This window comes from Rhododendron vialii, chromosome 4a (genome assembly GCF_030253575.1).
Source record: "Rhododendron vialii isolate Sample 1 chromosome 4a, ASM3025357v1".
Lineage (NCBI taxonomy): Eukaryota > Viridiplantae > Streptophyta > Magnoliopsida > Ericales > Ericaceae > Rhododendron > Rhododendron vialii.
In genome coordinates this window covers 12309954-12454132 of record NC_080560.1, presented here as the reverse complement: position 1 = coordinate 12454132, position 144179 = coordinate 12309954, and the positions used below count along the sequence as shown (strand labels likewise).

At 39.1% G+C, this 144179-nt stretch overlaps 8 protein-coding genes, 1 long non-coding RNA gene, 2 other non-coding genes and 1 pseudogene across 13 annotated transcripts; 4 read left to right on the top strand and 8 right to left on the bottom strand.

The window, feature by feature from the left end:
• Positions 1 to 18673: 18673 nt before the first annotated feature.
• LOC131324376 (anthocyanidin 3-O-glucosyltransferase 2-like) lies at positions 18674 to 21706 on the bottom strand. The gene is made up of 2 exons (XM_058356320.1): positions 20741 to 21706; positions 18674 to 19414 (listed from the first exon to the last, which is right to left on the bottom strand). The coding sequence occupies exons 1-2, from the start codon at positions 21626 to 21628 to the stop codon at positions 18824 to 18826; spliced, it is 1479 nt and encodes a 492-aa protein (XP_058212303.1). The 5' UTR covers positions 21629 to 21706; the 3' UTR covers positions 18674 to 18823.
• A 3507-nt stretch (positions 21707 to 25213) lies between these two features.
• On the bottom strand, positions 25214 to 31735 carry LOC131323179 (anthocyanidin 3-O-glucosyltransferase 2-like). The gene is made up of 2 exons (XM_058354863.1): positions 30805 to 31735; positions 25214 to 25999 (listed from the first exon to the last, which is right to left on the bottom strand). The coding sequence occupies exons 1-2, from the start codon at positions 31687 to 31689 to the stop codon at positions 25409 to 25411; spliced, it is 1476 nt and encodes a 491-aa protein (XP_058210846.1). The 5' UTR covers positions 31690 to 31735; the 3' UTR covers positions 25214 to 25408.
• On the bottom strand, positions 28312 to 28420 carry LOC131324975 (small nucleolar RNA snoR100). The gene has a single exon (XR_009199551.1). It is a non-coding gene; the product is annotated as a small nucleolar RNA snoR100 (small nucleolar RNA).
• Positions 31736 to 35977: 4242 nt separating the features above from the next.
• On the bottom strand, positions 35978 to 97461 carry LOC131321799 (anthocyanidin 3-O-glucosyltransferase 2-like). The gene is made up of 3 exons (XM_058352756.1): positions 97451 to 97461; positions 37587 to 38492; positions 35978 to 36992 (listed from the first exon to the last, which is right to left on the bottom strand). Exons 2-3 carry the CDS (start codon positions 38475 to 38477, stop codon positions 36384 to 36386), a joined length of 1500 nt encoding a protein of 499 aa, XP_058208739.1. The 5' UTR covers positions 38478 to 38492; positions 97451 to 97461; the 3' UTR covers positions 35978 to 36383.
• On the bottom strand, positions 72463 to 74613 carry LOC131323687 (uncharacterized). Its single transcript, XM_058355533.1, has one exon. It carries the CDS (start codon positions 74611 to 74613, stop codon positions 72463 to 72465), a length of 2151 nt encoding a protein of 716 aa, XP_058211516.1.
• LOC131323685 (uncharacterized) lies at positions 90478 to 94302 on the top strand. The gene is made up of 5 exons (XM_058355531.1): positions 90478 to 90673; positions 90722 to 90799; positions 90930 to 91135; positions 92078 to 92212; positions 93285 to 94302. Exons 1-5 carry the CDS (start codon positions 90478 to 90480, stop codon positions 93996 to 93998), a joined length of 1329 nt encoding a protein of 442 aa, XP_058211514.1. The 3' UTR covers positions 93999 to 94302.
• LOC131321805 (uncharacterized) lies at positions 96277 to 97235 on the top strand. The gene is made up of 2 exons (XR_009198633.1): positions 96277 to 97127; positions 97175 to 97235. It is a non-coding gene; the product is annotated as an uncharacterized LOC131321805 (long non-coding RNA).
• A 5602-nt stretch (positions 97462 to 103063) lies between the features above and the next one.
• Positions 103064 to 115508, bottom strand: LOC131321798 (ABC transporter G family member 24-like). 3 transcript variants are annotated; one of them, XM_058352753.1, is made up of 14 exons: positions 115116 to 115508; positions 114221 to 114297; positions 113448 to 113711; positions 113240 to 113303; positions 112993 to 113139; positions 112779 to 112813; positions 112557 to 112630; positions 111215 to 112137; positions 109916 to 110212; positions 108209 to 108700; positions 107084 to 107232; positions 105389 to 105678; positions 105164 to 105297; positions 103064 to 103706 (listed from the first exon to the last, which is right to left on the bottom strand). In XM_058352753.1, the coding sequence occupies exons 1-14, from the start codon at positions 115337 to 115339 to the stop codon at positions 103547 to 103549; spliced, it is 3330 nt and encodes a 1109-aa protein (XP_058208736.1). In that variant the 5' UTR covers positions 115340 to 115508; the 3' UTR covers positions 103064 to 103546. The 3 variants fall into 3 exon arrangements, with proteins under 3 accessions (XP_058208736.1, XP_058208737.1, XP_058208738.1); XM_058352754.1 differs by lacking the exon at positions 105389 to 105678; XM_058352755.1 differs by lacking the exons at positions 112557 to 112630; positions 114221 to 114297; positions 115116 to 115508 and having other exon boundaries at positions 113240 to 113588.
• Positions 115509 to 120091: 4583 nt separating this feature from the next.
• Positions 120092 to 122248, top strand: LOC131321803 (loganic acid O-methyltransferase-like). Its single transcript, XM_058352758.1, has 2 exons — positions 120092 to 120860; positions 121714 to 122248. Exons 1-2 carry the CDS (start codon positions 120195 to 120197, stop codon positions 121942 to 121944), a joined length of 897 nt encoding a protein of 298 aa, XP_058208741.1. The 5' UTR covers positions 120092 to 120194; the 3' UTR covers positions 121945 to 122248.
• Positions 122249 to 126960: 4712 nt separating this feature from the next.
• Positions 126961 to 128700, bottom strand: LOC131321802 (anthocyanidin 3-O-glucosyltransferase 2-like; annotated as a pseudogene).
• Positions 128701 to 131967: 3267 nt separating this feature from the next.
• On the top strand, positions 131968 to 132075 carry LOC131324941 (small nucleolar RNA snoR100). Its single transcript, XR_009199524.1, has one exon. It is a non-coding gene; the product is annotated as a small nucleolar RNA snoR100 (small nucleolar RNA).
• A 1239-nt stretch (positions 132076 to 133314) lies between these two features.
• On the bottom strand, positions 133315 to 136323 carry LOC131321800 (anthocyanidin 3-O-glucosyltransferase 2-like). Its single transcript, XM_058352757.1, has 3 exons — positions 136166 to 136323; positions 134843 to 135628; positions 133315 to 134146 (listed from the first exon to the last, which is right to left on the bottom strand). Exons 1-3 carry the CDS (start codon positions 136262 to 136264, stop codon positions 133538 to 133540), a joined length of 1494 nt encoding a protein of 497 aa, XP_058208740.1. The 5' UTR covers positions 136265 to 136323; the 3' UTR covers positions 133315 to 133537.
• Positions 136324 to 144179: the final 7856 nt, after the last annotated feature.

The following is a 144179-nucleotide window of genomic DNA, read 5'->3' as shown; positions in this document are numbered from 1 at the left end:
ATAGGAGACATTTTGATTACGTTTGGACCAAGTTATATGTGAAGTCCCTGGTCCAGGTAGTCTGTTCGGCCATGAGACAGCCGAACAAAGAAGGAGCTCCAATCAAGAATAGGAGCAGAGGGAATACTCTAGAAGATTCCAGAGTAGTCATGTCCCATAAAGGGATAAAGATCCCAAGAATATAGGATCTGAGAAAGATACCCAACGAGTATGGGATGTTCGGCTCTTAAAGGAAAAGAATCCTAAAAGGACTCTTTTTCATAAACTGATAAAGGAAACGAGACTCCTTGATATCCTGGGTTTCCTATACGAGTTAGGAATCCTATGGCAACAAGGATGCTTGGACAGCAAGCATCCATAAATCTATAAATATGAGGTAAACCTAGAGGTGAAAGGTACGCAATACATTGCATTATTATTGCTTTCCTACTGAAAATTAGGGTTGAGTTTTCTAGTACGTGATACTAACAAAGGCATCGGAGGGCCTTTGCCACGAGAGGCAAAGGTGCACTCACCCCCTATCTATTTTGCAGATTAGGGTTCAGACGTCGAGCTAGGGTTCCGGTGAAGAGACACGAATAAGCCGTTGCAATCCAGTTGATCCGAAGTATCAATTGTTTTCATCCCCCTACACTATTAGTCTTTTTTCGATTAACACGGAGTATAAATTTAGACTGATAACTACATCTATTGATTTATTAAGATTTTACAGAGCACATATCTCACAGAGATAACCTAATCTTTTGGTCTTTTTAAGATTATACTCCATCCGTCCCACTTTAAATGTTTATACAGAAATTTGTACATTTTAAATCCCCCCAAAAAATATTTTCATATATAATTTGTTTTTTATTTTTATATCAAATTAAAGTATGAAAAAAATAAAATATAATAAATATTTTTTTTTTGGGATTTGAAAATGCACGATTTTGTAAGGGACATTTAAAGTGAGATGGATGGAGTACAAAGTAAGAATTTGTTGGTGTTTTGGGATACTAATCAATCTTTTGATTTTATAGAGTTTGGCAAATAATCAATCTTTTGATTTTATTGTGATTATACAAGGCATGTATGTCTCAAAGATAACCTTATATGCTAATCTTTTTAGAATACAGAGTATAGATTCGGAGAGATAACCACGTCTATTGATCTTATTGCCATTGTAAAGAGTACAAATTTTGCATAGATAACCTTATTTGTTGGTCTTTTAGATATAATACTGAATATGAATTTTGAAAGATTACCATATTTGACAATTTTATTGCGATTTTACAGAGTATAGAAACTAAGGAGGTTTAGAAAAATGATACGGATCCAGGTATATTTTGGTTGGATGCCACACCTAAAAATTATACATATAACGTTATTTGTTTGTGTGTTGTTATTAAGATGACTAACACATAGTATAATACAGTATTATTTGTGTTAAGAAAAAAGGAGACCTGAGGTTTGCATTTTTCATGTACTAAAAGAAACTCATGGCTTTTGCCATTTAGTCATGACTATGGTCACTTTCAAGATGAAAGTCCGAAGCCACCATTGAAACACTCAAATCAAATTAAAACCAAAGAATCCCTAGTTATTTCTAAATGAAAATAAAAAGTGTGACGTTAATTAATACCTACAAAGTATTTAAAGATCACACCACTTAACCACTCAAAATACCTACAAAAAAAAATTAACATATAAACAACCAAAAGAATTTGCTAGAATTTCCATGCAATTAATCTAATGTAATCTGCCATATGAAAGCAGTATCGATCATTAATTATGCAAAGTCTAGTGAACTTTAACCCGAAGGAATTTGGCAAAATGGTTATTAGAAAATAATAAGTGCTCCTCCATCACATGTTTTATTTTTATAGAGGCAAAATATTTCAACTTTGGGGCCAATGGAAGTTTACCCGGTCGTTGACTTCAGGTCCGGAATTAGTCGAGGTGCGCAGAAGTTTACCCGAACATCCAATTATAAAAAAACAGTTGTTGAAATTTGTGCAGGAAAAAAAACTAAAATCATGCCACATTCTCCACCTTTTATTGTTATCAACGTTGATCAACAAAACAAACACCAATAGTGATTGGCCAAAAATGCCACATTATGTTCGTCCACAAATTGAGAGAACCAATTCAACAAAAAGCCAGTTAAAGGCTTGCCCGTCGAGGAATAAGGGTGAAATTGGGATAAAAGTGGACAAAAGCTAACTCCCAGCCCCCACCTCTCTCTCCGTCCCCTTCCGTTTCTCTCTGCGAAAGCTATCAGATCCGCGGCAAACTTACGATCCCGGAACAATGGAAGACGACGAAGAAACCCATACCCGTCGCTTCGGATCAGATCTCCAGCTTGCCTCAATTTGAATGGAAAGAACAACAGCGATGATCGCAGCCGCGTTGAAGGAACCTATACTATGAACTCCTGGCCAAAGCTCTCATGCCACTTAGTAGTATTCCTTTCCATGATCTTAAAAGTAAGCCAGACGTACATTCATCGAGTGACAAAAAAATGTAGTATATCCCTAAAGAGTTGAGAAAAGCAACTGAGCAAAAAAAAAGAGTTGAGAAAACCAAGTACCCCATACGGGGAGTGATAGTCGCGTAAATATTCACATTGGCGTCCCTTAATTTATCATTGTTTAGTCTATTTTTATATTATTTCTTGAAGCTTAATGTTTAATTTTTGTGTTGTAAGTATTTTAGAAAATATATTGGAACACATTCAAGGTCATAGCTAGAGGTACAAGAATTGGACTTTAAAAATGTTCTAACTATGCACGTGATTGTGAAGACGTATTTGATCGCAGATGAATAAAAGTTGCACATGTTTTTATGGTGGGCCCAAAAGGGCTACTTTTGGGTACATGTTATTTTGACTCAGTTTTGAACTAAAAGTAAAAGAATGAGCCCAGATTGAGTAATGGGCATGGCCCACAACCCTATTGAGGAGGAAAATAGGTTATAAAGTAAAGAAAAGAAGCTGTGCAGTGGATCATTACTTCCTTCGTCCATAAATAAGTGTCCGGCGCGCAAAATTAGATTTTACAAAATATGCATATTTTTTATTAAAAAATTTAATTTTTTTTTCACAATCTAATAGAACTCATTGCTATCTATTGATTTGTGAAAAAAAATTGATTTTTTTAACATAACAAATGCATATTTTTGAAGGCATAATTTTGCGCGCCGAACACTTATTTAGGGACGGAGGGAGTATTATTTTCTGGACGGACGATTCTTTACTCCCACGGACGATTTTTTTATTCTCTCGCACGGATGATACAAAGGGAGAAGCGGCGGTGATATCTTTTGGGATTTCCACGCACGATAAAAAAATGAAGAACACGGGCTGCCGAGGTTTGGGTTCCGAAAATTGTTTACAGTATAGTGTTTTTCCGTTCAAGTTTTGAGGCTTTGTTCAATTACTCACACTTCGGAGCTAATTTTAATTTTTGTTTTTTTTAATTAAAATTGTTCGTTGGTTCTTGTTTAACTTAAATCCTGTGTTTATTTTATATTCCGAGTAATAGAAGCATGATTAATTCTAAGATTTCTTTCTTTTTATTTTTAATAATGAGTGAGTAGTTTTTCTGAGATTTGATCGCTGGGTAAAGGCGCGCCGTAACCCAATTAGGATTCGTCTCGTAATTTTTCACACATTAATTTAATTAAATAATTTAGTTGGTAAAAACTACGTCCGTTGGACGAATCCGAGGCATTGCCAGGGCTCATGTGAGCGGGAACAGGGGACCAAAACCTATTCGCCGCTGTGTACGGAACCGGCAACCTTAGCATTCGCATCCTTCGGAGTTTCCAATTCCCCTTAAATTTAACCATTTTTTATAACCTTGAAAAGCGAGTGGATTCTGATTGGGTAGTGAGCGCTGAATTCCCTACGACCGTGCCTCTCTTTTTAATCGTTTGAGTAAGTTATCTGTTAGTATTAGTTAATTAATCAACTAAAAGATAAGGGGTGCCTACCTAAGAGTTATTTTAATATTACTACCCGAGATTTCACAGCACACACTTCACCGTCCTTATTGGATTCGACTCCGAATTTACCAGATATTGTGCTACGTCGGTCTCAGCCCTACGCTTGGGGCAACCCATTATTTTAGGTCTAGAAATCGGTCAAGCATTTTTGGCGTTGTTGCCAGGAACGGTAACGTGTGTTAAGAATTTGGGTAGTTTTTTTATTTTTTTGTTTCCTTTTTAGTTTCTTTAATTATTTCGAGTCAACATAGGTAGAGGTAGGCAATCTTCCATCATAGGAAAGCAATCACCTCTAAAACCTAAGCACTACAGAGACAATACTAGGCATCTCGTAGCCATTGAGAGAGAGACGAGAGTAACCGTGGAGGATCAAGGGTTCCTTAGTGGCGAGTCGTTTAATATCGGTGGAACCACCGATGGCAGAGGCACAAAAGTCAATGCGTGAGCTCATGCATTCTGAGAGGACCACTCCTCTCGGACCAATAGTTCTGCCGACCGAGACGGTGGAAAGCACGTAATGCTTTCACCATAAAGCCTGGCACACATAATACCCTTCCCCTGTTTTATGGGAAGGAGAATGAGGATCCGTATGAGCATGTCCGTTATTTCGAGGGGTTGGTACGCACCCTTGCCACCACTTCTCAATGGGAGAATGCTTGCCTCAAGTTTTTCCCAGCATCGCTCAAGGACAATGCAGATAAGTGGCTGCGGATGCAGAAGCCACAGTCTCTCACGACGTGGGCTGCTGTTTGAGATTTATTTTACAAGAAATATTTCTCGGAAAGTAAATCGAAGTACCTGACTCGCCAAGTCCAATCGTATAAGCAGAAAGAAGGCGAGTCGTTTCTAAGGTGTTGGGAGCGGTTCAAGAACTTGCTGTTGTCTTTGCCGCATCATGGTTTCGTGAAACACCAGTTGGTGTCATTTTCCTATTTGGGCTTGAATGTTGCTACGGTCCCACAAATTGAGTACCTTTGTAAGGAGAAGAATTTTCTCGACAAGTCCCCGAACGATGCGTGGGACTTTCTTGACGAGTTGGTCGAGAAACACCGAAGTTGGGAACCTTCTGACCTCGATGATAGGGCCATGGCTGCACAGGGACCCAGTGGATCTGACATTTTTCCCTTAAGTGTGCGAGAGCACAATGTCCAGTCTCAGGTGGATAAAATGGCTAAGCAGTTAGAGGACTTGAAGTTTAAGCAAGTCCATCAAGTGAGTGAGGTGAGAGTTGAGTAGGTTTGTGCCTTATATGAGTGTCCGGGGCATTTAGTTACCGCTTGTCCCGCTTTTCCTATGGTGAAAGAGGCCTACCAAAACAATCAGGCTGAGGTGAATGCAATAAACCAGCGTTGGGACCCGTATTCAAATACCTACAATCTAGGGTGGGCCCAAAACCCACTTTTGAGTTGGAGGGATCAAAAAGCCCTGGTGCAACCCCAAGCACCACCTCAGCCACAAGTTCAGCAATTCCGGCCTCCTCAAGGCCAAATGACCCAGTTTCGTTACCCCCCTCAGTAGCAGCAGGGGTTTGGTCCTTCATCTTTTGGACCACCCCCTGGCATTAACCATCCCTCTCGGGATAAGCAAACTGATGAGATGATGAAGGCTCTCATGCAGTCTCAAATTAGCTTCACTGAGCAGACTAAACAGCCAATTGGTGACATTAGGATCCAATTGACCCAGTTAACGGCGGCAGTTGGACAAGTCCAAGAGAAGGGAAAATTTCCTTCTCAACCTCTAGCTAATGCCGCCGGTACTCATTATGTGGGCGATTCTTCTGGCCCAAGTAATCCGAATCTTAGTCTGAAAGAGGCTAAGGCGATCACCACTCTTAGAAGTAGGAAGGTGATCGACAAGGACTTACCCCTGAAGCAGAAATTGGTGCCACCCCCGGTGCCGATAGCCATTCCAGCAGTCGTTCCAAACTTGGGAAGTGTTCTTGAGGTAGAGAAAGAGGTGGAGTCTCCTGAAGTGGTGGTGCCTACAACTGTGGCCCCCACGACTCCAACGCCACTCGTTGCTCCATATCCAAATCGCTTGGTGGCGAAACCTAAGGTCAATGTGAACTTTCAAATGCTTGAATTATTCAAGAAAGTTCGGTTTCCTATCTCCTTGATGGAAGCCATTGTCGCAATTCCTCAGTTTACAAAGGTCTTAAAGGATCTGTGCACGTCAAAGCGGAGAACCAAGAGTCAGGACAAAATGCTTCTGACGGAGCAAGTGAGCTCCATTCTCCAAGCTGAGATCCCCACCAAGTGCAAGGACCCTGGTTGTCCCACCATCCCTGTAGCGATCGCAGGCTAGAAGTTCAATAAGGCTTTGCTGGATTTAGGAGCAAGTGTTAACTTGCTCCCCTATTCGGTATACTTGAAGCTAGGCTTAGGTGATTTGAGAGCCACTCCAGTCATGCTACAATTGGCTGATCGAAGTGTGAGAATTCCCAAGGGAATGGTAGAGGATGTCTTAATTCAAGTGGACGAGTTTCTTTTTCCAGTCGACTTCATCGTATTGGATACATGCCTAATACCGGAGGTCTTTGAGAAGACTCCTATCATCCTTGGCCGTCCATATTTAGCCACCTCCAGTGCTGTCATGAATTGCAAAACTGGACAAGTCCAATTATCGTTTGGGGACTTGAAAATGGAGGGGAATGTTTTCAACGTGGATAGTCGGGTTGAGGATGATGAGGAGGTATACGAGGTGAGTTTGATCGACATGCTAGTGCAAGAGGATGTCGATAGTGTGTTGTACAAGGATCCTCTGGAGATAGCATTAACTGCCGAAGAGGCGTCATTCTTAGATTCTCCAGAGGTAGGGAGTTTAATGGAGATGCTTGCAGTGGAGGATGTGTGTGGCGCTGCTTGGAACCCAGTTCTTGAGCCGTTGGGTGCCCCACTTCCTAAAGCTCTCCCTTCGTCTGTTCAGCCGCCTAAATCAGAGTTAAAGCCCCTGCCGGACACGCTTAAGTATGTCTTCCTTAAAGGCGATGATACTTTTCCGGTAGTGATCTCCTCATCTCTCGAGGTGGATCAAGAGGCTAAGTTGCTTGCCTTGTTGAGAAAGCACGTGGGGGCAATAGGTTGGACAATAGCGGATTTGCAGGGATTTAGTCCAACGGTGTGTACACACTGCATTTTTCTAGATGAGGATGTGAAGCCTTCTAGAAAACCTCAACGTCGTCTGAACCCCAATACGAAGGAGGTGGTTCGGGCTGAGGTGCTGAAGCTTTTAGATGCGGGTATTATTTACCCGATAGCCCATAGTGAGTGGGTGAGCCCAGTGCAGGTGGTGCCTAAGAAGGCAGGAGTGACCGTCGTGAGAAACGGCAAGGCTGAGCTAGTGTCGACCTGTGTTCAAACCGGGTGGCGAGTTTGCATCGATTACTAGAAGCTCAATGCGAGCACCCGGAAAGACCATTTTCCTCTCCCATTCATTGATCAAATTCTGAAGAGAATGGCTGGCCGGGCGTTTTATTGCTTCCTGGATGGGTACTCTGGCTACAATCAAATTGAGGTAGCCATGGAGGATCAGGAGAAGACCACCTTCACGTGTCCTTATGGCACGTTTACCTACCGTCGCATGCTGTTTGGCTTGTGCAATGCTCCTGGCACCTTTTCAAGGTGCATGATGGGAATATTTAGTGACATGGTAGAAAAGATAGTTGAGGTATTTATGGATGACATTTCAGTTTTCGGGGATTCGTTTGACGAATGCCGTCACGCCCTCGATTTTAACATAATAATACAATAACTTTTAGAAGGAAAACCACCGTGGTATACTTATAATAACCCAAAGTGACTTTCTCATATTCATTTACTGAGCAATATCAAGTTCAAAATATTACAACAATGGCACTATGGCCCCAAAGCTCCAAACTTTAGTCAAAGGATAAGTTAAGTGGTTACAATACTTCTAAACCAAGGATTTGAATGAAAATTACAATTTACGTCTTCTCAAAAGAATTTACAAAAGATGCCCAAGTTGTTTCCTCGGAGTTTAACTTTCAAAAGGGATGGGATGATATGCATACCAAGTACTCCATGCTAATGCTCTTGAGTTGTACCTGAAAGAATGATAGGGTTGAGCAAACACGTGCCCAGTAGAAAAATCTCTACAAACTTTATATGCAAATGAGAAGATTTGAACATGAAAGAATGAAATCGGAGACAATGAATGAGGATGCAACTTGAGCAACTTCATGAAGCGAACTCAGGATTCAAGGGGCACTTCACTTGTCATTAATCGATCTATTAGCCATCTTTTACGTGTCCATATTAATCAACTCCATCTCGTGCACTTCTACGGTTACTGACTTACAGTCCGGGTCTTAAGAACCCGTACATCTCTCATTGATTTCCAATATGAGCTCAAGTAGCTCTTCCTCCATTCACATACTGATAGTGAGTTTAAGAAATTTTTCGGGTCTTAGGGCCCCATATATCCACAATACATTTTTCGGGTGCTCATGACCCCGTACATCCATTCTATATTCCGGGTGCTCATAACCCCGTACATCCATTATACATTCCGGGTGCTCATGACCACGTACATCCGATCTAAGTTCCGGGTATCAAGACCCCGTATGCCGATTACAACTCATTTGTATTGCTTTACGTCATATGTGTTTCCAACGCTCTATTTGCACGATTGTAGATAAATAAAGAGATTGACATTAGGTAAGCGGTCCACATACCAATTCATATTTCCATTTTATCTCCAAACTCGTTATCCCAACTCATTCTTCGTACTACGTGGCATCAAGTGTCAAGTTCTCATATTACGTCTCATGATTTATTCATCCTCCTATCTAATATTCAGCCCTATCCACGCCCATATTTAGCTTTCACGAGCTCACTCCGTCTATCTTAACATCTCACAAATATCACTAATAGTTAAACGAACGCACCAATAAAGCATTAGGACGATAATTCGTTCCATATGATATTTGAATTCGACATAACGAGAACCAACGAACGAGGATGACCAAGGAATCATTGGGGTGCAAACAACCACGTTTGGAAATGGTTTAGAATGGTTAGATGCGATCGGAAACCAAAACGGTGAAAAATGAAGCAAAACAGTGAAAGCTGAAGATAAGCAACAGGTATCGATACCTAACACAAAAATATCGATACCATTTGACCTAGCTAAAAGGATTTCAGACATAAGGGTATCGATAACAAGTGATTTTCTGGCTTTTGGAACTTAGAGGTATCGATAACAATACTAAAGGTATCGATAACAATGGGTTTTCTGGGCTTTTGGAACAAAGTGTTATCGATAACAAGGAAAACATTATCGATAACAATGGCCTTCGAGTAGATTTTTAACAGATTCTCATGGGTTTCAACTACAACAACAATCACTACAACCATAGGCACGATTTCATGCACAAAACCAACTCAAGAACATAAAAAGAGAGGGAGAAATCCCTACCTCGAGTGTTAAAACCGAAACCCAAGGATTCCCCAAGCCCTAGAACTTCAAACTCCGAACCAAGCTGAATACGAACCACCGAGCTCCTACGAATGCGATTCGAGCTCCAATACGCGTAGAGGTGAAGGTTTGGAAGTTGATTGATGAAGGATTGAAGTTGTATTGGTAGATTTTAAGTGAGAGGGAAAGATATGGAAAAAGAGCCGAAAGAGGGGTGAGAGGTCGAGAGAGAGGGAGAGATTTTAGGAAAGAATGATTTTCCCCTCCCCCAATACACGGCACACACATACATATATAGCATATATCACACACACACACTCTCTCTCAAGTTTACAATTCTAACACTTTAGCCCCAAAATCAATATCCTCTACCAATTCCTTCTTTTTATTCCACATAACATATTTTAAATTTATTAAAAAGAAATTGCGGGTCTCTACAAATGCCTTGAGAACTTAAGAAAGGTCTTGCAACCGTGTGAGGAGAAGCAACTTATGTTTAATTGGGAGAAGTGTCACTTCATGGTGACCCAAGGGATTGTGTTGGGACACATTGTCTCATCCAAGGGTATTGAGGTGGACAAGGCGAAAATTGATCTGATTGCGAATCTTCCTTCTCCCAAGATTGTCAAGGATATCTAGTATTTCTTAGGTCACGTCGGTTTTTGCCGGCGTTTTATTAAGGATTTTAGTGCCATCTCTCGACCATTGTGTCAGTTGTTGTCGAAGGACACACCCTTTGCATGGTCCAATGCGTGTGAGGGGACATTCAGTACATTAAAGCGGAGTCTCACTACTCTGCCGATTGTTCAGCCTCAGGATTGGAGTTTGCCCTTTGAGTTGATGTGTGACGCCTCCGACTATGCAGTCGGAGTGACTTAAGGGCAGAGGCGAGGGAAAGATCCCTGCGTCGTTTATTATGCGAGCAAGACGCTGAATGAGGCACAGATGAACTATACCACCACCGAGAAGGAATTGCTCGCGGTGGTGTTTGCCTTAGATAAGTTCCGGTCCTACTTGGTGGGTTCGCAGATTGTGGTGTATACCGATCATGCAGCCTTGAAGTATCTGATAACCAGTATCTGATAACCAAGCAGAATGCAAAGGTTCGTCTTATCCGATGGATTCTTTTGCTGCAAGAATTCTACATCATAATTAAGGATAAAAAAGGGGTTGATAATGTAGTGGCTGACCACCTGTCTCGTCTGGAGTTTGAGGATCCCACCTCTCATCTCCCCATCGTGGATACTTTCCCTGACGAGTAGTTGTTCGCTGCTAATACGTGCCTATGGTTTGCTGATATCGCCAATTATTTGGTGACTGGGCAGATTCTACCCCATTGGTCCACAGTTGAGAAGCAGCGGTTTTTGAGAGAGGTCCGATAATATATTTACGATGATCCATATGTGTTCAAGTATTGCGCGGACCAGATAGTACGCCGGTGTGTCCTCAAAACTGATCAAACGGGAATTCTTGAGTTTTGTAACACCGAGGCGTGCGGAGGTCATTTCTTCGCGAAGAAGACCGCCGCCAAGGCCAGTGAGTGTGGTTTCTATTGGCCGAGTCTATTTAAGGATGCGTACGTCTTTTGTAAGTCATGTGACCGGTGTTAGAAATTAGGTAAAATTGGCTCGCGGAATATGATGCCCCTCCAGAACTTTTTTGTGATAGAGGTTTTCGATTGTTGGGGCATTGATTTCATGGGCCCGTTTTCGCGGTCAAACGGTTATGAGTACATCCTCCTAGCGGTGGATTACGTTTCCAAGTGGGTTAAGGCAATTCCCATTAAGACCAGCGATTCTAAGGTCTTGTTAGAGTTCTTGCGAACTAACATTTTGTCAAGGTTTGGCATGCCACGTGCCATTATCTCTGATCAGGGCACACATTTTTGCAATAGGTCTTTTGGGGCATTAATGAGCAAGTATGGCATCTCTCACAAGGTGTCTACTGCCTATCACCCTTAAACTAACGGTTAGGCAGAGCTAGCAAATCACGAGATCAAGGGGATTCTCGAGAAGACCGTGAATCCGAATAGGAAGGATTGGTCACTTCGGTTGACCGATGTCTTGTGGGCCTGCCGCATTGCTTACAAGACCGTGTTGGGTTCTTCACCTTACCGGCTCGTTTATGGTAAGGCCTGTCACTTGCCCGTTGAGATGGAGCATAAGGCCTATTGGGCTATTCAAACGTTGAACACACGTTTGCCAGAGGCAGGTGCCCATAGGAAGCTCCAGTTGTGTGACCTTGAGGAGATTAGGAATGACGCGTATGAGAGTGTCAATATTTATAAGGCTAAGGTTAAGGCGTATCATGATAGGAATATTCAGCGAAAACCCTTAGTGTTGGTCAGAAAGTTTTACTGTATAACTCACGCCTTCATTTATTTCCCGGTAAGTTGGGGTCCCGGTGGGACGATCCCTACGTTGTGCATAAGGTTTATCCGACTGGGTCAGTAGATATTTGTGACCCTAAGAATGGTAATATTTTCAAGGTTAATGGGCAATGTCTGAAACCATTTTTGGAATATGTAGAAGTAGGTGAACCAGATGAGGTGTTAGTCGATCCTGTTTATTCGGATGACCCTGTTGTGTAGCCGTTGGGCTATGTTCCGACGGGTACCTTTCGCGTACCACTCTTTTCAGTAAGAAGTGAACCCGGCTCCTAGCGATAGGGTAGCCATCATTGACTTGAATTTTGGGCATAATTTTTGTATATTTGTTCTTTTATTTATTGTTAAGTTTTAAAATTCAAAAAAGAAAAAGAAAAAGGGAAATTGGAAAAATAAAAAAATTAGCATAATGGTCTGGTATAGCCACCTGGTCAAAGCTATGTATGTAGTATTTAAGAGGTTGAGTCTGACAGCAGGCGCGTAGTTAGCAGTGGAAATTCTGTCTGAACCATCTGACTTTAATATCCAAACTCTGTGGAGATTGCTTAATAAATGGTGGGTAAAGAATCTGGTAGCCCCAGAGGGAGTGACAGCCTATTGGATGATGACACTACTTCTCAAGATATCGTTGAATCATATGCATACTATCCTTCCAACAAATAGAGAAACACAGTCTTTGGCCAGGGAGAAAAGTAATACCCGTGTCTTTTGTAACATCCTTTTATCTTTGAGGTGCTTGAATGCTAAATTTGATAACTTAAGGGCTAAAGTGCAATTTTTTTTAAATTGTGCATGTGTGCCGTGTGTGTGTGCTGATGTGTTGAGTGTGTGTGGGTTTCTTCAAAACAAAGAAAACAAAAATAAAACAAAAACAAGAAAATCCATCAGGTTGTTCCAACGTGAGAGAGAGAGTGAGTGAGAGAGCAGCATGGAGAAGAGGAAGAAGATGGAGAAAAGAAGAAGAAAATTAGAGTTAGGTTGATTGAAGCTTAATTAGGTGATTTCCATCTCCTTCAAGGCTGAATTTCATGTTTTTCATGTTAGGTTTCATGTTTTACATCTAGTATGTACTTGATTGAAGTAATCAGAGATGGATTGAATCCATAGCAGAAGGTTTTTGAGCTTGGAGTTGAGTTTATTCCTGAAAATTCGTGTATAACATATGAATATGCATAACTGTGTTTTGAGCAGAGTTAAGCCTGTCCTGTTTTTGACGAATTTTTACCATTGACATACCGATCATGTTATTTTCTGGTATTTTTACTGTAGATGCGTCTTTGTGTGTAGTTTATGCTGTAAAAATTTCAGAATTTTCTGAGAAACCTGGAAAAAGATAAAAATCTTGAACCGGACTGCAGTCAGATTCGCGTCTGTGCTGACAGCCCAGACACATGTTGAAAAAACGGGCATAACTTCTTGCTCGGGTATCGGTTTTACGCACCTTTTCTTGATTCCGAAACTAGACTTGTATATCTTTCTGAATCTGTAAAGATTGTGCCTTAGTTTGGTCTGAGAAAAAGCAGTTTTGGTTCTGAAGTTAATAGTTTGGTGATTCTGAAATTCTAGGCAGGTTTTGTAGCTGTGTTCTTCATCAATTTTGTCATAGTTGAATATGCTTACTGACTATGGATGCTACTGAGTCTTAAACATTGATCAATTGGTGAAGTTTTGGTGTTGGAATTATTGGAAAAGATTGAGTATGTGATTTTTAATGAGTATTCGATCGCAGACTGTTCTGCCGGGTCTGTAGTTTCTGTTTTAGATGTGTAATTTCAATTGAGCATATCTTAGTCATTCGGAGTCCAATTTGGGCAAATTTTATATCTAGATTGATGTACTAGAAGTCTTCTTGCCAGTGGTGGTGGTCTTGTAGTATTCTTTGAAACCTATAGAATGCTATAGTCAGAATTCGATCAATGGTTCTGCTAGAAAGTGTGTGTTTGTGAGATTTTTGGCTTTGAGGTACAAATTGATGAATTTACTTATTTGCTTTTGGAATTAAACTTTGAGCTCATATGTGCGAAATATTTGTTAGGTTCGGAGACGACAACGAGTACCGCAGCTCCACGTAGGGAGTGACTGCGTTGGTTTTCTTTTTGTTGGAGACCGAGGTGAGTGTTCGATTCATAGATGTTCTTCAATTGGATTGAATTTGTGATATTGCACTGTGACTTCGTGTCGGTGGGCAACAACGGCCAACGGCCAGACTTTGTGTCGTGCCTTTGACTTTGTGTCGATTCAATGGCTTTATGCCAAAATTATGACTTTGTGTCGAGCTAGTGACTTTATGTCGGATTAAAGACTTCGTGTCGATTATTTGTTTTTGCTTAATTAATGATGAACTTGGATTTATTGTTTCTATTGATCAACATCCATGTCTCATATACACTCCTGGAACTCGTTTGGGGTTCCAGTTTTGCAGGTATAGGTCAGTGTCCACTACAGGTCACATTTTGCATTTTTGTGACTCGCTTGAGAAGTGCGTGGTTGAGGCCTGAGAGAGTCTTTGTCTCCTAGCCCGTAGATGATTTTTGCTTAGTTTAGTTTTGGATAATAGTTGGTTATGTAAAATTTATTTCTTGACAGACTTCCGCTGTAGTTTGTAAATGAAAAATATATTTTTTTGATGTAAATAAAATGTGGCTGTTGAACTGTAGTTGTTCGTTATTCTTGGATTTGCTAGTAGCTGGTTGTCACGTGTCGTATCGGGATAGGCCGATGAGGTGCTATTCCGGAACGCGGCATGACATCTTTCGCGTGAAGAAAGTGGATAGTTTAATTTTTTGTCTTTCATTTTATTTTTTGCGTTGTTTATTTCTTTTCATTATTTTTCTTGCTTTCTTGGAGGCTAACATTTTGCAGGTTGTTCGATCCAAGTTGGGGGGTCTCCCTCTATCTATAATTTACTCTGCTTAGCCCCTCTTTTTTGAGGTGATATCTATCCTCTCTTTTATGTTTATGTCCTATTTTTATTTTTCATGCTTTCAATGCAGACATTGAATAGTTTAAGTTGGGGGGAGAGATCACTTTGTTCTTTATCTTGTTAAAATAAAAAAAAAGGTAAAATTTTTTTTGCATGAGACTGAAAGCTGTTGAGATTGGCTCTTCACTGATTGAGTTGGAGATGTGATAGTCATTATTTGATTATATTGTGGTGGCATTGTAGTTCTTTTTCCTATCTTGTCGCGAAAAATTTGTCATGGCATTTATTTTTAGCACATTTGCACTTCACGTCTATCTGGGTTTTGGTTGCTTATGAGCTGTGACTTGATTATTCTCGATGGCTAGTTTAGTGAAGATTTATGTCCATGTGAGTTTAAAGCCTTATCTTTTCTTGGAATGGTGTCAAATAAACTCTTGTTGTCACAAAAAAGTAAATTCGTTGTTGATCTCACTATTTTTGTCGAGTGTTGAGAATATTTTGAATTGCCTACTTATCTCTTGGATTTTGAAAGTTGCATGGTTGTGTTGCCCATTGGAGAGGATTATAGGTCATCTTTGCTATTTTGAGCCGATTCGTTCCTTTCTTTTATACATTTATCTCTTATGAGCCCATTTGAGCCTCTTGCATGATACCCTTTTCTTGTTGAGTTCCTCCATCTATATTGTGTCTTGAGAATGTTTAGATAATTGTGTGAAGGTATATTTTTCAAAAAATAGAGAGTAAATGTAGTGAGAATTGAGTTTTATTGATTGGTGATCTTTCCCATTGAAAAAGAAAAAAAAAAGTGAAAAAAATAAAAGCAAAAAGGGAAGACACCAAATTATTGTAGAAAGAAGAAATACTTGTTTTTAATGTGGGATTGTGCTAAAGGTATGAAAGAGAGATGTGACGAAGTTGAAAAAAAGTTATTAAAAAAAAAAGATGGCACGCATTGTTATATTTGCCCTATGTGAGTTTTGGTTAGCCTATTTTCGGACACTTGAATGTTTTACCCTAATCTTAAAATACTTTCCCTACCCTAACTTTATCATCGGAATTGAAGTCCTATTTGATTATATGGGCAATGGGTTGTAGATTGATGGATAGAGAAGGTTTTTAATACTTGGTATTCCGTTCATGAGATCATGTGTCCACTATATAGAGCTTTCTTTTCGTGTCGTCGTGTGCGGAGTATTTTGCTTTGATTTACATAACGTCTACCCGCACATATTGAGAGTATTATACTCCTTATTTCGAGTGATTTCATTGTTGAGTGTATGACACGGTGAGATTTGAAGTTGAGACTCGGTTCGGAGAGAACTTTTAGTTATTATTTACTTGTGACTGAAGCCCTTGTTCACACATGCTAAATTTAGGTGCCATGACTCATTTTTATGACTTGATAGTAACTAGAACTGTTTATGCCCATTATCTCTTCGCGATGGCTTCATATTCTTTTGCTTCAAATATCATTGAGCTATCTTACAGGTTTTCGGGTTTTGTGAAAAGAATTCACAGTGTTTGTGGGTGTTCATTGCTGTAAACCCTCACAAGACTCCACTCGTCCTCTGGAGATCGCCTAGGGGTTTAAAAGACTTGTTACACGGGCTAAGTACAATCGTGAGTCCTACGAAAATGGCATAGTTAAAATTTATCTTATTTGCTTTCTTTGCTCGGGACTAGCAAAATGTTAGTTGGAAGGTGTGATAGACGTGTAAACGTTCACATTAGCGCCCCTTAATTTATCCTTGTTTAGTCTATTTTTATATTATTTCTTGAAGCTTAATGTTTAATTTTTGTGTTGTAGGTATGTTAGAGAATATATTGAAACACATTCAAGGTCATTGCTAGAGGTACAAGAATTGGGCTTTTAAAATGTTCTAACTGTGTACGTGATTGTGAAGGCGTATTTGATCGCAGATGAATAGAAGTTGCACATGTTTTTGTGGTGGGTCCAAAAGAGCTACTTTTCGGTACATGTTATTCTGACTTTAGTTTTGAACTAAAAGTAAAAGAATGAGCCCTGATTGGGTAATGGGCATGGCTCACAACCCTACTGAGGTGGAAAATAGGTTATAAAGTAAAGAAAAGAAGCTGCGCAGTGGATCATTATTATTTTCTGGCCGGACGATTCTTTACTCCCACGGACGATTTTTTTATTCTCTCGCACGGATGATACAAAGGGAGAAGCGGCGGTGATATCTTCTGGGATTCCCACGCAAGATAAAAAAAATAAAAAACTGGGGCTGCCGAGGTTTGGGTTCCGAATATTGTAAACTGGGGCTGCCGAGGTTTGGGTTCCGAATATTGTTTACAGTATAGTGTTTTTTCTTTCAAGTTTTGAGGCTTTGTTCAATTACTCGAACTTCGATACTAATTTTAATTTCTATTTTTTTTAATTAAAGTTGTTCGTTGGTTCTTATTTAACTTAGATCTTGCGTTTATTTTATATTCCGAGTAATATATAGAAGCATATTTAATTCTAGGATTTCTTTCCTTTTATTTTTAATAATGAGTGAGTAGTTTTTCTGAGATTTGGTCGCTGGGTAAAAGCGCGCCGCGATTCAATTAGGATTCGTCTCGCAATTTTTCACACATTAATTTAATTAAATAATTTAGTTGGTGAAAACTACGTCCGTTGGACGATTCCGAGGCATTGCCAGGGCTCATGTGAGCGGGAACAGGGGACCAAAACCTGTTCGCCGCTGTGTACGGGACTGGCAACCTTAGGATTCGCATCCTTCGGAGTTTCTAAATTCCCCCTAAATTTAACCATTTTTTAGAACCTTGAAAAGCGAGTGGATTCTGATTGGGTAGCGAGCGCTGAATTTCCTTCGACCGTGCCTCTCTTTTTAATCGTTTGAGCAAGTTATCTGTTAATATTAGTTAATTAATTAACTAAAAGACAATGGGTGGCTACCTAAGAGCTATTTTAATACTACAACCCGAGGTTCCACAGCACACACTTCACCGTCCTTAGTGGATTCGACTCCGGACTTACTGGATATTGTGCTACGTCGATTTCAGCCCTACGCTTGGGGTAACCCATTATTTTAGGTCTAGAAATCGGGAGAGAGAGAGAGAGAGAGAGAGAGAGAGAGAGAGAGAGAGAGAGAGAGAGAGAGAGAGAGAGAGAGAGAGAGATGAGTGATTTTTCAGTGCCTAGCGGGTATATCTTACGTGGTACTCGCTTGACGTATCCGAGCCGTCCGATATACTTTTGGACGGCTCGGATTAAAATTCTCTCTCACTCCTCTCACCCCAACACTCTCTCTTCTTTTTCTCTCTCCAATTCTGAGCAGTTCAAACACGTAATGGACGACCTCAGATGTGCGAGCGGGCACCACGTGATACCCGCTCGGCACTGAAAAATTTTCCATACTTAATTAGGTTTGATGAAATTTAATTCACTTAGATTGGAACTTCCACTCAAAGAGATAGGCATTGAAGTTTAGTCCGAAGTAAACTTTGGAAATGCTGCTGTATTTGCACGTCTATCAGATCATAATTCAAATGTAGGCTTAATTGTATCTTGTTTCCTTCAACTATCACACTTTTTTAAGTTATCCCTAAACTACAAAATGCTACACTTGACTACCTTAAACTACTCAGGCAGCTAGAGGCGCGTAGTGGCCATTGTTCTGCATAGAGTGACTTGGGTGGCATCAAGTCTTTGGTTTGCATCAGTGATGAGGAAATTTATTAGTGGGGGTACTTGTTCTTGCTTGACAAAGCCATGGCCCCGGAAATATAAGACGGGTGAACGATAAACACTGTTAAAGTTGAATTAGGCGGGTTTATTGGATCGGACGTAGTCACAAATGCCTAACAGAGCAACATTCCGCCAAAATAACAAGAGTTGGCCCGTGACACCACTGGAAAGTTAAACTTCATCACTTGACAGTAAAATGTGAACAATAAAAGAGGAGGGGGGAGATTCCAAATAAGATCAAAAGCAAGTTCTCATTGCTTACATGATAAATATGGTCCAAATATTTGAGTACTGAACTTGTTACCGGTGGAATGAAATTTAATGGGTGCTCCTCGAGCACTGTCATGTGTTGTCTCAATTAATCCATTCTACAATTGCACATTCATGTGGTCTTCATGAAATCTTCGATCAATAGTCCTATAGAATTATACGATGACCCTCCTTCAACCACAGAAACCTTGCTCTTTTCACTCATCTCCTTCACCCTCTTCTTTCTTTCTTCCCCACATTCGTTTTCACTCTCCATCAGTTTCCTTATCCCATTCTCTATCTCCTCTGCTGTCACTAACATAACATTGCTACTATCAGACATATAAATATCCTTCTTGTAGTCCAACTTTATATCCACAGCCAGCCTTAATTCTCTAACCAACTGGAATGCATTTGTTTGTTGTTCGGCATGCATCGGCCAAGTGGCCACTGGCACTCCATACCATAAGCTCTCCAGTGTTGAGTTCCACCCACAATGCGACACAAACCCTCCCACCGCCTTGTGAGATAGTATCGCCACTTGGGGGGCCCACCCGATCACTTTCCCAATCTTTTTCGTACGTTCCAGAAATCCTTCTGGTAGCACTTGATTCAAGTCTTGGTACTCCCCTGGAATCTCTCCTTTGACCTTTGAAGGAGGCCGTCGCACTGACCACAAGAACCGATGGCCGCTTCGTTCTAGGGCTCGAGCTATCTCCTTTAGCTGCAATGAAGAAGATCATACAAGTTAATAACAATAATTCTTTAACCCTTTGGATTTAAAAATTACTTACTGGGAAAAGTTGAGTGTATGTTGTAACCTCAAACTTAAGATCTGCTTCAATTGAATATGAGCATTGAATTGGAAGATGGACTATATATATGTGAAAGGGACCGTAAGTCCAGTGTTTATATAATATTTTGTTGACGAAACGATTTCATCGCTTTGCTAGAGTATCGGATCGGATTTCGTCACCAAAAGTATTAGCGATTAAACGCTTTGTCCCTTATACGTCATTGCATAGTATAAAGTGAGTTAGAATTAGCAATGAAATTTTTTGTCACCAAACATGTCATTTTCGTCACTAACAGCGATATAAGATATGTATAATTTTATTAGGAATTTCCAAATTAGTCTACGTACAAGCTATATGATTTGTTTTAGATAATATAATTTTTTTGAATGTAAAAGATTAAGTAGGTTTTAGATGTCGCGACGAAATTCGCATTTACTCACGAAATGGTACTTTTTGCTGAGGAAACTCATATTTTGTCACTAAATCATACTTGTGCATGTCCTGCGCCAAGCCTATAAAAACCACCCACACTCACGATTTGAGGTAGACACTCTATTTTCTCTTTTTCAATAATTTCTCTATGTCTTTCTCCGACCAACTTGATCGTTGGAGGGTCTACTACCGGAAACACCATCGGTCCTTGGACTGGACTTGTTTTGAAAGAAATCCTTCCCAAAGACTCTCAGCGTGATCATTCGGACTTGGCAAGAGTCCTGTCGATGTGCTCGGATCTACAGTCCAAATATTGGAATCAACAGATCTAATTGAGATTTTTTATTTAATAGCAAGAAGAATATCTTTTAAAAAAAATACTCCCTCCGTTCTAAAAAGGATAACAATTTTTGAAACTCGTGTCATTTTTCATTACTTATATCTTTCAATCTATAATGTTTTTCATGAGTTTAAAAACTTTGTATAATAGAATTAATCGAGAACTATCAAACAATATATATATTGCATATTTTTTGAGATCCATATTGAAAGATATAAAGAATTGAAATTGACACAGATATCAAAAATTGACATCTAATTTGGGACGAATGGAGTATAATACTAACAATGCTACTAATAATAGGCTGCTGATTTTGCCACTCCATTTTTTAATAACGTCACTCTCCTACATGTGTTTTTTTGGTACTTACAGGAAAATGACATTAAAAAAAAAGGAACGACAAAATTATATCTCTAATAATAATAAATAAATAAACAAATAACAACTTAAACCATCGACCATGTGTGATGTATGTACTGACCTGATTTCCTCCGAAGCTACCCATGCTCCCAAAACACAAGAATACAACCGATGACAGTGGCTGATTATCCAACCACTTCACGATCTCCGTTGCTTCCTCGTCTTCCTCGTTTTTGTTGTTAACGAGGTGGATCACTGGTCCCACAGGGTACACCGGCGGGACATTATCGTTTTCCGCGAGAAACCTGACCGCATTGGATTCCAGCTCTTCAAACGTATTGACCATAATACCCTTTGTTTGTCTCAACCTCTTGGCAATATTGCTCATGAACCTGGACCAAAATTCCTTGTCCCGCAACGAAGCAGGCAACACCTTGATTGGGACTGGGTTCACAAAACCCGGGAGTTCCAACTCAGCGTCCGAGTCCTTCAACTCAGTAAGATCATGGTATTCGTCCGGGCTAAGGGACTCCACGTGGAAAACGAGGCCTAGAGCCGTGGCGTTGGAAGTGAAGAAGGCGTAGGACGGGACTCCGAGCTCGACCGCCACGTCCATCATCGGGGTGCAGAACATGTCGATGACGAACCCGGCGATCCGAGTCGACCCGGTAGAGACCATCTGTCTCACGTGATCTCTCACGTGCTGCTTGTTCATTTTGATGAACTCCAACATGAAGCTGTCGGGGAACTTGGACCGGAGCTCCGCCGCCGCCGCCTCGTCCAGAGGAAGGTACACGAACTTTAACCGATCCTCGGCCGCCGTGAGTAGCAGCGATTGAGTGGAGGAGCTGACCTTGGATTTGTCAAATGGCCGTTTCATTATGAGGACTGTAATCGAAAGCCGGTCGTCTCGGCCGACGAGCTGTTTCGCCATCTCCACCGTTGAAACCAGGTGGCCCATCCCAGGGGAGGGTATGAACACCAGTTCCACCGTTGCTGACATCTTCATTTCTTAGCCAATTATTATATCGAGGAAAGAATATTAAGATTATGTAGAGAAAAGATACGAGAGACTGTAGCTTTGTTGTGGTCTAAGAGTCCGTTCCAGAAGTGAAAAAAAGTCTTTATTTTTTAAGAAGGCAATTTCAAACTTAAAAATTATGGATTTATTGAATTCTAAAAAGGAAATTGACATTTACATTCCCTTTTTTGACATCTACACTCATTTTTTTGTCTTCTAGCAAAAAAATTACATACACTTTCAATATTAAAATCCAAAAAAGGAGTGTAAATGTCAAAAATGGGAGCGTAGAATTCAATTTCTTATTAAAAATATGCAATATGGATCTTATTTGAAAGATCTCGGTGAGATCTTAAATCTTTAATACGATGAAAAAAAATTTGAAAATTTATTTTTCATTTACATTATTTTTAAGTTTGAAAATATGAAATAAGCTGCTTATTTTTTAAGAAGGTTTCTGGAACGGAGCCTAACTTTTCCTTCTTTTTGAAAAGTACTTTCTCCATTTTTCCTTCTTTTTGAAAAAGTACTTTTTTTTCAAATTTCAAACTCAAATATAATGAAAATGAAAAATAATTTTTTAATTTTTTTTGCACCGTATAAAAGATCTCAATGAGATCTATCAAACAAGATCCATATTGATAGAAAAATTATTTGTGTAAATGCATAATTTTTGAGCTTGAAATTACTTTCTTTTTCTAAAAGTTCCTTTTTCGAGAAACCGGAACACCACCTAATTAATACAGTACATGGGAAGGTATGCAAGTTGGTTTAATTTACAAGTGTTGAAAAAATTGAAGAACAACTTGGTAATGAACTCTGCGAAAGATAATCTGTGCACAGATTGTGTATTTGATTTTGTTGATGTGTCATCATGGGTTTTATATAAATAATTCGAGCCTTTCGTTAAATGTAAAATGCTTTTTCAAGGGTCACTGCGAAAAATTAGTTCAATTCAATATCTATAGATGCTCGATTCAATCGTCTAATTTCTTATTAACCTGAAATTTAAATGAAAAGTTAGACGATTGAATCGAGTTTCGATAGATATCGAATTGATTTGATTTTTAGCAGAAACTCTCAAAAATATATTTTACATCTTCATTTGTGTGAAATCAATGGCGAATCCCGTAGTAAAATCTGTGCATTAATAATAGTATGTGTGAACAGATTCTCTGCTTGGTAATGGTATGGGAACCAGAAATGCTACTAACCACACAGAGAGTATTTGCACAGATCATGTATATACAGCTCTGTGGGGTCCATTACGGGGTTCTCACAAACAATCCAAGCCGTCCATTATTTTTAAAATAATTTTTTAAGTTATCACATAAAATATCAGCTCAATCCAATACCTCTAAATACTTAATCTGATCTTTCAAATTTTCTCTTAGACTTTAGGATTTTAGAATCTACAGAAACATTTAGACTATTGGATCAAGCATTTAGAGGTATCCGATAAAGTTGTTTATAGCTTGATGGCTTAGAAAATTATTTGAAAACTATTGGACGGCTTGGATTGTTAGTGGGAACCTTATTGTGGACCCCACAGAGCTATATGTGCACGATCTGTGCACATACTATATGTGTGGTTAGCATTTCTGATATTTATTTGAAGGTGATGTCATGGCTTTGCTGGCAGCAGTCCGACTTTTGGGGAGGATCCCGTCCAGTCCGGTACAACTTGGACTATAGTTGTACTATTGTGGGTCCTTCTCGTACCCATTAGGGGTGTACATGATTCGAATTGGTTCGGTTCTCTAGAAAATTAGTAACTAAACCATTTCAAAATGTTCTAAAAAGTTAGGAGCCAGAACTTAACCAAATTGTAAGACCGATCCGTTTTTAATTCGGTTCCGATTCTATTAAAAGATATAAAGAGTTAAAATTAAAACAAATGTCAAAAATTGTCATTCAATTTAAAACGGAAGTAGTACAATGGAATTGATGTCATGTCTTTGCTGGCAGTGGCACTTTCCAAGATGTTCAAGTCTTCCCAGTTCTAGTTTTATACTCCTACTTGTTTTGTCCCTTCTGTAGATTTTCATTGCCGGAATATGGTTTCAAAATGTAACAAAAATTTGTCGCATTATGTAATATTTCTTCCCTTTCAAAATGAGTGACTTTTTTAAAAAAACGTGTTATTTTTAATGATTATATTTTTCAATATGAGTATTAAAAAATATGTAATATAGATTTTGTTTGATAGATTTTAATTAGTTTTATTAAACAAAATTTTTAAAATCACGTAAAACTCACAAATCGAAAGATCTCTATTATAAAACAGAAGGGTGTGGGGACAAGTTATTGGAAAAGCTTAGATTCATTTGATCCAAAGGCTGTAGTGCATCATCCCACTTCCCGGTTAAGTGCCCAGGATTTTCACCTAAATCACACAACTGCCATCCCTTTCCAACCGGGATGCGTAGTGCCGTAGGCACAGACTAACACTATTATATATATATATATATATATATATATATATATATATATATATATATATATATTTTAAAATGACATAGAACCCAAAAAGATCATTCATTTTAAAACGGATGAAGTATATATTTTACGGTCAGATTCATTTGGTGGACCGCACAATCAGGACCGACCTTGAGTTCTCGGAAGTAAGAAGTCTCATCTCGACAACCTACTTGATTTATTTATATTCAACTCCTTAGGTTAGAAAAACAATTAATCTATTTATATTCAACTTATCTAGTACTTCCTCCGTTTCACTTTAAATAACTCATACAAAAATTCGTGGCCTTGTTCGTTTTGATATTTTATTTTATTTTCTAATCATTACTCTATATCTTTCTCCAATTATTATACTATTTCTTCAATTATTAATTTCATTTTTCTCTCAATTTCTTTGCACTCGCTATTTCTCTTTTCAATTATTACCATATTTCTCTCTCCATCCACTGCCAAAACTAAAATATTCAAAATTACCAAATGAACAAGGCCCGTACATTTTCAAACTCCTTAAGGCAGGCTTCGCTATCTTCTCGATGCTGGCATTTTCCAATGGTTTGGTTTTTGCGCACTCACATGGGCTTATGAGCCAACGCTCAACCATTGCGAGTTTCAGGCGGCCATCCATCAATATCTATTTTTATATAATATTCTTTTTATTTTTTTACATCAGTTTAAACTTTAAAGTACTCAATGAATACTTTAATTTGGGAGAAAAAATAAAAAATACTATATAAAAAAATATTTTTGGGATTTGAAAAATGCACCGATTTCCGTAACATTTAAAGTGAGACAAATGGAGCATTATTTTGCATTTATTTTTTCCGTACGGTCAGTTGTAAATTTATTTATGAAGCTCATATCAAACTTATACATCACATTTTCACAGTTTCAAAGTATATCCTTGTCAACGGGCTTGCAACCCAAAGGCTAGATCTTTTTCACCTCTTTAACATTGAAGATGAAGATTTGATTCTCACCCGGAGCACGAGTGCTTGGTGTTCTTTGGGTTTGCCCCACCCATGTCTTACTTAACAGTACCCATTTTTCATCCTCTTAAAAGTAGGCTAGATATTTATCGAGTGACAAAAAAAAAGTATATTTCAGAAAAGAAGGTACTCCATATGGAGAGAGAGAGAGGATTCCAAATAAGATCAAAAGCAAGTTCTCCCATTCCTTACATGCTAGGGTACAAATATTTGTTTACTGAACTTCCTGTCAGTGGAATGAAATTTAATGGGTGCTCCTTGAGCACTATCACGTGTTGTCTCAATCCACTCTATAATTGCACATTCATGTGGTCTTCATGAAATCTTCGATCAATAGTCCTATAGAGCTATACGATGACCCTCCTTCAACCACAGCAACTTTGCTCTTTTCACTCATCTCCTTCACCCTATTCTTTCTTTCTTCTCCACATGCGTTCTCACTCTCCATTAGTTTCCTTATTCCATTCTCTATCTCCTCTGCTGTCACTAACATAGCATTGCTACTATCGGACGTATAAATATCCTTCCTGTAGTCCAACTTTATATCCACAGCTAGCCTTAATTCCCTAACCAATTGGAATGCATTTGTTTGTTGTTCGGCATGCATTGGCCAAGTGGCCACTGGCACTCCACACCATAAGCTCTCCAATGTTGAGTTCCACCCACAATGCGACACGAACCCTCCAACCGCCTTGTGAGATAGTATCGCCACTTGTGGGGCCCACCCAATCACTTTCCCAATCTCTTTCGTACGTTCTAGGAACCCTTTCGGTAGTACTTCATTCAAGTCTTGGTACTCCCCTGGAATCTCTCCTTTGCCCTTCGAAGGAGGCCGTCGCACTGACCACAAGAACCGGTGGCTGCTTTGCTCTAGGGCTTGAGCTATCTCCTTTAGCTGCAATGGAGATACAAGTTAATAACAACAATTCTCTAACCCTTTAGATTTAAAAATTACACCATCCGTTCCTTTTTAAGTGTCCTACTTCGTAATTTCAACTTATTAAAAAAACATCATCATTATACCTTTCACATCAACTTTTTCCTCAACTTTTCTTACTTACCCATCATCATTACACTTTTACTCACTTACTTTTCAAAAAGAAATCTACTTTTAGGGATAAAATAGATAATGCACCAACTTTTACCTGCTAACTTTACAAAATGGACACTTATTAAGGAACAGCCCAAAATGGAATACAGGACTACAAAAAAGGGACGGAGGGAGTAGTTATTTGGAAAAGTGGAGTGTATGCTGTAACCTCAAACTTATGATCTGTTTCAATCGAATATGAGCATTGAATTGGAAGATGGACTATATGTGCAACTTGCAAGGGAGCCGTAAGTCCAGTGTTTATATGAATTATGACATTTTGGTGACGAAACGATTTCATCGCTTTGCTAGGGTATCACATTTCGTCACCAAAAGTATTAGCCGTTAAATGCTTAGCCCCTTGTACGTCGTTCCATAATACAAAGTGTATGTTAGAATTACTTATCAAAAAAAAAAAGTGTATGTTAGAATTAGCAACAAATATTTTTGTCGCCAACATGTCATTTTCATCGCTGACAGTGACACAAAACCGGTAAAATGAATTTTGGTTTCGACGGATCACAAAAAAAAAAAAAGAATTTTGGTTTTGCAAGTTGTCATATTGGATGGAACTCACGACCTCCAATTTCCAAACTACCATTCCTTCCGTTGAGCCACTTAACATTTTGGTGATAATATTGCAAAATATAACATATTTAATTACCATTTTATCAGAAATTTTCAAATTAGTCGATGTACTATATATATGATTTTTTTTTATAGATAATACTCCATCCGTGTCTTTTTAAGTGTCTTGTTTCGTAATTCCAACTTATTAAAAAGACATTATCATTATACTTTTCACATCAATTTTTTCCTCTACTTTTCCTACTTCCCATCATCATTACACTTTTACTCATTAACACTTCAAATTGGAATATACTTTTAGGGACAAAATAGACAATGCACCAACTTTTGCCCACTAACTTTACACAATTGACACTTATAAAGGGACAATCCAAAATGGAATACTGGACTCTAAATAAGGGACGGAGGGAGTATAACTTTTTTGAATGTAAAAAATTAACTAGGTCTTATATATGGCGACAAAATTTGTATTTTCTCACCAAATGGTACTTTTTGCTGAGGAAACTTATATTTTGTCACCAAATAAATTTTTTTTTTGGTCTCTTTTTGATAAAAAAATATGGGTTTTCTCGCCAAAATATATGTCTTTGCGACAGAGTTGTTTTTTTTTTTTTGGAATAATGAGACCTAGTGTCTACCGAATATATAAGCACACAAATTAAACTGTGGGATTAACTATATATAATTCGTTGTATAACATTTTTAATCTCTTGTGAACATTTGTTCAATGAAGTAATAAATATTGGATGAGATGCGACTAGTTTCTAAGGTTCTTTGCTCAAAGATTTTTGTGATTTTGTTCATTGTTTTGGATGAGATGCGACTAGTTTCTAAGGTTCTTTGCTCAAAAATTTTTGTGATTTTGTTCATTGTTTTGGATGAGATTCGACTAGTTTCTAATGAACTTCAACATACTCTATCTTTGGGACGAAACCAGAATTTTACCCTAGTAGTGATGAAATGTATACTAAAAAAATAAAAAAGATGCATTACAATATTAATAGTCATTGGATCAAGGAAAAATTAAAATAACATAACAAAAACTGTAGTAAATGATATTTTTCATTTGCACATGAAGTATGAAAAAAGACTAATTTTAATTTTGGACATTAATAATGCCACTTCAACAACAATATTAATAGTCATCAGCTCTAAAAAAAAATAAAATAACATAACAAAAATTATAGTAAATGATGTTTTTCATTTGCACATGGAGTATGAAAAAAGACTAATTATAATTTTGGGTATTACAATGTTAATAGTCATTGGCTCTAGAAAAAATTAAAATAATATAACAAACAACTATAGTAAATGATGTTTTTTTTTTACACATGAAGTATGAAAAAAGACTAACTTTAATTTTGGATATTGATAATGTCACTCCAACAATAACAACAATAGCAGAAGTCATGTAGTCCCCAATTATTGGGAGTATGAACGGGAGAGGATTGGAGACACATCTAACCTTTGGCAATATATACGAAGCGGCTGCTGTCAGAGTACCACTTAAACAGTAGCTCCCTTATACGTGTTTTGTTGTGAAACCATACCCCAAAATCAAAACCAAATGGCATCAGAGAGAACAAACCTACAGACTCAATTCAATTTATGAAGTGCACATTACTATACTTCTCATTAATAGTCCAGAGTATCGAAATGCACAAAGATAATGCCACTCCCAAATTTATAATGTCACTTTCTAGATCCCTATATGAATTTTTCAAATTGATAACCGCACTCCCTTTTGAGAGTGGTATTATAAATTTGGGGAGTGACATTATAATTAAATTTCTTTAATTTTTTAGGTTAAGTTATTTTGGGTTAGAATTAATGTGGAGTTTTTTTTTTAATTATACATCATCATTTATATTATTTCACTTTGACCCATTGAATTTAGTTTTAGAATACTTTTTTGGGTCTCATTTCTTAAAAAAAGAAGAAGATTTATGACTAGTATTTAATAAAAAATATGGAAAAAAACCTAGCAGTGGCGAGACTATATAAGTTGGGGATAAATTTTTTTTCAACATATAATAATTGCATTTTCTAAAATTCTTGTCGTAGCGGCCGCTACCACTAGACCTCCCGGTCACCCCACCAAATACAGAAAAATGTGTAAATTTTATTCAAAAAATTAAGTATATCCGTGCTTATTTCTTTAAATTTCTTGATATATCAAGTCAAAGATTTATTTGAGATTTTTAAGTTAACGACAAGAAATTTAAAAAATAAAAAAAGAAGTTATACTAAAACAATTTTGCTACGGAAGCCGACCTAGGAGACCGACCGTACGTATCGACAACGTGAACCCCGCACGCATAATCCAAGCGGTTCAATAATTTAAAACAAAAATTGAGAGGGCCTGTGAAAAATCAGTTCAATATAATATGTGAACTACTCAATCTAATTTTTCAGTTTTCATTCAGATTTCACTAGCGGTGGCAATTTGAACCCAGACCCATTAACAAACCCAGACCCATCAACTAAAAAATAGACCCAACCCAACCCATTTATTAGTTGAGTAAGAATGAGTTCAAACCCAACTAACCTATTATTAGTCGGGTCTTAATTGGACATCAATTGGATCAACTTAAATGACCCAATAGATAATGAAAGTAACCCACCAAAAATTCTCATCTCTTTACCGAACTTCACTGGTAATGAAGGTACCAAATTTCACAGGGAATGAAGGTACCAGGTCTCTCTCTCTCTCTCTCTCTCTCTCTCTCTCTCTCAATTCTTCTGTGCTAAATTACACGTGTCCAAAAATATTTTGAACGATTCGAATTAAAAATCAATTGTGACTGGTAATAATTATTTTGATCAGTCAAAATTGAAAACACATCTCATCCATCGATTATGCGAATGGACTGATGAAATTGCGCTTTACCGTGAATAAGTTTCTCTCATAGTAGTTCCGCATAGGGTTTGGATTAAAAAGTTAAGTGACTTATTTTTTTGTTCTTATTCAATTTTTTTTCATTTTTTTGTTTTGCGTCAAACTTTTGTAACTTATTGATTCCTTACGACGAAAGGAATCGAAAAAGTTAAAAAAATTGATCGAAACTTACAATTTTTTGAGTAAAGATAAAAATAAGTCAATAAGACAAAAAAATTACTTATTCTTGTCTTTTTGAAAAAATTTATGAGTTTCCATCATAATTTTTTACTTTTTTGATCATAATTTAATTTTTTTTTCATTTTTTTTGGTTTTTTATTAATTTTTGTGAATTATTGCTTCGACATGACGGGAGGAATCTAAAAACTAAAATTATGAGCGAAACCTAAATTTTTTGAATGAAGATAAAAATAGACCAATTTTTTTGTCTTTATTCAAAAAAATATTAATTTTGATCGTAATTTTTTACTTTTTAAATTATTCTCGTCATGACAAAGCAATAATCCTCAAAAATTTAAAAAAAAACTAACAAATGCGAAAAATATTTGAATAAAGACAAAAAGTAAGCCACTTGGATACGCTACGATTCGGTAATTAAGAGCGACCAATATGGTAATTAAGTGTACAGTGGTGAGGGATAGTATGGTAATTTTAGTGTACATGATATTTTAGTTCTTTAAATTTACAGGAGTAATATAGTCATTTTAGTGTACATATGTTTTAGTCATTTTAGTATATAGTATGTAATTGGGTTAATGAACTGGTTGGGTGTGCTTTTAAATAAATGGGTTGTGTTGGGTATGTGTAATTAGACTCATAATTAATGGGTCTAAATGGGTCAATGACCCATTAAAGACCCAACTTACTTACAACTTACTCCTTTTGACCCAAATTCGCCCATTTGACACCCATAAATTTCACATTCATGAAAAAATAAAAGATTGAATCTAACGTCTCCACATATTGAATTAAACTGATTTTACACATAACCACTCAATTTTTTTTAAATTATTAAACGGCTCGGTTTCTTTGTACATTACGATACTAAAAATACTAATACTAACAATAATAAATAAATGAAACCGACCATGTATGATTCAAACGGTATGATGCATATACTGACCTGGTCTCCTCCGAAGCTACCCATGCTCCCAAAACACAAGAATACAACCGATGACAGCGGCTGATTATCCAACCACTTCATGATCTCCATCGCTTCCTCCTCTTGCTCGTTTGTATTGTTAACGAGGTGGATCACCGGTCCCACAGGGTACACCGGCGGGACCTTATCGTCTTCTGCGAGGAACCTGACCGCATTGGATTCCAGCTCTTCAAACGTATTGACCATAATACCCCTTGTTTGCCTGAACGTCTTGGCAATGTTCATGAACCTGGACCCAAATTCCTTGTCCCGAAACGAAACAGGCAACAACTTGATTGGGACTGAATTCACAAAACCCGGGAGTTCCAACTCAGCGTCCGAGTCCTTCAACTCAGTAAGATCATGGTATTCGTCCGGGCTGAGGGACTCCAAATGGAAAGAGAGGCCTAGAACCGTCGCGTTGGAAGTGAAGAAGGCGTAGGACGGGACTCCAAACTCGACCGCCACGTCCATCATCGGGGTGCAGAACATGTCGACGATGAACCCGGCGATCCGAGTCGACCCGGTGGAGACCATCGTTCTCACGTGATCTCTCACGTGCTGCTTGTTCATTTTGATGAACTCCAACATGAAGTTGTTGGGGAACTTGGACTGGAGCTCTGCCGCGGCCGCCTCATCCAGAGGGAGGTACACGAACTTTAACCGATCGTCGGCCGCCGTGAGTAGCAGCGATTGAGTGGAGGAGCTGACCTTGGATTTGTCAAACGGCCGTTTCATTATGAGGACTGTAATCGAAAGCCGGTCGTCTCGGCCGACAAGCTGTTTCGCCATCTCCACCGCTGAAACCAGGTGGCTCATCCCAGGGGAAGGTATGAACACCAGTTCCACCGTTGCTTGCGTCTTCATTTCTTAGCCAATTATTATATATTAAGATTGTGCAGAGAAAAGATATGAGAGACTGTAGCTTTGTTGTGGTCTTATTAATACAGTACATGGGAAGGTCCGCAAGTTGGTTTACATCATTTTCGGTTTAATTTAGGGTAAATTTCACTGACCTCCCCTCATTCCTGAAATTGCACTGTCCTCCCCTCTGCCTCTTGTCGGGTGACGCCTGTAAACGGAAAACTTGATTTTACTTTTATGCCCACGTACTTGTAATGAATAAAATAAATAAGTAAAAGGGAAAAAGCTAAAAAGAACTGAGAAATTATTGGTTGCCCCAAGGACAACACGTCTACTTTGCCTGGTGGTACCTCTCACTAATAAAAATCTGCCTTCAGGGTAAATTGTCAATCAGAAAGTTTAGCCCCGTTGACGCATTAAATCCACTGACACACGTTCTTCTCTCCACACACCCTCCTCTCGTTCCAAATTTCAATTCGTTTGAATGGGTGAGAAGATTTTATTTTTTTTATCTTTTAATTCTAAAGGGTCATAATTAAATTTTAACTATAGAACTGTCGTTGATTAGCCTTAAGAAAGTCGTAGAATCAAATATCTCTTAGGACTAACCAACGAGAGCCATAGAGTCAAAATTTAATTATGACTCTTTAGAATTAAATGATCAGAAAAATAAAATCTTCTCACCCATTCAAACGGATTAAAATTTGGAACACTTAATTTTTCAACCTTTAGTTTATATATTAAAAAATATGGTTAAAAAATTAAGTGCTCCAAATTTCAATTCGTTTGAACCGATAGAAAGATTTTATTTTTCTGATCATTTTATCCTAAATGGTCATAGTTAAATTTTGACTCTAGGACTCTCGTTGATTAGCCCTAAGAAAGTCGGACAATCAAATATCTTAGGACTAACCAACGAGAGTCCTAGAGTTAAAATTTAATTATGACCCTTTAGAATTAAATGATCAGAAAAACAAAATCTTCTCACTCATTCAAACAGATTGAAATTTGGAACACTTATTTTTTTAACCTGCAGTTTATATATTGAAAAAAATGGTTAAAAAATTAAGTGTTCCAAATTTCAATCCGTTTGAATGGGTGAGAAGATTTTATTTTTCTGATCATTTAATTCTAAAGGGTCATAATTAAATTTTGACTCTATGGCTCTCGTTGGTTAGTTCTAAGAGATATTTGATTCTACGACTTTCTTAGGGCTAATCAACGAGAGTCCTATAATTAAAATTTAATTATAACCCTTTAAAATTAAATGATAAAAAAAATAAAATCTTCTCACCCATTCAAACGGATTGAAATTTGGAACACTTCATTTTTTAACCTTTAGTTTATATGTTCCATATATGCTGACCTCATCACCGTTAGTTGCTGAGGTCACTGTTAATTGCTTTCCGTAACGTCAACCAAACGGTTGGGGTAAAGTGCAACAGACAATAGAAGCAGAGGGGAGGACAGTGCAATTTTAGAAACGTGAGGGAGGTTTCTGTCTTTGTCAGAAACCTGAGGGGAGGTCAATGAAATTTACCCTTTAATTTACGAGCGTTGAAAAAATTGAAGAACAACTTGGTAATGAATTCTGCTAAACACAGACAATCTGTTCATAGGTTGTTTATTGATTTTATTGCTAGGTCATTTATGGATTTCACACAAATAATTCGAACCATTCATTAAATGTAAAATATTTTTTCAAAGATCACTTAGAAAAATTAGCTCAATCCAATATTTATTGATACTCGATCCAACTGTCTAACTTTTTATTATCCTTAAATCTAAATGAAAAGTTAGATGATTGGATCGAGCATTTATAGATATCGAATTGAATTGATTTTTTGGAAAAATCCTAAAAAAAATGTTTTGTATTTAATGAACAAGTCAAATCGTTTGTATGAAATCCATAATTAACCTCCGAGTAAAATTTGTGCATTAATAATAATATATGTGAACAGGCTTTCTGCTTGGTCACGGTATGGGAACTGCAGACCAAGAAATCAGATATTTATTGGATGGTGATGTTATGGCTTTGCTGGCAGCAGTCCGACTTTGGGGGAGGATCCCGTCCAGTCCGAGACATTTTGGACCATTTGTGGGTCCTTCTCATATCCATAATAATGATAAAACATGTTTACTTTTTAAAGCTCCTCTAAAAAATTGGTACGCAAAGAATACGTTGATGGGATATTGTTTGATAGTATCAATTTGAAATGCATTAAGATTGAAAGAAAAAAAAAAGTGCAATACTTTATTGCAATCTATTCGATGTAATTATTTGAAGATCAATCGTTGTGTTTGGTTGGTCTTTGTGAGAGTAACTTTCAACTCTTGACACAGTTTTCAATAAATTTTTCTCTTTATCTCTCTCCACTCATTACCACTCCAACTCTCAAAAATAACTTTCTAAAAGCTCAACCAAATAAAGTGAATGTATTTCGATATCTCATTAAACGATATCTGGTCAATATTATTTTTGGCGTGGTCAAAGTTATTGACGAGCTTTAAAAAGTGAATGGTTCTTATCATTGTTGCTAGCTCAGAAAGAGTCCACAAATAGTCCGTAACTAGAACAGACTAGATGAAAGAGTGAGACTGCACCGATCCTCTCCCTTCGAATATACTTTGGATTGCACTTTTGGGCTATCCAATATACTTTTGGACGACTGAAATTGAAATTCTCTCACTCCCTCATGCCAACACTTTCTCTTCTTTTTTTCTTTCCAAATCCAAGCCGTCCAAAAATACAATGGACGGCTCGGATGCGCCTAGCGGGCACCACATGGTACCCATCCGACACTGAAATTTTTTTCGCCATTGGGGGTCACAAACCATTTTGTGCAGAGTATCAATACTAAACTAAGCAAATGTTGAGTTAGGTTACGATTAAAAAGACTTACTTTTTATTTTAGCTATATATTTTTTTTTTGGAGTACTCTCATGTACTATGAACAACAAAATTTTGAAAAGAATAAGATTGTGTATAGAAAAGATATGAGAGGCTGTAGCTTTGTTGTGGTGTTATTAATACCGGGGAAGATATGCGACTTGGTAGTAGTAATTTATAAGGGTTGAAAAAAATTAAAGAACAACTTGGTAATGGTATGAGAACCGAGTAATTATTCAATAGTCCCAGACTACTATATGGGGCATGTTCACATGGTACTTTAAATCAATTATGTAGCAATAAATTTTACGGATAACACATATTCATTTTCTCTTGTTATGTGGTTGGGGGATAAAGGCTAACCCACTTAATATTAGTGACGATAATTTATTGGCTGAAAACACCACATGATATATGCCACGTGTTACTCTGGGATATTGAAGAATTTTCCATGAGAACTGCAAACCAAGAAATCAGTAATTTATAGGAAGGTGATGTCATGGCTTTGCTGGCAGCAGTCCGACACTAGAGAGGATCCCGTCCAATTCCTTCTATCCGGTCCAGTATAACGTGGATTGTTTGTGGGTCTTTTCCTTGTCTACAACAATGATCGAAACTGTTTACTTTTTAAAACTCATCTATAAAATTGATCATAATAAAAATTATGTTGATCGGATATTGTTTAATATGATATCGAAACGCATTAAGTTTGTATGGAAAAGAGTGTGCAATACTAGATTGTAACTCATTTAACGCAATTAGCTAAAGACGAATGCATTTCGATATCATATTAAATGATATCCGATCAACCATGTTTCTTGAGTGATCAATATTATCGACAAGCCCTAAAAAGTGAATTGTTTCGATCATTGTTTTTGGCTTGAAAAGTGTCCACAAATGGTTTGAAATTAGATTGGACCGGATGAAGAGTGAGACTGCACGGGATCCTCTCCCTCTAACATTTTAATAGTTCAGTTTTCATTGTATAAGTATTATTTAATTTTTTTTATTCCACTTATATTAAAATGAAAAGATTACGACGACGACAATAACAGAAAATACAACAAAGAATCCAAAAGATTCAAACAAAATAAGATAAAACAAAGGAAAACAATAACAGAATACAAAGATCACGCCAAAATTGGAAGCCGCTTTGATGGAGACCGCCTGTCCACTTATGGATGTGGTTGGAGGACAGTGGCGGAGCCACTCTATTCCCACTGGGGCACCTGCTCCCACTGCACCTCTTTTTTTTTTTTTTTTTTTGAAATTGGTAGTTTGAGTTTACCAAATATTTAAAGCAAGACACATGTTATTAGATTAAATACTTGTTAAAATACGAATGACTTGTTTGAATTGTTGCACAAATAAGCTCCACAAAATCAATGTTTGCAATCATATCAAAGTAAAGATTCGGTGAATTTATTGAAGAGTAATACGCACATGTTCACCTAGTGTTTAAGTGCATGGGTGAACAAAATAGTACTACAAAACTTGAAAACTCTCATTTGTAACATGATGTAACAACCAACACGAAAATCATGCCGCATCACTAACGACCAACAAGTCATAGGTCAGTGGGATGTTGTTGGGAGTTGGCTATCGTCGGAGATTTTGTTTTTATAATGCCCCGGCCCCACTAATGTATATTCCTGGCTACGCCACTGTTGGAGGAAGATGAAAGTTTCCACTGACAGCTAAAGCTCAACGTTCCTTCATACGAGATTCACATATAACTAGTTTATTAGTCCCACGTGAATATATGTACGAGGAAGAGGTTGAGATATGTCCTCGAAATAGTGAATAATTAGCCACTCATGGAATGTGTATGTATGTTGTTCATGAAATCCTCGATCAGTAGTCCTATAGAATTATAGGATGACCCTCCTTCAACCATAACAACCTTGCTCATTTTGCTCATCTCCTTCACCCTCCGTTTTATTTCTTCCCCACATGCATTCCCACCCTCCATCAGTTTCCTTATCCCAATATCTATCTCCTCTGCTGTCACTAATGTAACTTTGGTAGTGTCTGACCCAAAATCCTTCTTGTAGTCCAACTTTATCTCGACAGCCAACCCTAGTTCTCTCACCAATTTGAATGCGTTCATTTGTTGTTCAGCATACATTGGCCACGTAGCCATCGGCACTCCACACCACAAGCTCTCCAACATCGAGTTCCATCCACAGTGAGACACAAAGCCTCCGACCGCCTTGTGGGACAATATAGCCACCTGTGGGGCCCACCCAATCACTTTCCCAATTTTCATCGTACGTTCTAGGAACCCTTCCGGTAGCACTTGAGTTAGGTCTTCATACTCACCTGGAAGCTCTATTTTCCCCATTTGTGGAGTCCTCCGAACCGACCACAAGAACCGGTGGCCGCTTCGCTCTAGGGCTTGTGCTATCTCCTTCAGCTGCAATGAAGGAGATCTCGTTAATAACAACAATTTAAATGCTTTTTTAGTTTTAAAATAGTGTATTTCGAAAGCTTTGTTTGGTTAACATTTTAGTTTTAGTTTTAGTTTAATTTTCAATCCTTACCCTATTTCTTTTTCCAATCATTACTCTATTTCTCAAATTATTACTTTCTCATCTCTCTCTATCTCTCTCCAATCATTACTTTTATTTTCAATCATTACTCTATTTCTCTCTCCACCCACTATCAAAACTAAATTAAACTAAACTCTCAACCAAATAAAGCCAAATTTGTGCTTTTAACCTTCTTCCCTTACCACTATATATAGCTATTTATGCAAAGTGTGGAAGGGTGAAATAAGAGGAGAAGAAGATACACATCCACAAAACAGAGTGAGATAGGCAAGATGTTTCAGAGTCTTTTCTACGTACTCTTTTTAATACTTTGGGCAACTCGCGGTCTATGACTCGTTCTTAAAAGACAAAAAAATGCAGTGTTATAGGAGTAATCAAAAAAGAAATTAAGTGTGGAAATTACTTCCTAAAATAAATAACAACGTATACCATCGACAGTGTATGACGTATATACTGACCTGATCTCCTTCAAAGCTACCCATAGTCCCAAAACACAAGAATACAACCGATGAGGGAGGCTGATTATCCAACCACTTCATGATCTCCATCGCTTCCTCCTCTTCCTCGTTTTTGTTGTTAACGAGGTGGATCAGTGGTCCCACAGGGTACACCGGCGGGACCTTATCGTTTTCCGCGAGGAACCTGACCGCACTGGATTCCAGCTCTTCAAACGTATTGACCATGATGCCCTTTGTTTCTCTCAACCTCTTGGCAATACTCATGAACCTGGACCCAAATTTCTTGTCCACAAACGGAGCAGGCAACACCTTAACCGGGACTGGGTTCACAAAACCCGGGAGTTCCACTTCCAACTCGGTATCGGAGTCGTTCAACTTGGTAAGATCGTTGTATTCCTCGGGGCTAAGGGTCTCCAAATGGAACATGACGCCTAGAACCGTGGCGTTGGAAGTGAAGAAGGCGTAGGACGGGACTCCAAACTCGGCCGCCACGTCCATCATCGGGGTGCAGAAAATGTCCACGACGAACCCGGCGATCTTGGTCGACCCGGTGGAGACCATCGTTCTCACGTGATCCCTCACGTTTTGCTTGTTCATTTTGATGAACTCGAACATGAAGTTTTCAGGGGACTTGGATTGGAGCTCTGCCGCGGCCGCCTCGTCTAGTGGGAGGTACACGAACTCTAACCGATCCTCGGCTGCCGTGAGCAGCAGCGATTGGGTGGAGGAGCTGGCCTTGGATTTGTCAAATGGACGTTTCATTATGAGGACTGTAATCGAAAGCCGGTGGTCTCGGCTGACGAGTTGTTTCGCCATCTCCACCGTTGAGACCAGGTGGCTCATCCCAGGGTCAGGTATGAACACCAGTTCCACGGTCGCTGTCGTCTTCATTTCCTAGCCAATTACTAGTTTGACTTACCAAGGATAAGATTGTGTATAGAAAAGATATGAGAGGCTCTAGCTCTATTGTGGTCTTATTAATACAGCGGAAGGTACGGGCTTATTGACATTTTTGGTCCCCCAATGTATCACTCGAGTGCCGTTTTGGCGCTCAACATATCAATTGTAACAATTTCGTCCCCAACGTTTCAATTTTGTGTTTAAATGGTCCCTGCGGTTGAAGCCGTCGCCTCTTTCCATTAAATTGGTTGGATAAATTATAAATATCACCCTTAAAGTTCATATTTGCATTACAATAAAGCCCCTATTTAATTTCTACAAGGTTTATATTTGCATTTCTTTGATTTCTGTCAACTTTTTTTTGGATTATTGATTCATTTCGACGAGAGAAATTCAAAAGGTGAAAAATCACTGTCGAAACTTTTTTTTTGAATAAATTACAAATATCACCTGGCAAAACATAAACGCCTGGCAAAACCACCTCCAATTTTTTATGGAGAAGTAAAAAAAAAAAATGCAATTTTTTTTATAGTCTAGACCACTTGAACCCACCATAGCCGCCCATTCAACTCAATGCTTAACCTTCAAACCTCGCCTTCAAATAAGGTTGAAAAAATCCCAAAGCGTAGGGCTAGGTTGTTGGTAGCATAATAAACCAGTAAGACCGGGATCGTACCACAGGGAATTTGAAGATACTTAATCGAATTGAAGTTTTTATAAGGTGGTTTGTGGCGTTAAAGACGGCCAACTTGGTTTTGCTTTGAAAGGTGGAAAGGCTAAAGCAACAAATTAGATACGAGCTTTATAAACTAAAAGAGGCAAGTCTAGGGATCGTCTAACCCTTGACTTAAGCCGTTACCGGTTCTCGATTATAACTCAGGCAAGAGTCACGACCGCGTGCTCACGCCCGGAGAATTTAGCTTTAATGACTACGTTTAACGAAAGATGTGATTAAACGGAGACGAACCAACTTGTTTTTAACATTTATCGAACACAAAGGAGGCCACGAGCCCTTGGTGAGCTGCTTGCCAAAACCGCTTGACTAAACATCTTACCAAGGAGTTAACACCCATTGTTTAGACAAAAAATGCAAGTTAAGCTCTATTCCGAAAATCATGATTTAAAGCTCGAGGACTTGAGAACCAAGTAACCACCTAAATCCTCGAGAAAAATTACCCCGAGACTTAGCCTATCGACTACTCACACATAGTTAAAGCATAAAAGAAAGCATAAAAACGAGACATGATTTTTAACCGATGAAAATGAAAACAAACTTGATATTATAAAGGATCCAAGTCGTATAAACAACTTTAATTAACGAGAAATTAACAAACGAGAACAAACTTACTTGAGTTCTAAGGAAAATACACTTGAAAAAAGCTTAAAGAGCTTTAATGGAGGAAACACTAAAGTTAATAATGTGCTTGCTACCTAAAGAAAGAGATGAAGCCCCTATTTATAGACAATGGGTTTCTCTCTCATCCAATATCTAAGAAACATACTATTAAAGGCAAGTATTCCATAAATGGAAAGTCCAAAAAGTAACATAATATCTGGCCGAAAGCTCCCCGTATGGATACAAATTATGCAAAGTATCGATACCATAACGTTATCCTGAATTGGCCATTTCCTACGTAACACACCCGTATCGATACGGTTTAAGGCCGTATCGATACGGAAGAACCTGACTTCCCATTTAACCAACGCCTATCGATACGGTTTATGGGCGTATCGATACACATAGCTTATCTTCAAAATTGAAAGCCAGCCTCCCGAACTTGACACCCAAGGCCTCAACGGCTTGCCCAACGCCTCACGCCTTCGCTCTTGGGCCTTCCTGGCAGAAGTACCACAAGGCACAGATACTTGAACTTTCTTGGGAATTAGGCTCGTGATCAAAATACGCCTTTTAAGGGGGTTTTACCTGAAACACTTAACTAACTACCTTACGAGTAAAATCACATAAAAACGACGACAATAAATGAAAACGCTTCAAGCTAGAGAACTTTTAGCACCACGATCTTACAATCTTAAGTGCTAATCACGCCCCCCAACTTTAACGTTGCTAGTCCCTAGCAACAAAGTCATAACAAAAAGGGAAAACCAACAATCCTTCCGACAAAGCTACTTAGCACCTACTCACCCCGCAGCTAATTAGTAAGAGTTAAAACAACTTAATTATCCAAAACAACTTGCAGCCGACAATTGAGCGATCAACTAAATATTGAGCAAGTTATAATCAAGTATCCAAAATGAGTGTCAAAAGACAAAAGGCAGATACGAAGCTATAACTTGCCAATTGCATTCAAAGTAACCATATCCCACAAAAAATGGTGCTCGTATTAGGCACGGGGAACAAAAATACCGTGCCTTTTAAGTGGAAAGCGCCATTAACAGAACTTACGACTACACAAATAAAAATTCCATTGCCGAAAGAAACATGCCACATACCAAATATGGTAACTATCATGCAATAAATCAAGATGGAATCAAGGCATATTCGGGATCTACTAAGGGCTTTAAAGCTTGTAATGACCTTGGTTTAATCAAAGAACGGTTCGCAAAATGAGGTGGCGGCTATATACTAGCTAGGTGCAACTACCCTTGGCCGCCACCAACTCCAACTACCAAGTCAACGGCCACATGCCGGCCTCAACAAAAACTTACTAAGCTATTAAGTTAGAATTCTACTGAACTAAAAACAATAAAGAGATAGGAAGGTGGGCTGTCAACCACCAAGCACCCCGACCAAGTATAGGGATTTCAAAACATTCCACCAACCCTACTCATCATCCATAAACACTGGTTCATCCCCAGCAAAATCATCACTGTCCGTATCTGGCTCATCTGGCGGTGGTACGTACTGCTCACTGGTTTGCCCCACTCTTCGACTCAAAACCCAATCCAACTTGTGATCTATCTTCCATTGCCTCCTTGCATTGGCTCGAGTTTCCTTCTTAATTTTCTTCAGGCATCCCATAGTGGCCACCCTTTGGCAAAAAAGCAATTTATTCCAAGTAGCCGACTTTGCATCCTTTGGTGGCAAAGTAGTCAAGTACGCCCCACGTGGGGCAGCAGCAGTGGCTGGTCGGGATTGAGAGATACTCCGCGTGAGTATGGAACTATTAATATCCCCCGGATTGAGCTTCTCACGCTCCGAAAACTTTGAAGCAGGGACCTTTTGAGCCAAACAAATAACGGTCACCAAACATGGGAAAGGCAACCTAGAATTGGTTGGGGCCTTGGCTTTGAAATCGATCATCTCCTGAAATATGACCTTCGCCCAGTCACACACCACATTCGGATTCATGAACGCGTGAATCATTCCCTTTTCGTAACTGTCCGGCTTGTTCTCCGTCCCCCTCGGATTGAAGTTGTGGTGCACTAGTTGATTGTTAAACCGATAAACATCCTTGAACTTTCCTGGCACATGATTGAGACTCATCTCCCTAGGATTTTTGTACAATTCCTGAACAATGGCCTCGTCCGCCACATACTCCTCATCCGGATAGTTCACGTCATTTGCGGGTGGTTGGCGGTAATTCAAAACCCGTGCAATAAACCCTGAAGTCACCTCAATAGGAATCTTTCCAATCTTCGATGTTACCTTAGCATCATCCTTCTTCTCATCCTCCTCGGGCGGAATCTTGATGTTTTTGTAAAATTCTATGACAAGCTTTTTGTTATAACTAGGATTAGGGGCAAGGTAGTAAGACAAACCTTGGTCACGGATGCGACGAACAAACGGATTCTCAATGCCAAGATTATCAACGTCCACATGTCGCTCATTCTTGAAACCCCGGTTACGAATTCCCTCTTCCCATTTCTTTTGAGTTGCTGCTCGCATCTCAGCCGCCGTCCTTCTTTTAGCACGGCCCAGTTGCGGATTCGCGATCATTTCCTCCTCCTCCTCTATTTCCTGCACTATCTCATCCGCTTGTTACGAAGAAGAAGCCGGAGCTTAGCCCTTACCCTTAGCAGCCACAGTTTTTGTTCTCACCATTGCACTAAAAACCTACCAAGCAGAGCAACACCCCAAACCTTGAAACAAAACACTACAAAAAACAACCCAGAATGCAGCCAGGAGCGCAAAAATTTCAACAAAAACAGGCGGCCGGTCAAAATTCACAAAACTCCAAGTTGTATAACACAAATTCAGCCTCTAAAATTCAGTACAATAATGGTAACACGACAGTGCAATTTCAGTCTCCAATCCAATCAAAATTTCAAAAATCTCGGAAAGGATTTATGGGTGATTTTAGAATTAAGGGTTAGAGTGCATGGTATAATGGTTAAAAATGATAATGCATGGCAATTTATGGTGGGTAATCAAGGGTTGAAGCTATTATAGAGAAAGAAAATGGGAAATTTCGTGTATAAAGAGAGAGGAAGTGGATTTACCTTTGTACTAGTAGGATTCGACTTGCAAACCTTAAAATCCTTTGGAATTCCTTGAAAGCTTGGAGGTTTGGTGGAAGATTATGGAGTTTTAGTGAAGATTAGAGGTAGAACATGGGAGATTTAGGGCTAGGGTTTCATGGAACTTGAATGGTTATGGAGGTTAAGAGAGAGAATGAGGCTTGGGAAGATGAAGTGATCGGCCTTGTATCAACTGCAGATTTCAATTTTAACCCACACGTATCGATACGGCCCTTAATCCGTATCGATACGGGATAACCTGTCTCCCCACGAAACAAACGCATATGGATATAGCTTTAGGCTGTATCAATACGGAGAGCTTATCTCCAGAAGTTCAGCTTTGCCACCTGATAGCCAATGCCGATGCCTAAAGCCACTTTAAAAATACACCCGGAGCCTGTAAAACCTGGAGCCAGCCCAGCAAAGCTCAAAACCAACTTCCAACCATCCACCCGAACATCCGGTTTCCTGTGGATAAGAGCGAGACGCAGACTAGACTTTATTTTAAAGGACAATGGGACTCTCTTGTGGTTTTAATCAAACAAAGATGGCCTTGTATCATTTCCTAAATATGCCATAGATTTCGAAACGATTTAAAGTAGATAACGAATATGTTTAGGCATGACATGAGATTAATACCTAACTAAGAATATAATGTGAAAAACAACGGGATATGTGTCAAACCTGCTTACAACACACTCAACACCTAATTTCTCACTCTTTCAGCATGCATACGAGTTGGACAGCACAAGTTCACCAAAAATATTTACACGAACTCTTGCCAATTAATGAACTAATGACCAAGTGCTAAGTTGCTCCATTCCACTAACTTTGTAATAACGGAAGGGTTGATCTACCAAAAATGAAAAATATGAAAAATTTAAACAAAAAGCATAAAACATAAATATCCGATTTATGTCCCTCTCCCCAACTTGAAATATGCTATGCCCTCATAGCATGGAGAATAACAGTAGGGAAAAGGAATAAAAGAGCGTACCAATGGGGGAATGTCAACCCCCTTATACCTCGACCAAGTTGGAGGTTTTTGCGTCACCGGCTCCTTTCGTCATCCGAACGGCTTTCAAGGTCGACTCCTTCGGCTCTTCCAACGGAACCACAGTTAGTCACACAGGATCATGGCCAAAACTTTATTGGACTAACAACCGCGACATGTAATCGCACCCATGCTTAGGGCTCCTGAATGCCTCAATCACTCCGACATTAGATCCAATCCACCAAGGCTAGTGTGGTAGCACGTTCACCCTGTAAAAGACTTAAGCTCGAACAACCTACTAAGAGCCAAAGGACATTAGAACCACCCGGCTCGTGGGATCCGGGCACCATCAAACATAAAAATGTACAAAGGAACACATCAAAGAACACCACCCGATCTTCACGCAATCTCACGAGTCATACTTTTTCTTCCCAAGTCTCACCGGAGAGATAAAACACGGGTGGCTATACTAGACCGTCAGATTTGTTACATCATGCCCAAAGTAAAATTCACCGATTGACCTCGCCAAGTAATTAAACTCAGCGTTCCCTATGATCGAAACAAAGCGAGACGAGACAGAGCCTAGTGCCAAAGCACGGGAATATCAAGCCGCACCCAAAGACCTAAATTGCCCCCGATAGGGACATATCTGGTGAGCATGGATCATTAACGGCAAACTACGACAAAGAAGGACTAATTAAAGTCCGATACAATGATGCGTTGGTGAAATCTCGTGGTGAGAAAATCCCGAAACATGAAAAATAAGAACAAAACATAAAAGCAGTATTTACAAATGTACAAACATACAAAATTTAATATCACAGCTCGGAGCGTCCAAGTCACAGCTGGACTCCGCCAAACAATGAAGTCCAGCGTCCCCTAAGATCGTAACCAGGCAGGCATAAGATAGAGCCAAGTGCGGTAATGGAGCATGGGAATATCAAGGCCTAACCTAAGATCTATACCGCCCCTGTTGGGGCTAATCTGGAAGATGTGAGTGGTGCACTGTGAATTACTCCTATCAGAAAAGCTAATGAAAGCCCTATGTCACTGATATTAAAATTGCCCTTACTAACCGGAGCTGGGTACACGATCCTTTTTTTAGTAGCGGCGTGCGGAGCTACATATACCCAAGTCAATGGAGGGTACCCCCTACACGGGGGCCAGGTCCGACAAACAATTAAGTTCATCGGTTACGCTTTCGCTCTCCGTGCAAATAAATGGGACACAAATCTATACCGAAGGGCCATCCGTGTAAACTGGATCGGCCAAAACTTCATCGAGCTCCCTAACTTCGAAACTACCAAGGAAAGGCTTAAGCCTTTGGCCGTTCACCTTAAAAGAGGAACCATTACTCATGCTTTCTACTTCGATCGCCCCGTGAGGGAAAATAGTTTTGACAACATAAGGACCGGCCCAACGTGAGTGCAATTTACCGGGGTGAAGATGCAAGCGAGAGTTATACAACAAAACCTTTTGACCCGGCTCAAAGTGTTGAACTACAATTTTCTGATCATGCTTAGCTTTGATCTTAGACTTGTAAGCACTAGAATGGTCATAAGCATCGTACCTCATCTCCTCGAGTTCTGTCAATTGGAGATTTCGGTGGGCACCAGCTGTAGATAGATTGAAATTGAGCTTCTTGATTGCCCAATACGCTTTATGCTCAAGCTCCACCGGCAAATGACATGCTTTCCCATAGACAAGCCGATAAGGTGACTTCCCCAAAATCGTCTTGTAAGCAGTACGGTAAGCCCATAAGGCATCGATCAAACGTGTAACGCCCCGAATTTTGGGTACGTTAAAAAGACATTTTATTCATAAAATCTAATGGAGTCTGGGCGTTAAATAAGTAATTTTATTGAAAATAAACTGAGTCAAGCTCTTTATTACAACAGAAACTTAAAAGGAGTACTCTTATTACAAACGGAAGGGAACTAAGGTTCCTAACTACAGCTTCGTCTGCTCCTCCATCTGAGCCAGCTCTTCAGCTCCAAAGGCCTCCAAGGTGTACGACTCACATTGATCATCTACAAAGTCTGACACATTATACCAGCGTCGCCACCGATATAATATGTCAGGGTCACCAAAAAAAGGCAACACCGTGAGCTACGAAAGCTCAATAGAAAAATCCTATACCCGCTAACCCATAACTAACAAACAACAAGTTATAACATCACATCGATTTCCACATGATATGTGTATACACAGCTACAAAAGACAATATCAACAACACATCCGCAATCGCTATATAACTATCGTTGGTGTCCAAGATTCTCCGAGTTTCTCCTACGTAACTCATCGTAGACCGTGTCTCCATTTTCATATACAAATCAACATTTTCCCAAAATCCGTTTGTTTAACACACCCAACCTCGGTTCCGCTGTTCCGGGTTCCCGAGTATCCTCACAATGGTTCCGCCGTCCCGGGTTCCCATTGGCACAAAAAACTTGCATTGGCTCCTCTCCGCGGATAACCAAGCCATATTACCAATGAGGCTACCACGTCCGGTCGCATTGACAATCTTCACAATGGGCTACCAAGTCCGGCCACATTGTGGTTTTCACAATCCACGCAATGGGCTACCAAGTCCGGCCACATTACGAGTTTTCATACACACAACGGGCCACCAAGTCCGGCCACGTTGCGGTTTTCACAATCCACACGATGGGCTACCACGTCCGGCCGCATCGGGGGTTTCCATACACACAATGGGCTACCAAGTCCGGCCACATTGTGGTTTCAAAACACAACTCATCATTATTCACAACCTAGGTGTCATGTTTCTACTTTCTTGATTTTCGTGTCTCGTTTCTCATGCATAGACTCCGCGGTGAGACCTTTCACATACGATATCATTCATTATACTATTCAATCTAACAAGATCATCTATTTTAAAACTACTTGACATGCTTGAATCACTTAATAACAAACATCATGCATTTCATATACTTTCAACAAAAGATAACATTATCTACTTTAAATGGCATGATTAAAGTTTCTTCCTAACGAACTTATAATTGGGTACAAGACTATATTTGGGAAAATAGGTAAAGATTAGTACTTGGGATGGAAGATAAGGATATCCTACCGTGCTTCTTGGCGGTAGTAGTCGGCTAAGAAGATTTGGTCGTCAGTTTTGGATTTCGGCGGCGTAACGGCGTCGGTTTGCTTCGAAAGGAAAAGAGTTGTACTTTCTTTTCCTAGAAACAACTTCCTAACTTAACTAAGCTACTTTAAAAGATCTAAAGGTGGTTTTGAAAGTGGTTTGGTGGTTTCTTTCAAGAACACTCAAGAACATAAGAAAACTAGAACTTTGAAAGCAAGAACTTTTGAAATTTCTAGAGAGAAGTTGGAGCAATGGTTTGAGGTGTGAGTTTGAGCTTGGAGTGAGCTTCTATTTATAGGCAAAGGCTCTCCCTCTCTCCCTCTTGGCCGGCCCCTCTCTCTCTCTCTCTCTCTATGTCACACTTTATTTCACATGTCAAGGTTTGATTGAAAGGTTGGAAGCTAAATTGGTAGGCTTGCATGGCTATGTTAGTCCTTGGATGGGATTCTTGGAAGATATGTTGCAATGGAGGAGACATGGGTACAAGATTCTTGGTTTAAACAAATGAAATTGGTACAAAGGAGGACAATGGAGTTAAGTCTTGGCTAGGAAAGAAATCACCAAAGATTGGAAGTACTTTGGAAGACTAATGTCAAAGTACACATCAAATCCATCCTCTTCTTCCTTCTTCTTTCCTTCTTCTTTCCTTCTCTCTCTCTCCCTCTCCCTCTTTCTCTCTCTCGGCCTCTCCTCTCTCCTCTCTCTCACGGCTCTCTCTCCCCTTTATCCTCTCTCTCTCTCTCTCTCTCTCTCTCTCTCTCTCTCCCATGTACTAGCTATATATGTATATATATGTATGTACTAACATGTAAGAATACAATTAAACAATAGGTACTTTTGTACAAAAGGGCAATTTAGTCTTTAAAGGGTCAAGATTTCCCCAATAAACAATTAAAAGGTACGAGTACTTTAATTAATATAATAATGTACTTTTGTACTCCCGGAAATCTTAACAAAATATTATTTTAATGGGTTAAGTACTTTGTTTGAAAGATGAGCCTATTACCCAATGGATAATAACATCCCTAACGGTTATTATCCAAAGGATAATAAGGCACGGGTACTTTAAATACTAAATTAAGTTTTTTGGAAAAGACTACATGTCCTTTTTGAAAATACACATGTGATATATATATATATATATATGTACTTACCAAATAAAATAAAGAAAGGCTTTTGTCCAATGGGTAAAGATTACCCTAATGGTTATCGTCCAATGGTCCATAGCTACTAGGGTACTTTTATTAGTAAAATAATCAAAAAGTACCTTTAAAGTAATTATAAAAGTTTATTTTTAAAAGATCATAGTACTTTGTTCAAATATTTCAAAAATCCTTTTATTATAAAGAATTGGGTTTCTTTTGTCCAATGGATAATAATTCCCCTAACATTTATCGTCCAATGGATAAAGAATAAAACTAAAACAATAAAAGAAAACAATTAAACAATTTGTAGTCTAGGGTTGAAAAGGTTCAAGATGGGCAAAACGGTCCATCTTTGGTTAGGAAAAAGTAACTAGGTGACTTCCTAGTTTGGTTACTCCATCAAGCCGGTTAGAAGCTAACTAGGCTTGCTAGGTAGGGCTTAAAGTTCAAGAAACGATTCTTGAGGGGCTAAAGTGTAATTAGAGTTTCTAGTCGAGGAATGCGGTGATACGAACTACTAGGAATCAAATAAGAAAGTCAACGAGTAATTAAGAGAAATTAAGAAATTTCAAATAACAACGAGATTTTTATTGAATGAAAAATCGGAGTTGTTACACCAAAAAGTCTAACTATGACGAAAACAAGAAATCAAATAGCCACTCAAGAGAAAATAAGTAATTTAAATAAAATTCAAATATTTAACGAAAATTTTTATTGACCAAAATTGAGGGGCGTTACAAAACGTGTTGACCAATTCTTACGGGTAGGATTAACCATCTTCTCCAAGATGTTCTTTATCTCCCGATTTGCCAACTCTGCCTGGCCATTGGTTTGCAGATGATAAGCCGTTGAAACTTTGTGCACGATGGAGTACTTCTTCATAAGTGCCAAAATTGACCGGTTGCAAAAATGAGACCCTTGATCGCTGATTATAGCCCTTGGCATCCCAAATCTTGATAAAATGTTGTCCCTCAGAAATTCAACCACAACAGAATGATCGTTCGTGCGTGTAGGAATTGCCTCTACCCATTTGGAAACGTAGTCGACCGCCAACAAGATGTAGAGGTACCCAAAGGACGATTGGAATGGCCCCATAAAGTCGATTCCCCAACAGTCGAAAACTTCAATGATTAAAATGGGTGTAAGCGACATCTCATTGCGTTGTGTCACACACCCCAAAAGTTGACACCGAGCACAACCTCGGCAAAAGGCAAATGTGTCCTTGTACAAATTTGGCCAATAAAACCCGCTTTGTAAAATCTTCGCGGCGGTCTTCTTAAACGAGAAGTGGCCGCCGCAAGCTTCCGTATGGCAAAATTTGATCACACTCTGTTGTTCGGCGTTGGGCACACACCGTCAGACGAGTTGGTCGGCACAATACTTGAAAAGGTACGGGTCGTCAAAGGAGAACCATTTCACCTCCGCCAAAAATCGACGTTTCTCATGCATAGTCCAATAAGCGGGCATCAAGCCGGTAACCAAGTAATTCACAATATCGACGTACCAAGGAACAGAGGAGATTGCAAATAGTTGCTCATCAGGGAAGGAGTCACCAATTGGAATGTGAGAAGTGTGATCTTCAAACTCCAATCTAGACAAATGGTCGGCCACCACATTCTCGACGCCCTTCTTGTCTTTAATTGTAAGGTCAAACTCTTGTAAGAGTAAAATCCACTGAATCAACCTTGCCTTGGCATCTTGCTTTGTGAAAAGGTATTTGAGGGCGGAATGATCGGTGTAAACAATGATTGGAGCTCCCACTAAGTAAGAACGAAACTTATCTAATGCAAAGACTATGGCAAGTAACTCCTTCTCTGTAGTTAAATAGTTCATTTGGGCCTCGTTGAGTGTCTTGCTCGCATAATAAATAACATACGGCTCTTTCCCTTTGCGTTGGCCCAAAACGGCCCCGACGGCGTAATCACTGGCGTCACACATAAGCTCAAATGGTAACTCCCAATCCGGAGACCGCACGATAGGTGGTGAGGTAAGATTGGACTTTAACTTGGCGAAGGCGGCTTCACACGCCGGTGTCCACTCAAACGGCACATCCTTGGCGAGCAAAGGGCACAACGGCCGAGCAATGGCACTGAAATCCTTTATGAACCGCCGATAGAAACCGGCATGCCCCAAAATGGAACGAATGTCCTTCAAGCACTTTGGAGTAGGTAGATTACCAATCAAATCGATCTTAGCTCTATCGACTTCAATGCCCTTGGAGGATACAATGTGGCCAAGAACAATGCCTTCGGTCACCATAAAGTGACACTTTTCCCAATTGAGCACTAAGTTCTTTTCCTCGCATCGGGCTAACACTAACCCCAAATTGGTAAGACAAACCTCAAAAGAATCGCCGAACACTGAAAAGTCATCCATGAACACCTCCATAATCTTCTCCACTATGTCACTGAAAAGTCCCATAATACACCGAGAGAAAGTACCGGGGGCGTTGTAAAGCCCGAACGACATACGACGATAAGCAAAGGTCCCGAATGGGCACGTGAACGTTGTCCTCTCGTGGTCTTCCAAAGCCACCTCAATTTGGTTATAGCCTGAGTACCCGTCTAGGAAACAATAGAACTGGGGACCGGCCACCCTTTCCAAAATTTGATCAATGAAGGGAAGAGGAAAATGATCCTTTCTGGTGCTAGCATTCAACTTCCGGTAATCAATGCACACCCTCCAACCGGTTTGAACATGTGTTGGGATTAATTCATCCTTGTCATTTCGCACAATCGTCACCCCGGACTTCTTAGGTACCACTTGAATCGGGCTAACCCACTGAGAATCAGCAATCGGGTAAATGATGCCTATGTCCAATAACTTGAGCATTTCTGCTCGTATGACATCCTTCATGATCGGGTTCAACCGCCGTTGAGGTTGGCGAGATGGCTTGATGTCATCTTTAAGATAGATGTGGTGGGAGCAAAGGGATGCATCTATTCCTTTAATGTCGGCGATGGACCACCCTAAAGCCTTGGAATGCTTCCGTAATTTCGCTAGCAATTGGCACTCTTGAAGATCGGTAAGGGCGGAAGAGATCACCACCGGGTATGTTCGGCCATTGCCAAGATAAGCATACTTGAGAGTGTCCGGTAGTGGTTTGAGCTCGAGTGGCGGGGGTTCCACGCTAGACAGAATGGCCCGCTTCACAATAGGAGGCAACTCCTCGAATTTTGGGATCCATGGATTGATACCACACACTGCCTCCTCATCCAATAAAGAGCACAAATATGCAACTTCGGGGGCATCAAGAAAATCGGCCTCGGCAGAAGTAAGTGCTAATTCCAACTCGTCCTTGCAAACGAACTTATCAACATGGTCTTGAACGAGGGCATCGATCCTGCTAACTCTGCATACATCCTCATCATCCCCCATTTGGCTCCCAATAGCTTGCATGGGAGATTCCCCATTTGGCGTCGTTGGTTGCAATGGTGCCGAAAATGGTGGTAAACTTAGCGTCACCGGCGGCTCCACTTGAGCATTGTCCACGGTCTTCCCGCTCCTCAAAGGAATAATGGCCTTGGCCTGCTCGGGGAAATTCACCGAAGAGCTACCAAGTAAATTTTGACCTTGAGGGTTTGCCAAAGGTTAAGTAGGAAGCTTCCCTTTCTCTTGTTGTAGAATGCCAATTGACGTAGTCAACTTGCCCATTTGATTCCTTATATCGTTCAAAGCTTGAGCGGTTTGCTCGTTGGTAGTAGTTTGCATTTGACAAAACGCATTCATGGTGTCCTCCAAAGATCTCTGCGGAGGCGGTGCATGCTGTGATTGAAACTAGTTTTGCCCGTGAAATTGATTGAGCGGTATGAAACCTGGTGGTCCTTGAATTATAGGAAAACGGGGCGGGCCTTGAAGCTGAGGTTGCCGCCAAGTTTGATTCTGAACGGGAGGAGGAGCTTGAGACGTTGATGAAGTGCCTGATTCATTTTGATTACCCCAACGGAAGGCCGGATTGGACCGCAACCCTGGATTGTAAGTATTGGAATATGGATCCCAACGTTGATTCAAAGCACAAACTTCTTCCGTGGGAAGTTGACTATAATGGTGTCGGAGGGTGGGAATGGTATGGCAATTGTCATTTGAATGGCCCCCAATCTCACAAATGACACACACTTCCTCTACTTGTCGAACTTCCTTGACGTCTTTCACTTGGACCGCGTCCAATTTCATTCTGTCCAGCTTCATTGATAACTCGTCTAACCTGGTCTCGAAACCATTCTGCTCGCTTACTGAAAACTTGCCGGAGCCACTTGGGCCTTGGTTTCTCATTGCTTGATCGCCCGGATCTATATATTGCCAAGTTTGAGCCTTCTCTGCTAAAGCGTCTAAAAATTCCCAAGCGGCATCGGGATTCTTCCCCATAAAATCACTGTTTCCCATCGTATCCAAAAGCTGCTTGGCATTATGATCGCAACCCAAATAGAAGTAGTTAATGACAAAGTACATGGGAAGATTATGGTGCGGAATAGGTGCAAGCAAATCCTTGTAACACTCCCAATACTTGTAAAAGACCTCCTCATCTTTTTGCTTGAAATTCTGAATTTGGTCCATGAGAAGCTTAGTTCGGCTAACCGGGAAAATTTTTGTAGTGAACACATCCTGCACTTCCCTCCAAGTCCGCAGAGATTGGGGCTTTAACGAATTAAACCATTGCTTGGCCTTGTCTTTTAGCGAAAAAGGAAACAACTTCAGGCGAGCTTGGTCTAATTGCCCTAGTCCATTCACAAATGTGCCAACGGTAGTCTCGAATTCCCGAATATGAGCATACGAAGTTCACGCCCCCGAAATTCAGGTACAACCCGATGGTATTCTGGCTTGAAAGCAAAAGCGTTCGCTTCAGTGCAGTTTGGAATCACTATTGGAGACACATGCGGACCTCTTTCTGGAGTTAGGTAGTCACGCAAAGTACGAGCTGCCGATTGATCTGCCATTGGCCTTAGCGGAGGTGATAACTCGCGGGGTGGAGAATATGCTGGAATGGTTCTACGAACCCGTGGAGGTGAAGCTGACCTATGCAACCGATTTGAGAAAGGGCTACGATAGACTTTTAGCATATGCCCTGCAAAGGTTGATTAAGTAAACTAGAAGGGCTATGCCGCTGCCTCGTTCACAAACAGTCTCGTGGGGTTATGCCACCTCCACGACTATATATATAAGCAATAAAAACAGTAAAAAGGCAATTGATGCTCAAATTAGCTTCGTTAAACCTCAAGTCGAATTGGTGGCTCAGTTAGAGGTATCCGCTAAGTTGAGTTCAATTTACTCAAAATGAAAAATAAACGGAGTACTTATAGTGGTTTGTCGATCCTCCAAATAAGCTATATAAAGAATTTCCCTGGCAACGGCGCCAAAAATGCTTAACCTTCAAACCTCGCCTTTAAATAAGGTTGAGAAAAACCCCAAGCGTAGGGCTAGGTCGTCGGTAGCATAATAAACCGGTAAGACCGGGATTGTACCACAGGGAATTCGAAGATAGCTTAATCGGATTGAAGGTTTTATAAAGTGGTTTGTGGCGTTAAAGATGGCCAACTTGGTTTTGCTTTGAAAGGTGGAAAGGCTAAAGCAACAAATTAGATATGAGCTTTATAAACTAAAGAGGCAAGTCTAGGGATCGTCTAACCCTTGACTTAAGCCATTACCGGTTCTCGATTATAACTCAGGCAAGAGTCACGACCGCGTGCTCACGCCCGGAGAATTTAGCTTTAATGACTACGTTTAACGAAAGATGTGATTAAACGGAGACGAACCAACTTGTTTTTGATATTTATCGAACACAAAGGAGGCCACGAGCCCTCGGTGAGCTACTTGCCAAGACCGCTTGACTAAACATCTTACCAAGGAGTTAATACTCCTTGTTTAGACAAAAAATGCAAGTTAAGCTATATTCTGAAAATCATGATTTAAAGCTCGAGGACTTGAGAACCAAGGAAAGATTACCCCGAGACTTAGCCTATCGACTACTCATACATAGTTAAAGCATAAAAGAAAGCATAAAAACGAGACATGATTTTTAACCGATGAAAATGAAAACAAACTTGATATTATAAAGGATCCAAGTCGTACGAACAACTTTAATTAACGAGAAATTAACAAACGAGAACAAACTTACTTGAGTTCTAAGGAAAATACACTTGAAAAAAGCTTAAAGAGCTTTAATGGAGGAAACACTAAAGTTAATAATGTGCTAGCTACCAAAAGAGAGAGATGAAGCCCCTATTTATACACAATGGGTTTCTCTCTCATCAAATATCTAAGAAACATACTATTAAAGGCAAGTATTCCATAAATGGAAAGTCCAAAAAGTAACAAAATATCTGGCCGAAAGCTCCCCGTATGGATACAAATTATGCAAAGTATCGATACCATAACGTTATCCTGAATTGGCCATTTCCTACGTAACACACCCATATCGATACGGTTTAAGGTCATATCGATACGGAAGAACCTGACTTCCCATTTAACCAACGCGTATCGATATGGTTTATGGGCGTATCGATATGCAGAGCTTATCTTCAGAATTGAAAGCCAGCCTCCCGAACTTGACACCTGATGTTATGGCCTAGCATTTTTATTTATGTTATTACTTATTTTGGGTATTTATTATTTGGGTGTTATGGTTGGGTCCTAATTAATTATTTTGCACTTTCTATGGGTAATATTGACACAATTGTAATCTTTGGAGTATGAGATTGATTTTGGGTAAAACAGCGGTACTGGATGGTAATTCTGTTAGTTTTTATGAGGTTGGATCAGATTATTAGTAGATATATTTTTGCTATTTACTTACCTAAACTCTAATTAACTAATTAGCTATAATTATGGATTTATGTGATTAGTGGGTAGTTTATAACGTGTACGGGTAGAGATGCAAATATAGAGGGTTTAAGGTTATATTAAGAGAACTTGGTTATATTAAAAGAACTCCTGACGTTTGAGAGAGAGAAGCAGCCGCACTTTGAAGGGAAGTTTTTCTTGGAATTCTTTTGAGGTAATAGTACTCCATCTCTCTCATTTCTGTTCATCTACCTTTTCTCATAGCAATTGGGTCCATGGATTGGAGACTATTATGGAGTTAATTTTATTTTATATTGAGAGAGAGAGAGCCCGATAGATGTTGGCAGATTGTCGTGTGTGCTTTGTGTGTGCGACGTGGTGCGGGGTGATGTGTGTGCGTTGGTGCTGTGGATGGTAATTTTGGAGAGGGAGAGAGAGATCTCGGCAGTTGGGTGCATGTGCAATCTTGGAGTATATTGGAAAGATGAACATGTTTTTGTGTTATTGGCAGGAACATATTGGGTACATGAAGAATAGATCATTGGGTTTGGAGTTTAAGTTGGGTTTTGGAGTTTCAACTAGTGGCTTACGATTATCTTAGTTTCGGTTCTTTTTTTTTCTTAGGTGGGCTTAGATTGTTAGAGAATTATACTTGAAACTATAGTTAGTGATAATCTTGCTCTATGAATATTCTTGGCTCAGGATAGGCTCGATTTGCGTTGTTCGATTGCATTACTTTTGGACCCAGGTGAGTGGTTAAGCATGTTACGTATTTGCGAACTTCCCCGTATCCCTTAAATTATTGTTTTAGAAAATTAATGATTGAAATTGGGAACATGAATTTGTTTTATTTGGTTCTTGAAATTGGCATGCGGATTGGTGAAACTATTTGTTGATCGAATAATCTTTTGGCAAGAACTTTGTGGATATTGTTGGGAACATATTTTGGAAAGTCCAGGGAAATTAATTCTCTGTGTGCGGGTGACTCTGGCCATTAGAGAACAGACCGGGTTAGGCCGGTGACTCTAATGCTGAACGGCTTTTTTTTGCCGGGTCGTTTTTTGGGAAAAGTTCCACGGGCTGCCTTCTCGTGGTAACCCTAAGATTCGATATTGGATCCAATTTTGAGATATTTATTCACTGACACTTGGTACTATTGATTTTGGTTGTGGTTCCCTATTGTTGTTGGAGATTGGATTGAGAACACTATTAAGATTTATCGGATGAATCATTTATTGGATTAATTGATTATTTTATTATTCACCTTTATGCCAAATTTATATTGACATGGTAAATTATTTTGATTCCTGTTTCAGAACTTTATTCGAATATATATGCTTTGCTACTCACTGAGCTCGTCAGCTGACGGATTTATTCCAACTTCTTTTTCAGGCAAGTTGGGCAGTTAGGAGGACTCTGGCTGTATCTCGGGGTGTTCTTTTGTTTGACCTCCTTAGGATGTCTCATCATAATTTAATATTTTAGTTATCGCTTCCGCAATTGAAACATTTTGTCAGGTGTTTGGATCTTTTTGAGATTGTTTGATTCATGGGATGTTTGGGACCCATGCTTATGATTGGGATTTATTTAATAACAAAAAATATCTATTGATCGATGACTTATTTTATTTTAGGTTGCGTGTTCCATGAGTTGGCTTTGTAGTTCACGGCCGGTTACTTCTCATTTTGGGGTGTGACACCCGATGCCTAAACGGCTTGCCCAACGCCTCACGCCTTCGCTATTGGGCCTTCCTGGCAGAAGTACCACTGGTCACGGATACTTGAACTTTCTTGGGAATTAGGCTCGTGATCAAAATACGCCTTTTAAGGGCGTTTTACCTGAAACACTTAACAAACTACCTTATAAGTAAAATCACATAAAAACGACGATAATAAATGAAAACGCCACAAGCTAGGGAACTTTTAGTACCACGATCTTACAATCTTACGTGCTAATCACTCAACACCTCGTAGATCTAGAACCCTCCATCTCCATGTTTGCCTTCCTCATCTATAGTCTATCTTTGTGTGTGTGTGTACATTTGTATATGTTGTAAAAGGATGCGATTTTTTTTTGGTCCCAAATCCAACAAATGAAATTTTTTTTTGGAGAAGTAAAAAAACAAATTGCGAAGAAAAACAGTGATTTTGTCATTTAGGTCTTCGACTCTTCGTATTAATCATAATCAATTCAATTTCTCCACCTCTATTCCAAATATAATTTGGGATGAACTCGTCTACGGGTATTGACCATCGGACCATGAGGCCCACTTTCGCGTTCCACACAAGTGATCCGCATTATTTATTAATTTCAAGAAAAAAAATTAGTGGCCTCATGAAAAATCATCTCAACAGGAAAACAACAAGTGCTTGTAGGTCGACAATGTTCAAAGGAAAAAAAATTGGAGGTGGTTTTGCTGGGCGTTCGTGTTTTGCTAGGTGATATTTGTAATTTTTTGCAAAAAAAATTAGTTTCGATAGTAATTTTTCACACTTGGATTCCTCTTATCGAGATGAATCAATCATCCAAAAAAAAAGTTGACGGAAATAAAAAAAATGCAAATATAAACCTTGTAGAAATTAAGTAGGGGCTTTAATATAATACAAATATAAATCTTACGGGTGATATTTGTAATTTATCCAACCAATTTAACTGAAAGAGGCGACGGCGTCAGCTGCAGGGACCTTTTTAACACAAAATTGAAATGTTGGGGATGAAATTGTTACAATTGGTATGTTGGGAATCAAAATGGCATGTGAGTAATACATTGGGGACAAAAATGTCAATAAGCCGGAAGGTATGCAAGTTTGTTTAATTAATTTATAAGCGTTGAAAAAATTGAAGAAAACTTAAGGTAATGGTATTGGAAAATTGCGGACCAAGAAATCAATAGTAATTTATTGGAAGGTGATGTCACGGCTTTGCTGGAAGCATTTCGTCTCATCCTGAGAAAAAATATTGGGGCTTGGTTTTGTGCTTATAATCTGCAGGTATTTTGGTTATTTAGATGGTTTAGGGCATCTCTAATTCATTTTTATTCCTTCAAAATTGAGGATAGATGTGACACATTGAGAGGAGATGTTGTAATTTATTCATTTTTTTTTACCTTTTGTACTTTTTGAAAGAGAGTGACTCACTGTTCTTTTTAGAGTTCAGTTTTCTAAAAGTAAATTTGGTTTTTTAAAATAGAGGACCAAAAATAAATTTAGAGTACAAAATTTCTCCAAATTTTAAAAAGGACAATGTGTTTCAGCTGAGATGTAGTGGTATCAGCGACGATGGTGTGAATATTTGTACACCGGGAAGTAGTGGTATCAGGGTCTGAAAAACTGCTGTGCAACGGCCAATATTCGGCAGTGGCAACACGCCTTTCAATCTGCGCCATCTGACTAATCTCCTCTTCCAAAGTCATCCGACCAAGAAGATCCTCCGCTCGAACTGCCGCTGGCTGCTTCGGGTCTTTGTACTTGACGCCACCGTACTGATCACTGGCCTTTGCCACTGATCCCATTGCGGTGCACGTCCAACATAACAACAGCAGCAGCAACAACAACAATCTAACTGATGAAATCCCAACCATTGTCACTAATGAAGCTACGCTCGATCTGTACTCTTCCTCTTTGGTCGCCGACAAAACGTAGGGATGTGAAACGAAAATTAGACTTTTGAGTTTCAACTTTCAACAACCGCCCAAGTGGCCGTTAACTTCAAAATCTTTAACTGGAGCCAGTGCCAGAGTATGACTGCATTTTTTGAGCGATTGTGAAAAGGATTGTGAATTGACCGATATGGGTGTAAATTTTTTATATCACAAGTATAGCGTGGTGTAGCGGAACTAGAGAACGAAAAAACTGATAGGTAGCAGCCGATAATGAAGCTACATAGCTGCCGTTTATTTAAATCCTAGGTCCACTGCTGAGGAAGCTTGCAAGAGGAGGAGAAAACTAGTACTAGTGATCAGGCTGAGTTCTTATGAATTTAATTTAAATTTTAAATTTTTGTTCTTATTTGAATTTTTTTCACATTTATTAATTTTGTGTTAAACTTTTGTAAGTTATTGATTCGTCTCGACAAGAGGAATAAGAAAAGTAATTTTTTTTTACTTTTACCCAAGAATTTTGAAAAATAACCACTTTTTAGGACAAAAGTATTTTTTTTAGGGAGCCTTGTTGATAAGGACACACTACAAGTTTCAACGTGCAATTAGTCCACCTAAACTTTTCATAGTGGTTCCAGTCCTTATATGGACACACGTTCCAAAAATACCCAGTTTGTGAGATACCAACACTATTTAACTTTTCATAGTGGTTCCAGTCCTTATCTTTTATTGTAAAATACAGCCATAAAATATTTTCGATGAGATAATTTATCTCTTTATTCAGTTTGTGAGATACCAACACTATTTAGCTGAGATACTGTTATCTCTTGCTTTATTTTTGTCGATACACTATATTTTTGGCAAATAGAGTTATCTCTTACTTTATTTGTGAATTGAATTGGCTGAGATATTATTATCTCATCTGTTTTAACAAGAAAAAATAACAGATAACATGTTAAATATTGTGTAATGAAGTATTTGCATATGTTTACATTGTGATATTACTATCTCTTGCTCTATCCCTTGTTGTAAAATACAATCAGAAAATGATTTTGATGAGATAACATTATTTCTCTATTAAGTTTATGAGATACCAACACTATTTATCTGAGATACTGTTATCTCTTGTTCATTTTTGCTGATACACTATATTTCTGGCAGATAGAGTTATCTCTTAGTTTATTTGTGAATTGAATTGGCTGAGATACTATTATCTCATCTATTTTAACAAGAAAAATGACAGAAAACATGTTAAATATTGTGAAATGGAGTTTTCGCATGTGTTTACATTGTGATATTACTATCTCTTGCTTTATCCCTAAGTTTATTTGTGAATTGAATTGGTTGAGATACTATTATCTCATCCGTTTTAACAGTATCTCAACCAATACATTTCATCCAGTAAATTTCACAAAAATTAAAAGAGATAACGCTATCTCAAGAGGAATAACAACTGGAAGAAGAAGAAGAAGAAGAGAATGAGGAGGAAGAAGACGTAAAACAGTTCAGTCTGCAAACAGATACAAAGCAATAGATACATATATCTCAAAAAAGTAGTCTATCTATGAGAACAAAGCAATAGATAATGTTATCTCAACAAAAACAGTCTCAGTATCTATCAGAACAAGGAAATAGATATAATGCTATCTCAGTAAATAAACAAAAATAGAAACAGATAACAGTATCTCAGCAAATACAGTTCCTTGTGATACACATATCTCAGCATCAATAATTTCTGTATCTACCAGAATAAAGCAATAGATAATGTTATCTCAACAAAAAATAATCTCAGTATTTACCAGAATAAAGCAATAGATAACGCTATCTCAGCAAATAAACTCTATAAACGTAAAAATAGAAGAACCCAATAAAAATCAAAACAAATATTGAGACAGAGAAGAACACAACGACAGAGAAACATCACTACAGAGATCACGAACAGAAAAAAACTTCGAAGACAAAGATCGTGATCTTGATTGGGAGAGATCGTCACAAAGGGAAACGAGATCATGATCGCAATACAGAATCGAGATAGTGATCCAGAACTGAGTTGTGATCGCGAGAAAAGAGAGAGAGAGAGAGAGAGAGAGAGAGAGAACTGAGCTGTGATCGCAGGAAGAGAGAGAGAGAGAGAGAGAGAGAGAGAGAGAGGAGCACCAGCGAGTTCGTGATCGTGCTGCTCGAGATCTAAAAACGGTTGGCACGTTGGGTTGAAAAGCAGTAGGGAACAAAATTTAAAAGCAGCAGGGCATTTTGGTATAGAAATGGACTGTAGACCTAATAAATGTTACAATAATGGACCTTCATCACTATTACACATTGGGCTGGACTAAACACCCAAAAACACCTTCAAAACGGACTCTAGCCCAATTTACCGTTTTTTTTATTAGAAAATAGTTATTTCTCAAAATACTTGGGTAAAAGTAAAAAAAATTTACTTTTCCAATTCCTCTCGTCGAGACGAATCAATAAGTCACAAAAGTTTGACACAAAACTAACAAATACGAAAAAAGTTAAATAAGAACAAAATTCCCAAATTTAAATTAAGTTTACAAGGACGTAGCCTAAATATGGTTAATCAGTCATCTTCACGCCGGTTCAGCCATTGTTTTGGATCCAGCTGGGCTCCATCACTGAGTTGTCTAATGCTGGATGGATTTCTAGTCCTAAAATAATGGGTTGCCCCAAGTGAAGGGCTGAGACTGACGTAGCACAATATCGATAAGTCCAGAGTCGAATCTACAGAGACAGTGATATGTGCTGACTAAAAGCTCGGGTTGTTACTGATTAAATTGGCTCTTAGGTAGCCACCCCTTGAAGTTTGATTGAAATTAACCAAAATCTAGAATTGATTGTTCTATTCAAATAATTAAAAGGAGGTACGGTCGTAGGGTTCATAGCACTCGCAATCAGTTCGGATTAATCTGCTTCATTCAGTGTTCTTAAAAACATTCAACTTTAGATTGAAAAAGATACCCCGCAAGATGCGAACCTTTATGGTCGCCGTTTACCCATGCGCAGCAGAGAATGAGTTTTGGACCCCTATTCCCCCGTTCACATGGGCTCCGACAATGCCCGGATTCGTCTACGGGAAGTATTTTTCCAATCTAAAGTCGTTTTTTCCATTGTTTGAAAATAAGAGCAGTGTCCGAACTGGCCACGGTGTGCTAATCACCCCGCGACCCTACCTAAACGATTACTCGCTATGCATTGAACAAGAAACACAAGAAACTCTAATTTGAAACATACTTCTATTACGCGAGATGAAAAATAAATAAGAAATATCAACTAATAAAAACCAACGAATAATTTTTATTCAAAATAAAAATTTAAATGAATTACCGGAGTGCAAATAATTGACCAAAACTTTAAATAACTTGAACGAGAGAAAACTCTCACATCAAAAGTCTCAGAAGCCCCCGTTGATCGTGACCTGCGTCCCTTTTTTCCGTGCTAAACCTCCTCCCTATTGCTGTCTAAAATATTTTACCCTATTCTTCTACTGCCTATCCAAGTCATGGGCCAGGCCTAATTGGACCAAGTCAAAATGATATGTAATGAATAGTAGCCTTTTGGCTCACCATAAAAACATGTATAACTTCTAACCATGGGCCCACCATTTAAATATAAGTCCAAGTCCAAGTCTTAATTTCTTCTTACAGTGAGAGTCTAACTCTTTGGCTCCATCTCCTTGGTACTCATGCTCGTTAATTTCAGTGCTAATATCTCTCGACTCCATATTGCAATTTAGATCTTCCAATGGATTGAACTCAAATGACCAAACTTCGAACACCATTCAATATTCCAATTTTTGCACTTTTTTTTTATTTTTATCAAACTCTCCAAATACCAACAACACAAAAATTAAGTATTAAACTCCGAATAATAATATAAATGGGACTTAATAAAGATAAATTAGAAGACGCTAATGTGAATATTTACGTGCTTATCATCCAAACCACCGTGGACCGTGGTACATGCATGTGCTGGTCCTAGCTTAGAGACATATTATATAGTTTCCAGTAGAATTTTTCACTCTTGTTTATAATTGTCACGGTTAGAAAAAGTACTAATTGACAGGGAACTTGCTTTGGTGCACTGATTGCATCTAAAATACTCCCTCCTCCGTCCTTACATAAGTATTCGGCGCACAAATTTAAGCTTTACAAAAGATGCATATTTTTTATTAAAAAATCTAAATGTTTTTCACAATCTAATAGAACTCATTGCTATCTATTCATTTGTGAAAAAAAATTGATTTTTTTAACCAAACAAATGCATTTTTTTAAAGGTTTAGATTTGCGCGTCGAATACTTATTTAGGAACGGAGGGAGTATAACTATAGCATGCATTATAAAGAAACTAAGACTAACATGCTAAAAGCATCAACCTATTAAATATGGTAACGTAGTATTAGAAAATATTATGTTCACATCCCCTTTTAAATTCAAGTAGATCTACCAACTTGAGTTCAAAAAAATCAAGAGAAATCAGAAGCAGTCAAGAACCGGGAGTCAGGAGAGGCCAGGAAGAAAATAAAAAAAACAAAGAGTTAGGAGAAAACAAAGAGAAGCCAAGAGCAAGAGCTGAGAGAAACCAAGAGCTAGGACAAAACTAGGAGAAGCCAGGTGCGAGAATGAGGAACCAGGAGAAGTCAAGAAAAAACTAAAGAAAACCAAAAACAACCATGAGTGAGAGAAGCCAGGAAAAAGCTAAAGAAAACCAAAAAACTGTCATGAGCGAGAGAAGCCATAACAGTAGAAAATCGAGATGAAATCCAAGTGTCCGTCGGACGATAGTGTGGATTAGCCGCCCGCCGAAGAGCGAATATCCCACAGGACTTAGTGATAGGTGCGTAAATGTTCATATTAGCGCCCCTTAATTTATCTTTGTTAAATCTCATTTATATTATTATTTGAAGTTTTATGCTTTTATTCTTGTATTGGTATCTGAAAGATTTGATAAAAAAAGCACAAAGTTAAAAATATTAAATGATGTTCGAAGCGGACCATTGGAAGGTTATATGGAGTCAAGAGCTTTAGTCCACGTGCATCACTGGGGAAAATGAATTGCAATTGCATTGATTGGGCCCAATGTTTATTAGTTGATGACTCAATGGTGGGCCAAACTTAATATAGAGTACGGCTGAAAAAGGAAAACAAGAAAAAAGAGCTTTTCAAGTGGTACAAGGCTGGGCCACTATTATAAAAGGAAGAAAAGGGGTTTCAGGAAAGAATGTTGGATGGAAGAAACAGGGATGCCCACGCACGCGGACTATTCTCATGGACGAAGAACAGAACGAGGAACGGGGGGCTGGGAGGTTTTTATGTTCCGAATATATTATTTAGTTTCTTCCGAATTTTTTTTCCCTTTAAGTTATTTCAAGTTTTGTTCAATTATTCGCACTTCGATAATTCTTTTTAATTTTAGTTCTTTATAAAAGTTGTTCGTTAGTTCTTGTTTAGCTTAGATCTTGTATTTATTTTATATCCCGAGCAATAGAAGTATATTTCAAATTAGGGTTTATTTCAATTTTTGCTTGATAATGAGTGAGTAGTCGTCGGGGTAGGATCGCAGGGTGATTAGCATGCCGTGATCAGTTTGGGCACTGCTTCTATTTTCAAAACAATGAAAAAATATTTAAGATTGGAAAAAATACTTCCCGCGGACGAACTCAGGCATCGTTGGAGCCCATGTGAACGGGAGAATGGGGGTCCAAAACTCATTGTCCACTGCGCATGGGTAAACAGCGACCATAGGGTTTCGCATCTTGCGGGGTATCTTTTTCAATCTTAAGTTGAACATTTTTAAGAACACCGAATGGAGCAGATTAATCCGGACTGGTTGTGAGTGCTATGAACCCTACGACCGTACCTCTCTTTTAAATATTTGAAAAGAACAATCAATTTTTAGATTTTAGTTAATCTCAATTAATCGATAAGGGGCGGCTATCTAAGAGCCAGTTTAATCAGTAACAACCCGAGTTTTAGTTAACACACATTACCGTATCTGTGGATTCGACTCCGGACTTACCGGGTATTATGCTACGTCGGTCTCCGTCCTACGCTTGGGGCAATCCATTAATTTAGGATTAGAAAATCCGTCAAGAACCTAGATATTATGGTTTTAGTGCCATGTTAGAAACTATGATACCATGTTAAGAAAGTGAATTAACATAATATTTCTTAATTACTATTATGTTAACAGTCATGCTTCTAATTTCAGTTGTACAAAAATACTCCATCCATTTCAATTTAAATGTCTCATACAATTATTCTTGCATTTTTAAATCCTAAAAAGATATACTTCTACACATTTTTTTGGAGTTTGAAATGTACGAAATCTAGACATTGAAATTGGGACAGAATGATTGGTTTCTAGGCGTAATTTTTTAAAAGACGTTTTATAGTTTATAAGAACATCCTATTGTAATAAGCAAAACGGTGTGGATAAGCAAACTTAACAATAATACTCAAAAAACACTCTACATTATAATAAGCAAAGTAACAAGTCTTTTAGCAAATAACCGAATTCCACTCATTCCATAACCAAACTTAACAACTTTTACCAATAATCAAAACTCAAAAACTCAAAAATTAAAAACTAAAAAACACTCCACATTGGAATCGTCTCATCAAGACGAATAATTTGATGTAGTAGAGTGTGTGATTGGAACTCGTTTGCGGTTGGATATATGTGCATTGTGTATTGTGGGGGATTTTTTTTTATTATGGATGCAAAAATAACCAATGTGAAAGTAGAGGTTGTTAAATTTGATTATAAACTAAATGGATAATCAAATGCTGACGTGATACATTTTGGTTATTGGTTATGATTATTTCCATTGCGGATGAGCATTATTTGTTGGTGTCTATAACTGCAGAGAGTGTGCAAGAGAGAGAGAGAGAGAGACCCACCGCGAAAACGCTGACCACACCACCCCTAGACCCGTATTCCCAGTTCCTAACCATGGATCAGGCACCATTGCCGTTTGTTTACCGAGTGGAGTGGATGTCGTGACCACTCCGGTGAACCTCCAAACTCTGCACGTTTGTTGTCACTTTGATAAACCGCCAGGCGAGGTGGAGTTACAACACCATCTGAGCCTAAATGTGGAACAAAAAACCAATGGAACCCCTAGAACTAGGGGAGGGGTGGATATCCTCGGAGGAGGAGGAACTACCAATCTTTAGCTATCAAATGGAGATTCTTATCTGGAATTGCATGTAGAGGGGCTGCTAACTTCCGACGTCATTTTCGTGAGTTGGTTCGTCGTTGAAATCCTGTTTTAATTTAGTGGTTATTCTTGAAACCCGTCTTGGGGGCTCGATCTCTTGCTCAACGGGCAAGTGAGAATCTGGGTTTTGATAAGGTTGTGTGTGTGTGTGGGGGGGGGGGGGGGGGGGGGGTTGAATTCCACTTTCGGATCTGCTTTTTCCTTCGACTTGTACGGCGTGGATGGATAAAGATGATCTTGATACCTGCAAACCGGAGGGTGGTGTACCTCCGGGAAGAAACTCCGACGATCTAGTTAGTTGATGGAGAACAGAGAGGAAATGAGTGATTTCTTACTTTCTTAAGAAGTTGCTCTTTTTCTTCTTAGAAAGAAAGAACCAGAGAGAGTGAGAAAGAGAGAGATCTATATTTATAGGCAAAACCTTGGAGTGTCAAACAAGCCTTTTCGCTTCTTCCACGTGCTTCGTACTGTCAGTCTGACGTCACGTGTCAGATTCATTAATGAATCCCCCCTTCGAGGTTTACAGAGCCACATTAGTCAATGTCAGAGATGTCATATCGGAGGAAAACGTCGCTTTGTACTGACACAGCTGATCGTTGACTGATCGTAAACGAGCCTCATGAATGTCGAGATTGGCGGTCTCCGAACGAACGCTATTCTCGAACGTTTCGACACCGAAAAACATCAATTAGTCATTTACCGAGTAACAGTGGAAAAAGCCGAACGATAAAGAACAGAACGTAGCATCACCGAGCGTTAACCAAACCAAGAGCACAACAGGAAGATATCGTTCGGGGATGGAGGCAAGGATACGCAATCGTTCGGTGAACAGTGTAAGTGAAGTTCATCGACAGAAATGGCCTTATGGATGTGTAGAAAATACCAAATGGGGGGCTGATTCTTCATACTACTCGATCCTTACGAACCTTGATTATTTCGGCCCACTACAATAGCCCCTCAACTTCCTCTTCACACACTCTGATGGGAAGGGGAAGTTGAATATAGAGGCCGAAAGAAATTTCATGCTAGAAACATCCTGAGCTTAACACCGACCGCGCAGTTTTCTGAGAAACGGCCAAGCATTAAATGCTTCTGTAACCGCCGTTTTCAAGTTATGCCACGTGTTGCACATCTATTTGCGGGGGATATGGCACGTCTAATCATATGCCACCTGTCAGACATCGAACGGATTGTCAGACTCCTGCTCAAATCCTACGATGACGATCCCCCGTCGCTTCGAATTCCGCTCCTAGGTATAAAAACAGCGGGAGGGGAGAGAAAATCACTTTTCCTTTCTCTCCTCAATCGTTTCAGTTTGCTAGAATGCCGTTCCTCATCCAAACCATTCGAGAGTTGAGGATTTTCTGAAGTTTTATCTCAGAGTTTCTCTCGATTTCCAGGTATTAATCGATTCTCCATATGTTTCTTTGCATTTCAGTTGTTTTCGAACAAGTTTTGGCGCAAGAATGGGAGTTTTAGACTTCGTTTTGCCTGTAATGAACAGTTCCCACTGTATAAATAGCAGTCCCAAGTTGAACATGTTCATATGTTCTTCCGAACGTCTTCACATCTTCAAATGAAGTTCTTCCGAGCGTGAAGACATCTTAAAATGATGTTCTTCCAAACGCACGACACAAACGACAAGATGAAATACCGAACCAAAGGTCAAAGGGACCATATCCCGACCGATGACTACAATCTACGCTCGGAGGGTACTTAACCTGACGAAAACAAATGCTCGGAAATTCCAAAACAAAAACACCGAACATAGGCACATTTTTAGGGTTTTCCACCACGCATGTAGCTAATGGTCTAACTTTCCCTTGCACTTTCGTTAGGTCTGGCATCCTCGGAATCATTGTCGGTGGAAGAGACTTCTCGTTTGGAAGACCTGACAGAGTCAGAAAGCCTAGATAGTCAGGCTGAAGAGTTAATCAGAAATTTCGGTCGAAACTACCAGGGCAGGAACCATGTCAAATCCCTTGAACATTCCTCCCTTGCAAGCGCTCGGTCCTGATCCAAATATCATTGAGATTGAGGACGACTCGGCGAACAGAAATCCGAAAGTTCAAGAGAGCGCGGAGATCGCCGAGGACGAAACCAAGGATGACGCCGCCGAAGACGAAGATGCGGAAGATGAAGCAGAAGTTGAAGCTGAGAACGAGGCAGCAGAGATATCTTCAAGCCGAGCGGCCATTGAGGGTGGCGCCGAGTCTTCTTCGAAGCCAATAAGAAAGAGGAGGAAAATTATCCCCGTGGACCCCGACTTAATACCAGATTGGTCGGGGAGGGAACCGTGCCCTTATTGGCAATGCTTCCGAAATGAAAAGAACTTCAAACTTTTTCGAGATGTATATAGAATCCCAAACGACGTTGTCGTTTCTCGAGTTAAGGGCCTTCGGATTCAATATAGCGACGAGCACGTTACCGTTCCGTTAATGGCAATCACCGAAGGTGGCCTTCGTTTTCCGATGCATATAGTCTTGAGGGAGCTGCTTTTTACCTTCCAACTTACCCCCTGCCAACTAAGTGTCAACACATTCTGGTTGGTCCACTCGATCATAAAACTTGCCGAGGCAAAGCTTTTTAACCTCGAACTACACCATATATTCGAAAATTATATGATGTCCCGAAACTTGAAGTACTTGCGCTACTATTTGTGTAGCCGAAAGAAAAAACCTAAACTTGTGGTCGGGGGTATGTATGACTCTGAAAAGTGGGCTTCAGACTACGTAGAAATCCGAGGCAACTTTATGTACGGGGCCGGGGACTATGGGAGGTTTGAGGTGCCCAAATACAGAAATGAGCCGAGTAAGAATAGAAATTATTATTATTTAAGGATGTATTATTGCCCTTGCATGATCATTTATGATTACTACTATGTTTATGCAGATTCGTCGAAGATCAACCGTGCACTATTGAAAAGGTGCAGAGACCAACCGAGTCTTGCTTCTGCGATACTATCAATCCCCGAGGTCGAAAGAGACGCTCCGGCCCTCCTCAAGTACAAACCAACATATCAGGGCTTTATTCGGCAGAAAACAACTCCAATCGTCGTAATCGAACAACCCGAGGTAAAGGAGGAGGAAGAGGAAGAAAAAGAGGAGGTCCTTCAAGACTCATTTGGTGAGATTCCAGACATCCTTCTCCCAAGTCTTCATAGACCTCTCCGAGGAAGGTTGAGAGTTCTTCGAGCAGAGGACACTGACGAAGAAGAAGAAAGGAAGAAAAAGACGAAGAAAAAGAAGAAGAACCTGAAATCATGCCGCCGAAGGACATAATTGTTGAACTTGAGAGGAGGAAGAGGAAGAGGCGGGAAGAAGAAAAGGCCAAGGCATCTGCGAAGTCCGGATCTTTGGTCGGAGTGCCAGCAGACAAAATTGTCCGCCCCCACAGCTCTAAGGTGCCTCATCCTCCTACCAGTAAGAGACCTCAACTCACATCGGTTCAAACGAAGGATTATTCGAAGGATACACCTTCCGAGAAGAGGCAAAAGACTGCCACAATAGGCTTGTCCCGAGAGGTTGACGCTGAAAAAGGGAAAAAAAATTTCAAACTCGGTACAGCCATGGTGCCCTCTTTTTGTCACACTAGAGAAAAGACAGATAACCGTCGAGGACAGCCTCGCTACCGACCCATCTATCGCCAGGACACTCTTCCATGGTTTGGCTCTTCTGAAGGATATCACACTTCCAGATTCGCTTAAGTCGGCAATCGATGATCATTATTATTACTCGGGCCGGGTTTGTTTTTATTTTCTTCATTGTTTTTGTGTTGTTTGTTTGTTTGTTTTTTTTAAAAGAAGTTTTATTCGTTGGCGTTTGTAACTTGAAAACTGTCGATGTAGGCCATGCAATCCTTGATACGCGCACAGCTGTACATTGGTGATGTCGATAAACGGACCAGGGTGCAGCAACAGCTGGCCGAGCGATACAAGAAACAACTTGATAATTCGGAGCTGGAGCGGGTGAAGCTATCTGAGCGGGACGACATGGTTCAGCAGCTGCAAGGAGCCATCGAGCAAGCGCGTGAAGAGGGTAAGAAGGAAATGGAGAGGGAGATGAAAAAGGAGATAGAGGCTGAGAGAAAAAAACTTTTGACGAGGTGTACACACAAGGTTATAAGAAAGCCGGAGAGGATATGGTCGATCAGGTGGAAAAAGCTGAGGGGATTTTTCGGCAGCAGCAGCATGCAGAGAGCTACACGCTAGGGTACGGTAAGGCTGTAGATGATGCAAGGGTAGCTGCTGACGATGCAAGAAGGATTACGATTGAAGTCCTCCCACTCATCGGCTCGGAATCCACTGCCGGAGATCAAGAAGAGACGCCCGACGTGGAGACTGATGCCAATGCTGCCCCTGATACGGCTGGCGAGGCCTATATACCCGACTCAACCACTTCCCCCGAAGCTTAGGAACTCTTTAACTTTGAACAGTATTTCTTTTTGGTTTGTAATATGAGGACAGCACTGAACTGTTAACCACTGCTAGGTCTCCGTTTTTATTTTTATTTTTTATGACTTTGTTGACTATTTGGGAATCATTTGAGAATTTGGAATGTTAAATTTTCCAAGTCCTTTCGCTCGTTATTTTGTTCCGTATGACGTGATGAAGTGTGTAGCTTGCACGGTTAGGCGATAACGTTTACCCATAGCCGCCGATAACATTTACCCATAGCTGCCCCCTTCCTTGGTGGAACTAGGGTATAAGGGAATAGTTGCAACGAGGTATGAAAAAGGTGGGTAAACGAGAAAAAATAAACGCAGACTGAGGGTTGGTGCTTCTCGTCGCAACCTAACCTCTTAGAAAGGTTCACACCCCAAGCGTAGGGCTAGGTCGTTGAAAGCATAATAACCGGTAAGACCGGAATCGTTCCCACAGAGAAATCTTCTTTAGCGAATTTGGATTAGATGTTGCGTAGAGAGTTGTGGCGTTCAAGCGGCCAACTTTGGTTTTTGATTGAATGACGATATTAAAACTTGGAATTAAACTAGATTAGAAATGGTCGAGTCAAAGGGATTGATTTACCCATGACTTAGCCATCAAACGGTTTCTTCATCTAACTCAAGAGTGGACCGAAACCGTCCGGATTCCACTAGAAGAATTAAAAGCTGAAGACTACTTATAACTTAACTCAAAGCCCTAATTCAAATTGAACTCATTTAACGCAAGTGAGAGACGAAAAAAGATCGTTCGCACGCGTAGGATTATCAAGCTCGTAGCACAAGGCGATAGACTTCATTGATCAAAGAAGCCACCAATCCCCATGATCAAAACTAGAAATCATGGGTTTAATTCATTCAAAACCTTGAGATTAAGCTAAAGTTAAGAGAAACCATTTAATGGACTAATTCATAGGGTGAACCTCACCCTATGACCGAACCGATTAACTACTCACTCATAATAAAAAGACTAGAAAGCATGCTAAGAAAGGTAAACGTGATTAACCAATAGAAACGAAAATAAACTTGATTTATATAGAGATCTATACAATAGCTACAACATTAATAAACGAGAATTTAACATAAGACAATTACCTTAAGGAGTTCTTGAAGGAAACACAAACAAAAGCTTGAAAGACTAACAATGGAGTCCTAGGAAGAAAGAAAAGACTTAGGCCTAAAAAAACTAACTAATGGCCATCTATTCCATAAATGGCATACAAGACTATTTATAGGCCTTACAAAATCAGCCTTACAATTGACAAAAAGGCCCCCAAAATATCCCAAAAACATACTAGAAGTAGAAACTTTCCATTAATGGAAGGTTGAAATGTTCAGCACAAAAAGCTGCTGGCCGAAGGGCATTGGTACCAATACCTAAAAAATGAGGTATTGGTACCAATCCAACTGTCTTCTAATTTGGCATGATGGTACCAATACCTAAAAAATGAGGTATTGGTACCTCTGTGTGAAAACAGCAGAACAGGGTCAGCTTGGGCCATCATGCCTTGTCGTGCCCCGACGGCCTTCCGATGCTTCATTACATGATCAACGGGACTTGGCGGAGGTATGCCTTATGGCCTTGGAGTCTCGGATACCTTCGAGGGCCATCCTCGATGCATTAGGCTCGCTTGAACCACTTTGGCACGTTCCTTGCCAACCTTGACCTCCGGCCAATCTCCGAGGCTTCTTGTGACACCATTAGGCTTTGGTGACAATGAGATGAGTACCGGCGGGCATTTGGACACTTGGTTCATCCCGGAACGTTTATTGGCATCAAAACTGCCTTATTAGCACGTTTTACCTGAAATACACAAAAAGGTACCTTACGTGCAATATCGCATAAAAACGACAATATATATGTACAAACACAACATACTAGAGGACTTAAGCACCAAGAATATGCATTATTGGGTGCTTATCAGTTGGGAAGAATACCGAGGGCTACGAGGAATTCGCCCGTAACGAGAGAAATACCTTGGGCTCCAGGAATTCGCCCATAACGAGTGAAATGCCGAGGGCTACGAAGAATTTTCCCATAACGAGTGAAATGCTGAGGGCTACGAAGAATTAGCCCATTACGAGTGAAATACCGAGGGCTACGAAGAATTTGCCCATTACGAGTGAAATGCCTAGGAGAATAAACAGAACAAGCAAAGTTAATATTTAACGGCCGGCCTGAAGGTTTACAGTAGGAAATGCAAAAAGAAACAAAAGAAAAGAAAAACAAACAAAAGGGATGGTCAAGGAACACCGATCAACCATGGAACTTCCGCAATTTCTGAGCGTTCCACGGATTAGCAATCGGGGTTCCGTCCATTTCTTCCAACTTATAAATGCCATGGCCGATTTTCAGAGCCAACCTGTACGGGCCTTCATAAGGATCCTTGAGTTTCGTGAGTCGATCTGCCTCGGTAACCATCCGTAACACAAGGTCACCGACGTTAAATGGCCTTGGCCGAACGTTTTTGTTATAGCCCCAGGCGACCTCCTGCTGATAGGTGGCGTGCCTCAAGTTGGCATTGTCGCGGAGTTCCTCGGCAAAAACGAGCTCCGATCCGACCTGAGCGGCATTATCCTCAAAGTTGAAATCCTTGGATCGCGGAGTGGGAAGCAACGTTTCGAGGGGGAGGACAGCCTCCATGCCATACGCCATCGAAAAAGGAGTCCGCGCAGTCGACCGACGGGGGGTAGTTCGATAAGCCCAGAGTACATGAGAAAGCTCTTCCACCCATTTTCTAAGCTTCGCATCTAATCGTCGCTTAAGCCCCCGTGTGATGGTTTTATTGGATGCCTCGGCTTGACCGTTACCTTGCGGATAGGCCACCGAGGAGTTTTGGATACGAATGCCAAATTTTTTGTAGAAAACCTTGATGGCCGTGGCGACGAACTGAGAGCCGTTATCAGACAAAATAGCATAAGGGACGCCGAAGTGAGAGATAATGTTTTTCCAAATGAAGCTTTGTACGTCGCTGGCCTTTGTGTGGACCAAGGGGACAGCTTCGACCCATTTGGTATAAAGATCGGTAGCAGTGAGCATGTATTCAAATCCCTCGAGCGCCTTAGGCATTTTACCAACAATGTCGAAGGCCCAGACGGCAAACGGCCAGGGACTAGAAATCACCTTCAAGGGGAAGGCCGGCTTGTGAATAAGTGACGCTTGTTTCTGACATCGAACACATTTCTTGACATATTCCTCAGATTGCTTGTGCATCTTCGACCACCAATACCCCTGAGTCAACGCTCGATAAGCGAGACATCGTCCGCCCGAGTGTGCACCACAGCTACCAGCGTGAAGCTCCTCTAACATGCTCGGTACTTGGTCTTCATGAACAACTTGAAGGTCGGGACCCGTAAATGTACGTCGATACAAAACGTCGTGCGTTCCGAGGTAATAATTCGCGGCTTGGCAGCGAACCTTATGGGCCTTCTTCTTGTTCAGAGGAAGAGTTTGGGCCTTCAGATAGGCTATGACGGGATCCATGCGGCTAGGGCCAAGTAATACGACCAATATCATCAGGTTTCCAGCTGGTTCAATGCTCGGAGAATCCACGGCAACGAAAATTAGGGTTCGGCAACCAGACGATTTATAAACCGAAGCGAGACCAGCGAGGGCATCTACGTGCGAATTGTGTTCCCGAGGAATCAATTCTACTTCGATGTGGCCAAAACGACGAAAAAGAGCTAAGACGCAGCTAACGTAGGCATTCATATGACCGTCTTTCGCCTGATAATCATCGTTGAGATGACCGATGACCAACTGGGAATCACAAAATATATGAACGGAGTCAGCCCCCAGCCGAAGAGATAACATCAAGCCCGCGATAAGGGCCTCATACTCAGCTTCGTTATTCGTGGCCGCGAAGCCAATAGAGACCACGCTCTCATGCACAGTACCGACGGGCGAAACTAGAACGATTCCAGCCCCAGCTCCGTGGACATTCGCGGCACCGTCCACATTCAGACGCCAAGCATCACCAGAGAATACTTTCCACTCCCGTTTGGGGCGTTTGTTCCCTATGGTAAACCGGGCGCGGGCGGCGTCGAATCTTGGTTCGGTAGTATCATTGGTGACTTCGGTATCGGCGAGCCGTTGATTTTCTTCGGCTTGCAGAAGAAGGTTGGCTTCGTCCTGAAGGCCAGGTGTCAGCTCGGCGAAGAAATCAGCTAAAGCTTGGCCTTTCACCGAGGTCCGTGGTTCGAACGTAATGTCATAATTGGCCAGATCTTGAGAGAACTTAAGAATTCGGCTAGAGGAATCTGATTTCCGAAGGACAGCTTTCAAAGGGTACTCGGTAAGAACCACGATCCGGTGGGTCTGGAAATATGGAAGGAGGCTTGTTTTAGACGAGACAAGGGCCAAGACGAGCTTCTCCATTGGCGAGTATCTTGTTTGGGAATCAGTCATTGTTTTACTAGAATAGTAGATAGGCTGATGGATGACTCCCTCTTTTCGAACAAGAACCAAACTGGTCGCGTGATTTGAGACGGCCAGATAGAGGAACAGATCTTTGTCGCCGACAGGAGTAACGAGGAGTGGAGCCCGAGAGAGATATGCCTTTAAATGTCATAGGGATTGTTCGCAATCTTCCGTCCAAATAAAGCCCCGCCTACCGGTTTTCATGGCTTGAAAGAACGGTCGACAAATATCCCTAGATCGACGGATGAAACGGTGTAAGGCGGCAAGCATTCTGGTTAGCCGCTGGATTTCTTTGATCGTTGTTGGTGCACGAAGGTTCTGTACAGCGCTAAGTTGCTTTGGATCGGCTTCGATACCGCTGCGTTTGACAATTAATCCGAGGAACCTCCCAGAACTGACGCCGAATGCGCATTTCTCGGCATTCAGGCGGAGCTTGTATTTCAACAAAACGTCAAAGGTTCGACCCAAATCATCCAGGTGATCTCGACTAAATCTGCTTTTGACTACCATATCGTCGATGTAAGCCTCCATCGTCTTACCAATTTGTTTGCCAAAGAGCCGCGTAATGGTTCTCTGATAGGTTGCCCACGCGTTTTTGAGGCCGAACGGGACGACTTTATAGCAGTAAATTCCCCGAGGTGTGATGAAAGCGGTTTTTTCCTGGTCGTCCGGATGCATCGCAATCTGATGATAACCACGGTAGGCATTTAGGAAACTGAGACGCTCGTAGCCTGTAGTAGTATCAACCATCTGTTGGATTCGGGGTAATGGGAACCGAACCATCGGGCAATCGTCGTTTAGATTCGTATAGTCCACACAAACTCTCAACTTGCCATTCTTCTTCGGGATGACGACTGTGTTGGCCAACTAGGTCGGGTAGAGGACTTCTCTAATAGCTCCGGCTGCGAGCAGCTGTTCCACTTCCTTTACTACTGCCTCCACATGCAATGGTGACGAACGTCGCACTTTCTGAATGACCGGTTTTCGAGTAGGATCAACGTTCAAGGAATGTGAGGCAACCGATGGATCCAGTCCCGGCATTTCGCTTGGACTCCAAGCGAATACCTCGATGCGTTTCAAAAGAAATTCGAACATCTCAATACGTTCCAAAGGGTTCAAGGAGCTTTCGATCGGAAAATACCGACTCCCATCACTGTTAATAGCCATTTTAATCAATTCCTCGGTTGAACGTTCTTCGGCTGGAATTCCAACATCTCCGAGTACTGGGATATCAATCACGTCAACGCGTTGCACCTCAAGGCACTTCGTGCTCTGTACGACGGTACTCATGTAACATTTTCTCGATTGAAGTTGGTCCCCCCGGAGGCTCTCTTGCTGACCATTCCAGCCGATGAACTTCATAACTTGATGGAGGGTGGAGGCCATGGTCTTCATGTTGTGGAGCCAACTTCGACCGAGAATTACATTGTACGGGCTTGGTGAACTAACTACAACGAACTCCACGTCAACTACTCGGGATCCGGCATGAACGGACAGTGTGATCAAACCGAGGGGCCATACAGGAGCGCCGGTGAAACTGACGAGCGGTGAGGTGGCCGGGCGCAATTGGTATGGCTCGAGCCCCAAACGTTTATAGGTGGAGTAGAACATTACCTCAGCTGAACTGCCTTGATCTAGAAATACACGTTGAACGGTGGACCTGTCGATCGAAACAGTAACAACCAAGGCATCCGTGTGGGGTGACTGTATGCCACGGAAGTCGTCCTTAGTGAAAGTCAAGACCCAATCATCATTCGGGTCTTCGAACTTTCGCTTTGATGAAGAGTTTACAGAACATACCTTTCGCTCGGCAATTGCTTTATCGATCTCGATTTTGTATCCTGGCGGCACTTGTTTCGGATTCGAGCCCATGGATTACTCCAACCGTCCTGTCTTCCACCGGGGGAGGGGGTGGAAGTGGAGTATGATGAGTGTCAATCCACTGATTCAAGTGTCCCGCGGCGGCAAGTTCCTCAAGATAACGTTTGAACGGCCCATACCTCGTGGTATAATGTCCGCGCTCATTGTGGAATGAGCAATGATCGGTTCGTGCATTGGCCGTTCCCAATAGCTTAGTCGGCCAGCGAAAGAACGAAAAGTGTCCAATCGTGCTTAAAAGTTGATAGATCGGCACAATGAACACCGTCATCTCAGCAACATATTCGTCAGGCCGAGTGCTTCGTCCCAACCTAACCGTCGAAATAGGTTGAATTACCTCGAGCGTAGGGCTAGGTCATTGTCAGCATAATATCCGGAAGTCCGGAATCGTTCCCACAGAGATGGTCTTTATAGCTTGCTCGGATTTTTAGATGTAAGGGTTTGCGGCGTTAGACGGCCAACTTTTGGTTTTGCTTTGAATGGTGACAAATGCTTTTATGAAAAAGACTAGAGATGAGTTTTAACTGGATTAAACAAGCAGCAAGGCGTTGGAGTTCAAAACGCCCGCAACTTAGGCCGACTAACCATTCTCAACGAAAACACGGTTGAATCACACGGCATAGGCTATCAACCGGAAGATTTTGCTATGAAACCATTAAAGACTAGAAATTAAGTATGAAGAACAAGCGAGCTCTTTTATTCTTTTGGCAAACACGAGACGAGACATAGCTCACGGAACCATATATGCTAGCATATGATCATCGAAGGTTAACATCGACAAATTTTGTTACATAAAAAGCGAACCACGCCCATTTTCCATACCGAACCTCAAGTATTTAGTTGAGAAAGGTAAGATTAACATAAGTCACATGACATTAATCACTCTGTAGCCAAGCCTAATCAACTACTCATGCATATTAACAAGACTAGAAAGCATGCTAGAATTGACAAACATTTTTTAACCAATAGAAACGGAAATAAACTTGATTTTATAAAGGATCCAAAGCATACGAACAACTTTGATACACGAGAAATTAACGTAACGTAAATACCTTAATTGTTCTTGAGAAATTACAACTTGGAAGATTAAGAAGACATTAATGGAGAAAAACTAAAAGTAGTAATGTGCTAGATAAGTAAGAGGGAGAGGGATAGTCCTATTTATACACAAAGGACTTTCTCTCTCCTCAAAAGTCAGGAAAAACCCCAAAAAGTAACCCATAAAAAGAAAGTTTCCATAAGTGAAAAGTCTGAAAAAGCAAGAAAAATATCTTCACGGACAAAAGGTTATCGATAACATTGGGATTGTTATCGATAACATTACTCCAATAGGCACCAAGGCAACAATGTTATCGATAACATTGAACAAAAGTTATCGATCTTGCTTCTGGACAAATTCTGGACCAAAATGGCGAAAAGGTATCGATTACTAGAATAGAGTAATCGATAACTCAGGGTCAAGAGTGCTTGTAGAACAGAAATGGGGCAATGTTATCGATAACTTTACTCTAGTAATCGATAACATTGTGCAGAAATGAAGATCTAGCTTGCTGAACTGGTTGAGCTTCATATAAGACTTTGTCGCAAGGTCCAAGGATTTGGCGGCACCACTTCTTTGGACTCGGGTGGTTGGACACCAATGTACTATCCAAACATCCTTTGGCACGCAGAACCGCCTTAATCGCTCGTTTTACCTGAAAGGCTCAGCAAAACACCTTACGTGCAAAATTTGACTTTAGCGATCAAATGAGCATAGAAACGTTGCAAATTGAAGGATTTGAGCACCCAAGATCTTACAATCTTGTGTGCGTATCACCGAGGCTCTCTTCGCGTCTGTGACCGTAGCTGCTGTTGTGATGTATGTCGCGCTTGTGGCCGTTGTGGAATTGGTGGAGGCTTATCGGTAGCGCTTCCCTGTACACCGCTTTTGACGTTAGCCACTTGTTTCTTTACGGCGGAGTGCCCAATCGGGGGTTTCGTGGAGTCGAACACCGTCGGTTTGGCATGCTCGGTGACTGCCTCCTCGAACATGCAATCCTTCTCAATGATCGTCATGAGCTCACTCATATTCCGTGGCGGATTCTTGGAAAGATCTCGGAACATTGGAGACGAAGGATCCAACCCGTTCATGAAAGATTCCGCCGCCACGGCTTGGTTACAATCTGGAATCAGATTGTAAACCTCCCAATATCGCTCTGTATACATTCGCAGGGTTTCCGCCAGTTTCCTACGCGTGTTGACGAGCATAAAAAGGGTTTTTGGCTGAATATTGCTCGTCACAAATCTCTTGGTAAATTCCAACTCCAGTTCGTCAAAACACGCGATGGATCACGGTTTTAACTAATTATACCACATCATGATTGGCTGCGTAAAGCCGAGAGGAAATTTTTTGCACATTATCGCATCCGATAAATTGTGTAAAGACATTATCTGTCGAAAGTGTGTGACGAACAATACTACGCCTTCCTTTGCTTCATATGGCTTTATCTTCGGCATTGTAAACCAGGCAGGTGGATGATCGGCTAATATGGCGTTGGTGAAGGGGGACGCCTTCGCCTTGCCAAGTTTAGTATCGTCTGTCGGCGACTACCGATGAGTTACTACCCCGCGCAACTCGGGCTCCATAATTCGTGCCCGTTGATGGGGAGGTCGGCCGTATCGCTCATGACGTCGCGCTCCGCCGCCCTCCGAAAGCCCAGGAATATCGTCATTGTCTCTTCGGCCTATCGTGCCACTATCCACAGGTTGATAGACGACGGGCTCGCCCGTGTCTTAATCAAACAGGATAATATTTTCATCCCGTGTATCACGAGCTTCTCTGCGCGGCCCTTGGTTATTGCCTCGAGAGCTCTTTACTTGAGGCCGAAGAATGGACCCCGGGCGGCCATTCTCTTGGGCGGGGGGGGGGGGGGGGGGGTGTAGTTCATGTCCAAATCCAGCCGCCGTCTCAACTCTGGATGCTCCGCCCGGCCCAAGCTGAGGGTAAGGGACGACCCAGAATTCGCTGAGCGGTAACTTCGTGCGGTGGAACCCGAAGACCGGGTCGAACTTGCAGCATGAACGGCACTTTCCAATTGCCGTCACGGGTAACTTGATCAAAGAAAGACTGGTTAGATGTTCGTCGAACTCGAGTTGGAATTTACTTTTCCCGGATGCCCATGTTTCCCATCCCCCTCGTACCCACTCCGATCACAGTCCCATTCTCCTTTCCACCATCCCAAACTCTTCCCCTATTTTCCCTGGACCGTTCCGGTTTGAGTCAGTTTTGGTTTTCGGACCCGTCCATTTATTCGGTCGTAAATGATAGTTGGAGGTCCACATCCCCTTCTTTTGCGCATACTACCAAAGTTTTCTCCAATAAGGTCACTATTTGGAACAAAGAACATTCTGGTAATCTTTTCGTGAAGAAAAGACGCATTCTGGCTAGACTTGTAGTCTTCAAATTGCCATTGATTCCAATCCCAGCCGTACACTTAACTGATTTGGAGAAAAATCTAACTTCTGAGTTGGAAAAATTTTCAATCATGGAAGAAGATTTTTGGGCTTTAAAATCACGGATTAGCTGGTTATGCGACGGTGACCGTTATACTCGGTTTTTTTTCATCTTACTACCGTGAATCACTGCCGCAAATATAAGATCTGCTCTCTTAAAGACCCGACTGGTGTATGGCTTTATGATGCTGATCTAATCCAACAAACCCTCACCTCTCATTTCATTTCCCTGTTCACCACGGATATGATTTGTAGGAAACCTGTCTCTGACCCTCCCTTTCTTTTCCCTCGCATTGAGATGGAGTGTCACCAATCCTTGTGCTCTGTCCCCTTATACGCGCATTGATTTGTAGATCCATTTGTTTAAGATTGAGAGATATTTGTCTCTATAAATCGCATACTGAAAATAAAGGGAAAACATATCAAAATAAAAAAAAGAAAAGCAAGAAAGGTGTGGTGTGGTGTGGGTACTGAAAAGTAAAGTTGGGGACTCGCAATATTTTGACTGACAAATGGTTATTAGTTAGTGCTTGCCGAAAAACTCCGAAATAGTATTCATGAAGGTCATATATAGGATGAGATTGGGATCTTCCATTCGTTATTTTTTTTTTCAATAATACATTGAGGATCGAGTAAATAAATGAAAAATCAAACACATTATTAAAAAGATAATGGAAAGTATCATTGAATTATTGACAAAACAAACCCTACTGTAGAGAGCTGTGGCGCGGTGTCGTTTTGTGTTGTGAAATTTTATTCGACTTGCAAGCGCACGAATCGTATCGAAGTATAGTAATGCAAGAGCAAGGTCGAACCCACAGAGAGTTGTAATTTTTTTCCATAGAAAAATTAAAAAAAAAACTAGACAATATTTCCGAAACAAACGGAAAATGTTTACAAACGGACATCCCACTACAAACGCATATGCTATGTCCGACGTGCACTAGGACTCCCATTGACAATATCATGGTTTAAGACATAACAAGGTGCTCCCATACATTGTTCACATTCACTGGATTCCCATACAAATCTATATAATATGGGAGGGTGATTTATATTTTCCAGCGTTGGATTGGTAATTTTCACCTTAAATCCCTTTCTATACATATCTTCTTTTTGAAATTAAAAAGCCATGCCTTTGATTAAGGAAACAAAACATTCTCGAAATTAGAGACTAATTTCCGAGTACTAACTTTCCTTTCCAGAAATCCATAATTAAGGAAGTTATCTATATAATATGAGAGGGTGGTTTTCAAATCTATATAATATGGGAGGATGGTTTTCAAATCCATAAATTTTGGACCATAGGATCGGTACATATTTTTTCTACGGCTAAGATCTATGGGTAGTAGAGGTAGCGATATATTTAGAAATAATGATACTTTTCTAATAGTTATCAGTCCTCTGATTAAAAAAAAAAAAGGAAAAACAAGCAATTACCCTGATAAAGGAATGGATGGTGATTTAGGCAAATCGTTAAGGGAAGGTCTAGGTCACTGATTTTGCTAAAATGGAAAGGTATTTTCTATTGATTTTAGAAATAATAGTTCCGTGCCAATCATTATTAAAATTGAAATATGGATACATATATCATCCATGATTTATGGAGAGAAACGAAAAGGCAAAAAAGTTTCAGTGGGATGGTTTTCCAAACTGAGAACTCTCGCATGCGAATTGTATACTATTGGCTTCCATTTTTAAAAAGATGCTCAGTTATCAAATTCTTCCTTTTCTGTTAGATTCTCTTTGACATTTTCTTTTCCTTACTGGTATATCAATGTTGGTTTATTAGTTCATCCAATTGAATACTTATCACAACCCTCCCAATCTCATTTGAATTAAAAATCCTTATACGAGAAAGTAGATGTGAAGATTGACAGAAAGTTTTCGCTCCATTATTTGTGGGATAATCTTCTCCATATGAAGGGGAAAAAAATCATATCACGAGTTCTATTTCATTCAGAAAAAAAGTAATGGGCAGCTATTTGTCATGGTGACGACCTTGAGGGAGAGATGGGTAGAGGAGACCGTAATTTTTTTTTTTTTGTGTGTAACTTAAAAACTTATGGGAAATTTATATAAATGATCCTCCTAGTTTCATCCAAATCTCATTTTCGTCCTCCAAGTATCAATTGCAACTCCTTTGACCTTCAAATTTGGTTTTTATACCAAATTGGTCCAATTGATAACTTCTGTGAGCCAAATTGAACGGACAAAATCAGATTGATGGTAGTTCGGACGTTGCAATTCGTACCACGTTGGTCTAATTGATGACGTCTGCCCTCAATCTAATTTTTTCCGTCCAATTTGGCTGACAAACGTTATCAATTGGACCAACTTAGTACGAAAATCAAACTTGGAGGTCAAAAGAGTTACAATTGATACTTGGAGGACGAAAATGAGACTCGCGTGAAACTAGAAGGACCATTTCTATAAATTTTCCAAAACTTATAGGTTTAGTTTGTGTACATTCTAATCTCAGGGGTGTGGTGGAATGAAGAGATGGATGGGTGCCCGTGATGTGGATCTCAAGAAAACATCGACTACCATTGCCGATTTTGCCGAATCAACGCAGGTTCTCACAGATCTTATTTGTTTGTGATTTTGGTATATTCCTAATCCCTAATATATCTTTTGTGGGTGTTTATTTTTTGAGGACTTTGATCCTCTTTTGGTGATTAGATCATTAGAAGATCTGCACATCCATTTCCCTCGCTCTCTCCCCGATCGCCAAGTGCATAAACAAAAGATAAAGTAAGTTACTGCTGCCTCATCAGTTTGTAATGTTGATTCTTGTACTAATTGGTTGTTTGTTTGTTGTTAATTTGGGTGATGACTATGCACAATTATCATCACTAAAGTGAATTGCTAGTGATTCCTTTTTCATATTTTTTTTGTCATTCGTTAATCCTAGTCTATTCTATCCTAGAAAATTTGGGGAGGGGGATGGGTACTTATGAGAATCAAATCCTGCCCAAGTGCATGAGAGTATAAGGGAGGCGTCAACTGCACTCCACTCCACTTGTAAATTGCCAGTGATTCCCCTTTTCACTTCGTAGAGTTTTTCTATTCCACTCTTCCTGTGATTTTTACATCAATTTTGAAGCATGAAAAACATGCATGACGAGTGAATTTTACACCAATTAAGTGAATCACATTCAACTACAAGACAAATTGGCATTTTTTCCACTTTAAAAGACTAGAAACGAAAAATGATTACATCTGCTCACTATAAATCTTTAACCATAAGCAACGTGATTGGTTCTGCTAATTTCATAACTTTAAGTTCCTAATTTTAACCCTCTTTTTAGTTAGACTAGCAAATTGCTCATACATAAATGCACTTCTCACAATTTTGGCACTTACTATTCATATGATTCAAGAACTGCCCATGCCTACGGATATAAAGATTAACACGATTAAGATCTTAATTTAAAGCTATGTATGTTTGAAAATGTTTTGCAATGATCAATGTTTTAATAGAAGAAAGGCTTCAGTACTTGGGCGTCGAGACAAATGAGAGCGTAGGCTCTTGCGCCATCTCTATAGTAAGCATTAAGGACACATCCAATATTGAATTATGTGGGTGGATACTGTTTTGTTTTTTTCAATTACTTGACTCTAGCTGTATCCATTTTGTCTTCATTTGATTATGATATAATCAGGTGCCCTGTCTTTCTTTCTTTTTTGGGTGCTTTGTTTGGCGACGAAAGCAAGTATTGGAGACAAATAAATTAAGGTGGAGAACACTGTGCTTTTTATATACTGACTTTGGGAAGAGAGAACTTGGTTGGACACCTATGAATGTACACTTGAATAAGTTACTCTGAAGGAAGACTTCTACTCATTTTATTTCATATTTTGGTGGCATGTCCTATGTTTTGTATTTTTTAAGAGAGAACTTGGTTGGACAGCATTGAATGTACACTTGAATAAGTTACTCTAAAGGAAAACTTCTACTCATTTTATTTCATATTTTGGTGGCATGTCCTATGTTTTGTATTTTTTTCTTGGAAATTTGAGGTCCATTCACAAAATAATATCATTTTGTACTCTACTTTCTTGCTACAACATGTCAAGGAGAATCCATATTCAAGTATCCCTTACGCACGGGCGTGTCTTTTGAATGTATTTCATATCGTTGCACGATAATTTACAAGGCCTGAGCAACTTCGTGGCATGGAAGGATAAACAATTGTGCAACAAGGTTCTTTCAAAAAAGTAAGACAATTGTCAATTACCTACATTTTTTTTTGATAGGCAAAAATTTATTAAAAACGGAGAGAGGGAATAAGAGATCCAACAAAAAGTTGGATAGAACACCGCAAGGACCGAAGCCCAGCCCCTAAGGTCTAAACCAGGTCAATTACCTACATAATAGGGTGTCGACTCTCCCTCGCACGTATGTGTCTTGACTCTTATTGTACTTATGTAAAGAAACAACCTACCACGATTGTTCTTTTAGGGAGCTTTTGCTAATGTAATGCATTTGTTATATGAAATGCCTTAGAATTGTACTGTATTGGTTTCATTTTCTGTATCTTATTGTATTTTTCTTTAATTCGCTTGTTGGAATTTATTAGATGGACCGTATTTGTCACTTCATTGAAAAAACAGACTTTGGGAGGAGTTGGTTGTGTGGGGGAATATGATTATCAGGGAAGGATTATTGATTTAGACTGAATCAGAATATACTGCGTCGTGCCTTCAGGCACGGGCAATTACTAGATTTTCTTCTTACTTTTTGAGCATACTCTCTTATTGGGTGTTTAGATTTTATGGAACTTTAATTGAGAGTTGCCGGGTTTGATTTGTATTTCATCTCTAAACCAAGGGTTTTCTTATCCCATGAACGATGATTTCTATTATGTTACTACTATGTTGATTTAGTGATTTTCTGAAACTTTAATTTGGAGTTGTCGATTTTGTTTGTATGCTTGGGCAATTGATCGCTCAAATCGTGTCTTCAGGCACGGGTATGCACTAGTGCTCTTATAAGCTAGGCCTAACTCTTAATTAAATTAAAAAAACTTCTTGTTTCCGTGAATAAACAAAAATTAAATTGTCGTACCATTACTTCTTGTATTTTCGTTAGATTTACGTTAAATTTTTTCAATTGGCCATTGATTTATCTCGATGAGAAGAGTGTAAAAGTTAAAAACTTATTGACCAAAAGTAAAAATCTTTTTACTAAAGACAAAAAAAATTTGAAATAGGTATCTTCGATCTTTAGTGTCATCCCATTTGATTTTTTTGTAAAATGTGATTTTTTTTGCATATTTTTCTGATTCCACTGGTAGAACCGAAACTATAATGACCTCCCTAAGGTTTTTGGCATGTATAAAACTACATTGTACATTCCTCTCTCTGAGTTTTGACATATATAAAACTATGTTCCTCTCTCCGAGTTTTAAGGGACTCTTGGATACTAAAAGAATAGCGGAAAAAAAGGGTTAAATCATTTTAAGATACCTAAGTTTATGTTCACAAGTCACAAGTAAATATTCTCTCTCTCTCTCTCTCTCTCTCTCTCTCTCTCTCTCTCTCTCGGTTTGGTTAAAAATGAAGGCCTAGGCCTTGAACACCAAAGCCACTGCTAGCTACGGATCTTAATCTGCTAATGCCATCAACATCATTCCGCATAGGGGTGTACATGGTCCGGATTTGTCCGGTTAGGGATGGCAATCTCGGCCGAACCGATGGGTACCCGAACCGAAACCGTTTTTTTTCCCCGAACCATAACCGAAAAATTCCCCGTTGGTGCGGATATGGTGGAGGTTGTAAGATAACCGAACGGGTTCGGTTCGGTTACGGTGGAGTTAATAACCGAACCGTTCCCCGAACCGAACCGAAACTGGGTATTTACAAAAATACCCTTGTATATATATATACACACTTCCCACACCCACTTAGGGTTTTCATTTCACTCGGCAGTCTTGGCCAGTGGGCAGTGGCCACTCCAGAGTCCAGAGTCGCCTCCACCTCCAGAGCTCCAGAGCAGCAGTGACTGCTCTGTTCGAATCTCGATCTCTCTTAGTCTCTCCCTCAATCTGGACTCTCTCTCTCTAATCTCTATTCACTCGGCCACTCCTGATTCCTCTCGAACCTTTCCAGACCAGACTCCACTCCACAGCTCCAAAGCAGCGACTACTCGGTGAGATCTCTCTCTCTCGCTCGATCTCTCTTAGTCTCTCTCTCAATCTCTCTTAGTCTCTCTCTCAATCTAGACTCTCTAATCTCTATTGCACACTCTCATGTCTCTGTAACTCTATTTTTGCAGGCTACGACGATCAATTGACTCAGTCGACTGTAACTCGATCGTGAGATCTCTCTCTGTCTCTCTCTGTCTCTCTGTCTCTCTCTCGATCTTGTCTCTCATCTCTCGATTTTTTCAGGAAATCAATTGCAGTAGTCTGGTAGTCCGCACTCCGCAGTCGCCACTGTTCGGAGCCCAGTTGACTCAGTCGACTGTTATCATTGGTTTATCTCTCTCTCTCTCTCTCTCTCTCTCTCTCTCTCTCTCTTTTGTGCCCGAAAATATAATCTGCTTCAAATCTGTGTGCTTGAATTTGCTGCATGTGGGCATTAATTTTCGACTAAACTTGACATCCTGATTTGGCTAAGCTTTGGCTAAGCTTTCCGCAAGTTTGTATAAAAATAGGAAATATATAGAATGCTAAAGGGATTGAAATGTGGCCATGGGCTCAAATGGTTGAGATTTTTAAGCCCTTAATTTCCATAAATATGAGGAACTTGGAGCTAATTTTGGGTCTTGAGTTGAGAGAGAAATCTTTAGATGAAAGTGACCTCACCCGGCCTGGTGCATCATGTTGGTCATTGGATAATGATAAACTTAAGGCTTTTGATTTTGGCACTACAAAGTTTACTGTCGGCGTTCCGAAAGTAGTGTGCCAAAATCAATCCCTATTGTTAGAGACAAAGAGGAAATGGAATTGAAGAGGAAGGGGTCAAAGCCAGAGGGTCACATCTGATTATTTCGGTGCATTATGTTGATGGTTGGGAACTGAATAGTTTTGTGGCTGCCATTCTATGTATGGCTGTATAAGTATATTGCAGGGGCATATTTAGCTAAGGTGCTGGTATAGGAGGTCACGTGACCCTCTTGAAATTATCGCGGTTTTTTGTTTTGTTTTTGTGTGTGTGTGTGAATCAAAAAAGAAGTAATATACATAGAACTACCCAAAACATAAGAAGATCTATGTCTAGTTCAAGTGGTAAGATCTTGGGTTATAGCCTGAATGGTCTATGTCTAGTTCAAGTGGAAAAAAAAGTTTTTTCTAAACTTGCAGCTAATGAGGGTTGAAGAACTGTCCATCAAAATTAAGCTTATATAGTTGTAGTACCACAAAGCCAACGCATACAATGCTACCATTTATACAAATAAAAATGTAATAAATGATCGAGTAAAACTACAGAAATACTAGTGCATTCATTTTTTGTTCTCATTATATTTTTTGTTGTCGTTATATTTTTTTTGAATGCATGTTCTCGTTATATTGGATAGTGAGTATTTTTTATTAAGTTTATGCTCGAAAAGTAACCCCTTGTTTGGACCATATATTCACCGCCCGTCGATACGCAGCTCAAGACTCAAAATTCGCTTACCTGTTCAACTTCTGATGAATCAAGATAATTTTTTTCTCTCTTACGAATAGTCATTGTTTGTGCTTCTATAGTAGTAGGAGTTTGATTTCTTAAGTTTATAAAAGAATGAATAGTCATTGTTTGTGCTCCCTTTGTTTGATTATGGCTCCCTTTGCGTACATTGAGCTCAATTTAGCGGATACCTCTAACTGAGCCACCAATTCGACTTAAGGTGTAACGAAGCTAAATTGAGCATCAATTGCCTTTAATTGCTTTTAGTTATATAACGTGGCGGTGGCATAACCCCATAGAATTGTGTTGAGAACGAGGCGGCGGCATAGCCCCTCTAGTCTGCTTAACTAGTTTGTGATTTGATTGTAGCTTGAATTATAATTGTAGCTTAAATCTGTAATTGTAGCTTGAATCATGTCTAAATCTGCTGGTGTTTTCTTAGGATTAGATTAATTATGTCTGAATCACCTATCGGTTCGAGTGCTTAGTCAACAAATCCGGTTGATGGTTCTGGACCATCACAACCAAGTGGTAGCCCCGTACCATCATCATCCCCTCTTGATAACCATGCAAGTGACAATCCTACTCATCCAAGTGACAATCCTACTGATGAAGTTGAAGTTGTATCAGGAAAATCCGATGATGATGATGATGGTGGAAAAAGGTTAAGGAGTCCTTATTGGGCTCACTATAATAAGGTCAAAATTAACGGGATTTTCAAGGCCATTTGCAAGTATTGTGGAACAAAAATTTCTGGAGAAACAAGGAATGGAACTTCACATTTGAAAGAACACTATTTAAGGAAACACCAAAAGAAGGATAACATGAGGCAACAAGTTCTAACAAATAATTTCATGAACAAAGACCGTCCTCCACTACTAACTTCATATAGTTTTGATCATGAGACAGCACGGAAAGAACTTGCAAGTGCCATAATCATGCATGAGTATCCCCTTTCAATTGTGGACCATGTTGGATTTAAGAGGTATTCAAATGCTCTTCAACTTTTATTTAAGGTGCCATGTAGGAACACAATAAAAGCTGAAATATTTAAGATTTATGAGTACCAAAGGGGGAAGACAATGAGTTTGGTGGTGAGTAATGCAAGTAGATTAGGTATCACAACGGACATGTGGACTTCAAGTAATCAAAAGAAAGGCTTCATGGCTGTCACAGCACACTTTATTGATGATTCTTGGACGTTGCAAAGTCGCATTTTGAGGTATTTCTAACTTATATCGCTATATTTATTCCTTTATGCAATGTAAATCTTCATTTTTCTATTTTTAACTAAATATAAATGTTGCATGTTAGGTTCAAATATGTGCCATGTCCACATACAAAAGAAGTTCTATGTGACCAATTGTTGAATTGTTTGATGGATTGGAACATTGATAGGAAGATTTCAAGTATAACGGTTGATAATTGCTCTACCAATGATGCCATGATTGATCTTTTGTGGGACAAACTTGATAGTGCGTCGCTCATGTTGGGTGGGGATTTATTTCATATGCGTTGTTGTGCGCACATTCTTAATCTTATTGTTAAAGATGGGTTGGATGTTATCAAGGTGGATATTGAGAAAATTCGGGACAGCGTAGCTTATTGGACAGCATCACAAAAAAGAGACGAAAAATTTGAAGAAACAGTCCGCCAATTGAATGTGACTAGTACTAAGAAATTAGGACTTGATTGTGCAACTAGGTGGAATTCAACTTTCTTGATGCTTCAAACAGCCCTACTTTATAAGGATGTGTTCATTCGCTTAAGCAAACGGGATGCTCAATATAATTCCTTACCGAGTGAACGTGAGTGGGGATTTGCTAAAGATGTTTGTCAGAAGCTAAAATTTTTTTTTAAGGTGACAGAGTTGTTTTCTGGAACTAAATACCCCACTACTAATCAATGCTTTCCAAATATATGTGAGATTAGACTTGAATTAAGAGATTGGCTCCGTTTTGAGAATCAGATGATTAGGGAAATGGCCAAAAGAATGGTGGAAAAATTTGACAAGTATTGGTCTGTGGTAAATGGTGTTGTGGGGGTTTCTGCTATGTTGGATCCTAGGTATAAGATCAACGTGTTGGAATTCTACTTTAAATTATTGTTTCCAACAAGTTATAAAGAAGAAGTTGAGAAAGTTCGTGCACTTTGTTATAAATTGCTTAAGGAGTATCAATGTCCTAGTTCAATGATGGAGGGTATTGGTGACTCTTCTTCCCAATCAAGTTCCATTGATGAAGAGTCACTATCAAAGTATGATGTCTACATGCTTAGGGAGTCGAAGAGAAGTAGGACAATCGATACTGCAAAATTGGAGTTGGATCATTATTTGTCGGAAGATGTCTTGCCAAAATCCGTGGGATTTGATGTCTTGAATTGGTGGAAATCACATCAACCTAAGTATCCAATTTTGCAAGCCATGGCTAGGGATCTGTTAGCTATTCCGGTATCGACGGTTTCTTCTGAGTCCACATTTAGCACGAGTGGTAGGTTGGTGAGTCCACATCGTAGTAGACTTCATCCCGATACGATGGAAGCCTTGATGTGTGCTCAAAATTGGTTGTGGGCTGCTGAAATGAAAGGTAATGAATTTAGTATCTTGCATTTTTCTACTTTAGTAAACTAAAACTAGTACTTATGAATTTTTTACTTTATATTTGTTAGGTGAATCAACATCAGGGTACGCCACTATATTAGATGATGCGGAAACGGGGGATTCGTGCGTGACTCGTGAGGTAATTGGCATTTCTCTTACGTCTCTCGTGGTTTTAACATTACATATTGCTCATATTAATTGAACTTTTTTTGTTGATATTAATTCACTTTTTTTGCCTTTCAATTTAACAGATATGAACTCAGCAAATGGAAGTTGGCATTTCAAGATGGAAATCAAAATTGATTCTATTTTTCCATCTCTTAATTCTGCAAATGGAACTTTGTATTATTTCAAGATTTGTGATGTGGTGCGATGTGGTGACTGAACTTTGTATTATTTCAACTTTGGCTGGACTGATTGGTGTGCATGTAGTGACTGAAATCACTGGACTGATTGAAGTTTGTATTAGTTTTACTTTGCTTTGTAGTTGTTTTGTGAACTGATTGGCAGCATGTGGTGGGTGTTTTGTTGTGAATGTTGGTAGCTATTATCTATTGAGAATGCTGGGATATAAAATGGTTCAAGGGTGTATTAGTCTTTTGTTTTTTGTCAAGAAAAGGTCAATTATTTGTTTACAATGTTATTTTTGCTTGATTTAAAGGTGTTATTCACTATAAACTTGGTAGGATTAGTTTTTTTTCTTCATTAAAATGATCAGTATTTTTGCTTGATTTCGGTTATCCGTTCGGTTCGGTTACTACCCGATATCGGTTCGGTTCGGTTATGGTTACCCAATTCCCTCCCCGTTCGGTTATCGGGGCGGATATGGGTGGTACTTCGGTTTCGGGTATCGGGTACGGAATACCCAATATCCGCCCCGTTTGCCCCGAATGCCATCCCTATGTCCGGTTCTTCAGAAAACCAGTAATCGGATCATTTCAAACGGTTCTAGAAAATTAGGAATAGAACCTAACCAATATATGCGTGGAACCTAACCGGAACGAAACCATTAAATCGGTCTGGTTTTAGTTCGGTTCCGGTTTTATCCAATTGGCATCCAAACACTTATTCACAAAATATAAACTCATAAAATTAAAAATTTAAAGCATCAAATAACTCATAAAATAATAATTGACATTTTATTAAGAATCAAAACCCAATATGGTTCACGAAATACTTGACACTTGACCGAAAAACATTGACAAAAACCTACCAAACTATAAAGACTAATCTGTTAAATAAGGTTGCAAAGAATTGAAAGAATACGAAGGTAATCTACTAGAATAGGAAAGGAAGGAAGAAAATAAAGGCCTTGTTCGTTTTCATACTTTACTTTGTTCTCTCTCTCTCAACCCCTATGTCGTACAATAGAGCTTTGGTGGAAACAACTGAAATTTTTAGAAAAACCCAGAGAGATTTACCTATATTTTGGGAATTATTGGCCTACATGAAAGAGCAGATGATGTAGTACTTTGGAACCCCGTACTGTGGTTTTGATCTCATGAAACTTTAAATTTTTACTCGAATTTTGTAAGGCCTCATGGCCGGCTCCACCATTAGTTGAGGGGTTGTGGTGAGGGGTTCAAGCGAACCTCCTGGGTCAGAAAATGTGCTAATTTTGTTTATAATTTTTGATATGTAATTTCGTTTTTCTTTAGACTAGGATTAGGAGTACAAAGTCAAAATGAATAAAATTGAGTTACATTTGTGAATAATTAGGTAATATAGCTCAACAGATAACACAAACCAGTCCCAATAAATTTCTAACTATAGTAAAAAAAAAAAAAACTTTAATTTATATAGAGTTTTATACCACAAATTTTTTTTATACGATTTTGTCACAATCTCTGAACTCTAATCCTGAAGCCGCCCCAAAAGGCTATTTTGTCCTCCCAAATTTACAACCATGCCATTAATGGAGCTTTTTACTTAAATTCGTGCTTACATTTGGGATTGTCCATTGAAGTGTTCATATTGAATGAAGCTTTCACTCAAACTAGGGTATAAATATGACTAATTAATCATCTCCAGCCCTTTCTCTATTTTGAACTCAGAATCAAAATTTGACTAAAATCTCTTAAATCTTGCCCGAGCCCTTGACTCAAACCCAAATCAAATTGGGTTTTACTCAAAAAAATTTAACCAAATAAAGGGAGACTCAATTCCTTATTCAAAATTTGAAGGCCATTTTCTCCCTCTTAAATTTACAACTATGCCATTAATGAACATTCTACTCAAATTTATGCTTAGATTGGAACTTTCCCATTGAAGTGCTTCATACCAAATGAAGCTTTTACTTAAATTTTTACTCGAAATTTGGTAAAGAATTGAGTAAGACGGAGATGCTAACATGGACTATATGGGATTAAATCCCGAGTTATTGTGAACTAAAAAAAACTAAGATTATGGAAGTAAATATTCTTGCATTTGTTGCCACTGTACTGTTCATTCTATTGTGCTAGACTGACATTATCGAATAACGCCTTTCAATGAACAACCTGTTATCACAAGGAAAGTCCTATGTTTTAAAGTTAATTCATCAAGTTGATGATTAAATCCATGGACGTTCCAATGGACTGTCAGCTTCCGTCTTGACAGGGTGGTGCTCTAAATGCTAATGTTTCCTCTACATGTAATCTTTATTTAAACTCAGTGATTTAATTACAATTAGTCTTGAAAGGAGATGCATGAGGCACAAATATTCTTAGTTTCATAACAAATTTCTACCGGAGAAAATTGGAAGGGAAACTATTTGCTAGAGGCTGAAGAACATATAATTTTCCTCAGTAAAGCTTCAAATTGTTTTTCAAGAATGGCAGTAATGAAAATGTTCCCCATTCATAGTTAATAAGAACTACACGAGTATACAGTTCATAGTTCTTGAATGTCATTGGACACTTGCCTGGAAAGCACATTTAGTATCCAATGTTAACTGCATAATAACTATGCATAGACCTTTTATATTATGCATGAAATGATCTATAGTACCTTTTGAACACTATATACCTTAGGAAATAAAATAAGTATGTTAATATTTACAGCACTTCATTGTCCTTGGCATAAGAATTAGTAGACGAGTTTGACAGGTAGACGCATACCCCTGATAGTTTATCCAATTCCATGTAGGATATGTTACCATCATCATCATGGTTGTCGTCATCATCATCGTCATCTCCTTCTCCTCTCACATTTTATTTTGGATATACTGGCTGCAGAACCTTTGTGGGAGTTTTTTCCATCTGCAAAATCTTTCTTTACCGTAGATAAATTATGCAAAAGAAGAATTCAGACTCTGCATGAATCGAGTGAACAAGCCGACAAAGATGAGGAAAGCCATAAAGCTTCTAGTTTGAGGTCGGATTCTGGCTCATCAAAACCTCTCTCCAATCCAACCGATAATGACCAATGGGCCGGATTCCAACTCACCAAAACTCTCTCCAACCAAATCAATAATGACAATTCTGCTGTGAAATTTAGTGCCACCTCCAAATTGAAGGTATCCGCTCGTCACGATCTTGCGATGGTCTTTACTTGCAAGGTCTGTGAAACAAGATCAATCAAGACTATGTGTCGTGAATCGTATGAGAAAGGCGTGGCGGTGGCTCGGTGTGGTGGTTGCAACAATCTACACCTGATTGCAGATCATCTGGGGATGTTTGGACTACCTGGGAGCATTGAGGACGTCCTGGCTGCTCGGGGGGAGGAAGTGAGAAGAGGTTCTGTTGACACCCTAAAAATAACAGTGGAAGATTTGGCTGGAAAGGAATTTACCAAAAAAGATGGATAGAATAGAATGTGTAATGGATGCTCTGCTGTAACTGTCTCGGGCAGTTCCAAAATGTGTGAGGGGAGCTGTGGGGCCGCTAATGTGGGACTACTAGCTAGGGTGGGAAAGACAACCTCTCTCGACATGTTTTTGGGTATCCAGATTTCAGACAATTGCTGGAGAGGAACCAAAAACCTTAGGCAATCCGGTTTCAGGCTGTGTGTGATATGAAATCACTCTGTTTGTTTGTTGTATCTTCTTCTGTAATAAGTGGACTTCTTGTGCTCTTGTTTTCTCATTTTGTACTGGTTTCTTCTGTAAATACAAGACTAAACGCTTGTGCTTGGCAATTGTCCCTGTTCTGGTTTATCTGTGGTTTATAGTTTTTTAAATGCGTTAATGTGCGCGCGTGTGTTTCAGTACGAGTTGCTTTGAATATGTGTCATTACAAATGAACCAAGGGTACATAAAGTGGCTAAAACCATACAACTCACTCACACTTGCACACACACACACTCGCATTTGCGCGTGAGCCACACATACGCGTGTGTGCGTGTAAGTAGCAAAGTTAGAGTTGATATCCCTGTTTGAGTAATGACTTGAGAAGGCTACCTAAGTTAAGGCTGATATCCCCGTTTGAGCAATGACTTGAGAAGGCGCATGTACAGCAGCATAGGTATATTGAGTGCATTAGGTAAAATCTATTCTAATATATCTATTCTAATATATAAAGGGAGAACACCTTTTGTTGTGGACACCTTTTTGAGGCTGGCTCATATTTTTCTCCCCAAAATTGTCCCTAAAAAAAAAGTTTCACGATTAACCGTGTGGACAAAAAAGTAAAACACCTAGTGTATGAGAACAAAATACGATTTCAACTAGAGGTGCACACGGTCCGGATTGATCCGGTTCTCTAGAAAAACAGTAACCGGACCATTTTAAACGGTTCTAGAAAATTAGGAACCAGAACCTAACTAATATATGCATGGAATCTAACAGAACCAAACTGCAAGACCGGTTTGGTTTTGGTTCTATCCAATTAGCATCCAAACACTTATTCACAAAATATGAACTCATAAAATTAAAGAAATAAGAAGGTAATATGCTGGAATGAAATAGTAAAGGAAGGAAGAAAATAAAAACTTTCCTAACAAATTAGATTTCATCTCTAAATAAATTAAGTCTAGTAAAGGAAAAGATTAACCTACCAAATCCAAATACATATTTAATTACACATATGTTTTTCTATACTAGTTGATGTACACGTGGAATGTAGCGTGGATGAGGCACAATTAGATGATGTTTGCATGTGTCTGGCAATCAAAAACTTGCACTATACCGTGTTTCAATTTGTCTTGGGGGTAGGGAAGATATTGGGCTATATGTTAAGTGGCGGGCTTGTTTTTTGTAATTTTATGAAGGCTGGCTTCTTCGTTTACTTTATGAGGAAATTTCTGTCCGGTCCCAAATTTTACATGAAGTTTCATGCAAACCTCTTTTTAAAGTGCTATTCCATCTAGACCCTTTTTAAATATGCTTTTACTATTTTGCCCCTATCACTTTTCACACCTCCCAGAATTCACACCCCCAATAATTCACATTTCCCAGAATTCACATCTCCCAGAATTCACACCCTCAAGAATTCACACCTCTTTGTAAAATTCACACCTTTACGGAATTCACACCCTTAAAATTCACATATTTTTTTGCAAAATTCACACCTCATCTGCACTATTCATACCCCAGAATTCACAGTCATTTGCAGAATTCACACCCCTTCGCAAGAATTCACACCTTCGAAATTCACATCATTTTGCAGAATTCACACCCCATAGAATTCACATTCGTTGTAGAATTCACACCCCCAAAAATTTACACCTCCCAAAATTCACATCCGTTATAAAATTCACACCCCTTTACAAGAATTCACAACCTCCAAAATTCACACTAATTTGCAGAATTCACAATTTTTCTCAGTACACTTCTTCCCAGAATCCACATTTTTTTGCACAATTCACATCCCTTTTCAAAATTCACACCCCTTTACAACATCTAGAAATTCACGCCCTTTGCAGAATTCATACTCATCCAAATTACACAATGCACAACCCTAAATTTAGAATTCATACCCTTCTAAAATAATTCACAAACAAACAAACACTTAATCTGAATGAAATAAAAAAAATCACCCCCAGAATTCAAAGTACTCCATCTCAAATTTCCATGTTGTTTTCATTATCAATTCTTGCAAAATTCACATCTCTTTTCAAGAATTCACACCTCAAAATTCAGTCCTTTACAGAATTCACACACTAAGAATGCACACATTTTTTTAGAATTCACATCTCAAAAATTTACACTAATTTGCAAAAATTCACACCCTCTAACTTACACAATTCACACCCTAAATTCAGAATTCACATTCGAAAAAGACATAATTCACAATAATTCACATTCAAATGAAGAATTCACACATTGAAAAAGACAAAGGCATCCCTAAATGAAGAATTCACACATATTTTAGCACCTGACAAAATTTATAATTCAAGCAAAAACATCAAAAAGAAAAAGAAACAAAAAGGAATTTACGTGAATGAAAACTAAAATTAGAAAACATAAGCCATTAATTCCAAACTGGCTTTGAACAACTACCAATATCCTCGAAAGCCTATCAACGGCAAATAAAAAATCACCGCTGCTTCCACCAGCAGAAGGAATATCATCATCCATACCAGCACCTCTCATGTCGGCATTGCCTGCACCTGGTACATCTTGGCGATGATCGGGTTACAGATGCTCTCGAGCTCCTTCAGTGGATCAACAACCACCGCGACTGGGGTACGCTGTCTTGTAGCTTGATCGGCGCTTCGACGACACCGATCTCATAAAGAAGCAATACCGCCGCCTCGCTCTGCTGCTCCACCCCGACAAGAACGAATTCCCCTTTGCCGACGCCGCGATCTGCCTCGCCGACGATTCCTGGGCGGTTTTATCCGACCCGCAAAGGAAATCCCTCTACGACAATAAGCTCAGCATGTGCGGAAAGGTCAATCTCGTCGTCTCGAGGAGCGACGGGGATCGGGGGTAGAAAAGTTGACGGTGAGACGTGGCGGTGGTAACGGCGGAGGAGGCGGAGACAGCGAGGAGGAGGTGGCATCGTCGAACTTTTGGACGGTCTGTCCATGGGATATTTGGAGGTGGAGAGAGAGTAAGGTTTTCTCAGACGATTTTCGGTGGAATATTCCAGCATTTAATAAAGGTGGGAGTATTCTAGGTACCTCACTAAAAACAAGGTTTATGGAGAATGGGTTTGATGCGAAGTGGGCCTAGATGGGTACACACTTACAAAAGTGGGCCGGCTTGGAAGACCCCTTACTTTATACATGAATCCAATGTTCTTAATCCAGAGAAATAGATGTTTTGTGACAACACGTCCATTGCTGTACATGTCAGTTACCACAATTAGAACTTTACAAGGATAAGAAATTGATTCCAAACTAATGAGCTATTTTCTCAATATGACAAAAGTCAGGCCAAATTAGTAGCCATCAAAACCTCTGTTAGCCTTTGCACCTTCCCAAATGCACAACACCTGACGTAACCATTAACTCTCTCCTTGCTGCCTTTAAGAGTACGTTGGAACATTTTTGTTCCACTTCCGTACAGCATATCCCATTGGGGTCTTCAAATTCCACGTGGGAAGTAATGGTCACTTTTGAAACCAACACCAGCTGCCACTTGAAAAGGCCAAACTGTATGTTGATTTGGCCTTCACTAATGCCAGTTTTAAAGGCAATGTCAAATATTTTTTGTTCGGAAAAATAACCATTTGAAAACAAAATCATCCAAAAAACATAATGACAACTCCAATTTGAAGCTATGGTTGGAGAGGGAGAATTTGTACATGTTAAATTTCGAAATGTCAATTTGGCGAGCAAGCCTTCAAAATCATTTGACACTCCAAATTTGAAGGTAAGGTTGGAGATACTCTTAATTTATGCTTTCACTTTATACTGATGTGTTAGTAATAGAAGAGTAATATAGGTTTTCAATCTCTTGCAAAATACATCATGAGTATGCCACACCAGTGTGTAAAAATGGGCTTAAGTAGGATACTGGTTATACACGTAAAGAAAAATAAATTCTTAGGGCGTGCCAAAAAAGGTGCAAATATTTTGCGTATTCTACATGGAGTTGAGGAAACACTCGGACCAAGAAGATATCTTTAAAGGAACAAATGAAAGGCCTAAGGATCAAAAAAAATAAAAATGAAAGGCCTATCTAACCTAATATCCTAAATCCTATCATGTAAACAAAAGATACATGCATCCTGAGGGCATGCCATGAAAGTGAATTCGAGACCAAAAATGTTAGGTAATATGCTCATTTCACAGGGAGTTGAGGAAATACTTGACCAAAATAGCAAAAAAAAAATATCTTCAAAGGAATAAAATTAGAAGCCTGTCTAACCTAACATCCAATCACGTAATTTACGCAATCTCAAAATATGAAGAAAGGTTCTTCTCAATGACATGACTGAACAATGTTATCAGATGTATATGCAAGTTGTGCAGGGGTTGGAAAGGAGAAAGGAAAATGGAAGTACAAGAATGTTATGCAGTGAGCAAGATAAATTATCTTTTTGGGGTGCTCCTGTCATTTGTTCTTCTCCTCCCTCAGGCTCTTAGCATATCCACGATCATATGAAACCACATTCAATTTAAAATATTGCAAGGTGCATGACTTGTCCAAAAGGAAGTAAGACTGGTAGCACATTCTTTGAAGAACATGTAAGAAGGTCATTTTGCATCAATACAACCTATGCCATCACCTGCATTAATAATTAAAGCCGTACTTAAAACCAAACAAATAAGAAGAAACCAATATACCACATGTCCAAAAAAATATATTGAGATGAATATCACATAGCAAAGGCCTTTGAAGCCGAAATGACTTTGCCCCAATTTCTCCATGTGGACGTTGTGGGTTAGACCCACAATCTCTCAATCAAAACATTTTGAAGAAGGAAAAACAATAATGTATTCCCATTTTGAAAGCAACCCATAACATAGTTACCAATTGATCCAGTCATAAAAGGGTCTCGACTCTGCAACATGACAATGAGGACAATGCACGAAGACTTCAAGAGCTTTTTCTTACTTTTTTCAAAACAATTGCAAAATAATAGGACAATAAAAGATGATAGGAAATCTCAATATTTAGGTGAACTGGACCTAAAAGCACGATGTCTCTTGGTAGTTCTTATTACAGTTTTGATCCTGATGCGATGCCTGTCTAAAAGAGTAGTTAAATCTGCAGGGCAAGAAGAATTTGGAATTGAGTCCAACAGTCAACCATCAATCCATATTTTTATGGAGAATTTAACCAGAATGTGCAACATTGAGGGGTCATCGATGCTCCAATCCTTTGATCATAATCTCCTCTTTTGATAAGATCAAAACAATGACTTCAACAGGACTACCAAGAAACCATGACGTCCTCTTGAAAGGCAATGTAAACTTCTTCAAATGTAAACCGCCATTTTCTACTCTCTGTAAACTCAAATGTTTTACAAATTTATTATTGTATTGCTCAAGTTTTCAGTACTTGGTATATATTTGAGAATTTTGCAAAATCAGTGAACCCTATCCAAGTGTTATCACCTTAATATAACGACATTTTAATAGAATATAGACTCATTCAAACAAACTCAGATACTTACGTAAGATAAAATTGACACAAAAATCATAAAAAGATTGACACAAAAATCATAAAAAGAGCCCTCATTTTACACATCTGAACACCATTTCTTCTTTGAAAACTGTATGACAAAGACTGGGGGTGCCATGCATAGTGTGCACAATTTTTTTATCGCAGATGTGATTGAATAACAATGGGATAAATGTAATTGCATTCGGAATAGAGGGTGCCATGACCCCCTACTTCTACGCAAACCCCTGTCTAAATGGTCCATATTGTTTTCTTTGTTATCAAAATATATGTTATTGGCTCCATACTTTTAACTTTTAATCTATTTACTAATATAGTTTTTGGCAACAAGACTATAGTTCGTTGTGATTCCGTTTTGTTCGTCGAACAGTTTGTGAGCACAATCTTGACAACTCCCCAACTGTATTAATTGACCAGTCAAAGAGGCATTTCTACAAATATCTTATGCAAGAAACCACTACTAAAGGGAAAACAACGAAACAGGAGAAGGAATCAGGTCAGTTTGTAGTAAAATAGAGATATGTAATGATTCCCTATTGCCGGTCTCAGATTTGCAAGATATTGTACACCACTTGCAAGTAACAAATACTGTCCGTAGAGAATAATTTCAAACTTCGAATATTGGGAGCTGGGGGAAGACACAATTTAAGATTGAACTTACTAAGCACTTTTTTTTTGGCAGCGGGAACATAGGCAATGAGTACGGTTCCCGGGTCAGTGCTGGGGAATGTCGATCGGCGGGTTAGTGTTCGCCGGATGTCAGCGGGTTAGGGTCTGTGTAATAGTCGGACATCAAAGGTTGGAGATGAAGATGGAAGGGAGTCAGAGAGAATGTGCATTGAAGCGGTTGGAGATAATCAGAGAAATAGTTTGGGGGAGCCGTTTGTTTTGTAGAAGACAAATATCTTTTGCGTTTACGTGCCACCGCTTCAGGTGTAGCGTTTCGCTAGGAGGAAACGGCCCGTGGGCCGCCGCTTTCCAATAGCAAGAAACTCTTATAGTTGCAAGTGTTGGGTTGTATTGTGTCGGTTGGAAAGAGGTGTAGGATGTATTGTGTCGGTTGGGAAGAGGTGTAGGACAGGACTAGTATTAGTTGCAAGTATTGAGGGCATTTGTGGAAAGCAAAAAGGAGGAAACATGTTCATACATTTAAAATGAGTAGTATAGATTTATCTTAGTTTTAAACGGTTCGGTTCGGTTTTAAACACGATTCTTTAATTGAGAACCTGTAATCGAACCAAAATTAACGGTTGTTATTTTTTTGGAACCATAACCTGATCGTAAAACTGTAGAACCGGACCAAATGGGACGGATTCGGTCCAGATCAGACCGATTTTGCGGTTCGAACGATTTTCTTGAGCACCATATTCTGAACATTGTAACTGCCGTAAACCTTTTTCTCATTACATGGCATAGCTGCTCTATAACTGCGTCTTCTCAAAGGAGTTTGAAGATGAAGGCTTATCCTTCCCTCTTTCAATATTTCGACTCTCTCTCTCTCTCTCTCTCTCTCTCTCTGAGTTGTTAGTTTGGAGAAGGAAAAAAAAAGGATTCACCGCTCCAATTTGTGGCAGTTTAACTCCACTTCAAGGAAAATCCACCGCCTCCACTCTTCTACATCTATCTAATAACTGCTATGGATGAAGAAGTTGAACAGGTATTATTTTGGATTTCTATGTCAATGTATTTTTTCCACATGTCGATGTATTCATATGTAGCATCTAAACAATGAGCAAGAGCCCCTTTGGGATTTTATCTCCCTCCAGGTGCATGCTGCAAGTCTAATATTTAAAAAGACGGGAAAAAGGAAAAATTCGACGGAAGGGAAGCATCACAAAAAATTGGTTTGCACACGCATAAAATATGAAGAAAAACATTGTAAATTCCACACCGATCGTAGGGAAACATCATCAAAATTTAATTTGCACACACATCGAGTGCGTCCGGCCTCTATAAAATACGAAGAAGAAAAATGTAAATTCCACACCAACCATAGAGAAAAATCATCAAATTTTAATTTGTACACGCGTCGAGTGTGTCCACTGATTCCCTTGAGTTTGTAGTTTAAATCTCAAGGGTAAAATTGTACGCTCACACAACAGTTGCGTACATGCATTAGAAACCACTCCGGCACTACCCCATTTGTCGTTCAAAAAGAAAACTGCCAACTCCAATATGTGTTGTCTTCATTACAAACTCGAATCCCTCTTTCTTTGTCTTCATTTGTCAAAATTCTGAAATTCTTTCCAAATTTCTTTTTGGTTAAGTTTGGCTTTAGAATTTTTAACAAGAGGCCGGACACACGCAATGTGTGTTCAAGTCAAATTTTTTTTTTTGGGTCAAAATTGAATCAAAAAATAAGTGGGAAGTTGTTGTACATAATGACTTGCTAAAAAATGCAAAATTTGACTTGCACACGTATTGTGTGTGTCCTGACCTCTAGTAGGGAATGAAAGCTACAAAGGTCAACTGCAGCAGAATAGCAAAAACTATATTTGCTACAGTAGTTCGGTATTTTTACATAGGAACTGTAGCTTAGGTAGATATTAAACAAGTATGGTTTCTCTTTCCTCCCTAGGTAAGAGCATCAACACCAGAGCACAGGCAAACATGCAAAATTAGCTACTTTAACTAGGAAAAGGCCTAAAAGGGAGCTGCACCAGATTCGCTTAAAGGGACGGTAAAATACATCCTTGAATAGTACGTCGTTACTTTTACAGTAGAACTGTTCACTATGTTCCCAATATTCTATTCTTTTTCCTCCCCCCCTCTCTCTCTCCCAATTTGCAATCTGGATTTTGATGAAAGGAATGGAAAAATGTATATTTTAATTGATGTTAGGTAAAATAAATAGTGTTAGTATAGTTGTAAAAGAAAAAGTTGATGGCTAAATAAGAATTGTGAATTATTCATAAGGTAGTATACCTACCGACCGGTAAACTTGCTCTAAAATCGAAATCTGGGAGGGAAAGAAAAACCCAAATTTGGAATGGGGAAAAAACAGAAAAGGCAATGGGGAAAATAGTATTTTAAGAGAGTAGATAAAATAGATTGTTCAAGTAATAAAAGAGACATGATTAGCTGAACCAATGTATGGTGATTTGGGATTAGCCTATTGGGTGCTCTGTTAATTTTTTGCCAACTTGAGTTTTGTTTTGTAATCTTCTTTCCTTATCAATAAATTTTTTTGCTTTGTTGTTAAAAAAAAAAAAAAAAGCTAGACAAAAAATTGTGCAATATTCATGAGCATTTTTTTGCAAAGAACTAGTGTACATACTCCAACCAAAAGAAAATTTGTCATATTCCCTTTCTTTTCTTTCCTTCCCATAGACAAGTCTAAAATCCAAACACAGTACTATCCCCCAGTAATCCAAACACGATAATCATTGATTTCAATCATTATGCACAATAAATATGACATAACTTATTGAATAGTACACTTTTCACACTCTGAGTGACAACATCTTCCTTCCTCTCCCAACACCTATTCCACTTTCCAATACAACAAAACAAATGTTTTTGGACACAAGGTTAATGTCTCAATAGCAAAGATTCCCTTATACCTAAACACAATGATACACCAAGGGTTTATAAAGAATGATTTGGACAAAGAAAGAGAAAAAAGACAGTACCTTATCTTACTATCTGAAGGACCTAGTTGAGATGCACATAAGCTAACCTAGACACCCAGTTATAAAAAACAAAAAACTATTGGAAGGTCCCATAATGATCTTCATTTTGCAGGGTATATAGCATGTGATTCTCAAATTCTCAAAACTTGCGTTTTGTTTCAGCTTTTTAGGGTTCAAATAGAATGACATAACTAGTGGCTTGAATTCTCAGTGTTTCCTTTTGAAGGTGAGCATGCCAACAAAAGCTATAGCACGAGTGACAACGCCTGCCAGGATGAGGAAGGATATACAGCGGCCCCAACCAGCAAGGCTATAGCCCATTTTCATGAGCAAACCACAACGAGTTATAATCCATACTCCGGAGTACCTGAAATGAAAGATGATTAGTATGATATACTGAATACATACAAAACTTAAAAACCAGAACACCAACACAGGTTAATTCTGCCAGATATACCAATAGGTCAATAATGCTAGACCTAGTCCTAGTCATTAAACATAATGACGGGCAGTGATTTTCGCACTCCCCAAATTACTAACGGCACTCCAAAAGGGGAGAGCTTTTTGCACCCCCTTTTGGAGAGCGGTTAGAGATTTGGAGAGTGCGAAAATCAATTCCCTAAATGGATCTCCATGTTAAAGATGAGAACATGGGTGCTATGTAGCACGGGCACGACACGACATGGACACCCCAACACGCAAATTTTCAGAAAATGATATATATCAAAAAATAATAATAATAATAACATTCAAATAAGATAAAAGTTTAATAACATCATAACTAGATGGCCCTAAATCTAATCACAGAGAGAGAAAGAGAGAGAGAACACGTTCAAACACAAAGAGTGTCCCTAAAGTGTACACTTTGATCCATTTTAAACGTTCTTATAATAGCATTTTTACCCCTGAAGTGTCCCTAAAGTGCCCTAAAAGTGTCTGTAAAGTGTTGGAAGAGAGTCGGACCGCAAATATTGAAAAAAAAAAACAGGACACTCCGGGAGAAGTGTCGGATCAAAGTATTTGATCCATTTTAAATGTTCTTATAATTGCATTTTTACCCCCGAAGTGTCCCTAAAGTGCCCTGAAAGTGTCTGTAAAGTGTTGGAAGAGTGTCGGACCACAAATATTGGAAAAAAAACAGGACACTCCAAGAAAAGTGTCGGACACGTGTCAGGAGCGTGTCCGGCGCGTGTCCTTGTCCGACACCGGTACGTCGCCTCCAGCAGAGTGTTGATGCTACTCTTGTCTCTTAGCATCCAACGCCTCAAAGGAGTTGCCTATCTACTTATTTGCAAGCAAAAACTTTGCAATTAATTTATGTCCTCTACACCAAATCACACCCTTGTTTCTCATTATTGAACAGTGCCCAACATTTTCTAGAACGGAGCAATTCTCACCATAACCCTTGCAGTGACATTTGTGTACACAAATAATGTGCAGTATATGCATTAATGCACCCAAGATGAGTTCTACCCAAGGCCATGCAATAGAGTGCACTTTGTTTGCACCTGCAGTTGTGCTTGATGTTCTAACATCATGTCTATGAAACAAGCTCCACTGCTACAGTGTTATTGAGCGATTTCTGTTACCATTCTACAGTAGGGACTGGGAAACTAGTTCTCCAGTTGCAATGCAACGCCCAAAGCACAATTAACCAAGAATTTGTATTCCTCCCAAGCTGCCATGTCCAGTTCATAGTAGCAAAGAGTATACAATGCTACAGTTTTTGGATTTCTTATCTAGGTTTTCTTGCTTTAAAATTTTGTTTCAATATCCAGACTTTCCAGGTTTGGCCCACTAAGATAAAGAGTAATTGTGTTCTACCTTTCGGCATTTGCAACTACGAATGCTTCCAAAGCCCATTTTGGGTAGCACAAGTTTGCTAGGTTCTTTACAAACGTACCATCTCCCGTTTGAGTTGAGATCAGAGTCAAAACCACAGGAAGAAGCACAGCACACTGTACAAAGCGGAAGTATGTGATCAGCAGAAATCATAAACATATTGTATCCCACTTAGAAGTTAGAAAAGCTTTGAAATATATTGCTAACCAATTGGGATGGGCCAGGTTCAAGGAAGATGGACAGTGTGTAGCCGATCCCAGTAACACAATACACCAGACATAAAAGTACAACGTAATTATCTGAGAAAGAAGATCTAGGGTTGGTGAAGGAATAGAACATTGAGAGAAACACCGCAGGCTTAATCACTGTATTAAGATGGTCTATTGTGTCCTTGGAAAGAAAATGAGCCAAGCTGCTAATGCCAGAAGCACTCTCTCTCCAATATTGTAACTTGTCAAGAGAAAATGATCTTAAAGCCGAAATTGTACACAGAAGAGCTGAAATTAAAGCCATGATCAAAACATAAATAAATAAGACGCAATAAGGAAGTAAGCTTGTGCAATCAGACAGAGACAATACATAATACTAGTTACATTAACATTAAGACTACCACTGTTCCCAACACGGAAATCATTATTATTGTAGCAATTTACACTTGTGCTAGAAAGATATGTTATTCATTTCACAATCCAAACAAATAGTATGGGTTAAGGTTGTTAATCTCGTTCTAGTGCCGGCAGGTACATCCTGTTTTAGAATAAAAACTGTACAACCATCTTTGGTTTCATTCCGGCCAAGTTTCCAGCTTTTACTGGTTGTACCGGACATATTTTCGGAGAATTTCAGTCTTTCCCGTGTTTACCAGCAGTATGTACCGGTCATTGAAGGAAATGAAAGAAATCTAACAAAAATAGAGGGGAAGAGAAGATAGAGATTCAATCATTCATGATTGGCGACAATCAAACCAACAAGGAAGGTGAAGAATTGAGAACCCAAATGATGAAAATGCCCACCTATTATATTTTCCTGTTTATGTCGTTCAGGAATTTGAGCAAAAAGGCGTGTAGTGAAGTTATTGCACAGTGAAACCCCTTTAGGCCCCCTTTAGTTGCAAGGAAAAGAAAGTACGGGAATATCTGACTTTTCTGGATTTTTGGGGGAGTTAGCAAGAAAGTTGTGGGATCCACATCTATAACTTTTCCATTAGTACTAGTTTTCCCACAAAACTCATCCTGCAAAAAACACAAGATTTTGCAAGAATCTTGTTTCTATACTAGTTTCCTAAACAATTAAGCTATTACCTTTTTTAACTTTCCAACAACTTTCTTTATCACTTGAACACATTTAGGAAAATGACATTTCTTTTCCTTTACTTCGCTTCACTAAAATTTTCTCAAGAACATTTTTCTTGTACCAATTTCTTGACAAGTGAACTGAGCCTTGGAGAATAGATTGTGCGTAATGCAACACACCAAACCCCAGAATACTCCTGTTTACTTCAATCCCATTTAACCCTTCTCCTGTTATTTTTTTACCGTATTTGGTTAAGATTTGAACATTTAATTTGTCGATTCGGTAGTCTATGATTTTTTGGTTCATAAGATAGTGTTGGGTGATGACAAGCAAAGTAAATTTTATAAGTAAAATATGATTTTTGATGAATAAATATTAATAACGATTAATCCGAAACGGTACCCGGTAACATATCGGTACCGATACGTACCATACCAGTTTACTAAAACGGTACTTTGGCCGGTACGGTATTCAAAACCTTGGTATAAATACAGAGGCGGCAAGATTCAAGTAAGGTTTTTCCATACTTGTGAATCTTTTTATCCGCCAGAGCATTAAAAACCAGCCTTGTGCATTTTTATAACAGGGAGGCCAGATTTTGCTACTTACAGACGGCAATAATGGTATAGGTATAAACGGGTGCTCCAAATGTCGCATCTGTTGCTTTAATCAGGGATCCTAAACAGGCCCCGGCAAGTAACAATATCAGAAAATCCACCGCAAGGATTCTAGCTTCTCGTAAACGCTGCTTGACAACCCTGCAATTTTTTTTGGCACACAGAAAGTCAAAAAACAGAAACCAATTAAACATAAAGACTCAAATATCAAACAAAACACATCTCCATTCCTACCGATATCTCAATTCGATATAATCAAAACAAAATGTACCGTACATAATGGTACACTCACACCTACTTTTTGCTATTACAGAAAAAGGGAATTTGACTGGTCATAGTTTTTACAAATGCCAAACACCAGCCATCCAAAACTCTTTATTAACCCCGTCATAATCAACCAAACCGAGCCTTAAATCCCATTCAATTGGGGTAGGGGAAAATCCCTGTCATATTTTCTTATATACTGGCTCTATATAATGACTAAGGCTACATTCTTGCATGTATACTCTTCGGGAAGAGTCACACAAAAGAATCAGCTATATTATTTCTCAGGGAATCAGTAAACAATCTCCCATATTTCCTCAACAAAGGAAATACTTGTATACATGATATCATTGATCGAATAAACCAAAACCAAACCAAACCAAACTGAGCCTTAAGTATCACTTGGGGTCGGTTACATGAATCTGTAGTCTCAATTGAGTTCTATAAAGGACACAGTTACATGAATCTGTTGTCTCAATTGAGTTCTATAAAGGACATCGTGGTCCAAGATATCCAAGAAACCTAGGTCTGTTCAAACTACGGCCTTCAAAGTCAAATTTGGTTATCCCTACCCTTGTTAGTACCATCTGCCTAACCCTATTACTCCTTGTAACTACTGTAGCAACCGATCTACGATAGACATGTCCAAACCACCTTAATCTATTCTCTCTCATCATATCTTCTATCGGTGCTACCGCTAGGTCCCCTACTATCACAGGAAGGTTTTCGTTTCTAATTCTATCTTGCAAAGTCTTACCGCACATCCATCTCAACATTCTCATTTCCACTCGTCGAAGAAACCTAAAAAAAGTTTTAAATGGATGCATAATAAAAATGATTCTTGAATACTTACCTCCCAATAAAGTACTTGTACTGCAGAAGAACACCAGGGGTTCTCCGATTGGACAAGTCCCTAGACCTCAAGAAATTGTGGCGTATGATATCCCGCTGAAGCTCCACATTACGTCTCATATCCTGCCATACTTCTCTAGCAAAAGATTGTTCCTCAAGTGTAGCATCACTATCTACTTGGTTATGTAGAGTTACTCGTGAAGAGAGGATGGCAATTCCAGCTGAATTTTGCTGCATATCTGGGGGCACCACATAACCATTATGAAGCATCCATTGTACGGGAAGCTCTCTGGAACTTATGCTTGAACTTGTAGACGGCTTAACTATATCCTCCAATACATCGATAAAATGGTCGGGAGGATTCACACGCTCCGGTACATTGATTCCAAGGCCTGCAAAATACTCTTCAACTCTCTTCACGGGTCCATGATACACGGTAAGGCCACCTTTGGCTAGAAGTATTAAATCATCAAACATATTGAACAAGGTGTAGCTGAAACAAGTACCCAGTAAGATAAAGAATTAATTCCATGACCAGCTAGAGTAACGTAATACCAAAATATTTTTGACGAAATTGAAATTGAATTCGAACTCTGTTAATTTATGTTGTTGGACTTTTAAACCTTCTTGTTGTGCAAGGTTTACCATCTCAGCATTTTTACATAATCTAGGTGATCTTCTGTGGTGTCTATGCTATACATACAAGAGACAGTTTTGTATCATATGAAATGAAAATTATGTGGTCCTTCTTTGTCATGCTCAATGACAGTGGGACCTTCCCTAGCTAGTCCACAGTGAATTGCTTGTTTGACTAATGTTCATGGCGTGCTGCCATGTGTTCTGTAAATGTGTAATTCGATCTTGCCCCATAGTTAAAAAAGGTCTTGAACTTTGAACACTTCCCATGCATGCCATTGGCAATTCAATGCCCGCATACTTATAGCATAATTATATTCTCATAAGTTGCCCTTGGCAGAGCTCACTAGAGAAAAAGTCTCGGTTCTGTTAGGTTTGGTTTATATTCTCATAAGTAGTAATTGTAGAACTCCTTATTTCCTTCATGTTTGGTAGTGGAAATATTAACATGGGTTTAGAACTTGATCGTAACTAAAGTGGTTTTTCTCCTATGCTTTTCAAAAAAATTTATGGTTTGAGCTTATGGGAATTAACCAAACCTACCTTACTTGCCTGCTAACATCCTATCGAGTGCCCAAAATTAAAAGATCACGCAATCCGGATTGTTGTATGATATCAGTCCTGTTGCTATGAATGAAACGATTTAAAAATGCTTTCTTACTGAAGTTTATGTGCATTCAAAGACACAAATGACTAGGATGGTGAGCTTAACAACAATAACAGCAGTACCTATGTAATCCCTAGATGAGGGTATTGCCACGGGAGGACTGCAGTACACCTAACCTTAGTCAATACATGCACAAAGTGGTTGCTCCCAGCCTCCCAGAAATTTTTACTATTAAAATAGCGGCCCCGTAGAGGCTAGATGGTGAGCTTAATGCATGAAATAATTTCTTGAATCTCTCAGTAGAACATGCTGATATGCTCTCAACAAAGTTATCCTCACAGACGAAGAGCTTTCAAATTGAAATGTCGAAACCGTCCCAGTCATATGTCTCGTCACACAACTAGAAGTATAGAGAAAGAGAATGAACAGTGTCCCATATATATAGTTACTGTAAGATATCATTACCTAGGTTGGTGGACAACCATGCAGATATTGACCCCTACAAGAGCTTCACGTCGAAGCGCTCTTAGAAGTAGCAGGGAAGACGAACTATCCAAACCCGAGGTGGGTTCATCTAAGATTAGAAGTGATGGTTCCATTACCAATTCCAGGCCAACATTTACTCGCTTCCTTTGGCCTCCTGATATTCCTCGCTTCTCTACTGTTCCAACCAAGGAATCCCGCACTGCTTGCAACCCCAACTCCTCGATGACTCTTTCAACAATGAGAACCTTATCCGCCTTCGGCAAGTTTGCAGATAATCTTCCATAATAAATGGGTAAAAGAAGAGCAATCAGAAGTAATTGTGCTACGGATATGTATGACAAGATGTCAAGATATTATGGTCCTAGAGCATGGCATAGAAAAGGAAGACAAGCAAGGATAATAGCAGAAATTCAGTGCAAGAACAACGTAGTTGAAAATTACTAAAGCAAATAAATCTAAGTTGCAGACGAACTATGGGTTTGGTGGAACATATGGAATGATAAGTAAGATTAGGAACATCTACCAAGAACATTTAGAAACTTATATCAATCATCATCCAACCGGTTCTAAGGAAGGTTTGATGAGATACCATAATTATTTACATGCACATGCAGAGATTGAAGAAGTACGAATATAGTTGTGAAAGTGGTTAGAAAATGGATAAATTGAGAAGCTGAGTGATTAAATAACACCAGTGCATGAATTTTAAAAATAATTTTTTTTTTTTTTTTTTTGCTCGGCAATTTTAAAAATAATCTTTCAAAATCACCTTTTAAGGACACACTTATGAGGGGCCAGATAGAAGCATATCCAAAGGACTATGTTTCTTAGACTCTTCAAACTAATCCAGTACTCCGGAGGACTTAACACCTAGAAAAGGTGCGGGATATGTCATGTCTGTCCAACACTTCAAATTCGCCAATTATTATGTGTGTTAAATAACTTCTATAAAAAGTGGTTTAAATTAAGTATCTTTTTTGACTGAATTTTAGGGAAAACACCCTTTCTGTCCAACTGGATAGACTAGAATATAAAGCAATTACTCCTTTTTTTGCTGAGTCCCAATCCATCTGTATCTTAAAAAGTGGTTGGTTGATGGGTATAATGCTTAAAGTTGAGTCCATGTATCAATTGTCATAGTGGTAGAATTAGCCTAGCTACAATGAGGATTGCAATCTCGATCTATAACATTTCGTTGAAATGACAAAATGCACCTAGCACTGAACCAGTTAAAGTAAATTGCTGTTAGAATCTGCCATATAACTCATTTCGACATACCTGCACCTAGCACTGAACCAGAGATTCTCTTCCACAGTCAAATTTCCATGCACAATATCATCCTGTGGCACAAAACCAATAATTTTTCTGTACGAGCGGATTGATTCATTCTTTCCATTTATCAGAATTGAACCAGTCATCTTGCATCCAACTGTTTTTCCCACCAAAGCAGAAAGGAATGTAGTTTTCCCAGCCCCAGAAGGACCCATGACAGCAGCAATGCGGCCAGGCACGATTTTCCCTGTAACACACCTTAAAAGATGTTTGTTGTTCCCTTTCAGAGCAAGAGTAAGGTCTCTAAAGGAAACCTCAATTATGGGCCTTTTCCTAATCTCAGGATTGGTAGCCATTGAAATAACTCCTGAGAAGGTAAGGTTTTGTTGCTGCATAGCTTTTTCTATCTCTAGTTGACCATATGCATATTTGAAAATCTGACTATCAGAATGTAATTGTTTTTTCTTTGGCAATGGCCTTTGTACATTTTTATCTTCTACCTGAATAGTGGTATCATTGCAAATATCAGGACCATCTTCAGTTGCATGTATCCCCGTCATTAGGTCACTGGGTTCTTTCTTCTTTCCTCCTATTGCAGCAGATGACTGCTCTGAGGAACTCAAAATAAATGCATGCGTAGTCGGGCATAGATCATCAGCTATCTCAATGTCAGTTTGACTGAAAATCCTGAGTTCCTCAATAGATGTCAGTGTTTTTCTACGAGAAAATGTACGAGATAACTGACTATGGAAGCCTCTAACATGCTTCATGGCAGCATTTTTCGCAGATTTCCACCTCTCATGTGCCTGTGTTTTCTGCCTCACACTTCTCGCTGCTACTTCCCTGGATTTGGCATGTCTTCTTTCCCGAGTGCTGAGAACTTGGTCAGAACAATTATAAATAATAAGCAGGATAGTAGCTAAAGCTGCCTGCATTACAAGTGAGGGGTCAGAGGATAGATGGAAAGAGAGAGAAACAGAGTCGAAATGAATGTACTAAAGGTAAACAGATTAATCATACCTACAGTATCAAGAGAATGCAAAACTAAAACCCTGATGTATTCCTCGTTATTTATGAAAGTTATATCATTGTACAGGTAGTGAGACTATTAACACTAACTGCTAATTGTTTGCATGTAATCTCATAACAAAGACACGATCATAAAGGTGATGACACCAGTAACTACCGCACATTTAGACATCATACCATAGGAAAGTCGAACTCTATACTTCCTTTTGTCTCTACAGTTAATCTTATTTTCGTAAGGTGTACAGTTTTACAGTGTACCTAGCCTTTAAACCCGCCAAAAGGCAAGTACATCAAGTTAGTGTTTATTAGTGCTACTTACTATCAACATAATTCCATACACATGAATATTCTGATACACAGTGTCTGCATGACACGACGTCAACTTGAAGCACCCTGCAAATTTTGACATTAATGACTATCAGACAGTTTGTAGAACCAACACTACAGGGGCTTAAAAGTACAAAAGCCATGCAGTGGACAAAAGGATTGGTTGAGTGTGCAATATATGATGCAGTAAATCACAACTCAGCAAGAAGCTTACGTTTCTCATATATAGAACCCATCCGGCAGTAATGCCTGAAATTGCAAAAGGAAATAGACAGCGTTAGAAAATTAAAAGCTCAACATGCAGTAATTCCATATACACTGCTTACAAATCCCTAAAATATTAACGTTGTTCTATCAAAAGCAGGATACAACAATTGATAAAGTTAGACACAGGCAAGTACTGCAAGACTGGGGACAAAAATCATTACCCGCTACTGCATGAAACTTGTTGGATACTTGTAGGACAATACGATCCTGCTGAACAGAATACTTCACTACTACGAGCAACATCTGTCCAGATGTTAGCGGCACCACAAGTGTGATTCGGCTGTCCAGGAGGTAGCTGGTAAAGGTATCTGCAGAAGCACATCGGCCATAATTGTAATATGTTGCGCCATAGACCCATGCATAGCAGGAAATGCGGTTAACAACTGAACAACAACAATATCAACTTACGGATCACACATGCCAGTGGCTTTGTTGAGCGTTGCAAGCGGGCAATAGGAACCCAATGGGCATGCTTCACAAAGAAAAATTCAGGTGGCATTCCAGAAAATAATCAGACAAATTACAGCTCAATAGCTTAAAATTGACAACTCAATGTTCCACGCAAATAAAGTCTCTTCCAGTGCTTAAAAGCAAGTAAGGATCTTCAAATACTCACGTATCATGCATGTAAGACCCTTAGGGCAGAAAAACCCTTCACAACACGCCTGACAATCAAGAGTTCTAGACGGTATGTCCTCGGATTCGTTGAGGCTAACCTGCACAGTTGAGTTAACACTACATGCCCAACCTGGCTCGCAACCAGGAACCCAAGAGGTTAGATTGCAGTTTTTGTTAGGCAAAACTCCTGATCCCCCTCCAACAAAATTGTTAAAGTAGAACTTTGCTTCTGCTGCAGTACACAAGCGTCGTGACATATCTCCTGTTGAACAAATTCCAACTATGAAGACGTTGTGAACAAGGTATAATGGAAGTGGCAAGACAAATCGAACAGATAGACTTAGAAATCTGATCTTTCCTTCCTTCTTTCTTTTCTTTTTTTTTTTATCACTTTCAATTCTGTTCTGCTCATTTGGCTGAAGAATATAGTGGATGGCCTTATAACTATGTGCTGAAGACGTATCATGTATGGATACACCACCACCCTCAGAAAACATGTAGAAATAGAAACACAGTGAATAGCATATCCGAGAATCCTAAGCAAATCTTTTGAACTTAATGCTCAGTTTGACTACTACGTTTTGTTTGAGAACAAACTTGTGTCCAAAGAGGAAACTAAAACCCGAAATTAATAGCAAACTATATTCTGCCTAAACCCTTAAGAAAATGAAAAGCTCAATTTGCGAAGTTATCTTTTGGTGCATTGCAAGTACAGGTTAATTTCCCATTTCTCATAAACCAAAAAGAGTGAAGACCCAATGCACTTCGTACCATTAGTTTTCTGAATGCAAGAACTCAGAAAAGTCAAATTAGAAGAGTAATTGAAAGCTCGGTCCCATTCAACCTCCCTGGAAAGACAACAGAGCTTCGAAAAGTCAGAACTCAAAAAATATAAGCATTACACAAAAAGTCCAAACCCAATAGAATTAGTTCAACTAGCATAGAAGTTGCAATTGTCCTACTACATGGGTGAATATACACAAAACAAAAGATTCATTAAGAATGTGTACAATCTCATACCAATTCACCACCACAAGATGTGGTGAAATTATCACAAACTTAGATAAATAGATACTTTTAGTAATCACTTCAAAGGGGGGGGAAAAAGATACTTTCTGGGAAGACATAAAATAATCTAATTTCTATAAATCTTTGAAAAATAATCTCGGGATGTATGTAACTTGAATAGATCCATAATTAATTCTCCCTACTTCCCCAATAGTCAGCTCTTTTCTCTAATTCTAAAAATAGTCCATTAATGCCACTATATTATTGGACTACATGCTAACGGCCATAGTGAAGTTGTTTCTGCTAAATGGTATTTTAGTTGATCGAATGTGAAGAGAATGCCTAGAAATCCGAAAAAAACAGGTGCTTTAGTCCGTCTATTTAGTTTAGCGCCCCTTAGAACTTTTAACTAGTGTAAAAAAACGCGAATAATTATCTACGAGAATAGGAATTGATCCGAGAACAATTGGGAACTTAAAAGAAGTGCAAGTCCAAATTTTCAACACCGATGGCGATGATGAAAAGAAAAAAAAAATTCTACACCTGTATCATTTAATTTGTGGGGAAACCAAACAAAGAAAAGGATTGAAGTCTTAAAATTCGTAACTTGACGCCGCGATGCAAAACGTACGCAACATTGTGGTATTAAAGAACTTACGGATCCTTGATGCAGAAGCTAGCGTTCTTAGTGAAGGGAGCGCTGAGAATGGTGGAGGTGAGGTTGGAGAGTCGACCGTAGACGGCCTGAGTGAGGAGAGGGAGTAAGGTAGGGTTGTAGTCGTCGTCGACTTGGCACTGCGCCAACTGTAGAGAAAAACTCAAGAGAACAGCAGCAATGGCCAATGCATAGTTGTAGTGCAAGTGGCAGTGGTTATGGGGCATTGTCTGTTGGCTTTTCCCTAAAAGCTATTGTTGATTTTAGTGGAAGAACCAAGAGAAAATGGGAGGAAATGGACTGCTCAAATGCAGTCACTGTTCTCGGCAAAACAGGGGAGGAAAGAGGGCTCCTCTGGAAAGCAGAGGAAAGAAACGAAAAATAGGGCAGCATACTTGTGCCTTTCTCATTCAACTAGGTTCATTACATAACATAGACTTGGGGCCTTGGGCTTTACCTAGCAATTGGACCCATAACAAAACAAAGAAAACTAGCCCATCACAAATATAAAATATAGTCCAAACACAAACATAACACTTGGTCCAATTACAAAAAGATAATAAAGCATTAATTTTAACATTGTCTTGATGTTCAGAGCAACAGGGGAAAGTGGAATTGTCTATCAAATTCGTCAATCAATTGGTCGGTGATGTTGCTATTGGTTTGTTCAACGCTGATGATGAAGATGGATGGGCTATTGGGCTTGTATTTATGTTAAGGAGAGACCACCTTTTCGACCTCAGCTGACGAACAAGTTTGAATCCAAGTTTGAAAGAGTCTGAAAGGGAATGTTCAGATAAAGAACAAAAAAAATGGGGAAAGGGGGAGGAGGAGGAGGAGAGGGCGGGGTCAGCACTCTCTTAGAGCATCTGATATTTTTTGTGCTAAAAGGTGATTATGTTTTAAAATACTTGAATAAAAGTATCAAAATTTTACTTTTTCGATTTCATTCGTCGAGACGAATCAATACCCTAAAAAAGTTTTGTGCAAACAAATGCGAAAAAAATTTAAATAAGGACAAAATTTTCCGATTTAAGTTAAATTTAAGTTGAGTATAAAAGAAAGGTAGAGGGCGTTTGGTAACATTTTTGTTTTCAATTTCTAGTTTTTGTTTTTACTTTTTTAAAAATTAATGAATAAAACTTATTTGGTAACAAGTTTCTACTTTTTTGTTTTTCATAAACCTTTTTAAAGTTTTTGTAAACTATGGAAACTATAGAAATGTATCTTCCCTAGTTTTTTTTTTAGAAACACAAATATTACCAAATATGTTTTTGTTTTTGTTTTTAATAAAACATAAACTTATTTCTACTTGCATTTATGTTAAGAGGAAATGACCTTTTCGACCTCAACTGAGGAACAAGTTTGAAATAGTCTGAAAGGGAATGTTCAGATAAGAACAAAAAAAATCGTGAAATAGAGAGGAGGATGAGAGAGACGGGGTTAGCTCTCTCTTAGAACATCTTCAATGACATAATCAAAAGCAATTGCCTTGTTCTGTTAGCAACTTAAAAACTTTTTAGTAGTTTGATTTTCGGGTAACAAGTGAAGTGAGAAATTAAGATAATAATTGAACAAAATGAGCTTATTTCTATTAGACCCGAGATGGGCCCAAACGCGCATTGCTGTTGGACCAGTAGCAGCACTCGAATTGAAGATAAGATGTAATGAATGAAGAGATAAATTACGAAATCTCCAAACCGCGTGCTCCAATCTAAGTCTTAAAACCAAATTTAAATTACTCCTGACTGTGCTTTGTACGTGTGGAAGTTGAACTTTTCCATGGTTTGTTTGCTACATGGTCAAGTCAATCTATTTCCCTTTCTATACAAACCGAATTTTTCTGTAATGCCCCACAATGGTACTGCGGCATGGATGTCCTCATAAATATAAATTTTTAGATTGAAAATAGATAAATCTCAACCATTAGATTCAAATCACTCACAAAAACAATGTTGTTTTACGATTTTTCTGCAGGCCACATTTATTATAATGTATGACCACAATATATACTCATATTAGGGCTGCTCAGCGGATCAATCGAACCGCCAAATCGACCAATCCGTCCAAACCGATCCATTCGTGAACCAAACTGAGGTATGTGATGGATGGATGTGGATGGAAAAAACAACATTCCGTCGCGAGCAGATCGGATGTGGATTGTATCCGCCCAATCCGCCCAAAGTAAAAAACAAAAAAATATGAGAAAGAATTAAACCCTTCACAATAAACTATTAGCCCCACCAAAATAATACAGGTAAATTCGATAGTACTCCGTATACCATGTTGCTTGTTATTGACATAGAAATTTCAAAGTTATGTCAATATATACGAAAAATTATTGGCTAGTATTGGGGCAATATGGAGTGGTATAATGTTTTATTATGTTACTATACTTTTTAAATTTTTGGTATTTATAAAAAATAAATTACAGGCTTAAATCCGCCCAAATCACATCCAAACTGATTCGACCGCACAATGCTCACGGATGAGTGGTGGATGAGGTAAGTATGAATGTGTGTGTTTTGCTCTCTGATTTTTGGGTTTCAAAGAGCTTTTTAAAGCAGATATAAACGTGCTTTATTTTAAAAAATGTTACTTGGGTAATGTAACATTTTTACGGATGCAAAATTTTGGAAGCTTTTTAGATTTTTTTGAAATACTTAGGCTATTTCAAATCCGCCTAAACTGACCAAGCCAAACTGCCTAAACCGCAAGCCAAACTGACCGAACCATGAAACACTCACAAACGGCTGCAGACGGAGAAAACAACAATTTGACAGATGCAAATCCGCCTAGAAACCGAACCTATCCGTCCAAAACCGAACCGTGAACAATCCTAACTCATACTTACCATTGGGTATAGAGTTGGTATATTATGGAAGAAATGCCTTAAAACATTTTGCAGGCAACTTTTGTTGTATATTAGTGTACAAGAATATTTCAAAACACTTTTTGGGCCATATATTCTTATTTTGGCTTTGGGTAAATATATATGTTCTTAAAATTAGGTCCATGTGTAATTGAATTTTGTTTTTACTCAAACCCACCAGAAATTGTTTTAGCCCAAAAAAATTTTTACTGTTACCAGCCGTTGGACATTTGCCCGTTGCTTTTCCCGTTGGGCATTTTTGCCCGTTAATACCATCAGTTTCTAGCTGTTAACAGTGACTACTTGAAGACTTGGTCAAACCCAAAAACTCTATATATACACGTGTCTTCCTCCTCCCCAACTGTTTTTACTACTCTCACATTCTCTCTCCGGGAAAAAAAAAAAAACAGATCACGCCCAACCAAAATCCTTTTCCTTCTCTTCAAAGCTCTTGTGTTGTTTGTTCTAAAAAGAGGAACCATCGTAGAGGAGTTGTTCAATACTCTTCCGACTAGTGCGAATTAGGAGGAGAAGGCTATATAGTTAAATCCTGGGAGGATGCGTGCCGTGAGCCCTACGCACCGAGTCATTGACTCCGAGAGGGTGCGAATCAACCTTTAAAGACAACGCCATCGGCGTGCTCTATAGCTCGGTGGGATTGTTCTTTGATTTACTTTATTGGATATTTTAATTTGCTAGAAATTATGCATTATACTACTAATTTTTTCAACAATCTTAAAGGTTGATCTAAATGGATGCACAAATTCTAGCCGCGACTGAGATACTTCCTGATGCTTCCAAAATTGAGCCTTTTGATGGAAATAATTTTAAGAGGTGGAAACAAAAGATTTTGGCCGTCTTAGATTTTTCTAAAATCTCTTATGTTCTTACCGATTTACCTCCGGATGAAGATACCGAAAATTATGCTCAAGTTTTGGAAGTTTGGCAAAGTGCAAATGTGATTATGCACCAAAAATACACTTACAGGAAAGTGGCGTTAACAAAAAAAAAGTGACAAAATCAGCAGCCTATTTTAACATACATAATTTAAGGTGACGCCTGTTTCCAGTTGGTTAGTAAATGACTCTTGTAAATTCCAAGACGATTAGAACAGAGAGAGATCTTTTTTTCTTTTTATTTTTCAAAAAATATTTTTCAAAAAATACCCCCTAAATTTTTCATACTTTCAACATTTCTCTCCCTATCTCTTTCCACTTATTACCTCTACTATTTTTCAAAAAAAATTTCAAATCCAAATCCAATTAACATAGCATAAATTATTTCCTTATGGTTTCCACCACCCGTTGTGGGCCTTACTGAGCATTCAGTGCATTAATTTGAACCGTTCATCTTGTAAGGCCCAAAAAGTTTTATGTCCATGTAAAAATCAATTTGATCAAACCTATATCAAAATTTATATTTTCTTTTATAAAATCGACGGTTATGGACAGTTTAACTTAAAATACAAGTGACAGAATCAAGCCGTGCATTTTATAAGCCAAAATTCAGTTTTAGACATAGCTATTGATGTTCTATTAAGCTGACTTTTTACTGGCCCTATAAGATAAACGGTTCGAATTATCAAAGATGCTACTCACACAACAATTCAAACACAACAACTTACACAACCACTCACATATATGTGGAGCCCACACATAGTAGTGTGTGTGGAGCCCACATGCATGTGAGAGGTTGTGTAAGTTGTTGTGTTTGGATTGTTGTGTGAGTATCATTTTTGTCGAATTATTACAAGACATGCTCGGTAGGACCCACAATGGGCCGGTGCAACTATCGGTAAGGAAATTCCGGAGTAGCAAAATAATCATATTATTCTACCGTATTATTGAGTCGGGCTCTAGCCAGGCCTATAAAGCCCACCATGCATGCCTCTCTGCTCCCACCTCCATCACCTTCTCCCTCACACACATTCACACACACACAGAGTGAGGAGATTATGGGTCCAACAACAATAGCTACAAAGGAAATTCCGGACTTACGTCCCGTGAATGCTGGAGATGGAGACAATAGCTATTTTCAAAATTCCTCTTATCAGGCATTCTCTCTCTCTCTCTCTCTCTCTCTCTCTCTCTCTCTCTCTCTCTCTCCCCTTCCTTTTCTTGGTTTATTCATTGTTTTGGTTTTGTTCTTTGTGCACATAGTCTACATTGTTCATGCTGTACTAATGCACAAGTGATCATACTTGGAACTTAATGCAGAGAGGAGTAGTAGAAGGTTCAAAAGGTGTAATTTTCGAAACAATTCCCGAGAAGCTTGACATGAACTTACCAAAAACATTTCGAATAGCTGACTTTGGATGTTCTACCGGACCTAACACATTCTTTGCCATGAAAAACATTATAGAAGCCGTAATGCTTAAGCACCAATCCACTCTAGAAACCAATCTCCAAAAAAACACCCCGGAATTCCACGTCTCCTTCAACGATCAGGTCGACAACGATTTCAACACCCTCTTCAAGACCTTGCCTCTGAACCGACCGTACTTTGCCGTCGGCGTGCCGGGTTCTTTCCATTGTCAGTTCCTTCCGGAAGCCTCTCTCCACATCGCACACTCGTCTTACGCTCTTCACTGGCTCTCCAAGGTTCCTCCACAAGTTATGGACAAAGGCTCACCAGCATGGAACAAGGGTAAGATTTATTATGCAGGGAACGAGAAAGAGGTCACCAAGGCTTACTTTGCTCAGTTTAAGGCAGACATGGATGCCTTTCTAAAAGCTAGGGCTCAAGAGCTTGTTGAGGGAGGGTTGGTGGTGGTTCAAATCCCTGGTGTTCCCAACTCTAAGGTCCTTCCATCTCAGATTGGTGGCGGCCTAAATTGCGAATTCTTGGGAGATAGTTTAGCTGACAAGGTGAAGATGGTAAGAACATGGGTAAAATTTGTGAAATCTCAATTTCGTCTCTCTAGTATTTATTGTGCCATTTAATTGTACGTGACCCTATAGTTTATGTTACATCTCATAATCACTTCGGTCCCTCTCGCTGATGGTGTTATTAATTAGAACCAAACTCATGGGCAAAATCAACATCTCGCTCCTAGAGGGACGGAATTGAAACAAAATGCAAACTAGTTTGTGTATAAAGTTTGCATTTTGTCTCAGCTTCAATTCATCCCTGTGGGAGGGAACTATTAATTTTGCCTGTGAGTTTCGTCAGTACTCCAATAATATCGTCAGCAAGAGGGTACGTAATTTAGTCGACTAAGGGTTGAAATTGACAAACTATAGGGACTATATTTGAAATTTACCCCGAGAATATTTAACGTGCAAAGGTCCTAAGCTCACCTCAGTACATAAAAAAATTAATACAATAGAACCAATTATTTGAATTACATTAATGTGACTGAGCTATAGTCCAATCTTATGCTCCAATCCGGGCAAATAAACAAGCCTAAGGGACACATGGTACACACACACAATTGAAGTCACTTTGTTAAATACTCCCTCTGTCCATGATCGTTAAGTTTATTTTGGGGTGTCCAACTTTTTAAGGAAACATCATAATTGCTTTGTACAATTCTTGTCTTCCCAAGTGTACCCTTCAATCAATTAATTCAATATGCAAATAGAAGGGTAAAAGCGTACAATTGTCACAATTTGCTCAAATATGTTTGTTGACTGACAAACAGGGATGGAGGGAGTAATATTTAGCTCAAATTTTTTTTTTTTGGTATGAATATTTAGCTCGGTGTTATTTGATTTATTTGATATACAGGGAGTCATAACTGAAGAAAAATTGGACTCGTTCAACTTAGCTCTGTATTTGCCAAGCATTGAGGAGGTGAAGATGGTCGTTGAAATGAACAAGTGTTTTACAATCGAGAAAATTTGTGCTTTGAGCCACCCCTCCAATTATCACTCGAGGCCCTTGGATATCGAAAGGACTTGTGCAGACATAAGGGCTATCAACGAGCTAGAACCTCATGCAGGATCATTTCGGGAGTGAAAATATGGACCAACTCTTTCATCTCTGGGGGCAAAATTTGCAATAGAATCGACAGCTCTACGACAAGGTAGTCCGACAAGATGTATACCATTTTGCCCTTTTAAAACGCAAAGGCAATATTTAGCTAAATCCACCATAAATCTATTTGTGGGTTTGGAAAACTTGGGGTCATATTAGTTCTGAATAATGGAGGCTACCTCTCTGTCTCCTCAAGGTCTAATTAGTCAGTGCTCCTGAAGTACGGCCAAGTAGAACTCTTGGACATTTTAATACCACACATTCTTGTGGAGTCAACGACTAAGTGTATGGATCTCATAAATGTGTGGTGCTGGGATGTTCTGAAGTGCTCCAGGATTTTTGAATAGTTACTCCTCCACAGCCTTTTATCTTAATTAATATTAGTATCATTATCATTATTGAATTTGCTATAGGGTCGAGCCTATGTTTCTGTCGTTCGTTGAAATAATAAAAGAAGCTATGTATTGTTGCTTTACTAAGGAAAAATAAAAATGTTGTCTTGTTCTCAGCTCCCCATTCTTTCGAAATTATTATTATTTTTTTTGATAGACAACAAAATTTTATTAAAACTCTCGACAAAAGGTACATCGAGGGGAGACCAATTACGGACCGCAGAGAGTGAGGTGTCATAATAGGCCTCCATAAGAAAGAAAAGGAAAAAGATTACATTCAACATTAATTGAATGAGCCTAGGAGCACGGAGGCCCACAATCAGCTCTTTAAGCCTTGTAGGAAGGCGAAGATCAGCAACAGAACTCTAGCTAAGGGGTAATATTGCTTTGGTATTTTTTAGATATTATTTATGTTTCGAAATTTAATGTTAGCTTTTTGTCCTAATTATTAGGATTGAACATTTGTCTTGACGAGAAGAATCAGAAACGTATAATTATATAGAATGAAGTAGAAAAAAGTTCATATAAAACGACACTAAGAACAAAAAAAGATAGTTTTCAAACTTTTCCATTTTACATGAACTATTTTAGGCTTTTGGTTATGAGTTTTTATTTTTTGATTCAATTCCTTACTTTTGCTTGTCGATTGATTGGAGTAGCAATGTAGAAATTTCAAATATATAAACATACAAGTCAAAAAAAAAAAAAAATTTCAAGGTTAACACTGTGCTTTTAGCTTGAATTACATAAAAAAAAATTCAAAATGTAACCCCCATTATAGTGCTTTATGGTTAGCAATATTCGATTTAAAAAAAATAACTTCTCCTTGCATTTTCTGAACCAAATTTTTTAATTAAGTCTTCGTATTTTAAATCCAAGTACTCATGATTTTCACTTAAGATTAGATCATAGCTAATATACTCAATCTCTCTTGTGAAATGGTAGTTCAAAGGTAAATTTCATAGACTTCAACTTAGAAAATTCATCTTTGCTCAAGTGAATATAAACCATGTAGTCAACAAAATTTTAATAAGATAAGCAACCCATGCCATTTGAAAACACCCATTTTTCCAATAAGAACTCATAAAACAAGGATGTCAATCAATGATTTTTTTTGATAAGTGCACAAAATTTTATTAGGCTCAAACCAAAAAACAAAGTACAAGGGATAGAATCCCCTAACAAGAAACAACAATATAGACAGTCATACTTAACAGCTCTAAACAAGAAAACAAAATCAAAAAACACACTGTAAAAAAACTATACAGATTGCATGATCTTATGAGGCAGGCCCCATATCTCACAAATACTCCGATTTTGCGAGGATTGTTTTACATTCCTTCTGGAGTTCAGGACAACACGAATCCCATTGGCTATATATGTTGCCACCTAAGTATGATCCTTCATCTTTGCACAGAAAATACAAGAGTTTCTTTCTTGCCAAAGCCCATAAACAACAGCTGCCAATGTACACTTCAAACTAATAAATCTGAAACTATCCCAAGATACGTACATTGCCCTGCAACCAATCAAGGACATCTCCCATATTATTAGGAATGCTAGCCACTCTATTCTTTGACACCAAGTACTGCCAAACACGTGTAGAATATGAACAATCAAAGAATAAGTGATGATGTGATTCATCCTCATCCTGGCAGTGGCAGCAAAGAGCATCCACAGCCATACCCCAGTTTCTCAATCTGTCATTAGTACTCAGTCTGTGAAGAGCTGCCAACCAAAGTATAAAAGACCATCTAGGGACATTACGACTACCCCAAATAACCTTAAACCGAGGCTGAATAGAGAATTTCTTCCGAATAGCTTCCCAAGCAGACTTAATAGTGAAAATACCCCTAGCTGTCAATCAATGTTGTTACTTCTCTCGATAATATTGTTTTCAAATATCTAAGTTCTTGGAGATCATCCATACCGTGTCGTGTCATGCCGACGCTAAACATTCCATGCTCATGCCGGCCCGGCCCTTTCGATACCTCTCTCTCTCTCTAGCAATTATTTGGTCTATTCTCGGAAATGCAAGAATGGGCGAGAACTCCCATGAGAGTTATTGTTGCAAGGCCTGTACAAGATCTTTCAAGTTCATTGGAGGGGTTAAGGATCATAACAAGTCCACAGTGAAGAAGAGCACATTTGTGGGAAGTGCATTGGAAAATGCCACAATGCATAACCCTCTTTGTCCAGTGTTTTGTAAGAACCGGATACAAATACTTGTTCATTCAATAGCTTGCTATAAGTTCGCATAAACTGTATGAGGACTGTAATGGAAAGCCGGTTGTCTCGGCCGAGCTATTTCGCCATCTCCACCGTTGAAACCAGGTGGCCCATCCCAGGGGAAGGTATGAACACTAGTTCCACCATTGCTATCGTCGTCATTTCTCACCCAAATACTACTGGACAACAACGGTGGAACTGGTGTAGTGTTTAACTAGTTTTGGGCTAATAAGCCTTAGTGCCTCATTGTATACGTATTACTACTCTCCTGTCACAAATTGTTTCTCAAATATTGGAAATCTAACTAATTTAGAGAGCATAATAATTACACCCAAAAGTATTTTAATTTTCGATATTTACCCCTCAATTTTTTTGAAAAGTTACTTTATTTAAAAAAAGTAAAGGTAAAAAAGAAATTTTATCCATTTATAGCTAGCTATGATTTTGCTTGTAACTCGTTAATGGGCGTTGCACAAGGACTGAGGTGTTGTGCTTGATATGGACCATTAGCAGTGGCTATATAGTGGCAGTTTCTCAAATATTAAGAACTCAGTTGTGGAGGGGCCTGGGAATTTTTATGATACATTTTTCCTAATACCCGAGCTGGTTAGTAATTGATATATAGTAGCAATTAGCAAAACGATCCACTCCGATATCGATTGAATTTTCTAAGAAACAGATTAATGACTGCTTAATTAAGCACGGTTGCTGTTTCTTCCTGTCAGTAAGGAAACGGCTCATCTAAATGCAATGATGGAGCCAGGAGAGTCTAGTACGTAGGGGCGGCCACTATGGCAAAAATTTTAGAAAATGAAATTATTATATGTAAAGAAAAAAAAGTTGTCTCCAACTTATATAGATTCATCACTGTTAGATTTTTTCCTTATTTTTTGCTATATAAGAGTAGTAGCTAGTTCTAAATCCTCTATTTTTTTTTTTTTTGAAGAAAGGATATCCAAAATAGTATTCCAAAACTATATTAGTCTTTTTCATACTACATGTGCAAACGACAAACGTTATTTACTATAGTTTTTATTATGTTACTTTAATTTTTCTTAGAGTCGATGACTATTCATATTGCAATGCATTTTTTTTTTTCGTGTACATTTTGCGGATCCGGAGATACTGTCAACTAGGAGTGCTTGGCAATGGTGTTGAGCGGCCAATTCGGCCATTTATGTACTTAGATTAGATTCGAGCCAAGATGAATGGCCAGATCGGCCGCTCGGCACCACTGTCAAGCACCTTTCCTCCAATCCTTCTTATTTCGTCACTGCTAAAGTAAAATCTTGGCTCCGTCCCTGATCCAGTGGGGATATCTAAGAGTCTACATATGGGTTTGCGAGCCCATCGACGGTTTTGTATTTATGCCAGTACTCTGTATTACTATTGTATTGGTAGAGGCGCTTTGGACACATACATGCATGCTATACCCTATCCCTCAACCCCTTGGGCTAAAATCCTAGGCTGAATCGGTTATCAAGGTACCACCTTAATTAAGACCTCGTGTACCAACCTATGACATGCCAAACGAGCTTAGGTTTAGCCATACATACTCTGTGGGGATCGGTGGCTTAAGGCATGCTACACAGAGGCAATGTCAAATTTGTTGGCAAATGGACTATGTACGTACGCGCAAAGCCATGATATAAATCGGGTAGCATGAGCTCGGCTCATGCATGTAAAGGTACATGTAACACTACTTGGGTTCAATGGATTGGCAAGGTCCCTTGCTCAGAAGTAAGGGTGTCAAATTGGTGGGTTTGGGTCAATCTAAATGAGTTGTAAATGGCTGGTTAAGTATTTGATGAGTCATTGATCCAATTACCTATAAGCTCAATTATCTTCATATCCAATCGGACTCATTTATTGACAATCAAACCCTCCCCGCCCATTATCCCAATTACATGTTTTAAAATTAAAAATAACCAAATTACCTTGTTCACTAAAATGACCATATTACCATGTTCACTACAATGACCGTATTACCCCTATCCAATAAAATGACTAGATTACCCTTCTATTACAAATTCAAGATCTAAGAAGAGTTTGCAGCGCTGGAATTTGTCAAGTTGGTGTCAAGACTCAAAGGGATTATTGACCCCGCATAAAAAGCGGGAAAACTATCTGCAAACTAAGTATTTTTATGAGCAAATTCAAACTTTGAAAGTACATTTGATCAGAATTTCTGAAAAAAATCGACGAATTAGCACTTCGTCCAAATTTTCAGCAAATCCTCAGTCCTTACATCTTGTTATGGTACAAAAATTCGAGTACTGAACCTGTCATCAATTAATTATGAAAATATTGAAACTTATTCGTGTGGGACTCACATGCAACTAAGTTTATCAGTTCCCGTCTGAATATTGTATGGTTGTGAACTTTAGGGGACATGCCCTACAAAAGCAGTAAATAATCGATTACTCAACTGATGAGTATGTTTTTCATGAACTCCTCGATTAATAGTCCGATGGAACGATACGATGAGCCTCCTTCAACCGCAGCAATCTTGCTCTTTTCGCTTAACTCCTTCACCCTTTGCTTTATTTTTTCCCCACACTCATTCCCACTTTCCATCAGTTTTTTTATCCCAATTTCTATTTCCTCAGCTGTCACTAACATAACCTCGGTACTATTTTGCCTAAAATCCTTATTGTAATCCAACTTTATTTCCACAGCCAGCCCCAATTCCTTTACCAACTGGAATGCATTCAGTTGTTGTTCGGCATACATCGGCCACGTGGCCACCGGCACTCTGCACCATAAACTCTCCAATATCGAATTCTACCCACAGTGCGACACGAACCCTCTCACTGCAGTGTGGGTCAGCACCGCCACCTGCGGGGCCCACCCAATCACTTTCCCAATCTCCGTTGTACGTTCTAGAAACCCTTCTGGTAGCACGCGATTCAAGTCTCTGTACTCCCCTGGAATCTCTCTTTTACCCTTTGGCGGAGGCTGCCGCACTGACCACAAGAACCGGTGGCCACTTTGCTCTAAGGCCTGCGCTATCTGCCTCAGCTGCAATGAATTAAGTAGATACTACTTAATAGCAGAAATTCTCATACACTTCTAGATTTTTATGACAGTTGAAAAATTAAGTGGAATATAATTAGTTGTAACCTCAAACTTAGGGCTGTGTGTTTAATTGGATGTGAGCATTGGATTGAACTACTCCGTATATATATGTACTACTAACCTGATCTCCTTCGAAGCTACCCATGCTCCCGAAACACAAGAATACAACTGATGACGGAGGCTGATTATCCAACCACCTCATGATCTCCATCGCTTCCTCGTCTTTGTCCTTAACGAGGTGGATCACGGGTCCCACACTGTACACCGGCGGGACCTCATCGTCTTCCGCGAGCGACCTGACCGCATTGGATTCCAGCTCTGCGAACGTGTTCACCATAATGCCCTTACTTTCTCTCATCCTCTTGGCAATGTTGATGAAGACACTTTCCTTTTCCAGTAACACAGACGGCAACACCTTCGCCGGGACTGGGTTCACGAAACCCGGGACTGCCAACTCAACGTCCGAGTCCTTCAACTCGGTAATATCCCGGTTGGGTTCCCGTGATAGGGTCTCTAAGTGAAACAGGAGGCCGAGAACCGCGGCATTGGAGGTGGAGAAAATGTAGGACGGGAGTCCGAGCTCGGCCGCCACGTCCATCATCGCGGTGCACAACAAGTCGATGACGAACCCGGCGATCCGAGTCGACCCGGTAGAGACCATCTTTGTGACGTGATCCCTCGCGTGTTGCTTGTTCATTTCGATGATTCCGGTGAAGTTACCAGGGTCGAGCCCCGCCAGCGCAGCCTCGTCTTGAGGGAGGTAGACGAACTTCAACCGCTCCTCCGCGGCTGCCGCAAGGAGTTGCGATTGGGTGGAGGAGCTGGCCTTGGATTTGTCAAACGGCATTTCGATAATAAGGACAGTGATTGAAAGCCGGTGGTCTCGGCGGACAAGCTGTTTCGCCATCTCTACCGTGGACACAAGGTGGCCCGTCGCCGGGAAAGGGATGAACACCAGCTCCGCCGTCGCTGCTGCTGTCTTCATTTCTCAGTCAATTACTTTTCCGGTTGTTGTTACTAGTGATAAGGTTGTGTATATTGAGATGATGACAGGTCTTATTAATACAGGGGAAGTATGCAAGTTGGTTTAAAAATTGAAGAAAACTTAAGGTAATGGCATGGGAAGAGAATAAAATATTCACGACTCTTCCGTAAATAAGTTATTTGTTGTAACGCACAATATTATCTGTCCGTCTTAACAATCAATGATCTAGATTTTAAAATAACTCTTAACTAGGAGAGTTTTTTTAATATCCGGATCGTCCAAAACACCTTTAAACGTTTAATATTGGGCACTATAAAATTTAGTTTACGAAGCCTCCGGAAATAAGTTTTTCTGTGATGGGAATTGCAGAACAAGAAATCAGTAGGAGTAATTTATTGGAAGGTGAAGTCATGGCTTTGCTGGTAGCAGTCCAACGTTTCCCTAGTTCAGTTTCGTTAGTACTATTTAGTTGAGTAGTGGTACAAAATCGTAATCTTGAAGGGGTAGGGTGTGCCTGGGTTATAATTAAGCTTAAAGAATGCTTCCCATTGTTTTGAGCACATGGCTTTCCACTGTTTCAAAGTACTAATTAAAAAAACAATTACAGCTAGTACTAAAGGAAAACAAATGCTTTCTTGCCCCCATCAATTAAACCTTACCTTGTGCGCGAAACTCGAGCTGCGAGTTTTACACTACAACAAAATGTTAAAAGGGTATGTGAAAGCGAATTATTTTCGTCTCCAAAGGGTCAAATGTCGTCTCCAAGGTTATTGGCGACGATAATTTTTGTTGCCAAATTTCGTGGATGGAGGAGAAGTTGCGATTGGGTGAAGGAGCCGGCCTTGGATTTGTCAAGCCGCTTTTCAATTATAAGGACTGTGATTGAAATCCGGTGGCTGGTATCGGCGGACAAGCTGTTTCGCCATCTCTACTATGGACACTAGTTGGCCCATCCCCGGGAAAGGGATGAACACCGGCTCCGCTGTCGCTACTGCCATGCATCTTTACTTCTCAGCCGATTACGAAGGATTTTTGTTTTTGGAGTGAGGTAACGAAAAGTGAGGGAAGAGGAAAAAATCTGGCTGATATGGATTTTTTAAATTTTGTTTTGTTTTTTCTAAAGAAATTTATTGTGATAGTAGATAATATAAATGACTCTTCTAATAAAAGAGAGGACAAACTATATTCTGTGCTTCAGGTTTTCCTGCGGAAGCCATACGTGGATTTCTTTTTATTGTTCGGGTCTTTCCTAGCAAGCATTTCTCTTTATTGACCATTTTGTACGATGGGGTTTGAGATTTTCTGTAATGGATTATAAATACATACATATATACTAGAAATTGTCCGTCTCTAGGGGCACTTGACATATAAAAAAAAAACTCTTAATTTTTTAAAATAAAGTTTCAAAAAAATTCTTCGAAAAGATTTAGAAACCTAGTGACCTTAGACAACAATCTTTTGGAGGGTTTGTTTTGGGTTACCAATAATTTTTTTCAATCCATACAAAATCATTTTGTATATAATTTGTTTTGGGTAGCCAATAAAAGATTTTTTATGTTAGGTCATGCAAAACGTAATCCCGAGGGAGAGGAAACAAAGCCAAACAAAAACTAATCGGGATTGAAAACAAGAAAAATCATCATAGCCGTTGGATTGATTCAATAAGAAAATATGATGGCAGTGAATTATTAAAAAAAAAAATTATTCGTATCTTAGCCATGGAATTAGAAATAGAGGGTCGGATTTTTCTGAAATTCAAAAACCGTCCTTTTTTATTCCATATAATTTAACTAGGGTTTGTCCGTGCCTGAAGGCACGACGCAATGCATTTTAAACACAACTAAAATGAATTACGAAACTATTGAAATGATAGAGAGATAGGAGGAGGAGTCATTGATTGGATTCGTGACCAAAATTAATCTAAAGGGGCCGGTGTTCGTTCTCTAAGTGTGTTCGATCTCAAAGAAAATCACAAGGGTGAACGTCGCCTTCAGGAGCGGAGAGCTAGAAGAAGGGGTGTGTGTGTGGGTGTGTGTGTGAGAGAGAGAGAGAGAGAGAGAGAGAGAGAGAGAGAGGAGGAGGAGGAGGAGGAGGAGAAAGTGAGATATGAATTTTGAACGTAAGATCTAATTAATTACTATTGTTTGAGAGAGAGAGAGAGAGAGAGAGAGAGAGAGCGAGCCGTAGGATTTATGGAGCAAACCAATAGTTAGGATTTATAGAGAGATAATATGCAAAAACCCTTTTACCTTATTATGTAGATAATATCGTGTGTGTTTTTTGTTACTATTTTTTACTTTTCCCATATAAATTTATAGGATTCCCAAGTTGCAAGTTCACTTTGAAAAAGTCAAGATACGGACTTGTACTCCCTCCGTCCGGATTTAATTGTCCCTAGTTCTATTCTAACCGGCTAAAAAATATGTTATATCTTTGAATCCGTAATAAATTTCATATCGAATATGTATCTTGTTTGATATATAGATCTCGATTAGTTCTATACTACAAATTTTTTGAAATTACATAAAACATTATAAATTGGAAGATATAATCGATTGAAAAATGACACGAACTCCAAAAAAGGACTATTAAATCCGGACGGAAAGAGTATACCAAGAAATCAGATTATTCATTGAAAGTGATGTCTCGGCTTTGCCGGCACTTGGTAGTATATAAGTATTGTAATTTAGAAAACGCAATTATTATATATGAAAAAAAAATTTATCCCCAACTTATATAGTCCCACTATTACTAGATTTTTTTTCTTATTTCTTATTATATACTAGTTATAAATCTTATATTTTTTTCAAGAAAGGAGACCTAAAAAAGTATTCTAAAACTTAATTCAATGGGACAAAGTAAAATAACATAAATGATGATGTGTAATTAAGAAAAAAAAACTCCACATTAATTCTAACCCTAAAATAACGTAACCAAAAAAATTAAGGAAATTTAATTATAATGTCACTCCCCAAATTTATAATGTCACTCCTAAAAGGGAGTGCAGTTATCAATTTGAAAAATCTATATAGGTATCTAGAGAGTGATTTTATAAATTTGGGAAGTAACATATTGGCCTTGTTCATTTAGCACATTTGAGTATTTTAGTTTTGGTAGTGGGTGGAGAGAGAAATAGGGTAATGATTGGAGAGATGTGTAATGAATAGAGAGATAGAGAGAGAAATAAAATTAATAATTGGAGAAATATGATAATGATTGAAGAAAAATATAGGGTAATGATTGGAAAATAAAGTTAAAACAAAGTAAATATACTAAACGAACAAGACCATTATCTTTGTGCATGCCGATGTTTTGGACTATCAATGAAGGAAACATGGTAATGTGCACATAAATTGAATTAGGTCTCTAGACCTGCCCTATCTGATGTCATTTGGCTTTGATTTAGGGGCATGATTCCGCAGTAAAACACGTATAAGAGGCTACTGTTTAAGTTGTATTCTGAGATCGATCAACCACTTTGTACATATTGCCAAAAATTAGGTCTGTCTCCAATCCTCTCCTGCTCATACCCCTAATGATTAGGGACTACATGAGTTCTACTATTGTTGTTGTTGAAATGGCATTATCGATACCCAAAATTAAAATTAGTTATTTTTCATACTCCATGTGCAAATGAAAAACATCATTTATTATAGTTTTTATTATGTTATTTTAATTTTTTTTGGAGCCAATAACTATTAATATTGTAATGCATTTTTTTATTTTTTTAGTATCCATCTCGTCACTACTAGGATAAAATCCTGGAGAGAGAGAGAGAGAGAGAGAGAGAGAGAGAGAGAGAGAAATAATAAAATATGAAGAAATGAGTGAATAGTGGCTAGTTTAATTAAACTAGTGACTGTAGCAAAAGACCCAAGAGCTAAGTATGATGCAGCCCTATTTATGGTGTTTTACTCGTTATTATATTTTAAAGGGTGGAGTAGCAATCCTGATGTGGATACTCTCATACGTCTCGCCTCTTTCCTCATTCGTGTCCCTCGATCTCACTTTTTTTCTTTCCTTCCCTTCCCATCTCATGCCGTTGCCAGATTTTGGGATCGAGGCTGTCACAGTGCGTACCGTAAAGGATAAGGATAATAATGTTGTTGCTTAGGATAATTATCATTCTTTCAAGTTGTCAGCTGTAGCTTAGGATAGAATATATTTAGTTTTTGAAGGTTTCAATTGTAATCCTTATCTTTTACACGTACTACATCGTCAATTAAAACTAAAACATTAATTATCTCCCTTAACACCGGTGAACCACGCTGAAGAACGCAAGACGATGGAAATGGCCGACTAAGGCGGATAATATAGGAGTTTTCCCAGTTTATGTGAGGACTCCCAATTTTATGGTTTAGATTTCACAAGTGATAAAAGTTCACTATTGAGATGGGATATATATACTGTTTATTTAAGTTTATAGCATGATCAAAGACAATCCAATCTCGTTCGATTTCTCATTTGACACAATTATGCTCTGCACCATTTGTCAACCATTTTACTCGATGAAGGTGAGATTGAGTGGATGGTACGTGCAAGATCCGTGACTGAAGGCCCCCAAACATTTGGCCTTTTAAGGTCAACGAATGAAAAATTGTTTCTGTCAATTCCTAAAAATTGAAACGTTATTAATTAATGAGCATATATAACTCCTAATTTTCTCATGCAGAACATGATATGGTACAAATATTCGACTATTCGAGTACTAATTAAACCCGTCACCAGTTAGTTAAAACTTATTGGGTGCTCCTCGAGCACCGCCAAGTACTATTGTCTCAATCTACTCCACGAGTATACATTCATATGAGATTCATATATAACTAGTTTGTTAGCCCCATATGAATGTATGATTGTGAAAGATGTTGAGGTATGTCCTCGAAATAGTTAGTCACTCACAGAATGTGTACATATGCATGTTGTTCATGACATCCTCGATCAATAGTCCTATAGAATTATAGGACGACCCTCCTTCAACCACAGCAATCTTGCTCTTCTCGCTCATCTTCTTCACCCTCTGCTTTATAACTTCCCCACATTCATTCCTGCCCTCCATCAATTTCCTTATCCCATTCTCTATCTCCTCCGCTGTCACTAACATAACCTTGGTATTGTCTGACCCAAAATCCTTCTTGTAGTCCAACTTTATCTCGACGGCCAGCCCTAATTCCCTCACCAACTCGAATGCGTTCACTTGTTGTTCAGCATACATCGGCCACGTAGCCATTGGCACTCTGCACCACAAGCTCTCTAATGTCGAGTTCCACCCACAGTGCGACACAAACCCTCCCACCGCCTTGTGAAAGAGTATCGCCACCTGTGGAGCCCACCCAATCACTTTCCCAATTTTCATCGTACGTTCCATGAACCCTTCCGGTAGCACTTGATTGAGGTCTTGGTACTTGCCTGGAAGCTCGGTTTTTCCCTTTTGTGGAGTCTTCCGCACTGACCACAAGAACCGGTGGCCACTTCGCTCTAGGGCTTGTGCTATCTCCTTCAACTGCAATGAATGTAAAGATCCTCGTTAATATATAACAGCAATTTGAAACAGTTTTTAGTTTTTAAAAAGTGTATTTCGAAAAGTGAAGTACTTTGTGCTCTAACCTCCTCCCCTGTTCTACGGACTACTGCCTTGTTTGTTTTACGTTTTCAAAAGATTCTTCTTATTTTCAATTATTTTTCTCTTTATCTCTCTCCATTTATTATTCTTACTATTTTCATAATTTTTTTTTCTTAAAAATTAAACCAAACAAAACATACAAGTGTGGAAGGGCGGAACAAGAGGAGAAGATTCACAAAACAGCAAAAGATAATGCAAGTGGTTTCAAAGTCTTTTTTTTTTAAATCATTCGTTAAACCTAATCTATTTTATCTTAAGAGATCTTGGAAGGGGGATGGATACTTACGAAAATCGAACTCTTACCATGTACATGTGAATATAAAAGACACCAATTATATTCTACTCCACTTGTTTCAAAGTCTTTTCTACAGAAAAATATAGATTAACTTTACGACTCCAGATTAATTGCTTTCAAATAAATGGGCCTTATTGACAATTTTGTTCTTTTTGAAGCTTTTAGATATTTTTTATTCTCTGCATTATTCTCAATAATTTTTTTTTATCTTTTTCCAATCATTACATCAAAAAAAATTCTCAAAACTTAAAAACCAAACCACCGAGGATTTATGTACTGACCTGATCCTCTTCGAAACTACCCATGCTCCCGAAGCACAAGAAAACCACTGACGACGGTGGCTGATCATCCAACCACCTCATGATCTTCATCGCTTCCTCCTCGTTTTCGTTTTTAACGAGGTGGATCACGGGTCCCACAGGGTACACTGGTGGGACGTCACTGTCCTCCGCAAGTGACCTGACCGCATTGGATTCCATCTTCGCAAACGTGTTCACGATAATGCCATTGCTTTCTCTCAGTCTCTTGGCAATATTAATGAAGATGGCGGACCCACTTTGCTTGTCCACTAACATAGAAGGCAACACCTTAGCTGGGACCGGGTTCACGAAACCTTGGATTTCCAACTCAGTATCCGAGTCCTTGAACTCAGTAATGTCCCGGCTGAGGGCCTCCAAATGGAACATGAGGCCAAGGACCGCGGCGTTGGAGGTGAAGAAAACGTAAGACGGGAGTCCGAACTCGGCCGCCACGTCCATCATCGGGGTGCAAAACAGGTCCACGACCAACCCTGCGATCCGCGTCGACTCGGCGGACACCATCTTCGCCACGTGATCCCTCACGTGCTGCTTGTTCATTTTGATGTACTCTAACAAGAAGTTGCCGCGGGACTTGGCTTGGAGCTCCGCCACCGCCGTCTCGTCGTGAGGGAGGTGTACGAACTTTAACCGATCCTGCTCTGCGGCGAGTAGTACCGATTGTGTGGATGAGCTAACCTTGGATTTATCGAATGATTTTTTCATTAGGAGGACCGTGATGGAAAGCCGACGGTCTCGGCCGACGAGTTGCTTGGCCATCTCAACCGATCATGGGCGGAGGTATATAGGGTCAAGTGGGGTCACTGACTTGGCAATTACCCATTGGACAAGTGTAATATTTTAGGGGAATTTGAGAAACTTGCCCCAGGTATATTAAACTCTAATCACTTTGCTTGGATGGACTTTTTGAGAGTAACTCTCAACTCTCGGCACAGTTTTCAATAAATCTTTCTCTCTATCTCTCTCCACTCATTACCACTCCAACTCTCAAAAATAACTTTCTAAAATCTAAACCAAACAAAGTGAATGTTCTTGCCCAAAGGTTTGGCAGAAATTACTCGTCATTGCCCTTTGCAACTCAGGATTGCTCTCACTAAAGAAAATTGAACCAATGCCCATCAATACTGTTTTGCTTATTTGACTTTTTAGTTACTCTTTTAACTTGTGCATTGACTTGACATACACCAATCTTATGGTTTATTTCAAACTTATGAAAAAGAAATGAAAAGAAAGTTTTAAATTTTTTTATGTTGTAACTAATTGACCACACTATCAAGAAATCTTGACTCCGCCCCTTTCAACCGTTGACACTTGGTGTCCCATTAACAGGTTAGCGATGAACACCAACTCCATTGTCATTGTCCCCGTGGCCGCTGCGGCCTCCATTTTTCCCAGACAACTTTTATTACTGTTACTGTAACTAGGATAAGATTGCGTATAGAATTATGATGAGAGAATGTGTCATCAATTCAATGCGGATTGTTGAATTTATAAACACACAGCCGACCTTGACTTTTCGAGAGCTTAAAGCAAAAATTAAAAATAGGATATCTTTTATTGAACTATAATAAGGGATAAAAAAATACGTGGAGCCTTACCATTCAGAATTTTTTGAAAGCCTAAAATAACCGCAACTTTGCTTTAGTTCAGGACCGGTTCTAAAATGTTCAAGAAATTGAAGAAGAACATGGCATTGGGCTGGGACTTGTAGAGAAACAAGGGAGTAGTTATCTGATGTGAAGTCATGGCTTTGCTGGAAAGCAGTTCGACATTTCTCTAGTACAGTTTTCATTTCGGTTGAGTTTGGATTGAATTAATTTATTTTTTTGTCAATGAAAGTCGGTATTGTTTAATTAGTTACTTTTTTTTTTTTCAACCATATTTTTACATCACATCATCCTTCACGACGAGGGAAACTATAAACAAAGGTTGAAAAAAATTCATATACTACGATGGTATAAAGACAGTACTAAAGAAACTGTCTTTCTTTTGTTTTTTTTTTTGAACCATTTTTTGTCTTTAGTGAAAATTTTCTAATTTTGCTTTATGTTTTCAAGCTTTTTAATTTTTTTTTTCGTATAAATGAATGATAACAGTTAAATGTGAATCAACTTAAACATATATTATGTTTTTTCATAATTGTGTCATATTTTTCTTTTTTAATATAAATTTATAGGGGGTAAATATCAATGACATGCCCCAAGGTTTTCCTTAAGTACAGATTCCCCTTCCTTGGTTTGGAAAATGATTTTTAACCCCTTGAGGTTTGGTGATGCATTTCGATTACACACAATCATTCGAAAATGCTTATACGGGATTGGACCCATCTTCAAGTCCCAAACAAACGATAGGAGCCATTTAAGTTGTTTAAAAAATGTTTTTAAGAGCTAGCCCTCGTTAAAATCTGTCCAATCGAATATCGATAAAGACTTGATCAACTTGTTATATTTTTTGTCTCCAAATTCGCATGGCCCTTGAAAACATGTTTTAAATAAATCAAATAACTCTGATAATTTGTGTGGGATTCTGAGGTGGATCCAACAGAATTCAGTGTAACCAATTCAAATGATTGCGTTTAGTTGAAATGCATCACCAAACGTCAAGGTGTTAAAAAAATCATTTTTCCAAACATGGAGGGGGAATCAGTACTTACTCAAAACCTTGGTGGTGTCAGTGATATTTACCCATTTATAGGGGTCCCATGTTACGAGGTCACCTCGAAAAAAATTAGGAAATGGGATCAAGAAATGATATTCATTGAAAATGATGTGGTTTTTAAATTTGAGATACTGCGATATTCTACAGTAAAAAATTAGACCCAGAAGCTTGCTTACTAAAGTTTCGGTTATTTGCCGTCCAAAAAACAAGTTTCGGTTATTTTAACAACAAAATACAATGGGCTATTGGGCTGGGCTAATCCACATTCCCACCACATTACAGGAAACCCAAGTTTGCGGACCAGACGAATAAACAGAAGAATGGTTTTACAATCATTCTACAATCACAAACACATTACTCAAACAAACAAACAAACAAATATATATATATATATAGGCACACACATAACACACTCCCATAAGTGTGTGGGCTCCACACAAACTAGTGGTGCAGCATGCCACGTGTGTGGAGCCCACACATTTATATGAGTGTTTGTGTAATTAAATTTTTTTTTTTGTGTGGTAATGCAGGGTGCTCCGAGGCAGTTTTAGCGCACTTCAGACTAATCCCTATAGCTCCTCTCACAGTCGTTTCACACATTTACGCGTAGGGGTGAGGTGGGCCGAGGAGTTGTTGACAAAGAGAATCGAACCTGAGATCTCAGGATGAAGCAAACACCTAAGTTCCAAGCCAAAATCAAATCACTTGGCCAACCTTAGGGTTGCAATTAGTTTGTTGTTTTTAGACTTTTCGATCGTTTTAATGATGAAGTGTTAAGTGATAAATGTCACTTAATTATCGCAATGTTCTAAGGGGGGAAAAAAAATTATTGCTTGGGAATAGAAAGTAAAGAGTATAGAACATGGCTTGGATCATACTGTATTAAGAGACGAAAGAAAGTGGAACACCATTTATGAAGGGAGTTTCGTAGTGCAACTCGATTAACTCCATTGACAAAATGTGATCACCAAAGTATTAATACTCTCTCCGTCCCAAAATGGATGACAATTTTTGAACTCGTGTCATTTTTCGTCGCTTATATCTTTTAATCTATAATGTTTTTCATGAGTTTGAAAATTTTGTATAATAGAACTAATTGAGAACTATCAAACAAGATCCATATTGCATATTTTTTTAGATCCATATTGAAAGATATAAGGAATTGAAATTGGCACGGATATCAAAAATTGACATTCAATTTGGGACGGAGGGAGTAGTGTTTATGAATTTTCATAACATTTGACTTTGACGTAATCATGCAAGTGGAGTGGTTGTTTACTTGTAAGTCATTGTATTCCCGTGCATTTGGTGAAGGCTCAAACCTCACTCATTCCATCCCAAATTTCTTAGGATAGAGTACTGGAATAATTTCTTGCCTTGAACAGGGAAATTTTTTTTTGGCATAATCATATCAATAAATGTACACATAAAATTCTTACTATACTCCGCTATTTTTTCTCAAGTAAGTTCTTAACGAGCAAGGACATGCACAATGGCATGAAAAAGGGGACGAGCATCCCAACAAAATTGACACACGTCCCCGGCAATCGTATGCCACCCAAGATACCGACTCATCACACGGAAAGCAAATGGACAAAAGAACTCAAAAATAGCACCAACAGCATACCAGAACCAAGCCTCCAGTACCATTATGAAATTTTCTTCACTTTCAATTCGAAATGAATGCTAGTGTGGCTGTTGATCTCATAAATGTCAGTGGGGATATTCATCATCCTTTGCGTTCTCTGTTTTGTGATTGCAAGAGACTCATGAGCCAATGCATGCGGGAGATCGATTTGGCTAATGATAGGGATAGAATAACCTCCCAATTAGCTCAGCTCAAGGAGCCCGGCACAGGCCAGAGGGCTCAAGCTAGAAGGCCCAATAAACATGAAATCTAGCCCACAGGGATTAGACCCAACTAAATTTAGTCCATAAGAGTTAGCCTCGACTAACCGGCCCAAGGGAGAGGTAAACTCATGAGCGCAGCTCATAAGAACATCGAGCTCAGCCCACGAGGTGAGCTCAGCAAACATGACAACTAGCTCAGCCTAAGCGCTTGATCACCAAGGGGATGATAAACTAACTACCCGAAACCAATTATTATGAAGTACTTTACGGAGGAAACTCATACAGTCAAAAGGACTCCCAAAACAACCAATGCCTTATCCCACACGAAGGGATAAGGCCTACGGATCCCAAAGGATAATCCTGAAGAACCCATATATCACAAGGACTCTTGGTCTAGATAAGAATCAAAGAGTCCTAAGCTAGAGAGGATACTCCAAAGCTCATCCAAGTCCGTTATAAACGGATTAGACCTAAAGGTCTCAGTCCCAATGAGACTCCTCCTAAGATGCCTATATAAAGACACCACCTCCATAACAGCACTACAACACGAGAGGCTTGTAGCGAGGATTTAGTTTCATCGCTAAAAAGCTAATTTCCTCACCCGTTTTCCTCGCAAAAAGAATTTGTGAGGAAAAAAATTTCTTCGCTTATTCTGATCCAATTAGCGAGGAATTTTTTCCTCGCTATAGTTTTTCCTCACTAGACTAATACAATGTTTACAGAATAGGCGAGGAAATTTTTCCTTGCTAGACTAATTTTTTCCTCGCCAATTATAGTTTAGGCGAGGAAATTTTTCCTCGCTAAAACTCTTGAAACTAAAAATAGATAGTTCTCCAGCTCATTTGCTTCCGCGCGAATTCGAACCGTGACCTCCTGTATGGAGGCATTCACTCCATCCATCACACCAACTTCCTTTCCAGTTCAAACATTTGCCTTTTTTATATATAAACCTTTTGTACATCCTTTCACCTTTCTAAATTTGTTTCTTTAAACATTTCTCTCTAATTTTAGTCATTTCGTAGTGTTTCTTTAAACTTATTTTTTTAAATCATTAACATTATTCACTTTTATTGAATTTTTTTATAATTTAATATTTTGTTATATATCTTTAATAAATCTTTATACCTTTCTAAATTTGTTTATTTTGTACTTCGTTTTAATTCTCTCTAAGTTTAGTAACCTTTTGTAGTGCCTAAATTAGTTTGAGCCCTTTAAATTTCTGCAAATACGATATTTTTTTTGGTGGGTTAATCTGTTCTTACTGTGTATATGCGCCCATAACAATTTTAACTCAACTACAATATTACAATAGTAATAATTTGTTATGTTTCTTTTTAAATGGGGTTAACCTTACATATTTTGAAAATAGATTAGTGATATTTTGAAAATACATTTCGCAATTATTAAGTACTTTATCTTTTGTTTAGCTTTTCATTAATTTTTTTTGTATGAATTAATAATCAGTTATCTCTACGAAAAGCAATCCATATATCCCATGCATTCTTTTTCTGAAAAGCACATCATTCATCCACAAACTTATAATCCCTATGTCCAATACTTTTTTTGGGTTTATAACAGTCAAAAGAACAATACGATAGAATTGATGAATGCACTCTGTTACCTAGAGTGTTCTATTCCTTGGATATTTATATACAAATACGGTTACAAGTGATAAATTTTACAAAAGATATTGCAAATGATAAAATATAACCACTGAAATGGCTAACATTATTAGGACTTCTTTTCTTGATCAATTGATTTGCACTGATTGGTTGACATCCCCTCGCAAGCTGATGGTCGAGGCATGACCTTCAGATTGAAACGCAGTGTCCGATGCGGGAAGACACAAGTCCTTTGTGTAAAAATATCAGCAATTTGATCCCTGGTGCTAATATATTGGACGGTTAAATCACCCCGAGCGACTTAAAAATCTTTGTATTCAAACAATAAATTTTAGTAGAATTTGAACATACTGACATTGTTAACAATTAATTTCAGTTGGGGAAAAGTGAATTCATATAATTCGTGTAAAACATATTTTTTATTTCATCAATTCAATGCGATTGGCGAGGAAACTATTTTTTTCCATTTATCACTTTTTTATTTTAATAAATTTGCTAATGATATTGAACTATATAGTTGATTATCCCTTACCATCGTGATATTAAAGATACATGAACATAATTAATAATGACTTACATATAAAAAATTTAATGAGTCCTAAAAAAGGTGACAAAATATTTTTCGCCAAAAGGTTACATTTAGCAAGGAAAACAGATTTCCTCGCAAAAGGGTTACATTTGGCGAGGAAATTAAATTTCCTCGCTAAATGTAACTTTTTAGCGACGAAATTGAATTTCCTCACAGATTGTGTACTTTTAGCGACGAAATCTCTTTTCCTCGCCATATTTCCTCGCAATAGGCCTTCCGTGTTGTAGTGGAGAAAGGTACGCAATACTACACATTTCATACTCGATCTATACTCTCTTCTAAAGCAGATCGACTGACTTAGGTATTGGAGGGGTGATGGCGACAGCCACGCCGGTGTCCATAGCTTTCCATTCTGTTATGTTGCTGATCGAGCTCATCGGAAGCCGCTTCATCCGCTGGAGGATCAGGTGGACGGTTGAGGAATCCCTCCTCCGGAGGTGACCAAAAACTGCTTCATCTACTAATTTATCGGGAAGCAAATTAATAGGAGTGCGGATATTCTTGCCAAGGATCGATGCTTTCACTTCAAATTTTAATTATTGATATGTTTTATTTGGGAACCCCACTATAGGTAACAACACGCATCCCATACCAATGGGGTACCGACAGGAACTTGAGGCTCATTCCGGGTCCCGTATGGAGGATTCGAGCCATACGGAATCTGAATGAAAAAAATGAAAAATTGGATCGGATTGGGTTGATTTCCCACAGTCCTACTCATTTTTTTAAAAATTAGTGGACAGCTCAGATCATCCGTTCCCTTCGGTGCTCTAGCTGTCGGTCCCGTTAGAGTTTTCCTTTATTTGGAGGTCTTTCCTTGGTGTTGGATGAACTTCGAGATAATGCTTTAGGGGTTCAATACCTCAGAACGTAGGGAAGGTCAGCGTCAAGAAGGAAAGTTGACTAGTTGACCAACTAATAAGACGACAACATGTGGCAATAGAAGTCGTGCAACACATGGCCCACGGAGGATATACCTGGCGCGGATACGGATAGGATGCAGGTCCCACGACACGTAGGATGCTAGCAGAGAGCTCGCGAGGACTTGGACTCACACGACGACTGCGACATCAAGTGATCCCGCGCGACTGAAATGCGAGCCCAGCTTAGCAAAAAAAAATTTTTGCAAGCCCAGCATCCCCAAATAGACAACACCTTGGGTGGCCCGAAAAGAGGCAAATAGCCTGAGCAGGTTGTAACCGTTGGCTTGTCCCTGAGGAGGGAGAGGCACAAGAAAGCCAACCCAATGACTGGTGCCTTTCCAGAAGATGGGGAAGAGAAGGCGAGAAAGCTAGCATTTATCGACTAAATATTTTGAAGGCGAGAAAGACAGCATTTATCGACTAAATATTTTGTCGATAGTAATTCAAATATACCGACTAAATAATTAGTTAGTCAGGAAAAGACAATTTATGCCGACTAAATGTGTTTTAGTCGGTGAATACATTTGCCAACCGCAATTCGCTGACTAACTTGCCGACCAAAATTTTTAGTCATGAAATACTATTGCCGACTAAAATCCTGACTTTGCCAACTAAACAGTTAGTCGGGAATGGTGTTTTTTCTTGTAGCGCATTTCTCATTTTGACAGTTATAATTCATACCTCTCCAAAACACACATACTCAGGTCAAAGAACATTTGACCTCGACATCAAACCTCTTTTACACCGTCTAATTTGTAAACGTTTCAATACAAATCTTCCAGTTATCAAAAAGTTATACTCCCCTAACGCTCACACATACAAACTGCTTGAGAGAAAGAAACATGCACCAATAGTTACAAGACCCAGTTGTGAATCGTGATACCCAAAGTGATTTTGGCTTCATATTGTAAAAACATTTGGTCGGTTAGAGAAAATTCAAAGTCTTTAAAAAGAATTCATAGTACGTGCACATTATAATTATTAATTGATAGAAAGGGAACATCAAATTTTTTTATGTTAAAAGCTGTTAAAACATAATCATGAAAATGAGAACTTAAGGAAAAAAAATCCTGATATCTTATCCAAATTTTCTAATGCGGTCAAAATGCAGGTGGGGCAGAGAGCACTCAATTCTCTCCTCCAAAGAATCTTTAGTCAAAGTCGACATTTTCACTGAGAAGTGATTTTGCCTTCCTTCTTCTGGTAAAAGCTTTTGCAATTTGCAAGTGATTAATTTTCCCTTCCTTCTTTTGGTAAAAAACTTTAGTAAATTGCATGTAGGGTAGTAGACCGGTGGTGCGCACCGCTCTCATGCATATCACTTACTATAACTAACAAAACAAACTGAAGCAACGTTTATTTTGTTCTTTCTGGTAACGTATATGTAGTAGAATAAGAAGCGCAATAAATGAGTATTTATTTGCTAAATTTTTACAAATTTTTAATTAAATTATAGTAAAATTTTCATTTCCCTATAGATTCTTTTCTTTTCAAGCTTCAAACGTATGTAGCATAGACTTACAACAAAGGCAAGGACTTTCCATCATATCATCAACCTTTGCATGCCCTTGCCTTTCCAACTGGTTGATCTCATCCTATTGGAATATTTTGCTGCCTACTTTCTTTGATCTCATGATTTCTCAGGGTAACATCAATGT

Excerpts from the sequence above, each read along its gene's own strand:
- LOC131324376 (XM_058356320.1), bottom strand. The coding sequence starts at position 21,628 with ATGAAGATGTCAGCAACGGTGGAACTGGTGTTCATACCCTCCCCTGGG. Across the intron at positions 19,415-20,740 it reads GTAGCTTCGGAGGAAATCAG|CTAAAGGAGATAGCTCGAGC; the intron begins GTCAGTACATAC and ends TCTTCATTGCAG.
- LOC131323179 (XM_058354863.1), bottom strand. The coding sequence starts at position 31,689 with ATGAAGACGCAAGCAACGGTGGAACTGGTGTTCATACCTTCCCCTGGG. Across the intron at positions 26,000-30,804 it reads GTAGCTTCGGAGGAGACCAG|CTAAAGGAGATAGCTCAAGC; the intron begins GTCAGTATATGC and ends TCTCCATTGCAG.
- LOC131321799 (XM_058352756.1), bottom strand. The coding sequence starts at position 38,477 with ATGAAGACGACAGCGACCGTGGAACTGGTGTTCATACCTGACCCTGGG. Across the intron at positions 36,993-37,586 it reads GTAGCTTTGAAGGAGATCAG|CTGAAGGAGATAGCACAAGC; the intron begins GTCAGTATATAC and ends CCTTCATTGCAG.
- LOC131323687 (XM_058355533.1), bottom strand. The coding sequence starts at position 74,613 with ATGACTGATTCCCAAACAAGATACTCGCCAATGGAGAAGCTCGTCTTG.
- LOC131323685 (XM_058355531.1), top strand. The coding sequence starts at position 90,478 with ATGGAAGTTGGCATTTCAAGATGGAAATCAAAATTGATTCTATTTTTC. Across the intron at positions 90,800-90,929 it reads ATATAAAATGGTTCAAGGGT|TATTTTTGCTTGATTTCGGT; the intron begins GTATTAGTCTTT and ends TAAAATGATCAG. Across the intron at positions 92,213-93,284 it reads AAGCTTTCACTCAAACTAGG|ACGAGTTTGACAGGTAGACG; the intron begins GTATAAATATGA and ends AAGAATTAGTAG.
- LOC131321798 (XM_058352753.1), bottom strand. The coding sequence starts at position 115,339 with ATGCCCCATAACCACTGCCACTTGCACTACAACTATGCATTGGCCATT. Across the intron at positions 113,712-114,220 it reads TTGCATTCAGAAAACTAATG|GAGATATGTCACGACGCTTG; the intron begins GTACGAAGTGCA and ends TTTGTTCAACAG. Across the intron at positions 110,213-111,214 it reads TGGTTCAGTGCTAGGTGCAG|ATTATCTGCAAACTTGCCGA; the intron begins GTATGTCGAAAT and ends TTATTATGGAAG.
- LOC131321803 (XM_058352758.1), top strand. The coding sequence starts at position 120,195 with ATGCAGAGAGGAGTAGTAGAAGGTTCAAAAGGTGTAATTTTCGAAACA. Across the intron at positions 120,861-121,713 it reads TAGCTGACAAGGTGAAGATG|GGAGTCATAACTGAAGAAAA; the intron begins GTAAGAACATGG and ends TTTGATATACAG.
- LOC131321800 (XM_058352757.1), bottom strand. The coding sequence starts at position 136,264 with ATGGAGGCCGCAGCGGCCACGGGGACAATGACAATGGAGTTGGTGTTC. Across the intron at positions 135,629-136,165 it reads CAACGGTTGAAAGGGGCGGA|CAACTCGTCGGCCGAGACCG; the intron begins GTCAAGATTTCT and ends GAGATGGCCAAG. Across the intron at positions 134,147-134,842 it reads GTAGTTTCGAAGAGGATCAG|TTGAAGGAGATAGCACAAGC; the intron begins GTCAGTACATAA and ends CATTCATTGCAG.